General features: G+C 40.4%; 1 protein-coding gene across 2 annotated transcripts; it reads right to left on the minus strand.

Moving 5' to 3' along the window:
• Window positions 1-23,165: 23,165 nt before the first annotated feature.
• On the minus strand, window positions 23,166-121,346 carry olfm2a (olfactomedin 2a). 2 transcript variants are annotated; one of them, XM_077213426.1, is made up of 6 exons: window positions 120,722-121,346; window positions 37,853-38,002; window positions 32,609-32,764; window positions 28,677-28,896; window positions 27,995-28,101; window positions 23,166-24,150 (listed from the first exon to the last, which is right to left on the minus strand). In XM_077213426.1, the coding sequence occupies exons 1-6, from the start codon at window positions 120,776-120,778 to the stop codon at window positions 23,476-23,478; spliced, it is 1,365 nt and encodes a 454-aa protein (XP_077069541.1). In that variant the 5' UTR covers window positions 120,779-121,346; the 3' UTR covers window positions 23,166-23,475. The 2 variants fall into 2 exon arrangements, with proteins under 2 accessions (XP_077069541.1, XP_077069540.1); XM_077213425.1 differs by lacking the exon at window positions 120,722-121,346 and adding an exon at window positions 55,212-55,654.
• Window positions 121,347-131,202: the final 9,856 nt, after the last annotated feature.

Consider the following 131,202-nt stretch of genomic DNA (forward strand, 5'->3'; position numbering starts at 1 on the left):
CTCTCTGATTTTCTATAACACCCTGCCACACATTCACAAAGTCATTGACTTCGGTGAGCGCGCACACAGACCTGGCTGATGAGAGATATAATAAATGATGACCTTTGACGGCTCTGTCTGAGCCCGCCATGGTAGCTGAATGATCAAGTTTTAAATCTCCATAGAAACTGCCGGCCGTCTGTTTCCTCCCACTCCTCTGCTGGGTGTTTTTTCGGTGGCGTCTCTTTCTTTTTGCCAGGCTAATGTGGCTCAGAAAGGCTAGGACTGAGGTTTTGAAGTGTGAGCGTGTGCATTTTGCTTTTTCTGCAATAATAAACACTCCACAATAGGTAATCAGGTCCGGATTCTTGCTTCGAGAGTGTTTTTGTACCGTTTACGTGCGCGTGCGCGAGTGTGTTTGGTGATGGAGACAGTATAGGTGGTGAATAGCAGGAAATGAGGAGAATGATGATTACAGAGCATGCTTCTGCCACAGACTCATGTTTTTAGCATCCATTTCCTTCTCGTATTTTCTCTATCCTGCAATCATTTCATCAGGCGCTCTTCTCCTCTGGGCCGCTCATCACTTCCTCTTCATCCTCCATGCCATCTCTCGCCCCGCATTTGGTGCCAAAATGGAGGAATGTCTTCCTCTTTTACTACTTTGATTGTCACATTTGCCTCCATTTTGCTCTGTTTTCATTGGCACAAATGGCTTTTTCTCCTCTCTGCCAAAAAGCTGGTCAAGTAAGTCTACTGCAACAGCTTAGTTTTCAATCTTCGTCAACAATAAAATGAGAAATCAACATTAACACAACACATTTCTTTAGTGCAACTATAAAAATGACGGAGCAGATTACACAGTAGAGTGGTTTGCGATTCATTAGAGTCCTAAAATAAATTGTAGTTGAAAATTCAGTTTTACTCTGAAATACTTCACATTATGGAGGTAAAATGGGTTCATGGTGATTCTACCCACTCTGTCAAATCCATCAAAATGTTTCCTTCAGAAATGTATGGTATGTATCCATGCGAGTGCCAGAGCTTTCACCACATCAAAACATTTCATCTTTTGCGAGAGTTCCTATTCTCATCCTTCATAAATTTACCAATTATCCATTTGACATAACACCGTTATCCAGGGGGACTTACAGAGCATTCAAGGTAAACATTTGATCTGTTTGTGTATTCCTTGGGAATCAAACCTTTGACCTTGGCTTTACTAGTGCCACCCTCAACTGGTTGAGTTAAAGGAACCAAAAATAACACAATCCATAATTCTGCTGCTGTTGCATTGATATTTTGACTTTCACGCCTAGCGGTGAGCTTTAGCAATCATGTCACACTGCATCACACATGCCTTCTTTTGTCCCCAAATCCTTTTTTTATCTGAGTTCAGTTCCATTGAAGTTTGGAATTTTGTTATCTTTGTGGGGGCGAAGAGAAACTTAAGGGGGAGGGAAAACAGCAGGGTGCGGTTTTAGCATAAGCATATGCCCGCATTAAAAATTGAACCGGGAGCTGTTAAAATAACAAGGGAATGCCAGGATGTTTGATGGTAAGTAGGACAGAACGCTAAATCTTTTATTTTGTACCAAGCTGATGTATGGCCACTAAGGGTGTCTGCCCTCCAGTACAAGTCTTCGTTCCAATAAGTCCCCTTCCATCCCTCAGTCATCTCAATCTCTCTTTCCCCATCCCTCCATCTACTCACCCAATCAGAAGTCAGACAGGAGCTTCCTCACTGCAGGTGTCCACAGTAACTCTAGATGAGTTGCAAATGAAAGCTAATGAATAATGAAAACGGCATCCGCGATGTTGATCGTAATGCTTTTTTTGGGTTGTTTCTCTCAGTTTATGTGCTCAGCTGGAGCGCTGCTGTATCCATGAAAAGGGCATTCTGCCGCTTTTCTCCTTTCTTGAGGAGATACAGTGGTATAATCAATTGTTTCAATCGCTGAAACTGGAAATGAAGATTCTCCAGTCTATTGCTAATCCCCACCGTCGCCCCCGCCCATATTCATTGTTCCCCTTCAGTGCGGTACAGGAAAGGTCAGGATGGAGAGATGGATTTAAAACCTGTGATTGCAGCAGACAATCTTGTGCCCTTTCAGAGATGAGATTGAGGGGTTGTACATCTCCCTCTGTCACCAGTGAGTGTGCTGACCTCCTCCACCTCTACCTTTTCAAGCCTTAGTGAGAACAACCCTTGCCAGCATCCATGCTGACACACAGGAGAGAGCATGAAAACAAGGAGCTTATCTGACTGAAATCCATCCGGAATGATGTGTTAGGGGGTAACAGTTTAGGACCCACTGACCAGATGTTTGAAAGAAGACCCGGAGTCAGAATTATAATAAATTGAAGAAAAGTTTTACTGAAGATAGTTTGCCGTTTCATCAGCAGAAGTCGTCTTCAATACTCACACAGGAGTTTGTAGGCCGCCCTACTTACAGTTACAAAGATCACAGCAATTATACCATTTCCAAGGTCTAAGCTACGTCCTCGTTGTTTGAATGATTCAGGTTGAATGATTCTCATTGGCTAAGAAATAGATAAACATAGTAATTTTCCACACATATACAGATAGATTGAGGCATATCTCCATCGATTGTGCAGCTGACACAGTTAGGCACTTCCAGGTCGCAGATTTGTGTTGCTGAGGGGGAACCCGTTCCCGAGGGGGAACCCGTTCAGCATGATCAGGGTTATGCGCAGATGCCTTCATTCCCTATCTATGTGGAAAAAAGCTTGGTTTCTGTCCCAAGGTCCAGTATGGGGAGCGTCATGTCGCCGGAAAACCGCTTCGACAGACGCCTTCCTCACTGCCACGTTCATGGACGGCTGCTTTATGTCATGCCTACGGCAGGACCATCATTCCTCCTGGCACATAAACTGCCTGGAGATGTTGGCGGTGTTCCGAGCTCTGAGGAGCTTCCTGCCGGACCTCAAAGGTCATCATGTCCTTGTGAGGTCAGACAATATGTCGGTAGTGGCCTATATAAACCATCGGGGGTCTGAGGTCTCGCCCTCTATGCAGACTGGCGCATCAGATCCTCCTGTGGTCCCAGGGGAAACTGTTATCTCTAAGAGCAACATACATCCCAGGGAGTCAAAATCAGGGAGCAGACATCCTGTCGAGACAGGATGTCTGGGGTTGGATGCCATGGTGCAGATGTGGCCGAGGCTGCGTCTGTATGTATTTCCCCCGATCGCTCTGCTCACGGGAGTTCCAGAGAGGGTCCGTCACGACGGGATCAGTCTACTGCTGGTAGCCCCCTTTGTGGCCAACCCGAGTATGGTTCTCAGACATTATATCGTTCCTAGATGGCCCTCCGTGGGAGATTCCCCTCAGGAGGGACCTGCTGACACAGGCAGAGGGCTCAATATTTCACCCTCGGCCCGGGTTATGGAAACTGTGGGTCTGGCCCCTGAGGGGGCACAGTATCTAGAGGCCGGCAAATCAGCTGGAGTAGTGGAGACCATACTCAGCTCTAGAGCTCCCTCCACGAGGGAATTGTACGGCTTAAAGTGGAATGTCTTTACCAATTGGTGTAGAGAGCGTGAGGTGGATCCAGTTAACTGCCCAGTGGCTTCAGTTCTGGAGTTCCTCCAAGATTCCTCCAAGGGTAAAGTCTTACCCCGTCCACACTCAAGGTGTACGTGGCTGCCATTACGGCTTTCCTCGCTCCTCTGAGTGATGGTCCTCTGGGGAGACAGAAGTTGGTCGTACGTTTTCTCCGTGGGGCTTGGAGGATGAGGCCTGCGGCTCGTACCAGGTACCACATGGGACCTGGCGGTGGTTCTCGAAGGGTTGGCCGAGGCCCCCTTCAAACCACTGGAGTCGGCTGAGGGCGGTGATGTAATTTGCCATCCCTATTTGCCTAAGGTGCCATCAATGTGGCACGGCCTACGGTTCTTCAGGCTTTTCATCCTCCACCTCACGTGACGGCGGATGAGGAGAGACTTCATCTGCTCTGCCCTGTCAGAGCACCAAAAATTTATATTCAGAGTTCCTCTTCATGGCGGAAGTCAGACCAGTTGCTGATGTGTTTTGGGTCGCCCAAGAAGGGTCTTCCCGCCTCCAAACAGACCATCAGCAACTGGATTGTCCATGCTATTTCCTTGGCCTACCAGGTTCACAATTTGCCTTCACCTTTGGCCGTGAGGGCTCATTCAATCAGAGGCATGGCGTCCTCTAGAGCCCTCCTCTCGGGGGCCCCGATCCAGGAGGTCTGCGATGCACCAGGATGGGCACCCCTCATACCTTTATTAGGTTTTACAGTCTGGACATTCCGTCTGCGCCTGGCACTCTTGTGCTCTCGTTCCTCAGTGTGCCTGTGAGCAGCTTCACACTAGGACAGGCAGGGCGCGTTGTGGCATAGTGGGTACTCGTTCCCCCAAAGTGTCATTCGACGCAGTTCGAGTTCCCACGAAAGGGAACGTCTCGGGTTACGACTGTAACCCTAAGAAAGGGAACGAGAACTGCGTCCCTTCGCCACGCCTTCCCCTGCCTGGGAGCGCTTGCTTCATCACAGAAGCTAACTCTGTTGTGTGCCGGCGTCCTTTTGTAGCTTCCTCTTATGCCGTCGCACATTACCAAAAAAAAAGTGTCATTCGATGCAGTTCTCGTTCCCTTTCTCAGGGAACAAGGGTTACAGTCATAACCCGAGACGTTTTCTATAGTGGTATAGGTGCACCTACTGTTGAACCCTTTTTTGGGGTCTGTAAATTTTTTTTATGTTTTTGAAAGAAGCCTCTTATGCTTACCAAGGCTGCATTTATTTAATCAAAAATACAGTAAAACAGTAATATTGTGAAATATTCTTACTGTTTAAAATAACAGTTGTCTATTTGTGTCCGGATTCGTTTCCTTTGTTTTCCTTTGTCCGTTCTCCATCGTTTTTAAGTGGTGGTTGTGTTTCTAATGCCCTGAGTATTTTGTGTTATGTTAGTAAAAACTGCTATGTTAGTATCCCATCTCATCTTTACTTTTTGACATCAAAGCTGAATTTTCAGCATCATTACTCCAGTCTTCAGAGTCACATGATCCTTTAGAAATCATTCTAATATCATTCTAAATTGCTGCTCAAGAATGTTTTTTTTTTAAAAATTATTAACCATATCAAACAGTTATTTTTTACGGAAAATATGATTTTTTTTTAGGATTCTTTGAGTAGTTCAAAATAACAGCATGTATTGGAAATAGAAATCATTTGCAACATTATAAATGTCTTTACTGTAACTTTTGATCAATTTAAAAAAATACAAAAACAATTGTATTGACCCCAAGGATTTGATCAGGAGTGCATCTTTGAACTTAACAAGTAGTGTCGCTTTCAGTGTCGTCTGCCCTCTCTCTTTCTCCCATTGAAATAAACTGAGATCATTGGGATACCACGTACCGTGTAAACCAGCTTTTAATCCGTTTGCTCAGTGTTACTGAATATTGAGTATTGGATTTCCTTGTTTCCCCTCTAGCATCAAATCCAATCCACTGTATTTTTCCCAAAATGTTTCCCTTTATTCAATTCATCCAGCCCTCTCTATTCTCTTCCTGTGCCTTATCACCTCTGTTCTTTCATTGCCCTTTTGCTGGATTTCATCTCCTCTCCTCCATTCTTTCTCTAAGCAGTCCCTCGTTCCCGTTGGCCTCTAGCATAGGAGAGTAAACACTGAGTGTGTAATTGCTCCCTGTTGCCTTCTGTTTTTGTAGTAATTTCACTAACGATTGCAAACTGTGCTTCAAATGCCCCAGACCAGCATCTACTGTCCAAGGTCACCTCAAGGCAAACACAGGAAGAAGAGGAACAGGCATGTCACTCATACCCTACACAAAAAAAGTCTCATAATGCAACTGCGGTGTCAAAATTCAATGGCCACTTGCAATGTCCATACAGTAATCGAAGGCAGGCATGTTAACAAGAACAATGCTGAACTGTCCAGTTTAAATCCAAGCTGAATTATGCTGGTTAGTGCTGGTCTATAGCCAGGGTTGGAAACATTATAAACATTAGTAGCTTAGATTAATAAGTATTGTCATGATGTGGGTTTTGTGTCTTGTCATGTTCAGTGGTTCCTTGTCTATTAGTTATCCCAGGTGTTTCCCATTAACCACGCCCCCTTGTTATCTTGTCTAGCTCGACAAGTGCCTTATTTTTGTGCCTTTGTCCCTTATTTAAGCCATGTGTTTTAGCCTCATCTTTGTGAGTTCTTGTTTAATGTTTGACTGTTAACGCTCGTGTTGGTTTGTTCCTGCTCTTGAATCCTGTTCCTGAGTCCTGTATCCAGTCTGTTTAGTTTGTAGTTTGTTAAATAAAGCGTGTGCTGCACTTGGATCAAGCCTCATCTCTGCTTCAACCGCACGACGTGACAGAAGAACTCACCAGATCGTGATCCAGCAGCCATGCCTTTCTGGAGTCCAGTCGACGTCCAGATTCTCCGTCTTCGCCAGGAGAATCGCGCCATCGAGGATTATGTCACAGAATTCCTCGAGCTGGCGCATCTCGCGCAAATGAGCACACAGTGCTTGAAGATCTTCTTCCGCGGGGGATTATCGGAACCTCTCGGGTCTCAGATGCCCGAACCTGATCCGCACGGGTCTTTAGAGTGGTATATCGACTTGGCCCTGTTGTGGAGCGGCTCTTCGTTTACCGTGGGCGTGGAGGAGAAGCTGCGAGAGCCTGCGCTTCACGTCAGCCCGGTCTCGCCCGCGCCCGCGCTTCACTTCAGCTCTGCCGAGACCACGCTCCACAAGCCCACGCTTCACGTCTGCTTAACCGAACATGCGTTTCACTCCAGCCCTGCCGAGACCGCGCTCCACAACCCGCACTTCACGTCTGCTCAGCCGAACCCGCGTTTCACTCCAGCCCTGCCGAGACCGCGCTCCACAAGCCCGCGCTTCACGAGTCAAGTGAGTCAAGTGCCGAGTCAAGTGAATCAAGTGCCGAATCAAGTGAGTCAAGTGCCGAGTCAAGTGAGTCAAGTGCCGAGTCAAGTGAATCAAGTGCCGAGTCAAGTGAGTCAAGCGCCGAATCAAGTGCCGAGTCAAGTGAGTCGAGTGCCGAGTCAAGTGAGTCGAGTGCCGAGTCAAGTGAGTCGAGTGCCGAATCAAGTGAGTCAAGTGAATCAAGTGCCGAGTCAAGTGAATCAAGTGCCGAGTCAAGTGAGTCAAGTGCCGAATCAAGTGAGACAAGTGCGTCCAGTGCTGAATCAAACCAAGTGAGTGAATCTAGCCAAGTGAGAGTATCTAGCCCAGTGACTCGCCGTCGCAGGAAGAGGAGAAGGAGGACTCCTTCGGCTCGCCAGGCTCCGGTGAGCGTAACCACACTCCTCGTCCTGCCGGTCCCGCCTCTGCGCCTCGACCTGCCGGCCCCGCCTCTGCGCCTCGCCCTGCCGGCCCCGCCTCTGCGCCTCGCCCTGCCGGCCCCGCCTCTGCGCCTCGCCCTGCCGGCCCCGCCTCTGCGCCTCGCCCTGCCGGCCCCGCCTCTGCGCCTCGCCCTGCCGGTCCCGCCTCTGCGCCTCGCCCTGCCGGCCCCGCCTCTGCGCCTCGCCCTGCCGGCCCCGCCTCTGCGCCTCGTCTTATCTGTGTCCTTCAAGCTCTGGGAGGTTACTCTTGAACCCAGTTACAGCCCGGAGGTTCCTCCCGCGGATTTCCCCAAGTATTTTTTTGGGGGGGGCAGTAGGTACCCTGAGAGGGCCATGGAGGCAGCGCTGACATGGACCTTGTCGGTGCTATCTTCACCTGAGCCTCCTATGCCCTGGTCCCCTGCCAAGTGTGCTCCGCCCTGGTCCCCTGCCAAGTGTGCTCCGCCCTGGTCCCCTGCCGAGTGTGCTCCGCCCTGGTCCCCTGCCAAGTGTGCTCCGCCCTGGTCCCCTGCCAAGTGTGCTCCGCCCTGGTCCCCTGCCAAGTGTGCTCCGCCCTGGTCCCCTGCCGAGTGTGCTCCGCCCTGGTCCCCTGCCGAGTGTGCTCCGCCCTGGTCCGGAGTTGCTTAACAGTAATCGAAGGCAGGCATGTTAACAAGAACAATGCTGAACTGTCCAGTTTAAATCCAAGCTGAATTATGCTGGTTAGTGCTGGTCTATAGCCAGGGTTGGAAACATTATAAACATTAGTAGCTTAGATTAATAAGTATTGTCATGATGTGGGTTTTGTGTCTTGTCATGTTCAGTGGTTCCTTGTCTATTAGTTATCCCAGGTGTTTCCCATTAACCACGCCCCCTTGTTATCTTGTCTAGCTCGACAAGTGCCTTATTTTTGTGCCTTTGTCCCTTATTTAAGCCATGTATTTTAGCCTCATCTTTGTGAGTTCTTGTTTAATGTTTGACTGTTAACGCTCGTGTTGGTTTGTTCCTGCTCTTGAATCCTGTTCCTGAGTCCTGTATCCAGTCTGTTTAGTTTGTAGTTTGTTAAATAAAGCGTGTGCTGCACTTGGATCAAGCCTCATCTCTGCTTCAACCGCACGACGTGACAGAAGAACTCACCAGATCGTGATCCAGCAGCCATGCCTTTCTGGAGTCCAGTCGACGTCCAGATTCTCCGTCTTCGCCAGGAGAATCGCGCCATCGAGGATTATGTCACAGAATTCCTCGAGCTGGCGCATCTCGCGCAAATGAGCACACAGTGCTTGAAGATCTTCTTCCGCGGGGGATTATCGGAACCTCTCGGGTCTCAGATGCCCGAACCTGATCCGCACGGGTCTTTAGAGTGGTATATCGACTTGGCCCTGTTGTGGAGCGGCTCTTCGTTTACCGTGGGCGTGGAGGAGAAGCTGCGAGAGCCTGCGCTTCACGTCAGCCCGGTCTCGCCCGCGCCCGCGCTTCACTTCAGCTCTGCCGAGACCACGCTCCACAAGCCCACGCTTCACGTCTGCTTAACCGAACATGCGTTTCACTCCAGCCCTGCCGAGACCGCGCTCCACAACCCGCACTTCACGTCTGCTCAGCCGAACCCGCGTTTCACTCCAGCCCTGCCGAGACCGCGCTCCACAAGCCCGCGCTTCACGAGTCAAGTGAGTCAAGTGCCGAGTCAAGTGAATCAAGTGCCGAATCAAGTGAGTCAAGTGCCGAGTCAAGTGAGTCAAGTGCCGAGTCAAGTGAATCAAGTGCCGAGTCAAGTGAGTCAAGCGCCGAATCAAGTGCCGAGTCAAGTGAGTCGAGTGCCGAGTCAAGTGAGTCGAGTGCCGAGTCAAGTGAGTCGAGTGCCGAATCAAGTGAGTCAAGTGAATCAAGTGCCGAGTCAAGTGAATCAAGTGCCGAGTCAAGTGAGTCAAGTGCCGAATCAAGTGAGACAAGTGCGTCCAGTGCTGAATCAAACCAAGTGAGTGAATCTAGCCAAGTGAGAGTATCTAGCCCAGTGACTCGCCGTCGCAGGAAGAGGAGAAGGAGGACTCCTTCGGCTCGCCAGGCTCCGGTGAGCGTAACCACACTCCTCGTCCTGCCGGTCCCGCCTCTGCGCCTCGACCTGCCGGCCCCGCCTCTGCGCCTCGCCCTGCCGGCCCCGCCTCTGCGCCTCGCCCTGCCGGCCCCGCCTCTGCGCCTCGCCCTGCCGGCCCCGCCTCTGCGCCTCGCCCTGCCGGCCCCGCCTCTGCGCCTCGCCCTGCCGGTCCCGCCTCTGCGCCTCGCCCTGCCGGCCCCGCCTCTGCGCCTCGCCCTGCCGGCCCCGCCTCTGCGCCTCGTCTTATCTGTGTCCTTCAAGCTCTGGGAGGTTACTCTTGAACCCAGTTACAGCCCGGAGGTTCCTCCCGCGGATTTCCCCAAGTATTTTTTTGGGGGGGGCAGTAGGTACCCTGAGAGGGCCATGGAGGCAGCGCTGACATGGACCTTGTCGGTGCTATCTTCACCTGAGCCTCCTATGCCCTGGTCCCCTGCCAAGTGTGCTCCGCCCTGGTCCCCTGCCAAGTGTGCTCCGCCCTGGTCCCCTGCCGAGTGTGCTCCGCCCTGGTCCCCTGCCAAGTGTGCTCCGCCCTGGTCTCCTGCCAAGTGTGCTCCGCCCTGGTCCCCTGCCAAGCAGGCTCCGCCCTGGCCGCCATCTCACCCTGTTCCGCCCTGGTCCCCTGCCAAGCAGGCTCCGCCCTGGCCTGCTCCGCCCTGGCCTCCGCTTCGTCTTGCTCCGCCCTGGCCTCCGCCTCGTCTTGCTCCGCCCTGGCCGCCTGTTCAGTCAGGTCCGCCCACGCTCCACGGCCCAGGCCCGCCTTGTCTATGTCCAGGGTCTGTTCCCCTGCATGGGCCTGGGCCTCCATCCCTCCCCCAAGACCGCCTGTGCTTCACCGCCCTCCTGAACTTTCTTGGGTTTTTTTGTTTTGTTGGGCGTCAGGAGCCGCCCTTAAGGGGGGGGTTATGTCATGATGTGGGTTTTGTGTCTTCTCATGTTCAGTGGTTCCTTGTCTATTAGTTATCCCAGGTGTTTCCCATTAACCACGCCCCCTTGTTATCTTGTCTAGCTCGTTTGTCCCTTATTTAAGCCATGTGTTTTAGCCTCATCTTTGTGAGTTCTTGTTTAATGTTTGACTGTTAACGCTCGTGTTGGTTTGTTCCTGTTCTTGAATCCTGTTCCTGAGTCCTGTATCCAGTCTGTTTAGTTTGTAGTTTGTTAAATAAAGCGTGTGCTGCACTTGGATCCAGCCTCATCTCTGCTTCAACCGCACGACTTGACAAGTATAATATTTACTATTCTATTAACAAATATTATTAGAATAGTAATATATTAATATATATTATGGAATATTTTCTATATATGAATATTAACTATATACCCATGCTAAAGTTGACTAAAAAGAGGAATAAAAAAATCATCTTTTGGAAATTGATCTTAATGCCTTAATTTAAAAAATGAGGAAAATTACAACCTTTAAGGACACCAATTTTCTTTGTGAATGAATAATGTATCGTAAATAAATAAATGTTCTTTCTTAAAATACAGGTTGCATAAGTCATTAAACCCCATGTTAAATTCCCATAGAGGCAGACAGATGTTTATTTTTTAAGGCCAGTTATTTCATGGATCCAGGATACTATATGCATCCTGATAAAGTTGGCCTTTGGAATTAAAAAAGCCCCACATCATCACATTCCCTTCACCATACTCAGAGATTGGCATATTGTTATTTCAGTTAGGCTAATAGCTGGTTTGATTTGCATAGAGAGATGATGATAGGGGTGTTCTGACTTATGCAACCTGCATTTTAAGGAAGAACATTTATTTATTTACTCTACTTTATTCATTCACAAAGAAAATTGGTGTCCTTAAAGTTTGGATTTTTCCTAATTTTTTAAAATTAAGGCATTAAGATCAATTTCCAAAAGATGATTTTTTTATTCCTCTTTTTAGTCAACTTTAGCATGGGTGTGTTCACTTATGCTATCGACTGTAGATGCAACTGGTTCACAGACCCTTCTGCTGGGTCTTTGCTTTAGTGGCCATTTACAGTTGACATCAAAAATAGATAAATACTCAAAACAAGCAATTCACACTTACAATATGGTCTTTCCCAAGAAATGAATCATAATTTTCTTACCCCTAGAACACCAATGAATATATTGTGAAAAAGGTCTCTTTTTCTTTTGTCCATACAATGAAAGTCAGTATACTCTCACAAAAAAAGGTGTTATCCTTTAAAAAGATACACCTTTATAGCTTATTTACCCCTAAAGGGTGCCAGTGACAGCTTTTGTACCTTAGAGGACCCTTAGACCCTATTAATTCTAATTTTTTTTAACAAAAACAGATGAATTTTGATGCCGACTCAGACTCTACACTGTCTCAGTGTGAAAAAAATGATCTCTCCTATTAGTCAACAAAGCTATAATAACACGTTTCCCATTTCACTCAATGCTTTTTAATGAACACTGTTACTTGAAAATAAACAATCCACTCATTTATACCCAACTTAAATCTTTCTTAATTTTTAAACATTAAGCCTGTGCTATGTTAAAGTTCAGAAACATAAAACACAAAAATGTCCCAGCATAATAAGCAAAATTTTTTTTACAAGCAGCTCGCCTAATGAGGGGATGTCGCTGTAATGCTGATGACAAGACTTTGCTATCCAGCTCAATACTTTAAACCAGAGAAGTGGCTTAATACATCATAAACACTGAACTCTACAGCTACGGGTCACTTTGACAGCCTGTTCCCTTGACAATCATTATTTTGAGAAAATTTGTTGAAAGTTTGCTTTCTTTCCAGAATACTCTAACCAAAGTGTTGTTTACACTTTATTTTACAGTGTCTTTGGCTACGTTCACACTGCGAGCCTTAGTGCTCAATTTCTAATTATTGCTCAGATATGATTTTTTATTTATTTCTGATATATCTGAAATATCCGATAGCTGTTCACATTATCGTTTTAAATGTGACCAATATCAGATTCCAGTGCGATAAGATCATGGTCCTGGAATGACACCTATCCGCAAAATAAAGATAAAAAGACATCATGCAGCACGCTGTCATACAGAAATAAACACAGAGGACATTAAGGTTAGCAATTACAGGTTTATTTATAAAAAATCCATATTTAGAAATTTTGGCAAATTTATGCACAGGCAATATAAAACAAAGAGAGCAGTTTTTAAACATTTATGATACGACCCCTCGTGTTTTGCTTGTATATAGAGCTGTTACTGTAATACTTATAAGTTCTGACACATCAATGTCCTTCCACTGACAACCTTTTGCAACTGTCTTGTATTTAAAATCTTTGAAGTGACTTCCATGAGTGCTGAATTGTGACGAATGTTGCTCTAGAATGACGTAAAAGTTGCATCAATCCCAATGACTGTTCAGACTGAGGCCGCATTGCAAAACATCTGACCTGTGTCGGATTTTGGACCACATATGGAAATGGAACAAATCGGAATTGAAAAGATCAGATTCTATCAGAAAAAAGATCAGAAAAACAGATCTGAGTCACATACTGTGTGACCAAACAAATCGGATTTGGGCCATATTTACCTGCAGTCTAATTGTAGCCTTTGTTAGACATGCAACATGTACTTACTAAAGTAATTACAGGAAATAATGCATGATTAATTACATGCAACTAACCCTAAACCTAACCCCAATCCTAACCCTTACAATGTACACACTGTCAATTAATATTCATAATAACAATTCATAAATATACATTTTTACTCTCCTGAAGGATTCTGCAAGCTATACTATGCTTTAATCTTTATGTCCATTCAAATGCATATTTATTTTACAGACATAACTAAAAATAGTTATGTTAAACATAACATTAATAGTTAAACTAAAACAGCTCTACTTTTTTAAGGAGTGTTTTTATCTAGGTTTATCAAAAGATTTGATGCCAATAACCTTGGCATGATTAGTTCTTTCTCAACAGCCTTCCTCACTGTAGCAATTTGTTACATTAGTTTCCAGGTGGAAAGCCTGTGTGCTCCATTGAAGCCTGCCATATCAAGAAAGTGCTCGCAATTTTTGTGTGCAATATGCATCAGGCTGCCAGTGTCAGACTGGGTGATCTGTGGGTGTGCCATCTGAGACTTCAGGCTTCCATAACCCAACATATGCTGCTAACCAGCCCTGCAGGAATTTTCAGCAGGGAAATGAATTACAAAGTACGCCAGAGTCCAGCGTCCAGTTCCACTACCAGACCTGTTGCTCTAAATGCTATTTGATCTTCCTCATCACGGCGTGGAGTCCGTTCTGACACCCTTTTATCACCCTATTGGTGGTAAAGAGCTCTGGAAATGGGCTCTCAAAGACAGAACTGCAGCATTCCTCCTCAGTGGAGTCAGGAAAATAACTAACTGCCTGAGAGTGTGTGAGGCTGATACGTGAGGGGAATCTTTAGAGATGGGGAACAGGGCCCGCGGGGGGTCTTGCGTGGCCCGTCGGTGGCACGTCGCGATGACGAAGGACATCTGAGCGCTGGAGTCATGACTGCAGTGTGTGTGTGTGTGTGTGTTGGGATGTGGTGACAGGCTGGAGACCGCAGTGCCGTTCTCCCGGTTCTCCAGTTGACACTGGCTAGCTGTGATGAATGCAAAATTGATAGGGCTCATTGAAATTTGCAGAAAAGAGGAATCTTCATTGAGTAGTTCAGCAGCGGCGGCATCCTGTTTGGAGGAAATTAATTTAATAACAAGATCAGTAAGGCGTCGTGATCGTGGCCTTGCCCCAATTTCCATATTAATGAATTTGTACCCTTAAGGCATTTCTGGGCGAGGAGTCATCACCTATTACCTTTCCTCCCCCTTCAGCTGTGTTTTTTTTTCCGTTCAGCTTGGAAAAATGACAAATTGGAGGAATAATGGTGGGAAGCACACTCTTCAATCTGGGATTCAAGTGTCAGATATTTGCCATGTAAGCATAATCGTGTAGCGTCTTGGTAATATAGATGTTATATACTTACAAATTCCAGCAGAGCTTATAAACTTGCAGGCACTATGTCTTTTAATGTATATTTTGATGTATTATGTATGGGGTGTGTGGTGAATTGACGCTTTGAGTCCACAGACATAATAAAGATTTATGTGACGGCTTGGGGGACAGTTGTATTCGCAACGCCTGCATTATACAGCAGAAGGAATGCAAAGGGAATACGGTATGAATTCAGTGTTTGTGCTCGTCTGATGAGATGCCCCAGAGATTGGGCTCTATGAATTTGTATTTCTCTGCAAAGGCAAATTAGTTGTTGTGTTGTTTTTAGACATTATCTTATTCTCTGTCTCTTTGAATTCTTTTCTCCTTATCTCTGCCTGTGGCTGCACTATAGTCCAGACTGTCTTTTTTCTCTTTTTCTAATTTGCTCTCCAACAGGTCTCTCATTTATCTAAGGGCCTGTGTGAGAGGAAAGACTCTCTCTCTCTGCTGAACTGTGACTGCTTCAAATCCTCAGGCAGAGAGAACAACTCAATCACACTGAAACACTGAGGGCTCTCACAAAGGCCGGTCATTTGTTTCAGAGCTCCAGACTTTTCCTGCAGATACTAAAACTGATGGGATTAAACTTTAGTAATTTTTTAAGTAATGTTACATGTCTCAAAGTCTGGGAAACTCAATTTCAACACATCAAGCAGTATATTAACCAGAATTTTACATGAACACGGTATTGACACTCTTAGAAAACTCTTTAAAAAAGTAACACCCCCCCCCCCTCCTTCCCTCCCTCCCTCCTTAATGTAATGTAAGGCAACTACCTGTACATGGGTTAAGGTTAGGTTTAGGGCTAGGTTCAGGATTAGTACTGTACCTAGTTATTACCCAGTTAGTGTCTGTTTTACAATAAGGACATATATTTATGCGGAACAGGAATGTGACACCCATATTAGTTAATCTAGCATACATATGTAATAGTTCTCAAAGAAAAAACAACAGGATTTTTGCCTCTTAGGCTTTAAAAAGTCATGCTTTTAAAAGTCAAGTCATGGCACGCAGGTGTAGTGTATTCGTAGAAATTGGCAGCAATATGCAGGTCCACATGGAATCTGCTACTGCAGAAACAGAAATCTAAATTTTTAGAGAGTTTGAAACCCTCTCAGTCAAAAAAAAAAATCCCTACCTACAGTCTATTGTGTTTGTTTTACATATTTTAAAATAAATTGAACCTGCGCGCAACTTATTAATAAGAATGAAGTACCTTCAACTCCCTTAAACCAATTGTACGAACATGAAATGAGTGAGACATCTGTGTGATGTCATTTTACTCATGTATTGTACACATTTCTGCGTGAAACATGGTGCTTGGTGATGTCAGATCAAGCAGGCAGAGCAAATTTATGTGTGAGTAAAAGCCTAAATTAAATCTGTTCATCATATAAAGCGATTGTGTCTCTTCAGAAAATTTGGACTAAACCGCTCAATTTATATGGATTAGTTATAAAATCTCTTTATGAATTTTTTGAAGCATCAAAATGGTAGTTGCTTCGACTGTCAACGGAGGGACAAAAATCTCTCAGAATTTATTTAAAATCACTTAATTTGTGTTTCGAAGATGACCAAAAATACGATGACAAATATAAATTTCTTTCAGATAACTTGAGTGGATATAAATTGGGGTAATTTTGATTTCATGCAGACAAAATCAGCTTAAAAACAAGTTTTCAGATTCTGTCCGGTCCTGTCTCAGATAGACTGTTTTCTCTTATGAAAATGTTGGTTAATGATTTGAAAACATGTGCTTTGCCCTGTTTTTGGTGTAGGTTAGTTTGTGCCAGTCTATCCAGCCCCCGCACACCTACGCACACTCCTACAACAACACGAACACAGATGGCACACTCAAGGGGTTCTGGGAGAAACCAGGCAGTCCATCAGAATACAGATTTCCCACAGAGAGAGGTGTATTAAAGAGGGAGGGTATGGGAAATTCGATAGTTGACAGTATGGAGTCTGCTCGCAAATTTAATGCAGCTGTTGGTCCGACCGGAATTTGAGTTTGTAAGGGAACGAAGTAGAGGTAATACTGTCTGAGACGGATTATCAATGTTCTATTTGTGAAGCTCCGGTCCTGGTACTGGTTTAATCATACTTACTGCACGGAGCAGCTGGATTCCTATTACGGCTGCTTGGCCTGCTACCCTATTCCTGCCCGGTAACTATCAGCAGCCGTACCGGCAAGGATTTTTTTTTCTTGCTGCAGGGCTCAGGGCATTTTTATTCCACCTGATCTCTCTATGAACTTGTCTTCATCTTGTCCTCTTTGTATTGAAACCATTCCGAGATCACACAGTCACATAACCACCTCTCTGACCTAGACACCTGCAGCATCTCCTCGATGACGTCAAACCGGATTTCACGGCAACCTTTATATTATTAAACCAGCCGTAATGGTTTTATTGCCTTAGTGGAGTGTGGCATGTTCGAGCAGAAGGGTTATAAAGACAAATGACCTGTGGTTGCGCTGCAGAATATTTCTGCTTTATTGTCTTTCACAAATCAGCATGTAATGAAATTAGAGCTAGGAGTACCAATCAATGTGTGTAAAAAAAATGCAATTACGAGGGCAATTACGAAGTGGTGTCTCGTGGGAGATAAGAAGGAGAATGAAAACCTATTACAACCTGCTTTCCTCTTGTCTGTCCTCTTTACACCTCTTTCTCAAGGGGAACAGCTGCCCAAACTTTTGAGAGCACCAGAATTAATTTCAACCTGAGGTGCCTCATGTGCTGTTGACAGGAGACAGAAAGACTGAAGGGCAAATTCATTATAAACAGTGGTGCCACTTGCCAACTTGTATACCCAGACACTATCCAGTGGTGTAGTGATGCTGTGTATCAGTGGTTCTCAACTGATTTGGATATGGGACCCACATTTTCCTATGGTAATTTAGCCGCCACCCAAATTTGTAGGAATTTGAACCAAGCTAATTTATTTCTCAAAAATGATTGCCACACGCAAGTGGGCCAACCGTCCCAATTTCCTTAAGAATATTACTAACACACATTAAACAATTTATATCCAGTTTGTATCCCATTCATATATAGCTTTTCATAATGCAATAAAATTAGTAAGTTGGTATGAGCCACCACAGTCATCAAAAATAGCCTAGAAAATACCATAAAGTAAAATAAAGTATTATTTTGGGTCATGGAAATGGTAAATTCACAATATTAGCATGAACTGTTAATAAAACATATAGAGACTGATCCTGATGAATAGGATGAACATCATACCTGCATGCAAATCCTTCCCAACTGACACACAACGTACCAGTTGTATAATTCATTGTTACTTTTTAGCAGATTCGTGACTTACTTATTGACAAATATAACTACGATGTTGCATTCTCTGAATTTCATTTGCTCTATATATATGATGAAGTGATACACAGTGCACACCGCCGCATTTGTTTCATGTTTTTATTTTTACATTTCACTTTCTTGTACAGCTCTTTGGTTGATTTTAAAATGTTTTTTTTTTAATAAAATTTGATTTGATTTGATCGCGCGATTGAAGAATATGTGCCGCAAGTATGAGGTCTGACTGACAGGACAGGAAAGTTCGATTTTCGTAAGCTAGAATAATGTTAGAATAACGACACTGACACGCTTTGCTTAAACTGCATCTGACAGATTGAAGAGCGAACAGCTTTCACCCACGTCTTTCAAAATAAAAGTATCGCAAACATTTTTTTATTGCTGTTTCTTTGTCAATCTCAGTAAAGTATACCATAATGTGGAGATCTGCTTTCTTCACAACTAAACACTTTGATGATTTGTTGGTAACCATTTAATAGACCAGGGATGGTTGCTTTAACATATGTAGCTCATCTGTAAAAAAAAAACAAAAAAAGCACTATTATTGCAGACCTATCCACCTCATTTTTAATGTAAGAGTGTGTGCGGCAATCTGCAAATTGAATGTGTCTGGCTTCTGCTTCTCTTTCACTTCCAGTTATTTTTTTACTGTACAAAACAGCTCCTTTTGCTGCTTCATTTTGCAAACTAGTAGCCTATTTCTTACCATAATATTTTAATGTATTTGTTGCGCAAGTAATCTAACCGTTGACTGCAATTTGCTATTTTGTAGTTAGACTCTTGTAGTTATTTACCTACAGTAGCCTAGTGGCCAAAAGTGATGTCCGGCTGAGGAAAATATACATCTTCAGCCTTCATTCAAACACTATTAAAAATGTGTAAGCATTTTGCGTAGTTGTGCTTGGAGTTGTTTTATTTTCTGATAATGCAATGAAACTTCAATGGCCTTGAAGTCAAAAAAGTTGAGATCCACTGTTTCAGAAGCATCTGGGATCTAGCAAATATACATGCAGTATATGTTTAATTGTCCCCAGAGTTGAACTGCTTAACTAATCTCAGAATGCATATTGCAACACGCACAGCAAAAAAGTAAAAAAAAGTGAAAATGAAATTCAGTTAAATTAAAATCTGACTCTTACTCAGTACACGCGCGCGCACACATGTGGGCGCACACACACACACACACACACACACACACACACACACACACACACACACACACACACACACACACACACACACACACACACACACACACACACACACACACACACACACACAGACACACACACACACACACACACACACACACACACACACTATATATATATATATATTACTTTTCTTTCTTTGAATCCAAATAACTGATTTCTTGTTGCATCAATGTGAAGAGAATTACAATTGTATAAATGAAGTTCCAAGTGCCCAACCAAAGAGAACACTAATCACCATAATGGTGGCGTTTAAAACTAAAACATTTTAGGAAAATCAACATTAATTTATGAAGTCAGCTTATGTGATGTTTTCTCAAATCTTTGAGTTGTATTGGCAATTCAACATTCAAGATGACTTTGGGAAATGAGTGAATGCAAACAGAGAAAAAGAACTGCAGAAGTGAAGGGAATGAGTGAAAAGTCCATTAAGACCACTTCAAAAACCAAACTCAAACCAATCAATTAATCTTTACTTGCAAAGCATAGTATGTGAATAGTACAGATTACTAGAGTTTTACAATTAAGACATTAAGTATTAAGTACAGTTAACTAAAAGGTGTTCATTAGAATCACTGTTGGATTTTACAGTGTATGTATGTTTTCTGTGTATTATGTTAGCTTAGCAACATGCTAATGCAAACCTCTAGTGAAATCAGTTGTGAGACCAATTTTCTGTGTGCTTCACACGAGGAGTGCTATTTGTCTCTTTGGAGCTTTCCTAATTGGCCACTTCCTAGACAGCAAAATGGTGTCGGAATCCGTGTGGAATCCACATGTGGGCCAGAGCTGGGCCGACACTATGTTGCTGTCTGGGTTACCTTAGAAGACAGTTGTCTATATAGTCAGCTCTCAAGGTTTTGGACAAAGCCCTTGCATTATTTATATTTTTTACGTACATAAGTGAGTGTTAATGTTGGACGCTGCATGTTCAGTTGTCCTAGGATGAGCTTCATGTGAAGAAGAAAGGGTGTGCCATTTTACAAGAACAGATAGTGTACACTGCAGTGGAAGGGAAGGGCCTGCGGGTCTTTTAATTGGCTGCGTATGAAACAGCTGTCATGCCCGCCATTTGGGCTGTAAGTCTTAATTAAACAGCAGTGCATGCTGGGCCGGCTGCAGCCTCACTGAGAAACGGAAGGTGTTCTGTGAAACACACCGATGTCTCACTCGCACAAACACACGCAAAGACGTGTGCGATCACAAGGGTGAGTCCATCACATCACCTCCATCACTTAAACAGACATGCAACAGGATGCTAACAGACAGCTTTGCTTGCGTCATTGAAAGTTTACTGTAGTCCCAATGCACTAGTCTTAAGAGAAAGGACGCAGTGTGGATGCAGTGGAGGCTGTTAAATGCTCATCTTTTATTCAGGAGGGATGCTTGCTGATTTGAGGCACTCAAATAAGAGATGTGGCTGTGCTAATGTTGTTCCACCCACAATCAAGATTCATGAGGCCTAGGTGCATGTTTGTGCCTGAAAGAGAAAGGAGAAGAAAGGGAGCGTGTACAAGCTTTCTTTGGATTTCTTTCACTCGGCTTCAAAGCATTGCAGCATTATCAGCATGATTTCTATTTTTAGCGGCCTCACTGCATCAAAGCTTTAATTCCCTGTACGTATACAAATGAAACAATTATTCAGAGGTCTTCACCAGTCTTAGATGCCGCAGTGTGACACGCATCAGATGATTTTCCTGTTATTTACCTTGTTGTAAATTGTAGAAAGTCTGTTTTACACAGCGCAAAAAACTATTTCATCTGACATATTAACAGGTTGCAGCATTCGCAATGCAAGATTAAGCAGAACTCCAAGTGGAGTTCATTTGTGCCATGTGTAGCACGGTGATCTCAGAAGAAAATATGTTGAAAATGAACCATATTTTTTTCAGCACGATTCCAAGCAATATAGGATTTTATGAAGTAATAACACAGTGGATGTTGAGGTTACTCTTTTCTTATTGGTAGTGAGTAAGCTTGTAAGAAGGTTCAATTTAATCAAAATAACACAGTGAACTACTCATGGTTTGAAAAAGATCAATTTATGTTAAGAAGAAAGGCCCTCTTAACATGCATTTTTGGTGATGAGATCATGATCGAATGGCACTTAAGCCCAGTATTCAGTAAATGCACCAGAAATTACATTTGGAAAGGGTTTGAGGCAGATTTTAATCACACTTAATGAAGATATAAATGGAAATGAGTTTTCGTTATGCATATTCAACATCATATTATGTGAGGTAGCGCTGCAAATAAAGCATCACACGAGTCACTTTCAAGCACTAAAACGTTAAAACGCTGTGTTGTTGGTATTTGGCTTTTTCTTTTTATTCTGGCCTTGTATTGAAATAAAAAGATAACAGACAGTTCTTTTGTGAGCTGCTCACCTGATTTAATGATCAATACCACATGAATTATTACACTTGTCTATCCACACTCCACATTTTTTTTCCTCACACTTTCTTCAATTTTACTCCCTATTGTCCTTTACTATGGGGATATTCATGAAAATGGAAACACAATGGACCATCTATCAAGTTTTGGTTTAATTCCACGTTGATTAATCACTATTTGGATGCAAATTTGCTTTCACTATAGTCAAGTATATAATTCTCTGGCTCTTGATACTCTCGATAGTCAATTCATCATTTATTAAAGGGAAAAAAAATTATGAGGTAACTCAAAAATCCCCTTTCCACAGGTGTTATGTAGCTGAAACGCTCTTAGTGTAAAAGCATCACGCGTGCCTGTTGTTGCAATTGGGCTACTGCATCATTTACGTGCTGGTTAGGCATGCAGTGTGAAAAGGATTCATGTGGGATTCATGCACAGCTGCTCTTTGCATAGTGTGCTGAACTCACAGGAGAACTCAAGAGGAGACAGTGGCATCTGAAAATATTTTCAGTTTTCTGAATTTGCATAATTTTCTACCTCACTTCTTCTGACTCCCACTCTTATACAAGTACTACCTCTACCTTTATTACTGCTAAAGGGGTAAAGTAAAACTGTTAGGTTTATCATTTAGTTTAGTTTATCCATTTAGTTGGACAATTTTGTTGTTCTGCCTCTGAATTAATTGCTTCTGTGCCTTTAAGACTTCTATTTAAACAGCTCTCAGCTATGACCGATTCACAGAACAATCTGCTCTGAAATATGCCACACAATCCGTTAAGATCAGTAATGTAAAAAAGTAAAAGTAAAAGCAAATTTCAGCTGCTTGTTTTCAATCTTGGGAACCTTCAGAAGAATACGCAGAGCTGTAGGTGCTACACAGCAAGGAACGGCACATTTTACTTGTCAATTCTGTTTTTTAAGAATAGCAGTATTTTTCCTACAAATGTGACTGGGTGGGCTAAGTTTCCAGACATCAAAGTTGACCTGGAATTGTGGACGGTTGTATGTTAATCTCTTTTAACAGGTTTCTGACATCAGAAATAAATGAATAAATAGAGTTGATTGTTTTTGGAGTGAATTGGCCATTACGATAAAGTATTGAGTTAATAAAATCACAGTATGGATGCTCTCTTAAGTCTTTACCATAAGTGAGGATTGATAGATTCGACACATGCACAGTGAGTCTTACGTTTCAAGTGCTTAAATACTTGCACTTGCACTGATGTCCATGTGGAAATGAAAATTGAGCGGATATTTTGCACTGACATCGGCGGACTATGCAGATGATAAAAATGACTTCGTGCAGACTGTCCGTGAGCCGAAGCGGAAAGTATACTTCGGGCATAACTCAAATTAAATAAAGAAAACATCTGAATGGTAGTTGGACAAATCCCACTATTTCTAATTTAATATTTTTACACAGCCTGCTGAGGAGGCGTGCCTTGTAAGAAAAATGGAAACAGATTGCAACTTGGCAGGCGCAAACAACAACAACAACCACAGCAGCAGCTGTAGCCCGGGGCCTCATCTGTCCAACTCAATGCTGTTGCTTTTTATTCATCCTTCCGCTGTCTCCCATTTCTTGTCTTCTGCCACCTCACCTTTCAGCCCTTCATGTCACGGAATTCTTCCTGACTGACGTCTCTCCTCAGGACGGCTGACACCAAACAGGAGCTAGATTCTCTTCCCGAGGCAGTCAAGAGGAGCTCGGCTCATCCTGCTGCGGCATATCTCCAATTACATTACAGTTGGAGTTTAGAGAAAGAATACTGAGCGAACAGGCATTTACACAAACTGTTCACTACAGAATGCAGCCATTAACAACCAATGGTAGCAAAGGGAAGAAAAAGACGAAACTTGAAAATGGTAAAGTTTGATGTTTATTTACTCTTTTTTTTCCCACAAATAAAAAGAAAGTACTCATGCTGAATCATCACAGGAAAGAAAATAAAGGCTCAGTCCAAGTCCATATACCAGTACCAACCTCGCCCTCCTTCAGAACATTAGATGAATAATAGCACTCTATGAAGTTTGGAATGCAGTAAAAAAGTCCAAGCTTTAGTCATGTCCTCCTCCACATTAATGTTTTGTATAAGTGTGAGATTTGTGTGGGCATATCAGTGTGTGTACATTTGTGTATGAGCAAATGTGTTTGTAAGGTCTACATGACCTAGTCCTCAGCTGTTTTAATGACCTGGAACAATGTGACGTTGTAGAGGACTTGATGTCCGTTGTTCCAAGTGTAGAGCACTCTTTCTCGGGGGTTGTAGTCCATCATGGAGATGTGGGAGTATTGGTTATGGAAGGGGATGTCTGTGTACTCATAGGTTGAGGTGTTGGTGTAATATGCAAAGTAGATCTTAGCACCAGCCAGATGGGAGTTGGTGACGTAGAGTGTGCCACAGATCATGAACGACTCGCCGGCACTCCGTTTGGGGAAGCCTGTGTCCCACGTCTGAAGCACTTCCAGGCTTTGAGGCTCCAGACGGCTAATGACGATGTTTCCAGCGTTGGGAATGGTGGTGTAGACGGCCCACAGCCCGTTCTCGTCGGCCATGAGGTCGATGTCTGATGATCCGCCCCAGGAGTAGGGGAAGGTGTTGTTATAGCCTGCGCCGCTAAGGCTGCGCTGCACCAGGACGCTTCGAGATCGGAAGTGGTACTTGATGAGGATGTTACTCTGGTATTTATTGTAGTAGAGGGAGCCGTTGTAGACCACGTGGCCTGTACCGGCCCAAGGGTGGGGCAGGAGATGCTGCACGAAATTCTGGCCCTTCATGAAGTCATTCATTGTGCGGTACTCCAGCACACGACGTCCCTTAAAGTATCCGTCCATTGACCACACCTGAGACAGAGTAAAATATAGAAATGTAAAATGCATGATGGTTAAAATTTATGTACTTCAGTGTTATTATACGCAGTGTTCATTTAAAAAAAAAATGTTTGTAACTAAAATACATTTTCATGACTCCAAAACATGTTTTAAAACATGGTATACTGTAAGACTTGAAACCTTTACAACCTGCTTGAATTAAACATGAAGGTGCCAGTAAATGACAATAACACGAAACTGTGCTAATTTTTTTTAAATGCTGTTAAACATTTTTTTAAACACTACCTTAGCACTGCTTTGCACATTAACTTTGGCAGCCCTAAAATACTAAAACAGAAATTAAAAACACAAATAAAATGAAGAAGTTTTATTTTGTTAACAAACATGTATTCATTACTTCCATGAGCTCATTGTTTCTGCCTTAAATTAATACATTGTTTAAATTAATACATTATTAGCTAACTATGTGATTTGTATATATACATTTCTGAAATACATAACTGGGACAGTCACCTCTGATTTTGATCACTGCAATATTTATTGTGAAAAGCGCTAAACAAATATGAATTGAATTGAAAAGTTGAAAACTAATTTAAAAATGTTATATAATTTAATAATGCAACTACATACAACTATGAAAAACTTTTAACACAAACTCTTAATTTTAAGGAATTTCCAGGTCAATCCATGTTCCATGAAGAAGTGAACTCCTTTGTACAAAAGCACTGATGTTCTTGTTTCCATTAAAGCACAAGATGCTCTGGAGGATAATCAGGTTTTACAAAAACTTGTGGCGTTCATGCAGCTTGTGACATTAAAGCTAAATGGGGATGTATGAGATATTTAGACATATGAATTACAAACAATCAAATTGTAAAAGAATGCAAAATAGAAGCATTTTCACGAGTGGTCCCAGACGTGTGCTATGTATAAGAATGAAGCAGGTGAGAAATGAAAGCTGAGGTTTGTGTGCAGAGAATGGAGAAGAGAAAGCATATACCTGTATGAAAGTACAGTACATCAAAAGAGATGCCATCTCCTGAACTTACTTTTGAGAGAGTGAAAGCAGAGCCTTTCTTCCTGTGTAACCAGCAGTGACTGTCACTGTGCACAGTCAGTGTGCGTGTGTGTGTGTGTGTGTGTTGTCAGATCTATTGATCTGCTCTCTGTGTGGGAGTGGAGATGCTGTATGTGCTCTGAACTCGGCTGCAGCAGTTGTTCCTTGCCCTTTTCCACTCCGCATTCACTGGAAATCAATCCTGTTAGCAGTTCTCCATCTCTCTGCCTCTCTTCTCCGTACTCGCCATCACTGTATGAGGCTGAAGTATCTATCAAGCACACAATAGCCATGCTGTGCCCCCATCTTCACCAAGCCATGCTCCGTGCACTCTTTATTAACACATCGTAATGAAACTTCAGACAGTCAGCTTATTTAGAGGGGTTATTATGTTCTTTCTCCTGCATAATGAAGCCCCTCTGAGGATTTAACGCTCCCCTGCTATCTTTTGCCTCCTTTCCTCCTCCCTCCTGCATTCTCCCTCCCTGCTTCTTCCCCCATTTCTCATTCCACAGAGAGATGCTGTGCATTTTTATTTTTAGGCTACTGTGGGGCTGTGTGGTGACTGGAGAGGAGGAGAGCAGGTGACTTATGGACAGGCAGGATAATTGGAACATTAAGTATAGCATTTCCTTTGTGGGCTCAACGAGTCCCTGTAGATCAGCGAGTGGAGCTGTGGTCACACTGTGGTCGGCCCGTCTCCGCCTCTTGTGTTCTCTTCTAAATAAAATGCCATATGTTGTGCTTTGGATGCTGGTGTCAGCATCTTTAAGCTGAACCAGCAACGCCATGTGTGACTTAGTGTGGTGAATGCTCAGAGGATGCCTGCTTGATTGATATGAACATTCGTTCCATTGCTGTGATGTGATCATTAAAGTCAAACACAAAGGACTGTATCATTGGAGATGAACTTTCAGCTTGCAGTATCAATTTAGATGCCCCCATGGAAGAGAATAATTGATGACCATTGCCTGTTGTCCGCTCTCCAAGTCAGTCGTTTTATAGTGGAAATTTAAAAAGACAGAATGCTTCACGGACAGAGAAAACAATAGCTAGAATGATCAATAGATAAAATGATAGAACAATAGATAAAATGATAGATAGAAATAAATTAGGTAAGAACACTTAATTTCCCAGAATTTACTATTAAATGTTTTGAATTCCTGCCATTCAAATTAAAAAGAGCCAATCTGTTTAATTTGTCAACCCTATTCTCCATTAACAGCGTCAGGGTCGTCACCAAAACTAACATAGCCAGTGGACAATATCGGTTTATATGGGTTGGCCCCCTCGCATCTAGACCCAATGAGTAGATCACACCTTAGTGCTCTTCAGCCCAGCTCTTGGGGACCCACTGTCCTGGACCCAGTTGTTCAAAAAGTTTTGGAAATACCATGTTTTGCTATCCAGGATCAAGTAATCCTCCTTACTTTTGTGCCAGTTTTTAATATTTCAATGCTTTTGCGTTCTCTCTAAAAAGTTTTGCGTAGCGTTCACCGAGGGTTCACCACATTTGTTACAGTATTTATTGATCTTTTTTAATGTTAGTTCATAAAAATACAGCTCTTCATTGTTTGTTCACATTAGTTCACAGTGCATTAACTAATGTTAACAAATACAACCTTAGATTTTAATAACGTATTAGTAAATGTTGAAATTAATATAAACTAAGATTAATAAATGTTGAAGAAGTATTGTTCATTCTTAGTTCATGTTAACTAAGGTAGTTAACTAATGTTAACTAATTAACCTTATTGTAAAGTGTTACCCTTTAATAGTTAAACTAAACAAGAGCAACAAAAAAAATCGTGGGATCAGTATAATCCTGTTTTTTTTTTTTTTGGATCAAAGGTATCCCAATCTTACTAAAAGGTTTTGAACAACACAAAATGATGATTTGATCCAGATTAAAACCAAGATTGGATTTTGTGATCTAATCTGATTTCAGAATACTTTTTTCTTTTGAACAACCCATTTTCAAGATTTGATCTAATCTGATTTTAGAAAAATTACTTTTTAAATTGCTTTTACTTTGGAGAGTTTAGCTCCAACCCTAATCAAACACACCTGAACAAGCACCAATCAAGCTCTTTATGCTCACTTGAAAATCACATTAGTGTGAAATTTAGGTTGGATATTAACTTTGCTGGACAGTGGGTCTCCAGGGGGAGGGTTGAAGACCTCTGCCTTAAAGGCTTGTTCTCCAACTCTTGTCCTGCAGGCACACCAACAGTTTCCATTTTTTTTTTCCTTTATCTGACCCATTTTTGGTATTGAAGCATCAACTAACGAGCTGATCAGTGGAATCATGTGAGGTTGATTATGGAGAATTTGAAAATCTGTAGTGTTGGTGTGCCTCCAGTAACAGGGTTGGGAAACACTGCCTTGGCTTAGTTGGGCACGCTCATGGCTTAGTTGGGCACACTCATAACTGGGCCCAGGACGACTCTGGCTGCTAGTAATTCCTGGCAGTGATTGGCATTTGCCTAAACAAGTTGTTAATATCCAACCCCCTGATAGATTAATTAATATGGGGACTGTGGCTCTGACAAGAGATGTGAGGATTGAGGGAAGAATGGAGTGAGAGTATGAGCATAATAGAGAAGGAAAGAGGGAGGGAGAAAACGGTGGAATAACCATTCATCAGTGACTCAGCTCTCATTGCTAAGGAGCAGCTTCACTGTACCCAAAACACTGACTCAGTCACAGTGTGTGTGTGATTGTGTGTCTATGGGGAGAGGCGGCTCATAGCAGTGGCAGTGATGGAGTGATAGAGTGTTGCGGTACGGTCGTTCTTACCCTATTATCGGAGCTGGGGATCATTGTGTCAGTCATCCAGGAGCCGAACCTTGACCCTGAGGCGCGAACTGTGATGGGGTTACTAACGCCAGTTAGCTTCCCGCAACCTGGCGATAGAACACAGGGGACACCATAAACGACAGCTTCAACGAAATTCGGATGCACCAGCCAGCATTAAATTGCCAAAAGCAACTTTTATGGAGCAGAACGAATATCCGTTAGATCATCGTTTTAGATTTTCTTGTGAAGTCATCAGTTTCACCCTGAATAGAACATGAGCTTGTCTAATCATGCATCTGAAAGCCAATTACTCTTTCAGCCAAATGAACTTTGGACGTTTCGGTGCAAGGCTTGCTAGCTGGCTGTTTTTAACGTTCTAACGTTAAATTGCTTATCTAATTGGACAGCAAGCACATTTTTACTTAATTGGGTCTAATGTGGTTTTCTCGACCATCAGACATGTCTAGTTTACTTTTGCGTTTTCAATTTAAAAGCAAATTACTGCAGCTGCTCTAAAATAACCCAGCAAATAATCATGCCAAACGAGCCCTGCACTGAGAATCCAATAAGTCAACATTTTTCTATTTCTTGTCGCAGGTCACATACTGCCAGTCCACAGCCAACAGCTGCCTATTTCTGGTTATTAAAATCAGCTCAAACCCACTTCTACTAGATGTCTTACCAAGTTTCTGCATGCAGGAGTGCAGGCGAGTCTCCAGCAGTAGCACTCGCTGCCTGAGCTCCTCGTAGTCGTAGGCTCCCATCTCCTCTTGAATGGCCATGAGTACCAGGGACAGATTCCTCACCTCCTCCCTCAGCCGCAGGATCATTCTTGCATCCGCCTTGTATTGCTCCAGCACTGGCAGTAGGGGAAGCAGCTGAGTAACCTTGTCCTTTAACTCCTGAGGGAGAAGGAAGGAGTGCAATGGTGGTTTGGAGTGAAAACGAAAGATGCGAAACGGTTAATCTCTCTCTCTCATAGAGGTCTGGGAATTTGCAGTCGGCTCTCATTAACTATTCAGCATGTTCATCTCCAACCTTTCATCTCGCATGACCGGTCTCCGGCCCCTGGATCCGAATGCATTCTCACATGAGAACCGAGTATTGATTGTGTGCATCTGCAATCTCTGACAATCTACCACTTGTCTGACGCAGCGACACAGGCCCACTCATCAGAGAACTTTCAGCTCTCTACCTTGGTGGGACCAAGTGGCTATGAAAGTATGATAATATGTGGGCTGATCTCAGCTCAGTGAGGGCCATCAGTTACGGCACCCAGGCGAATTGGCCGGCCTGGCATAGGCTTATAGGCTGAGGTGTATCAATGAAAGGGGTCTGAACATCAGGTGTATTAATAAAGCTTGCTAACCACAGGAGGGGCTGTTTCCTCCTTGTTAAAGTTTATCGTAAATCTGGTGATGGAGCTGCTCTCAGCCCTGCAGCGCCACATCATAAATCTCATTTTCCTGTTCCGAGACACAAAAATTTAGTCTCGTTAATCTCCCACCCTGCCATAGGCGACTTTGAGCTCTCAACATTCATCAGCAGCCTCGCCGAAATAAAGCCGGGCTTTGAGACACCCACTCTTTGAAATAGTGCTTTTAACACCTGCACATCTCGCAAATTTTTCACAGCTCCAGCAGAGAAGGAGGGAGAAAAAAAGGATTATGGCGCTTTGAACATGTATTGATAGATGAGGAATGATTTCTGGAAAATTTGGGAATAATTTTCTATGCAGCGTTTGGTGAGATGACTCAGACCGCAGGAGAGCAGGGTGGATGGGTAAGTGGTAGTAGTACATTCGGAATGATAGTGATACCCCTGGGAAAAGTGTATGTGGCTTCCATCGCACTCCTTTTAGTGGACGGCTACAAGCACACTATCATATTTAAAAGATGCAAGAATAAAGCGGTATAAGAGCATAAGAATAAGAGCAGCTGCTAGCTAAAAAGAACAGGAAAACATAACCTTTTGTATGCACATATACTTATTACTGAAGCTCCATGTTCATTTGAGGTGAAGTTGAATTCTCTCAGAGGACCTTTGGTGTGTCTCAATTAAACACAACAATCGAGTTGTATTGAAGGTTAGTGCCAGTGTCTATGACACGTAGGGGCAGAGGCGCCAGAATGAGTTTTAGAGAAGGGTGGCTGAAGGTAGGCGGGTTGTGATGTCAATATAAAAATACTGAGGCTGTGAATACTAATTAGTGTGCACTAATGTTGCTCAATCTCCAGTCATGTTAATATAATGAATATTAATGCTCAACTTAGCCTTGGTTGATCCCAGCGCACAAAGGACATCCCCCTAATAATCCTATGGTTTCCATTTGTTTTTGTTTTTTTGGGAACCAAATAAGAACATTCTGGGAACGTTATTTTTAGGTTCTTTATTTGTAACCAAAATTAAACCTTCCCAGAATGGTGCAGGGTTTTTTTTTCTTTTTTTTCCTGTGTAATAACCTAAAGATAATTTATACAGAACATTCTCTAATGGTATTTATTTGTAGGTTTCATTTTTATAACCATAAAATAACCTTAGAATGTTGCATGGTTATTTTCTTTTATTTTTTGCAATAACCTAAAGGGAACTTATACAGAACATAATTTAATGGTTTTATCTTTATTAAACATTCTGCTAGAGCCCGACGACCTAATATCAGCGGGCCGATATAAGGCATTTTCCAAACTATCAGTATCGGAATTTACAATGGCCGATAAATTAATATTTTAAAAAATGCGGGGTGCGGTGATGCGGTGGTAACGCGTTCATGTAACATGTAAGGGTGGCACAGCCAATAAATCACCTAAAAGCTGTCACAAAGAACTGGCAAAAGTAAAGATTATGAATACGTGAAATATAGCAGGGAGACATTTTAATTGTTTATTAATAAACAAGTGTTTTCTGTCAGTGTCAGCTGCAAAGATGAAGTTGACTCGCGATCTTTGCACTAGTGTACGCACCAGAGAGAAATGCACATTTCATAGGGATTACATAAGTAGAGAGCAGTCTGTTTTCTCTCGTTTTGAATTGTTCTGTTTAAAAGCAGACATTTCACTAAAGATATATTTTTCAGGTGTGTGAGGCAAGTAGGCTAACTTATAAGCTGAGTTTCGGTTCATTTATGAGACGCGTTCCAGTTCACGGGCCGGCGCCTCCGTGTCTTGATTATCTATTGTCTGCTATATTTACTTCTTATTTATTAAATCCAGGCAATTGGTTGTTGAAACATTGATTAAAATTAATATACAATTAATACGAAACAAAATTCACTTTAAAGAAAGGCTTTGTGCTTTCTTTTGTTTTTGTTCAAAGGGCTTTAAGTTTCAAATCTTAAGTTTCTATTTTTATACATTTTATTTATCAGAACTTTAATATATTTTGATGTTCCTCTGTTCTGTTGTGACAATAAAACAAACAAGTTTATTTTTAAACTGCATCATATTATTTTAGTGAGGCTGAGGACTCATAAATAACTAAAAATAACTAATGTTAGGGAAATCTGTTTTATGTTTTGTTACGCGTTTCTGGATTTAAAAAATAATAATATATATATATATATATATATATATATATATATATATCGGGCGATATATCGGAATATCAGGTTTTTAAATCACCAAATATTTGTATCGTATCGGCCTTAAAAATCCTTTATCAGTTGGAATCTACTGCAAACCTAAAAAGAATGCTATTTTTCCAAAAATAAATTTTTCCTGGCTAACCCAAAACAAACCTTAAAAAAAATGTTGGGGAATGTTCTGAGAACATTATTGGAACAAATGTATTGTTGTACATTTGGGAAACCAAAAATTGCATGGTGTTTTAGATATTTTACATAGTTTTGACATTGATATCCAGTAGAAAGCCAGTTTTACATGTCAGCTTATTTTTTTAATATTTATTAATTAATATACTCAGTATGTGTATCAAGTATCAAATTTGAATAGAATTATTTCAAATGTCATCTACACAATTAATGTTCTGACCTTTTCTGATGGACTGATTGACCTTTTCTAGTGAAAAATAAATATACCATATATTATTTTATGCTAAGAATACTACAAATACATTTACATATTTATGTAATTACCATAAAATAAATATCCTGCAATTGTACTTTTAGTATAATAAATATATATAATTTGTCTGCTATATTGGAACTACTACTTTTGTACTTAATGCACTTTAGTTAATCAGAAAAAAGTGCTAAAATGGAACTATTGCAAGAATACTTTATGTACACTTTAAATATCTTGCATTTAAAGACTGATATTATACTGTGATCATACTAAAGGTGATAGTAAAACACATTTTAGGCTTAATATTACGAAATGTGCATTTTGCAATAAAGTACTCCAGATAAAGTTTAATTATAGAGACTTAAGAGAATTATCAGTAAGTCTCAAGCGATATGTCAGCAAATATGTTAGTAGTTTGTACTATACTTAGTATGAAATAAACATACTCTACATAAATCTAAGCTTACTCTCCAGAAATCACTGTAGGTTTTTCTTTTTTGACTCAATCAGCATCATATTGTAATATCACTGACGTGGACCTGAACTAAACATGGAGGGGGTGTGAGTGTAGGCGTTGTGAGAAGAAACCCACCTGAAAACTCTTGGGGTTGAGGCTGCGTGGATTTTCAGAGGCAGTCTTCAGTTTGCCGTCCACTGTTTTCATGAGGTTCTCTGTGTCTCTGACATACTGCAGGTCTCTGTACGTCCTCAGATCTAGCACCTCCATGGATTGAGTGATATTCTGAACCTGTTAAATACAACAAAACACAAAGTCAAAACAGTGGGATGCATCAGGGAATGTTTTTTGAGGACACAACAGTGTGACGCCTTCAATTTGTTGTAGTTCAAATCAGCCTTCCTACATATTCAGATCTCCCGCCGAGCATCTTGCCCCCATCAACAGACTGGGCGACGGGAGCGTGACTGTTGATCAGCAGTCTGTATAAACTCCTACATACTCCCAGAGGCCACACACACACACAGAAAGATTCACACAACCTCCTGGCTGCACTTAAGAGAATCAAACAGTATATGGATTGCATGCTGGTATTCTCCTCATGTCTTCACTGATGTGCATGAGGGGCCTTGTCTAATGAGCTGATCTGCATAGCTGTCAGAACCAATGGTCACACTTAGAGTTGAGGATTGTGGATGTTTGGATTTGGGCAAGGGTTAGGTGGGATCACATATTCACTGTGTGCATTCACTTATTGTTTGTCATGCATGCCGCTGAATGCTTAGGAGGGCTGAGTATAATCACGCTTTCTCTCTCTCTCTCACACACACACACACACACACACACACACACACACACACACACACACACACACACACACACACACACACACACACACACACACACACACACACACACACACAAGAGGCTGGGAGGTGGTAGTTTAATTCTGAACACATCTCTTTCAGAGAGGGACTGACCCAGGTGTCCTCATTAGTCTGCGTTTTATTAAGCAGGAGCATTAGTGCCTCGCAGCTGCTGGCATAGCCACACACACATTTTATTGTCTGAGTGGTTGAGTTATGTTGGAGTACGGCTGTAGATAAGGTGTTTAGACCCTGACAGTGGGGCATGGCAGGATTTAAGGTAGAGTTTGGGGCAAGATTTAAAGGGATAGTTCACCCAAAAATGAAAAATCGGTCATCATTTACTGCCTCTCATGTCGTTCCAACGCCAATCTGCAGAACGCAAAAGAAGATATTTCTGTCCATACAGTATTATGAAGGTCAATGAAGAGATCATGATTACTTTGATGAACAGATCAATCCTTAATTGACTCTCGATCAAATCAAAACATTCATCAACTTGCATGTACATACACAGACTACATCAAATATCATGACGATTAAGAACCAATGAGGCTTGATGTTAGATGATTTTGAGGTTTATATTTGATGTAATTTTTGTACGTTTGTGTTAATCAGTGTAGATGATCTGTTCATCATGCAAAGAGATTGTATCACATTAAAAAGACAATAAAGGGTACAACGAGGCTACAGGCACACCAGGGTAAAAGGCGCCTTTGACTTTTTTTTTCTTTTAAACCACTGGATGGCTCAAAAAATTCAGCTTAGCACTATTCTTAACAACCAATTTTGAGGATACATGTGGAAATTTGGCTGATCCTACACGGAATCGCGGACAGCAACGCAAAGTTGATATGAGCTAATTTGATCATATTTAATGTTTTTTTTTATTATTATGTAGATTTATGTAGCAAATGAGAATCAATAAAATGTTTGACTATATTTTGAGACAAAGTTCTTGTTAATGATTTTCAGGTTTGTTCAAGGTAATTAAAGCAACAGTTTTTCAATAACAGAAGAATATGTTAAAGTATGTTATTTGGGGTAAAAGGCGCATTTTGCGCAACTGGCTGACTTATCCATTTGTTGACATGACATAGATTCAGATGGTAAATATGATATATTAAGTTGAATGTCCAGCTTAGAGATAATCACCATTTTTATAGCGAAACCATCATATTTAAAAAAAATAAATTATATTAACCATATATTTATTGTTACTACTGTAAAGCTATATTAAGTTATTATGAGATTTCATTCAATGCTTTCAGAATCTTTACTTTTTAAAATAATTTAGTTTCTGTAGAATATTTAAAATGATACATAAAAATAAACAAAAAAAATATTTATAAAAATAAACCGAAAATAGTACATACTTTGCTAAAGTGATTGTTTTGAACAAGTATTAACTTAGACATTATTAAAAAAATATTATTTTAGCTAAAGTATTAATAATTTGTGCCTTTCCCCATGTGTGGGGTAAAAGGCTCACCTTGCCACCTCATACAGTACATGTGCTGTGGTACATTGTTGTGGTAAGGTTTTAATCAAACAAACATTTATCATTTGTTTTCACACAAAATCTGTTGCTCCATCAAATTTCAATACAAACATAAATATTTTATATCTCCAATCATACACTCAGGGAGTAATAAAAAGCAAATTTTTCTTAAGGTGTGCCTTTAGTCCTGTTGTACACTACACTAGTCGTATGAATTAGTTTCAAGCTACTGTGGTGGAAATTTTAAACTGTATATTCATGTTTCTAACATACTAACGCTTTGAAACACCATGTACTAAAAGGTTTTGTTCTGTGTTTTTGAATGTTGTTGGGCTATGTATGTTGCCCTATGTTGCCATACCCCTGTTGAGTGTATAAATAACATATATGGGAAATGAAACTAGACAGATGACTATTATAACCTTGAGATTAACAATGAAGTAATCATTAAAACAAAGTTTGGTTTACCTAGTAACAGAAAGGTTTGCATATGAAGAACCAATCAAATTCATGTCATTTTGCAATACCTCCCTATTCTATAAAAACTGTTGTATCCGTGTTAACTGGTGGGATTCTCAAAGGAATTTGTCTGAGATCCTCCGGCCTAGCTTAACGCTTCTTCTTGGGAGAGATGCTCTGAGAACTGCTCGAGTACTTTCCTGGCCGTGATTAAAGCATTTGAAGGACATTTGCTGAAGTCTGTTAGTCGATTAGGCCTATTCCTGCGCAGGAAGTAAGCTAGTTAGTGGAACAAGTTATTTCAGTGGTTCTTTGGGGTGGTTGAGGTGCTATATAGCACCACTAACATATAAAGAACCAGTTCAGCCCAGTATGGTTCTTTAGTGGTTCTTCAGTGGTTCTTTGTATAGATGAGGTGCTATAGCACTTGTAAAGATGGGTGCTATATAGCACCAAAACTGGTTCCCCTATGAAGAAGCCAGTAAACCACTTTTAGTGCTGTTTAGCACCATTTTTGTTTAGAGTGAGAGACCTTACTATCAAGTGATAGTGTGGAGCGAGTTAGGAACACTAGAAACCTTATTCCCAAGTGATAGTGTTTGATAGGGGACGGGACGTCGTTCGACTCTTTGTGAGACTTAGGCAGGGTTAGATTGTGTCAACTCGCGCGTTCAGAGGTAACTCAACTGAGTATAATATTTTCAGGTGTCAAGGACACCAGGTTCAACCTAAGTCAGGTGCGAAGGGGAAAAATCTACCACACTACCTTTATTTCCTTTTTGAAACTTAAAAATGTTGGCTCTCATAATATAGAAACATTCCCTGAAACATTTGTCAAAATTTCTTTTTTTCAAGCACAGTCTTAAGAAAGTGTCATGATCCGGCCACCTTGTCCTTGATTTCCCCTAGTCTTGAGGCTGGATCATGACAGACCCATGTTTTGTGTACAAGCACATGGCCTTTTGTTTGGGCCATGTGCTTGTGTTGCTTGTTACGTAACCCCGCCCCCTTGTTATCCTCGTCTTGTCATTATTGTCTAGTCTGTTTCACCTGTCCTCGTCATTAGTGTTCCCTATATAATCCCCTTGTGTTTGCTGTCTTGTGCCGGTTCATTGTTTGATGTTGTCATACATTGTATGAGACCTTGTGAGTATCCTGTCAAGTATATTGTCAGAAGGTTCTGATCCTGTTTATCGTCAAGTCTTAGTCAACGTTTAGTGTCTCCTAGTCCTCTCTATTTTTTTCCCCCTCGTGGGTTTTGTTTCCCTTGTTTTGTCCTACAATAAAGTGTGTGTGTGTTAACCATCCTGTCTGCGCTTGGGTTCATCTCTGTAATTCATAACAGAAAGAGTTTGGAAATGACATCACGGTGAATAAATAATGACAGAATTTTAATTTTTAGGTGAACCATTCCTTTAAGGTAGAGTTATATTGAGGTAGATTGGCATGGGTGTGAGTCATGTGTCTTATTGACTCACTTTGTCTTGAGTTGCAAATTTGCCTTATCAGGAATCCCTCTCCAAACAGTTTCATTTTCATCCTCTATCACTCTCTATCTGCTTCTCTCTTCATCTCTGCCTCCATCAGCTGTGCTCATTAACTAGTCAAACAGCTGCTTCCTATTGTAGTGTGATTCCAAAGCTCTCTCTTATTCAGTGAGTGTAATGTTGATGGGGACGTGTGGTTCTTAATGGGCTGCTGTACACAGATGAGGCTGGAAACCACTGAGAGGTTGGTGAGGAAAGAGGAAATGAGGGCCGGTCAACTGGCTGAGAGTCCAACACTCTATTTATGCTGACACTTTGTATTTAACTGCCAATCAATTGAACCGCACATATCAACTGACTCAATATCCAACCGTTTCTCTGTAGCAAAACCTCTCTCTCTCTCTCTCTCTCTCTCTCTCTCTTTCTTATATATTATAATCTATATCCTACATCAGTAACATTGGACAATTTTTTATTATATCTTACCCTTATGTTCTTTTTCTCTATCTTTTTAACTAATACATTTTGTATATTGTATACAAAGTTGTACGTCATAAACATGTCAACTCTGTATGTTTTGCAAAAAAAAAAAGTAGACATTGAGCAATAAGCATGTCGGTTAATGGGGTCCACTGGAATCATTTCCGTTATGGTCTGTGCGATTTGCAGCGCGTTTCTGTATTTGGTTGTGTTGTGAGTATTTGGAGCACACATGTGTTATTAAACTGAAATGTGTGGGTGTTTTTCTATTTGCATGCGTTTTCTTCATTTGCAGCGCGTTGAGCTCTTTGCCTGGTCCCCGTCTAATGAGTATGATTAGGAAAAAATAAAAACCTCCTAACGGCTCAACAGAAAGAATCCAATTTCACAGCAGTATTTAGGACGTGTCCTCTTTAGGCGGTTGTAGAACTTTCACAAACTGTCTCTAATGGGCAACAGTATTATATAATGTTTGGGATCCATGTTTAATGACTGCGTCATATGCACAAAACATTACTTCGCTAGGATTAGCTCTTGACAAGTGCGTGTCATTTAGGTTATTGTGCATGTAACAGGCAAATGTCACCTTCTCCATTAGTTGACGGAGCTGTCTGCTACGTGGGTCTCGATTACACATGTTCTGTGCTGGAGCCACAACGGTGCAGATACATTTCCCATCTGCGTCCTGTGCCGAGCTGTAGATCTGCCAGCCCTCCTCTGGGCTCGGATACAGGGCCTGCATAGAGAAAGAGATGGAGAGATGAAAAAAAGAGGTTGAGAAGGATGCATGGAGAGACAGTAAAATGCATGAGCAAAATAGAATGTGGCATCTGTGAGAGGAGGACGTTTTGATCAGCTTAGACACTTGGAGGAAATAGAGCTGCTTTTGATCGATAAAGCTGCTTTTTCATTGGGGGTGGAGTCAGGAGATGGAAGATGGATTTTTTTTTTTCTTTAAGAAAATTAATTTGTTGTTTATTTGCTCTATTACAAGCCAACATGGCCTTTTAAAAAAAAATCTGTAGCCATTTCAAATTAGAGGCAACCAATTCCAATAGAAAATTGCAATCCAAACAAGGATGCTACACACATGTAGCATGAGCAATTGTTTTTGATTTAAACAGGATTGAAAACAAGCAAAAACAGAATGAAAATTCACTCTCTGCCAGTAGGTGGCACTTATGCAACAGCAGTAATTTCGTTTTCTTGGTTAGCGCTGTACACAAAGCAGCGCTGCGCTTATAAACTACTTTATACGGAGGTAAGAAAGTAAATGCCATCAAACCTTTTCTGAAGACAGTTAGTTCAATTCAGAGATACATTCATATAACCACAACTCCAAATCAATGTTTATATTTTATTCCTATATTACACGCATCGCAAACAGTGAGCTTGTTGTGCCTGGCGCGTCTCTGGTCGTGTTAACGTCCTGTTTACTTCATAATATTTCCACACAAGTGGCATTTTAGGAAATGATTGCAATGCAGTTAGTGTGCAAGTCAAGAATAGAGATCAGCCAAAATAAAATTCCCCCATAATGTCAGAAATACACACACACACACAGACACACACACACACACACACACACACACACACACACACACACACACACACACACACACACACACACACACACACACACACACACACACACTTTATGTTGAGGCGTAAAATGCTGTAAAATTTTAAATGCGTATGATTTATACGCTTTTTTCCTCACAGGGCCCGACCAAACGGCCCCACAATGACAAACATTTTACTATCTTTAACTTTATAAGGACATTTGGTCCTCTTAATATAGGTTAAACAAGAACACACACAAATGACACATGCATTTGTTTTGGGGTTTTTTCATAGTGAGGACCTTCCTTTTACTCCTATTGTTTTTATACAGAGTTATTTTGATTATTTATATTTTCTAAATCAAAACTTACAAACCTTTCTGTTTTTTCATTTATTAAATAGTAATTGTTCAATTCACAACATTTGTGGCATAATTTTGATGACCAAAATGACCTCGTCCATAGTTTCCTTTATTTATATATATATAAGAAAACAGACATCAAGGTTATATTGAGGTATTTACAATGGAACTAAATGGGGCCAATTTTGGGTAGATTTAAAAGCAGAATTGTGAAGCTTATAATTTTAAAAAGGCACTTACATTAATTCTTCTGTTAAAGCTTGTGTATTATTTGAGCTGTAAAGGGGCTTAAATACTTTTTATGGTTTACGGTGTAGTGTTAACTTGTCAACACATCTGTAAAATTGAATATACATAATTAGCAAGCTTTTATTTTTTACACTAAAATCATGTTAAGACATTGTTTATCTCCTGTGGCTATAGTATTGAAATGGAGAGAATTTTATTCTTTACTGATTGGTCCTATTTACTTCGATTTTAAGTGCCTCACTGTAGCTCAGATTTTCAAGAGGAGGACAAGTAGTTGTGGTAATCAACATTTTGGCACAAATGCTTTTAATAGAGCTTAATTTGACTAAACCAGGAATATTCTTATAAGACACTATTTGGTATGTTAATGAAGGTGGTTTTCAGGTTTTACTATCCCTAAAGACTAAAAGAAGAATAAAACTTGATTGGAAAAAAACAATTGATTGTCAATAAAAAGGGATAGCATTCACACAAAAAAAGGAGTGGCAATAAAATGTCTCCTCCTGCTCTAACCTTCCCGTTTTCATTCTTTCTTACCCTCTACGGTGTTTTTCAATCTCTCTCTCTCTCTCTCTCTCTCTCTCTCTCTCTCTCTCTCTCTCTTCCCACACTTCCCCGATCAGATTAAATGACAGAGAGGACAGAGAGACTATGTGATTGGAGAGTAAAGCAGCAGCCGCCCCATGAGCTCACTGTCACTTCCCGTCACATCCTGCCAATCCCTGCCACTCTTCTCGCTTTCTGTCTCCTTCACATTTTCACTCCCTCCACATCCTTTTCTTCCACACTCTGTCCTCTCCTCACCTTCCCATCTGTCCCTTCTTCCTGTGCCTTCAATCTCTCACGCTCGCTTATTCAATTTAATTCAAATTACAGCAATTCAACTCAATAATGCTTTATTAGACTGCCAGGCAAATGTAATTTCACAAAAGGAATTGATTTGTACATTTAGGTGTGGAGGCAATAGAAATACAGGTTCCACAAATGCAAATAATCACAAAGAGTGTTGTTCATTTCAAGTCGAATGTATGTGTATATCTCCTTTCCTAATACATATTGTTTCAAAGCAGCTTTACAGATGGTCATACTGTTATGTCATACTTAGTGCTTTAACATAGAGCAAGTTTTAGGGCTAGGCGATATGATGAATTATATTGCGATAATATGAGTGATCCTTCAGGTTTAGATCTTGTTATATTTTATTTATAGTGTTGTCTAATATATCAGTGACTAAGTTACTTGGGCAAACGCTCAAAGGCCATTAAGAGATTTAAATGCTAGTTGGCTTTGTTCTAAGTGAGAGTAAGCAATTCTCAAAAAGCTTTAATGAAAATATGATTTCTCACAGGTGAAAAGTCTGTAATGTTCTAAAGTAAAAGCATATGCTCTCCTTGTGCTCAGGTCCTTTGATAAACTCTGATTATATCAAGCCATCTCAATTTCTGTGTTTTGACAGTCAGTTTTGTTTCATTCGACAAATTCTATGACTTCTCTACTAGTCAAGTAACACGTACATTTTAGAACCCTTTGAAGATCTGTGTTGATTCGTTGTGGAATTGCAATTCATTTGAACCGTCTAATGATGCTTGTCTTTTCAATTTGATCAGTTTGTTGAGTCTGGAGATGCGAGCGAAAAATTGATTGTTGTTTTGATTAATTCTGGCTGGAGAATATTTCTCTCTGTGCATCTGTTTTCCCAATTTATCCTCCATCTCTGTCTCTCCCCTTGAGCACATTTTCGTTTAGGTAGCATGGGTTCCCTATTTTCAGTAACAACCTCTCGTTCTTTCCTCTCTCTCAAAAGAAAAAAAAAATACTAAATAAACAAACACACCAACACGATGAAATCGACATTTAAAGATTATAGGTCTAAAAATACACCAAACTGCTTTTTTTTTCACCCAATAGATTGACACATTTAAAATCTCCCATCTCATTCCAGTGAAGGTGCCAGCAAAGCCTGAAGGCATGAGACACACACACACACACACACACACACACACACACACACACACACACACACACACACACACACACACACACACACACACACAGTTCCTGGTGGTGCAGATTCACACTCAGATTCGATACGGTTGGTCTTGGCTCAGTCATTTGCCTCACTCCTTCTGTCCATCTAACCTCTTGCTTGTTGATTTGCATAAGAATGCCACATTTATTCTAAATTGTTATAAACTGTAATAAATGTCTCTCTGGGCATAGTGCTATTTCCCTGTCCAGTCTGGCTTTCAGCAGCTGTCAAATCTAGCAGGGTCCTCGCTTCCAGTAACAGTGATTTTCTGTGCTTCGTGTCACTGTCATCAAACACTTGCTGAAACTGCTCTGACATCCAGGCTGGAATTTTCCCAGGAAAGCTGATGTAGAAATCCAACCGTCTCTGCGAGATCAGCACGGACAGGTCTTGCTCCGAGATGGCGTGCGCTGACACTACGCTCTGCTGACCACTCATAGCCGACATGAGACCAGCCCAAGCGTATCTCGCCCTGGCCTGAAAGAATGCGCTATTGCTTGGGTCTTCGATTCCCAGCCCAGTGTATTACCACCCTAACATTTCATCATCATTCTCATTCCCATCCTGACGAACCTGCGGCTTCTTAGTGTCTGAGCACGTCAGATACGGTTAGCGTCGAGCTCCGACTCAATCCATACACCAATCTGCCACCCGCAGTCCCTCAAGAGGATAAAACTGTCGCATCAAACATCAGTGCTGAACATGCACCTCACATGTTAAACATCAGCGTGGCACGTGTGCCCAGCCGACGGCTGGAATACATAAGCCGCATAAATATGCTTTCTGTTCATTAATGTTGCATAAATGTTGAGTTTTAATTTAAGAACTGATTAGAATCACCCCTGGACTCATTACCACCCACCAATTTATTCTGCTGTAATTTCTTCTCATCTACTGCTAATGGCAGAGTAGAATACGGGGGGCACTCTCTCTCTCTCTCTCTCTGTCTCTCTCTCTCTCTCTCACACACACACACACACACATCACTTACAGATGTGTGAAGCATCTCGCCCTTATTCTGACGACCCCATCCCATCCAGCATCTGTATGTGGGTGCATGTTAAGGAATAGGCCAGTTATTTATGAACATACAGGTCAGATGTAATGAGCAACGGTTTAATTAGTAACGGTTGAGCTGCCCTCCGTAAACTCAGGGTGAGTGTATCTGCATGCATCTGTTTTTTTTTTTTACCTCTCGTTTGCATTTAACACCCGGCAAACGATCAAATTACTCTGTTAGTAGTGCGCAGTCTATTTGCCGGCATTTAAGTCGACAAGCGAGTGAATTAATTATCAGTGAAGTTGCTGATCATTCGTTTCTAATACTGTATCTTAACCAGGTGTGACACGATGAAGCAGAGAGCAGTGAATGGTACGTCTTCTATGTTTATTTTAGTTGTTGTTCTAACCTGCTGTAATCATGGTAGGTGATGAGCAGGACATTTTGTCAGCTGCTTGGTTTCAATTTCTGTCGCATTGAGCAGGGTAACCCTGTCTGCAGTGAAATCACAGTGGTCCAAAATCCATCTACACATAACTGTAGATTAACTCTTTCCCCACCAAACACAGAATTTTCCGGGAAACCGTGTTTTAGGGGGTGTACGGTAGGGGGCGCTATGGCACATCTTCTGAAAGAGTACTGAATCTCCTGATCAAAACACATATGAAGAAGATGTGGAAACAAGCGATTACCAAGGGGGTAATCCATCAGCTGGAAACTGAAGCCTCGCGGCAGCCGCCATTGTAGCAGAACTTCAACTGCTGTTAGCATTCCATTGACTCCCATTCATTTTGGCGTCACTTTGACAGCGAATAACTTTACATCTGAGGCGTCCAAAGACTTCATTTGTCCATTATTTATTTCTAAAGAAACACGACAATGTATAAAAGGCTCCATTACTTTGTATCTTACGTTATGGCCCCGTAGAAGCCGTTTTTGTAAATATAGGCTAACGATTGCGTCATAACCACTTGACTTTCTGTCGCACAATAGAGACATTACCGTATAGACAGGAGGAGAAGCTCGCAGGCAATCTTTTACTGTCAATGAGGCAATCGGGGGACATAGAGGCATAAAGTCAAGGGAGAAGCCCATAGATAAAGAGTCCATAAAAGCAACGGGACTAAATATTTCAACAACATTTTTGAGGAATTAGGTGATTCAGTCTTGGCACAGCTACTAGAAGATTTACAACTGTCAGACTGTCATCAAGCTCAGTTTGAGCCTGCGCAGTCGCTCAGCCATCAGACAGGAAGTGCAATATTCGGGCTTTAGTTTTCTCCGTTGAAATCAATGGGGTCGCTGTGTCCATTTCTTTTACTCTCTATGGCGATCACCAACATTGAACAGCATATAAATCAAAACAGCCTAATGTTAACAAATGAAATGTCGGCCCAGGATGAGCTATAGGACTGTGAAGCTTTGGGGGTGTTAATGGACTCGATCGACTCCATCTATATTTTGGTCATCATTCTGAATCCGATCTAGATGTAGTCTATGACAAAAACATGATTTTCTCAGCGTTTTGCTCAAAATGTTGCTTTTTTAATATAATTATTTTTTATTAAAATTATTATTTTTTGTTTAAAAGCAGAGGGTCTATTCTTTCTTTTAATATACTGCATGTTCAGATATTCATACAACAAAATATTCTGGGGGGGGGACATACATTTTTTGTGAAAATTGTCAAAAACGCTGGGGGTTGTCAACTCGGTCATTTATTTATATTTAGTTTTACACATAGAAAAAGATATTAATAATAGTTTTGACAAGAATGTTTAAAATCATGTACTCTTATAACAGATGAAAAGATGCCAGTCATATCTAAAGCCTAATAAAAGCCATTTTATTCTTCGTTGAGCCAGAGCCAGATTATCCATAGACCGGATTGGGCGAGCGCCTTGGGGCACCAGCCAATAGGGGGGCACCCAGGGCCGGATTATCCAATGGGCATTATGGGGCCCAAGCGAGTGGAAGAAATTTTTTTTTTTACATTTTCAATAACGGAGTGTATATTTGCACTAAGTGCCTGTCTTTTTGGCAAAAAGACGCCGCCACTACTACAGTGGCATAGGTTATAGGGCGTGAGGTGCTTGAAAGTAGCTTTTGACGCGTTCGACCTCAAATCCGTCTTTTGCCGAACTCGCTCTTCTCCTTTTTCCCAATACATAAGAGATGTAAAATGTATAGCCTAACATAAAGGTCTTTAGAGTTATATTTTGCCAACAAACTAAAATCGAAACTGTGATATGGCTTTGTGCCTTTATAAAACAGCACAAGACTTTAATTAAGTAGCGTATATAGGCATTCTGTTTGTGCTGCGTGATTTTAAGAAAAGTGCGCACTTTGCTCACCAATCAGCATGGTGATCTGGTGTTTTCTCCAAAATAAAAGCTCAAGGGTTTATTTCTTGCAAGTGAAGAAATTAGGACAAAAGTATTGTAATTTTCCTATACTATAGTGTAATTTAAAAAAATAATTTTCATTTATGCAATACATTTATAGGCTATAAGGATTTTACGTCATAGGAATACTTATATAAATCATAATTATATTATTATAATAATTGTTTGGCATCCTAAAACACCAGTGATAGACTGAGACTCTATATCATAACTAAAAAGATATTTGAGCCCTCTTTAATGTCCAGGTACAAGTCAGGTACAAGGCTTTTTCTTTGTTCAATGTGCACAGTTCATGGGTTGAAGCCGGTTGTAGCTCTTAATTTTGAGCTCTCAAAGTGTACCAGATTGATGCATTTAACCTTAAAATGTACAAAATTTTCTTGCAGGGGAGCATGCCCTAACCCCCCTAGAGGGAAAGAGGTCCAGCCAACATAGTTTTACAAAATCCTATGGGAAAGAACGATCATTTATGAACTTTACTCCAGCATAGTACAACAAAGTTCCTTTTAAGTCAGTAAAACTGTTAATGCCAAATACAAATGTCTTTGGACAAACTACATTTGGCCTGCCTAAGGGGGGGCTTACAAGACATTGTGCCCAGGGGCCTCTGAATTCTAAAATCCTGCCATGCGTTGAACGGGTCGCCTCAAGGGGGCGGCCATTTTGAATCGCATGACTCACTGGGTGCATCTCAATCAGTTTCCTAGCTTCCGAGGTAGTGAATAAGTATATTGTGTACATGAATTCAGGCACTGGTAAGGACCCTGGCTCACTACACATTCGGACACGAGCTATGTTTCAATCCAAAGTTACGAATTTAACTTGTGTGCTAAATGGGAATATTGCATAAGACATTTGCCAATAAAGCACGGTTTCCGTCCAGTGAGCCGAAGAGAACAAAATCGTCACTTCCTGATAAATTGGCGCTAAATATCAATAAGAAAAATGGAGGTTGTTGCAGTAGGAGAAGCAAATCCACTGTATTTTATAATTTTTGTATATAATAAATTTCTTGATGCAATAAGCACGATCATGTTATCTTATATATCTGTTTGGGAACACAGTCATGTAAGACCGTTCTGCGAGGTAATTATCCCAAACCACTTTGACGACAGACTTTGTTTAGACCAAAAACAGCGTTTCATATTTCAGGCTTGCAACAAGATTGGTCCGCTGGTTGGTCCAGTTATGCCGTCCCATTGCATCACATAACTTTTTTTATGCACATCGAGGAATTTATTCGGTAAATGTGTTTCCTTAATAGTTTATGCTCATTTAATTTTTTAGAATTTATGCACATCTTGGCATTGCAAGTGTCAAGTTTGTTTTATTTATATAGCACATTTAAAAACAGCAAACACAGCTGACCAAAGTGCTTAACAACACAAAAAAACGAAGAAACACAGTGCAAACAACACATTTAATGACAGAAACTCACAGTGAATTGAAAGCCAAGGAAAAAAAAAAGTTTTTAAGAGACGATTTAAAACTGTGCTGATCTGATATACGCCGGAAGACTGTTTCACAGCCTAGGGCCGGCAATGGCAAAGGTTCTATCTCCTCTATGCTTTAATCGCGATCTGGGGACAGAGAGAAGTCTCTTAACACCAGACCTCAGATTTCGTTTGGTATTGTATAGATAGAGCAGCTCAGCATTTTCATCCAGCGTTTTTTTTTAATGCAATATCCCAAAATAGGCGCATAAAAATAGGTGGATGAAAACATAGCTGCTGATGACTATTTCTGGTGACATGACAACGTCCTCTTTGTACAACACCACTACTGATATTTATGAACAACAGCAAAAGTGATCGTAACCGACAGTATTTCTTGCAATGCTATTTTAAGTTCATTATACTTTATTGTAACATAAACCTTCAACATATCAGCTGTAAATGAATTCTAAATGTATGTTCACTAGTTATAATAAATTATAAATTATATTTAGTTCACACAGTGAGCCTTTTGTGCTCAATTTCGATTCATTGTTCAGATACGATTTTTTTTGTATAGCTGTTCAGTTTGTTGTTTTAAATGTTGCTAATATCAGATTCAATGTTGCTCTAGGGTGATGTCAAAGTCGCAGGAATTCCGATATCGCAGTTCAGACTGAGGTCGCAATGCAAATATGGAAGTGGCACAAATCGGAACTGAAAAGATCCGATTCCATGTGGTTCACACTGTCATGAGGAAAAACAGATTTAAGCAACAACAAAAAAATCGAATTTGGGCCACATTTACCTGCTGTCTGCACATACTCATAGTGAGCATTGATGCTCCCTGGTTTTCACAAAGCATTGTAGGACATTTTAGGGAATGAACGTTTCAGTGCACTGGAAGGATTTCACGATTGAGACAGCCCTTAAAATGTCCAACTCCCTGATCAGTGCCCTGAATACTGAACTAAGGAGCTGATAATGATGCACCTGCTTACACTCGTATTATTGGATGCTTTCCAAAATGGCTGACAGCAACTTTTTGCTTTTGAACTGGAGTCTGAAATTTCATAATTACATTTTTTGTGCACATGAATGATCGAGCAAAGTCGTATTTACAAGTGGAGAAACTCAGAATTCTAAATGATGCACAAGTCGCTGAGTTTTGAGGTTCAAATGGACATATCATTTTTATTGAAAAACGTAATGGTTTGAAACATTGCAGACACTGATCTATAATATTTATAATTCATATATTTATTTATATATAAATATCATATTTTGATAACTTGTATAAATAAGTGAAAGAGTGAATTAGTAATTTTCATAGTTTTTAATTCAGGTAGTTGGGTTTATTGTTCACAATATATTTCTGAAGTTTTGTTTAGGCTACTTCCATGTTTTTCCCTTGAATGTGTGATGTCGTAATAATGAATCCCTGACTCAGCAGGCAGCATTAGAGCATTGCTACAACGGCATTAGTAATGAATACATTTTCTTTCACATAATAAATCAATATGAATCAACATAAACATAAGCACAACATAAAAATGATCATCACGTATCTCATGAGTTTTGGTTACTTTCTCGCCTGATGGGAGATATAAAATCAATTTGGCACATTTCACTCAATAGAGATGACGTCATTGCTGAATAGTGTATTTGGCACTATAGAGGAAAAATTGGCAAGTTGAGAGCCTTAATTAATTGATGTCCCACAGGTCCAGGTTTGCTTAACCACACACACACACACACACACACACACACACACACACACACACACACACACACACACACACACACACACACACACACACACACACACACACACACACACAAACACTAGCCCTACCCCTTAACGTACCTATCACAGAAAGCTTTCTACATTTTTACATTTTTAAAAAAACCTTTAATTACTTTATTTTTATACCGGATTTACAAATGAGGTCGGTTGAGGACGTTTTTGGAGATTTTGTAAGGTTTTGGTCACTTCTGGGTACAAATTTCTCCCCAAAATATAGTTAAGTAGGTACACGCACGCACGCACGCACGCACGCACGCACACACACACTCTCTTTGGGTTTTAATTTTTTACTGGGACATTCAATAGATGTAATGGTTTTTATACTGTAGAAAGTGTATATTCTATCCCCTTACACTAACCCTACCCCTAAACCTACCCATCACAGAAAACTTTCTGGTATTTTAGATTTTCAAAAGAGAAAAAAAAAAGACCCCATAAGGTCACAATTTATTGGTATTACTATACTTGTGGGGACCATTTGTCCCCATAACGTAGGGAATACCAGGAACACACACACACACACACACACACACACACACACACACACACACACACACACACACACACACACACACACACACACACACACACACACACACACCCCTCCTTTGTCCTCCAACACTCAAAAATGTCAAGGCATAGAAAAGAGCACAGTGATCGTTTCACCAAGAGATTCTGAGCAACAGACCAAAGGAGGATAGAACCTGATGTGAGGGCAATAGATAACGAGACACCGCAGCTACTGTTTGTGTGCGTGGAAGGGGAAAGAAACACAGAAAAAAAGCAGAGAATGAGAGAAAAGAGTGACAACAGCAAGAGAAAGCAGAGAGCTGCTGAGGGGGAAGATGCCAAGGTCTAATTTCAGACTCCACGAGTGGCAGTTTCTTACTCAGCCGAACCGCTGCCAAAGCCTGACACCAGCTCCATTACATGCCCAGCCCTCACCGTGAGCCCCACAAGCTTTCCCGCACCGCTCGACCTTTACAAGCCTCGATCCCGCAGTCTGATCTTAAGCCCTGGCTTGGTTGGAAACCATCACACACATCCCACACACTCCCAGCTACCCAGGTATCGACATCCTATTGAGAAAACGGAAGGTGATAAATAGGCACTGAGAGCAGGAAGTTAGGGTCAACTCCCCTCTCTGGTTTCCTCTCACTCGCTGTCGCCACTTCTGCTTGTGCTCACCAGTTAGCCTTTACTTTGAGGCCGCCATTAACACACTACGGAAAGGATTAACGTGGCATGCTTGTCTGTGGGATTTAATTTAGGGAGGTTTTCATTAGACTGATCTCCGAGTTCGGCACTGTAAAGTCTGGACTTAAATGAGATTGTAAATTGTAAAAGCGACTGGAAGTCCATTACAGCTTTCATAAGAAGCATGTGGTATGACCAGTTGTTTTCAACAGAAAGACCTTTATTGGTGCTATGTGAACCTGAGTTTCCACAGTAACAAGGAGAGAGAACATTGCCTGATTTTTCTCCTTAGATGTCCTTTCGTGTGTTTTCGTTCTCCCGACCCTTATTTTTTCCCATTCTCGCTCTCTTTTTCATCAACATAAGGCTGTGCACTTAGCTTTGTGATTATATCACCCTGAAGGCCAAAATTGACCAAATTTGACCCAAAGTCTCTACTCTAAACATGGATGTGAGCTGTGCAATGGCTCTGTGCTGCTTCTATCAAAACATACGTTCATGACACTCATGAACAACTTTAAAGATCAAGCATCCTTGTAAAGCACAGATTCTGATGCAAATGAACATGAATGTCCTGCATGCACACAGTTACCAATGTTCCCTCACTAAACTCTAAGACACAAAACTAGAGCAGTATAAAACTGGTGAATGAGATATTATTCTGTTTGTCCTCCGAGAGCATTTAGATGCTCAATTTCCTACAGGCATTCTTAAAGAGTTCCCTGCTTTAGACTCGGAAAATAAAGGATTCAGCCAGCAATTTTGAGCATGGTATTGATAATCTGACAGAGAAGTTTGTGCTTCCTCTCCAACTACTGCAGATCTGCAAAGGTGCCAGTCAAGGGACTGACGAGATCTTGCTTCAACCGTTTCTTAATATTAATATTCATGTAAAGGTTTCTCACAGTCTTTCAGCTTGTCATCAAAGACATCAATAGTGTTGAACAGCACGTTTCTGAGGTGGAACTATGAGGTTTACATTACATGGAGAGAGCTAGCATTCCCATTCATCTGAATGGTAGTTGCTGAGCTGCCATCTTAGCTTATGGGATCACAGATCTTTTAAAGCCAATCAACTGATCTGTAAAAAACATGTAAATAATCCCCCTGGGGCTTCAGCAAAATTATGTCATGATTGCACTGATTGGCTAATGCACCACAACAACACACACAGCCCCAAAATATTCACTAGCAGCTATCCTGACCTGTGACTCAAAGGCAGTAGCCTGGAAACATAAAAAACTAGAAAAAATACCAAAACAGTTTAAGCTCCATTTTATGCTTTAATGAGCGTTCAAAATCCAAACTGTCGACTGGAAAAACATTGCCTATATGCATATATGCTTGTAAAAAAATCATTTTAAAATAATGTAGTAAAAATGCATGGTTAATTTTGAAAGACCGTGGATGGAGAAACATGCTTTTCACAGTCAGATGGCGTAGTAACAGACTCTACCAGCAGGGGCTAAAGAGGGTAATCAGCAACATGTGGACCCTTTGTAACAGCTCAGACAGAGTAAACACTGCTGAAGACTAAGGTGAGTCTGATTGGATGTCTTTTCTAAGGCTGTAAATCTCAACATTGTCATCTGTGTGTGTGTGTGTAGCCAATGTGGCTCAACCTCACTTTCTCATTTAGAGATCCCTAGTGAGCAGCAGCAGCTGAGCAGAGCTGTTTTTTGGTGCTTTCATAACAGAAAAATAATTTCTGCTCCAAAAGAATAATTCCAATGCTCCATGTTTCCACAGAGTCAGTAGCGTTTAGTAGAACATTGTATATGTTGCTTATTTATGCATGTCGGTCTCCATGACGTTCTTTTATTATTTTGGTCCCATGAAAGCAAGAAAAGGCGTCTGGTATCAGTCACATGGGCATGTGGCTTTAAGTGTTTGTGTTCATTACACGTTTGTTGCAAATTGTCCTACGGCTTCTCACTCGCATCTCATTTATTTTTCATAATCGAGGAGACAGTGTTAGACCCTTAACCCAGTGGTATTCGCCACACACATTCGCCCACACACGCACATGCAACAACATTTTTACCCATCATTCATTACGGTACTGAGACATTCCTGCATAATTGCTCTTATGAAGCTTTGCACTTTACTGTGTATGTAAAGGTTGTTTCCTTACCTAGAGTACATAACAATAAACTTCCTGGCATCTATTGCCACTATCAGAAATACTTTTTCTCCTTAACTTTCAAATTTTAAATTTGTATTCATATACAGTAGCACATTTAAAAAGGTGGAGTGTAATTTCTTTTAATATTACTATCTCAGATTTTCTTTCATCAACCTGAAGTAAATTATGGGACAGCCAGACTTTGACATCATTCAGACAGACCAACATGTACTTCAAAAGACAGATCATTTCCAGCTTTAAAAGGTAAATATAACTGTGTGCCATCTGCATATTATGATAAGACATGTCAATAGTGACGACAGATGGATCTCAGCGGGGCACATATACAATACAAACAGTATGGGTCCCAGAATAGATCCTTGATGAATACCATATTTTAAGGGAGTGTTTGCAAAATGAACAGAGAATGTTCTATCCTAGATATGAACAAAACCATTTTAGAGCTGTCCCACAAATGCCTACCTCATACTCCAGACGTTCTCAGAGAATCGAATGATCAACAGTGTCGAATGCAACTTAATTAAGACAACTGCCAGCCCAGAATCAACCGATATCAGTAAATCAATCACAACTGGGTTTCTGTACTGTGACCAGCTCTAAATCCAGATTGGAATTCATCCAGAATATCATTGCCTTCAATTTTTTGAATGTTAAAATACTTTCTCTTAGTTAAACTGTAAGTTAGAAATTGTGACTCTGTTGTGCTTAAATGTTTTATTGTCTCATCATATCAGCTGCATATGGAGTGAGTTTGGGGTGACTCTATCTGTTTGAATAATGGGATAAAATCAGGGTAGGATAGAAGAGGCGGTTCGGATGTTTGGAAAAAGCGTTTAAAAATGTTTTTGGTATTACTAGTAGTGCAGAAATTACACACTCCACCTTAAAGTGTAGTGTTGATCTTTACATGTGACGAGTTCACATGAATAAGCAGTTGACCTGAGAAGGGCAAAAGAGCAAGTGAAGCGGAGTGTGATTGTTGCTCAGAGCTGATGGAGTACAGCATACTTAACATGTAACTGTGACATAATGGTGGACTGGAAAGCCATGCAGGTCCAGATGATCATGGCAGAAGCGAAGGATATCCCTGCGGCCTGCGAGTATATCAGTCACTCTGCTTCACAGACCACACCTCCATTCTGCAGCTCATTTCGCATGATTATCACCTCATCTCAAGAACAGAGGGATGCATCTCTCTTCCTGACTGAGAGCAAGCTGCTTTTGAGATTAGATTTTGAGTCTTTGCAAAGCCAGATCGCTTTGGATGGGTTCACACTTATCACAGAGAATAAATTAGTCCCCGGCATGAGAGTAACATCTGTCTAATGCCTCAAATCTAAAAAAGAAGGCCTTTGCTTTGGGGAATATTGTTTTTACGTATGCTAATTTCCCCTTGGTTTTTCCTTGAGGTGAAGTGAGGCAATGTTTTAAAGTGATTGCTTGAAATGAGATATGTGGGAGTTAACAAATGCTAATGTGTTTTGGGTAATGATGACTACCGATAGCGGAGCTTCAATGGGTGCCACTTTAGCTAAATATATAAATGTTTTGAATCATTTTGGCTCATTTTCCAATACTTTCCAGTGTTACTTGATTTATCAAATTATTAAATTTCTGGAGCTTGCACCCAGCTTCAGATATTCAGGATTGAATAGAGAACGCCTTTTAAATCCCAATTCAGTTCTTTGATTCAAATTCAATTCGAATTTAAGTAGCAAGCAAGATGCAGACTTGCAATTCAAATTTTAATATAAGAAAGGAAAAAGGAAAGGAAATTCCAAGAAATTCATACCCAGCAAACATTGACTTTCAAATTGAGCCGAGTTGGAAAGTTTTGAAAAAAGTCAAACAAATAAATTAGTTTGAAGTAAAAACAATAATTAATTTACCAGAGAACACTTAATTTACCAGAATTGCAGTTCAGTAAATTCCTCTTCCTGTCATTCTAATTCAATTAAATGGCCTTTTACATAACAATGTTTTTAACTAAATATGGAAAATTTTCTATGCGTTTTGGCCTTTTAATTTCACAAGACAACAGTGTTTTGGAGTTTTTAAAAGGGGTTTCAAAGTGCACATTTTTGAAAAACTATACAGTTATCATCTTTGTGTTAACTACAAAAATGCAAATTTGTGAAAATGGAGAAGTCATGTGCATGCATATTACATATTCAGTCTATAGGCTTGTAGTGGACATTGCCAACTCTGGCTTGGCATTCGTTTTCGTGGATCCGTGTGAATGGGGATCTTTTTGACAATGTTTGTCGTCTGTATGCGAAAAACTCAAAAGCAATTTTGTTTTTATTTTTAGCACATCATTGTCATGTAAATGTATCCTTAAATTTATACTCATGAATTGAAAGGGAGTCAGTTCTTCAATACTGAACTTCACCTAATCCTGGTAGTATCTCATTTAACCACATACCAAGCTTAACCCCTGGTGACTATATCTATGGCCTGTCTCATAGCAAGACCATTGGGCAGACATGAGCACATGACTGGATGAGTAATCAGACTTGATATAAAGCAGAGTTGGTGTTGACTGTAGAGCTCTGTACATGGTAAACATCTCTGTACGAAATCAGCTTTTAGCTTGTGATGAGTAGTAACAGTCTTCCAAAGCGAGTGTGAATGTGTTAGACAAAGCTGTTATAGACAGTTTCTACAGACTCCATGGAAATCAGCGTAGGCATTCTGACCGACCCAAACGACCCCTACAGCGTCTCCTCTCTCATGCAGATGGAGTGTCATCCCTGGCCATAAGCTGTGCAGACTAGAGCTTTTATTGAGGGGCAGATGCTCAGATACTACACAGATACCCCAGGCAGTCTCTCAACCTTAATGATCCAGAAAACATTACAGGGATAACATCTCACTCTCAATCTACCTTCTCACACCTGGTCCAATTTTTCAATACCCAACTTTTTGAAAACACATAAGCATAACCAACTTACAGATGCAAGATAATTACTCACACACTGACAGAATTGTGAAGGTTTAAATTTCAGCCAGCGCTTACTTAACAACCTTAGGATATAACAAGGTGCTTAACTCTAGAGTCTTACTTAGATTTTAATCTTCTCTTACTGTGTTTTTACTCTAAATGTGGCAGCCTTGATGCTGCCAAAGGCCCTTCCTCTCTCACACAAGGCACTTAATTCAGTTATGGACAGAGACAAAGTGCACAGTTCTCACAAAGAAGTACAGTGGATTTGATTAAAAAACAGGGAGCGAGGAGGTGGGAAAAAGAAAATTGTGCCTCTTCAGAAGAAAAGAGTTGGCTCAGAAGCTACAAAAGTCTAGCCTCACGTCTCAGAACCATCAGCTCCAGCAGAAGAGCCGCTGCCTCACAGAAACAATCCTGCCTCCTTTTCCTAATTTGACCTGAACATCAGTCATGTGGCACTTAACTCTTCTCCCCCTGCCAAGTGATGATATCCTCGCAGGAGTCATGAATATCGCCGGGTATAACTTCCTCGTCTATCATCTCCCACTGAGAATCACTCATCCACAGCAGCCATCAATTCCTCTGTAACCAACCCCCAAAGCCAGACACGCATTCAATTTACCTGCCTCTCACCCTGAAAATCCCTCTAAAAGCCTGTCTGGCAAATCTCTTGAGGGTCGTAACCACAGAGGATTGTAACTGCTCTTTAACACGAAGGTCCTGACTCTTTGGCTTATTCGGATGAGCAAACAGACACATAGAGAGATAAACAGACAGGACAAGAGTAGAAAAGCGAAGGGTTACGCACACTGACGATCCTTTCCGAGGTGCCTGCGCGGGAGATGGTGGTTCCGTTAAGCCCCACCAGCGAGGGCAGTGTCTGGGACATCCAATTGGTGACCATGGCCATGGTGCTAAGCACCGCGCCAATCTTCAGGAGCGGAACGCTCATGTCGTCCCCCCGGCCGGCCGCCTGGCCCTAGTGCCCCCCACGCTCCCTGGAGCTGGGGTCCAGATGCAGCGCGAGAACAGACACTAACCTGATGCGTCCTCCTCCCTCTTCCTCCAGCCAAGGGACGTGTACACAAGTCTCAAAACCAGCTCACACGCACCAGCTGCTCAGATCCGACAGCATCACAGCGATGCACGACACGTATTATTTTTCAGCTGGAGAGCGACTGCCAGTGCCTGATTCGCACTCCTCCACTCCCTCTCCCTCCCTGCCTTCTTCTCTCTCTCTCTCTCTCTCTCTCTCTCTCTCTCTCTCCTCGCGCTCATTCAAGATGCCGCGCTGCGCATTGGCTGTATCTATCTCTCTCTTTCTCTTCCCTCCCCTCCCCTGCCTCTCTCCAGCCTTGTTCCACATCCATCCCTCTTCTCCTCTCTGGCTCCTCTGCACCTCTTGATCCCTCTCTTTTGTGAGCGCAAAAAATCTGAGAGGCAGGGGAGTTGCGCACCCCCAGATCTTTGCGCAATAATCAGCTGTTTGAAACCGTCGCCGTTTGAAGGGTTTGTCTTCCCTCACAACTGCACAGAGGCGGCTCACAACGCTCGAGCTAAATTAGGATCTCTCGCCATGAGTGCATTGTTTATAAGTGTGTGAAGAAGAGGAGCTTTACTCCCGGAGTGTTTAATGAGGAAGAGGATTGAGGCGTTCCAGTTGGTGGCTTTTCCCTGACAGCTCATCAATCACGTGTGCAGCTGACACTCCCTTAATCAAAGAGTAATGGGAAATCTGAATGCGGATGGGTATGGCACTGGTGCTCTGCACTTACTGACTGCAGTCCATCAGCAGCCCAGCCATGCAGGCAACTCTCACTCTCTCTCGCTTCCATCATCCCCAGTCTAGAGCCTAAAGCCACATAAGTCACATAATTAAACAGATGAGCCGAGTGGCGGCTGTTTAACCTTGAGCGATGGCCTGTTTGGAGAAAACAGGCCATCGCTGTGTTATTCAAGCTTTAAGTAGTATGCCTACTAAGTATGCACAGTGCCTGCTTGTTACTTTCAAAAAAACAAACAAATGGCTTGTTTTCTCTTCACTCGTGTACCTCAGGTGTTTTCTCTCAGACATGTTGAGAGTGACTTCTGAATTGCAGAAGTACAACAACAATCAATGAAAAGTGACAGCTGCCTGAGACTGTGTGGTCTCAACTCACCTGATGGATCTATACATTTTCCTAAGTTGAACTAGCTCAACACTGCCATCGTGTGTTTGTATCTTAGTACTGCATCTACAGTGAAATACCGCTTTAAAGATAGGCTACTGTGTGTGTTTTCGGTATTAAAATACTTTTTTGAGCACCTCTGTGCCATGAATCTGGAGTGGGACTAGCTTGCAGGTGTAAGTATTTGGCGAACCTGACTGAAAACAGTGACAAGTTTTGCAATTCTGTTTAGCACAGTAATTACACACCGCCACTTTAAGGTTTGCCTGAGCAGGTGTAATGCAGCATAACTTAGATACAAATGTACATATCTTACGCCCTCTGTGGAATATACAAATATAACTAGTCACAGCCTGTTGGATGCTAGGCTTCCAGAACAATCTGTTTTGTTTGCTTTTGTGTCACATCAATAGAAATCCAAACGTTACACTGAACAGCATGACCTGATTTCTCACTGAAATAAACCACACTAAAATGGATTTTCAATGGCAAACCACCATTTAGAGAGACTGAGATGATTCAGTTTAAATTAAGTTAAAGTTATGAGTAACCTTAGCAACAAGCCACTTTATAAATAATAATAAAAAAATAAATAAAATGATGTCATGATTTACTTGCAGTCTTTTTCCATACCTATATGATATACCTATCTTCTGAGGTGGGACATGGGTAAGGTTAGGGACAGGTTTGGTTACTGTAGGTTTAAGGCTGGGTTAATGGGGAAGCCAAAGGTACAAAAATTAAAGACACTTAACATAAAGTAGGACCAAGTATATAAAGTGGGAGCTGGAAGAGCATGTTAGCAATGCCAAGGTCAATGGGTATGATTTTCACAGGAAACCCATACTGATAAAATATACAGCCGGAAAGAACAGTACGTTTCTTTGGATAAAAGCATCTGCCAAATGCATCAACGTAAAAATCGGTAAAATTGATCTGCAACTGTTATGACATAAATCTAACACCTCACCCACAGCTTTCACAAGCTTTGCAATCACGCAAAGAGAGAGCAAGCAACACTGTTTCATATAATGACCCCAAAAACAATGCTTCTCTGTGTAGGTTTTTTAAGTAGGACGGATCATTTTCACACACTTGAATACGCTAACCTCACAAACTGAAGATTTTCACCACAGCTACATTAGCCTTCTGTACGAGTGAAAACACTGAGAAGCTGACAGTTCATCTGAGGCTATTTAGATATGGAAATAAATTGAGTAGCTATCCGAATACTGTCAGATGTACTTAGCACTTGCTGTATTCTCCATTGCCACAGTATATTACTCTGGGCCTCGGCTTGATAGCCTCATAAAAATGTATCAGAGTGAGAATTGATTTTTGGAAAGAGGACGAACGACCTTCTGATTCTTCTAATCATTAAAGTAAACACAAAATGGTCCTTCTCAGTAACAAATACATTTTATGAGACCATTCGTTATAATGAGGATTTTCATTATAAAGTAATTTGTTTCTCTGCTGATGTCCACTAGAGGATGCTGTTGTTCAACAGATTGCCACTTCAACAGGTAAGGCCCCATCTCTGGTAGAGATGCCCCGTGGCAAGGAGACAAAATGCTTTTGTTCAGAGCAAACAGGATCATGCATTTGCCTAAATGAGATCAAAGGGAGACTCAACAAGGGCTTCGGTCACAAAATGGTTTACAGTTCTTTTTGGAGCGCTAAACATGTTTCTAAATGGAAAGTGAGACAACTACATTCTTTAACTGTTGCAATTACAACCCAAATGTGAAAGAGAGTTAGGTATGTGCTGATGACAACTAGCCATAACTGGTAAATGTTTATGTTGTGGAAGAGGGAATAAAACAAACAACAATAATAGTAAAAAAGCCCTGAACTGTCCAAAAATTACATCAGAATGTTTTTGAGAGATTTGTGAGGACAAAAGCATTGAGTGTCCCGAAATGGGCAGTAATTTAAAATAAGTTATAAAACCTTAAAGACAATACAAAGTCTTAATAAGTCTTCTAAAACAGAATCAGTAACATATACTATATTATAATGAAATTCTAGCTATATACATTAAAGTAGCTTTTTATAAACGTGCCTTAGAAAAAAACATTACTGGAGTTCATCTTAAGACAAAACAAAAAAAACAACACGAACAAATTTACACGAACAAGGCTACGTCTACATAAATCCGGATACACTGAAAAACGGCGTTTTGGTTTAAAAAAGTTCTCCGTCCACACTAGTGTTTTCATGCGTTTTCCAAAAGTTTCTCATCCACACTAAAACGTCGGAAAATGCTAAATTCACCTTGCTGCGCATGCGTAAAACCTCACAAAAGCTCACTGAGATGATACAGACGGGAAAATATATAATAAAGTTATCGTGCAATTCCTCTGGCTGGATCATTTTATTTTGCAAAATATCTCACCATTTACAGGTCGCACTCACTCACCGTTATATGTATGGCCTAAAACACAGCGGCTCTCGTGTTTTGCTGCAAATGCGAGTTAATTTTTTATCATCTTTGCAGGACTGTGATATGAAGAGTGTGCAAAAGTAACATTTTATCAGTTGTGTGAAAGTGAATAGTACATAACACAATACCGGAATAAAAATGAATATCTATTGGTACAATATGCATCACATGACTAAACATGCGTCATCGTTTTCAAATACCTATATCTGTTTTCACAGTCCACACTACAATGCAAAAACAGGGTTTTCAAATTTATCCACTTTGGAGAGCGTTTTCGAAAAACTTCGTTTTCATTCATAAAAAACAGCGCATCAATGTGGATGGAAGGCCAAAACGGAGAGAAAAAGATGCATTTTCAAACGAAACCGTACAAGTGTGAACAAGTGCGTAGCTTAAGCCTTGTCTGTGAAACTGATGTTAGGTGTTTTAGTTAGGAAATGTACTTGCAGGGCTATGCTAACCAGGCAAACACAGACCAATTGATTTATATACAAAATCCTTCAATCTGCTCCTGTTTGCTGTTGTATGAACAGAACAATTTGAGGGTTAATTTAGCAATAAAGTTGTCAATCCCGAGATCTGACTGTGATCCGCAAGGTTGTGTATTTTGTGCTGCAATGCTGCTGAGTTTCTTCCCGTCTTGCCCCGCAGGCCTCTCAGTCTGCTATTTCTGTCCACGGCGCTCACATCCTCATTAATGATCTTACTCATATTCACACACACACACACACACACACACACACACACACACACACACACACACACACACACACACGTCTTCAGAATGCATTTGCACAACAACACAAGCAGTCACACAGAGCACACATTATACAAACGAATCCGTTCAAATGCAGGATGGCTTGTTTATCGAGCACTCAATGCTAAACATTCATTTAAAATCTGACCGTGGTGCTTGCCTTCAGGGCTTCTGGTTTAAAGGGCATTTTTAATCAGTTCACACAATTGAAATGAACTTCAGCTGCAGAGTACAGCGCTTCTGGTGGCCTGCAGGTGGCAGTAAAGATCTAGAGTTTCCCAAACGGCCTCAGAACCTCTCCAAGGACATGGATTTACTATTCAAGAACCTGTGGCATAATGAATGTGTCTGCTCGGCATGTCCAAGACCATAGTCACTGTTTTGTAAGCGTTTTCCTACACCTGCACATGCACACAGAATTTAACCCACAACACATCAAATATTCACCACTCTCAGTTTGCAGGCAAAAAACTACACAAGGCATTGTTTTCTACATCAACAAGCCAGCCCTGAACTCGTTTTAAAGGGATAGTTCACCCAAAAATGTATATTCTGTCATCATTTACTCACCCTCATATCATTAAAACCTGTATAAAATTCTTTCTTCTAGGTTATTTGATGTTTCAGAAGAAGTGGTTTTATGGTGCTTGCTTGACATAGCTCCACATTTACTTCCATTATATAGAAAATGACTCTTTAAAAATTGATCCTATCTGTTTCATGGAAGAAAGGACGTCATACTCGTTTGGAACTACATTAGGGTGACAGAATTTAATTTTTTTGGTGAATTGAACCCTAATCACAGTAGATTTCACTTCACACAATTGTAATGCATCTATATGCAGCTCAGGTTTGTACCGCAGCTGTCTAATACAGATCAGTACGGATAGTAAATGCTTCGTTCATGTGGGATTTTACAACAGATCCCCCTATACTGTGGACGCTCGACATCCAACGTCCATCTCACTTTCCCTTCTGCCAGCACTTAACTCCTGCCCAAATCCTGCTAAATAATGCAGCCCGCCACCGCCAGCACTGGATCCTGCAGCGTCACAGCACCCTGAACACATCAACTCCCATTATGTGTTCTGAGAAATATTAGTGCTGTGATGTAGGCCTGTTACACATTTATCCATGTGCTACAAACAGACAGTGACAGTGCTGAATGAGGGATGACTGAGGCCACTGGCTGGTTAAACATGTCTCCCTGTGTTATGCCAATGTTACCTTTCCCATGATAAATGTCTAAAATGGCAGTATTATTGAGCTGGTGCTCAGCAGGGAACAGGATGTTCTGTGAGATTAAGCACTTTGGTTAAAGAAGAGGTTTTGAGAGCTCATGCTGTAGGGATGCAAGTGTGTAATTTTCTTTCATGAGTGAAGGTGAGTATTAAGCTCAAAGTTGAAGTGTGTCATTTTTCGAAGTTAATATAGTTTCTTTTATTACAGGTCAATGTACAGTGTCAACTATAAGTATTTCAGTTTGAGCTTTTTTTCTTTTTTAAATACTTTAACTGTATGTGTTATACATCGCCTGGCCAAAAAATAGTTGCTGTTTGGATTTAAATTTAAATAGGCAAATGCTTGAGAGTCTATGACTGGATCATTATGGCAGTGATTATTATGTTTCTAGCATGTTTTATGTTTGGCATCAGTTCTTCTAACCCTAATTGATGGAGTGTGTAGCTTTTCATTTCTTAAACAACCATGTAGGAACACACATCATGGCAATATGCCAGGATGACAATGATTTATCAGGCTCAAATTGTGAGAGAAAGTTGGGAGGGAACATGAATAATCATTTTCACCCATGAATCCAGAACCTAAATTCACTGAAAGTCTTTGGGATGTGCTGAAGGATACTTTACAGAGTGCTGGATTCTTGCATTGACAGTACAAGATCTTAGCCCAAAATGTATGTGTTGTGAAGAGGCGGAGTCAGGAGAATCCATTTGCAGCATTTATTAGAATAGTCAAAACAGGCAGGGTCCAACAGTGGCAACAGAACAGAGAAGGCAAGGCTGAGACAAACCAGGTAAACAGGCAAAAGGATCGAATCAGAGTCCAGTAAACAGTCTAGGGTAAGGGCAGGCAGAGAAGATCAGAATCCAGTAAACAGTCCGGGGTCAGGGCAGACAGAGAAGGGTCAGCAACGATAAACAATCCAAGATCAAACACAGAAATCAAACTCGGGGAAATAACGCTCAGAAATGATGGCCGGGGCAGATCAAGACTTCACACTGAATGAGTGTGTGAATGAGGCTTATATGAGTGTGTGTGAATGAGGTGCAGGTGTGAGTGCAATCAGTCCCAGGTATGAGGCATGATGGGAATTGGAGTTTGATGGGTAAAGTTAATATTCCGGAGACGGATCCCTCCGGTGACGGTTCCCTCCTGTTGACGTTGAGATCTTTAAAGAAAGATGTCCATACCCTGGAGGTGAACTGAGGTCTTCGGTCAGAGACGATGTCTTCAGGGAGGCCATAGAAGCGGAAGACTTGGTTGCAAAGAGGTTCAGCAGTTTCTAGAGCCGTAGGAAGTTTGGGAAGAGGAATTAATCTGCAAGCCTTGGAGAAACAATCCACAATGGTTAGTATGACAGTGTGACCTTGTGGATTGGGTAAATCTGTGATGAAGTCGATGGCTATATGAGACCAGGGGCGTTGCGGTATGGGGAGTGGATTTAAGAGTCCGGCTGGTAGTTGTCGGGAGGATTTGGACGTGTTAAAAGTTATGCAGTTCTGGATGTGTCGGGTTGTATCAGACTGTAAAGTTGGCCACCAGAAGCGGTTCCGGAGCAGATGGGTGGTCGCTGTTATGCCGGGATGTCCAGAACTGGGTGTGAAGTGTATCTGTTATGCGAGTCATGAGCGCAAAGGTTCTCGAACGAATAAGCGGACACTCGGTTGGAGGTCCTGCTTGACTGTTGAACTGCTCGATTTCTGTGATAATATCCCACTGTACCGGAGCCACTAGGAGTTTTTCTGGGATAATGTTATCTGTGAGAGGGAGTTGAGCAGATTCATCTGTCTGGCGGGAGAGAGCATCAGCTTTAATATCCTTGGACCCTGGACGATAGGAGACAGTAAACTGAAATCTGGTGAAGAACAAGGCCCACCTGGCCTGACGGGGGTTCAAACGTTTGGCTGACCGAAGGTATTTGAGCTTCTTGTGATCGGTAAGGATAATGAAGGGTTGGGTTGCTCCCTCCAGCCAGTGTCGCCATTCCTCGAGAGCGAGTTTCATTGCCAACAATTCGCGGTTACCAACATCGTAGTTCCGTTCAGCTGGAGACAGTTTACTGGAGAAGAAGGCACATGGGAATTTTTTTTCTGGGTCACCTTGGCGTTGTGAGAGAATGCCTCCCACTCCTGTGTTTGAGGCATCCACCTCCACGATGAATTGAAGCGTTGGGTCTGGGTGTCGGAGAATGGAAGCAGAAGTGAACAGGGCTTTGAGTCTGTCGAATGCTTGATTTGCTTCCGAAGTCCAATGCAGTCGGTGGGTGTGGCGTTTGGTCATGGCGGTGAGAGGTGCGGCTACAGTACTGAAGTTTCGGACGAAACGTCGGTAGAAGTTGGCAAAGCCCAGGAAGCTTTGCAATTCTTTGACGGTTTGGGGTAAGGGCCAGTCCAACACTGCTTTGACCTTTTTGTCGTCCATAGCCACTCCCTCCTGACTGATTATATACCCGAGAAATGATGTGCTGGTTTGATGAAATTCACATTTCTCTGCTTTGGCGTAGAGTTGGTACTGCAGTAGACGTTTAAGGACCATTCTGACGTGTTGAATGTGTCTTCTAGGGAATTTGAGAAAATTAGAATGTCGTCGATGTATACGATCACCCATCTATCCAACATGTCCCGAAAAACATCGTTCATGAATGACTGAAAGACAGAAGGATTGTTAGACAGGCCGAACGGCATAACCGAATATTCTTAGTGGCCACTGCTGGTTGAAAATTATGTTTTCCATTCATCTCCCTCCCGAATGCGAATGAGGTTATAGGCATTGCGAAGGTCCAGTTTGGTGTAATATTTGGCCTGGCGGAGTTGTTCGAGAGCGGCTGGAACAAGAGGTAAGGGATAGCGGAACTTAACAGTCACCTCATTGAGTCCACGATAGTCAATACAGGGTCTCAACCCTCCATCCTTTTTCTTAACAAAGAAGAAACCTGCTGATGCTGGAGATGTTGAGGGTCTAATGAAACCTTTGGCTAATTCATCCTCAATGTACTGCTTCATGGCTTCAGATTCTGGCTGAGATAAGGGAAAAATTCGACCTTTAGGTGGAATGGCTCCAGGCATGAGTTTGATGGCACAGTCAATGGAGCGATGTTCAGGAGGTTGTGATGCTTTCCTCTTGCTGAAGGCTTCAGTCAGATCTGCGTATGCTGGAGGGAGTTTTATTTCTTGTTGATCAGAAGTGGGGTTATTTGAGACGGTTTGAGGAACTTGAGTGACCGTAGTCAGGCAGTGCTTGTGACATGTGACATTCCATTGAGTGATTTGACCTTCCCTCCCAGAGATGTGTGGATTGTGAGTGCGTAACCAAGGCAGGCCGAGTATTATGCTATGATGTGGAGCTTGAATGAAGTAGAATTGGATTTTCTCAGAGTGCAGGGCCCCGATGTGCATTGTGATCTCTTCGGTCACTCGGTGAATTCTTCCTCCTCCGATGGGGCGTCCGTCTAGCGCCTCCACTGTCAAAGAAGAACAGGGTTTCAATTTTAGCTGATGTAAAGAAGCGAATTTGCGGGAAATGAAGTTCCCCGCAGCTCCTGAATCGATCATAGCAGTGGTTGAAATGATTTGGTCCCGGACGGACAAACAAATGGGTAGTAAGAGGTTGGATGTGCATTGATTCTCTTTGTGACTCACCGCTTGGGTTTTATTGGCAGGGCCAACGGGACAACCGATTCTCATGTGGCCTGGCTGACCACAATAAAGGCAGAGGCGGTTTTGCTGGCGGCGTTGTCGTTCCTCTGGAGAGAGATGGGTGAACCCTAGTTGCATGTTTCGGGTGCTGTGGTGTGTATCGTGGTGGGGCTCTAGGGTGGCGGCGAGAACGCATCAGATTATGGATGGCGAGATCAATGAATTCATTCAGGTTCCTGCCCTCACCTCGGGCAGAGAAACCCTTGCTGTTGGTTGGGTTACCGTCAAATTTCTCTGGGAAAGCAAGACACCCTCCTAGTGTCAGAAGTGTTGACAGCGTGGGAAGATGCACCTTGTGAATGTTCAGCGGACACGCTGAAGGTTGATATTCGTAAGCTCTGCAGTGATTTAACTAGATCCTCGGTGAGAGAAGTGAGTCGGCTCAGCTGATGGTGATGCAAGGATAACTGTGAAGCTTGAGCAGATACCTCGTGGCGAGCTGCATGACTGCTGCTGGATCGAGTGTTGGCGAAGTCTTCTGAATAGTCAAAACAGGCAGGGTCCAACAGTGGGAAACAGAACAGAGAAGGCAAGGCTGAGACAAACCAGGTAAACAGGCAAAGGGTCGAGGCAGGCAAAGAGAATCAGAGTCCAGTAAACAGTCCAGGGTCAGGGCAGGCAGAGAAGATCAGAATCCAGTAAACAGTCCGGGTTCAGGGCAGGCAGAGAAGGGTCAGCAATTGTAAACAATCCAAGATCAAACACATGAATCAAACTCGGCGAAATAACGCTCATAAATTATGGTCGGAGCAGATCAAGACTTCACACTGAATGAGTGTGTGAATGAGGCTTTTATGAGTGTGTGTGTGAAATAGGTGCAGGTGTGAGTGCAATCAGTCCCAGGTATGAGGCATGATGGGAATTGGAGTTCGACGGGTAAAGTTAATATTCCGGAGACGGTTCCCTCCGGTGGTGAAGAGGAGGTGGTGTGGGAGCTTGCTCCGTTACAGTATGCACCTCTTGAGGGAAATACATGTTGTGATGATATTTCCATCAATTCCAAAGAGGTCCATCAATTTTTGTATCTTGTAATGATGTTTCACTAAACAAAGTTCGGGAGGAGCACGTTCAAATAATTGATCCAATTATCTCATCATTCCAACCAGCTGTCGACAATCAGTAATAAACATGTCTATCCAATCAGCTTGAGTTGGAGACCTATATATATACACTCATTTGACTCACCAATGTTCTTCGACAGTTTTTCAGCATCCCTCCACCACCCCGTCTCCTCACACTCGCCTGGTTACTTCTTAAACCAGCAATACGGGGGGAGTACTCTGGGTTCGGGCTAAATATCCGAGCTCGGAGCTCTCTCCCCGGACAGCACGTCAAATATGCATACCATTTATTCTATCTAACTTATTTGTAAGTGTAAACTCGTGAATTACAAATAAATTACACTTGTATTACACTTTAGACGTAGACTGCATATGGCCGTTTGGCCGGAAATTCAAGTAAAATTCAAGTAGAATTTTACTTGAATTTACTTAGAATCTAACGTGTTAAATATTAATATTTTCTTACACAAACTCATCGCTTTGCTTCAGAAGGCCTTTACTAATCAAAATAACAATATGTATTGTAGTGATAACAAAAGAACTGAAATCGAATGCGTTTCTGATTTGTTTATGTTTCTGTCGGCTGCATGAACATATCAATGTTGAAAAAGCAATCACGTCACTAGCTTTAAATATGCAACTTTGTCGGCTAATGAATGCAAAAAAGTGACCGGCTGGATATAAACTAATGGAAATAGATGGTAACAATTGCAACATAAAACATTTGGGTCAGGTTTGCGTGTGTTTTTGTCACATTGATTTAACTGCTTGAGGTAGCCACTACTAATGTTATTCCTCTGCAACCTCGACGGCAAACAACATTCTGTTCTTTCTCTGCTAATGCAGCATCTAGTCAACAAAATAATTTATAATGATATGGCAATAATGTTCTGTATTCATAACGCTTCGCTATCAGTGTTTTAAATGCGCATCTGAAGTGTCAGCGCTCTCCACGCTGCGTGCAGCCTCACGTGTGTCAACAACACAGCCAGTTAGGTATAGATCAGGAAAACTGACGAATCGGTTGAGCTCGAATTAATATAACTCCGATTGTATTTGTCTGAAAGAAGAAAGTCATATACACCTAGGATGGCTTGAGGATGATTAAATCATGGGCTAATTTTCATTTTAAAGTAAACTACTCCTTTAATTCAGGTTCATTTGTCTACTGGAAACGCATGGTCAAGTTGAGTGCACTGCATCGGGAAACAACATTCCCCGCAGTGTGCTCTGTGGGAGACTGCAAATGCAGTAGGTCATCTAAGTATACTATGCATAAAAAACATTTGCATAGTTTGCGCATTATACATACTGTACATACGGCAAAATAATATGGTAGCATTCTGTTCCGAATATAGCCAGTCATTATTTTTGCAATTTCCCTTGGTGCCACGAGAGGCAGAGAAATGATTTAACCTTTAAGGAGTATAAAAACAGCGCTATTATTCATCTAAGATGTTTTTTCCAACATCACATACACGCAAGCACCAGCTCACACAAGCACACAGCGGTTTGGGCAGAACACGACTGTAAATAGAGTCCAGCAGTCTCCTCTCCTCATCCTTGGCCAATAAGGCTCAACACTGCAGTTGTGAGGGGACACAAAGCCACAGCAATAGTATCCTGGCCTGTTGGTCCCTCTTCATGCCACGATGAGTCAATGGACACAAATGAAAGAGTTCTGTACATCGGAGCAGAGGCATTGTAGCCGAATGCTTCACTTTCTCTCTAGGTGAGAATAAGACTGTTTTGCCTCCCCATTGAGTTAATGATGCCATACACATTCATCTCACAACCGATTACAATGATCACCGTTCGCATTTTCCGCGCCTCGATGACCCAATTACACCCACAGCCACGGAGATTAATTCTGTGAATAACATTCCCCGTGAATACTGACTCGACACGCTGACCCTTCCCGCTGCTCTGAACTAATCAAACATTCGTTCTGTGGTGGGAAATGAAAAAAATCCCCTCCGCTCTTGTAATTTGACTAATTACTGACAGAAAATTGGGTGTCTTAAGCCTGAGTGAGAGGAAGCCGAGGCCACGAGAAGGCCTGTTAATTGAGGTTACCCCACACGGTTATGTGTGTCGTCTAAATGCCTGTCTACCGTGCTTCTGGGCTTTGGCCTTGACGCTGTCTTTGAGAATAATTGGCTTTTCAATTTGAAGCTGAATGAAAGCTACTCCCCGTTTGAGCTGGTCTTATTCTCTTAAAATAAATTGAGCTATGTTTTAAAATGGAGGTAAACCCATAACCTGTAAATGGTTGAGAGTTGATTTCACTGTATGTTGAGGCTTGCTAGGTATAGCTCACTGAAACATGGTGGGATTGTATTGTACTGTCAGCATATTGGTACTTTTGGTGGTCCAACTTAAAACCAGGGGGGAAACCACTGAGGGTGAGTGTCTTTAAAAATAACAATTGGTGTAATATTCCCACCTGGCTGCAAGCTTTTCAAACTGTTCTTTGGGGTTAATTTGTGCCTGAATAAGCCAGATCTGCCACATATTAAGTGGATCCCCTTATATAGATCTCATGCAACAGAGAAACAAGTGGCGGCTATGGCATCGCGGTCGAAAAGTAATTAGCTGGTGAAATGAATTTACTCTATCACAAGCATTGTAATTTTGGAAGCGGATGTCATAACAAATGTCTGTAGACCTGGAAGATTTTATATTTATAGGATTCATGCATTTATAGGGTTTATATATTTAGGGATGACAGAATATTCCAATCCAAGCTAACAAACTAGTACACATTCATGTCACATTGTACGCCTTTGTGATAAGGGAACTGAGATCTTACCAAATGCTTGTCACAAACTAAACACCATATGTTGTAATTCCTCTGTATTCAAACTGTGTTATGAACCATTAATGGTAAATGGACTGCATTTATATAGTGCTTTCACAGACCCAATGGCCACCAAAGCACTTTACATGTTGCCTCACATTCACCCATTCACTCATTCATACACCGACGGCGGTGTCAGCCATGCAAGGTGCCATCCAGCTCGTCGGGAGCAGCTGGGGTTAGGTGTCTTGCTCATAGACACCTCGACACTTGGTCAGGTGAAACGGGGATCGTACCACCAACCTTTCGGTTTGTTGACAACCTACATGAACCACTGAGCCACTGCCGCCCTTAGACCAAGGCAACCATTAGACCAAGGACAAAGCACTGGCAAGCTATTACCAATATGCAACTGTGACACCTGTACTAATAAGATTCTGGATATATAAAATGACCCAGTGGGGTTTTTAGTCAATGCCTATGCTCATTTTTTTTTCAGTTAATCGTTCAAACTAAGCACTTGTGTAGCATTAGCTAGGGATTTATTAATGGGGCTTAAAAGGTTATTTTCAGGAGCTGCGTTTACATGGACCCTTATAATCAGATTATTAGCCCGGTCCGAATAAAAAATGAAAAAAGAAAAACTCTCATGGAACCACAAAATAAATTGGACAATTTTGTGAATGTCATCTTCCAGAATGATAACTTGCGGGTATTGGTTCAAGCAATACAGAGGAAAATGTTTCTATTGAGTTGTCATGCGAGTTATTATCCTTAAAGCCAACATCCACCTCATGGCCTGCAAAGTTTGCCAGTGGTTGTCCTCCCATTGTTTCATCCATAATGTTGAATCACAGTTAAGACGACGACTTGCACATCCATGTCGAGAGAACATAGCACAACATAGCACACATAAATCGGATTACTTCAATCGATGTGATACATTTGTTAACATGAAGCGTTTATTATACCGTGGTGCAAGACTGCTTACCGCAAACTCAGAGCCTAACTATTTAATAGTGAAGCAGCAAGCTCATTGGTTGCAAAATCAGAAGGGTCCAATCAGCTCGAGCCATGATAGATGATGTCATTGTTTGCAGATTTCATTAAGAACCCATCAGCCAGAGCCATCCAGAGTTTCATGACTGAACTATTTATTTAATTCTCTGTGAACTAACATGAACAAAAATGAACTGTATTTGTATTAACTAATATTAACAAAGGTTAATAAATGCTGTAAAAATATATATCGCTCATAGTACGTTCATGTAAACTAATTTACTAATTGTATTTGTATATAATACTTTAAAGAATTACTAGGTGCCAATGTAAAAGCAGCTAGATACTACAGAACTGTCACCAATATGTGATTATGTTCTGTAAAAATGTGCCCATTAAAATATAGCTTCATCATGCAGTGAATCTACTGAAATAAGCACACTTTTTGACAAGACATAACTGAAAACAGGGGGTAAAACTTATGTAACAAAAGCATGTTGTGAATTCAGCAGATCATAATTTACACCAAGGAGAGAAAAGTTTTTAATTTTTTAATTTACTTGAAACATATCTTTGTGATATTTCTTTGAGTGATATTTGATTATGTTGCCCCAAAAATAAAGCCTGGGTTATTGTTCACACAAGACCAAAAATGAGATAAAAACAGAAACTCAAATATTAAATGGCTTTTGTGATTTTTGCAGTGAAGAAAAAGATGGCATGTAACACTCAAGAGACTGAAGAGGATATCTTTCTGACAGGTGAACTCAATTCTCTACCTGCTATGGTGGCCATGACCCATGTTCTGAAACGGAAACATTCAGACTCTTACACCCAACCGCGCTACTTGATTTACCCACTCAACATACTTTTTTGGTCATGGAACAACATTACTAGAAACCAAATATAGTCCAAACCCTTTCCCTAATCCTAACCTCCACCAAAAGGACAATGATTGGTTGATGAATACTCAAGCTCCTAACTGCAGTTCTAAGCCTAACCATAAAACTACTGGTTTTAATAGATCCTAAAAAGCAAACATGTTGACACGTCCTACCTGGTTAAATCACATTAAACTTGCAACCACCCCCCAATTTACGTTTGCATTTATGTTTTAGCAGATGCTTTCTTACTGAATCAGCATTCAGTAAAACGAGCCAGTACCGTTAATAGCAATTAGCATGACAGGTAACTGAAATTACACAAAGCTTGTAAGCTCTGTTCAAACCTTCAGATGTGTTATCCACAAAGCAGCTGGAATCCACAAAGCCCCGGGATCAGATGGTGTACGCAGCAGAAATCCTTGTGCTGAACTGCTCAACTCGCTGTGCCAGTCCTCACTGGACCAAAGGGCCCGACTGCTGTAGAAAACCTCCTGTATCACTCTCAAACAAGAACAGGCCTCAACATCCTACTGACTACCTAGCTCTATACCTTTCTAAACAGGTTATAGAATAGGTAAAAGCTTATAATCTGTCAATCACTCATTGAATTAAAAAAGATTGTCCTCACAACTTGCCATAGTTTGTTTCCCTTTGAATTTCGTTCCTATCCATTTCTGCCAAGAACTGCATCCAAACAATACCATAGCCAGGAAATACACCAGAATCCCTGATGTGCCCTTCCAAAGCCAGGGTTGCCAACTCTCACGCATCTGGCGTAACACTCACGCATTCAGCCTCAATCTCACGGTCTCACGCTCAACAAAAAAATCTCACGCTAAATTAGACATTCTTCAGTGCTGTATTTTTTTTCACTCATGTGCACTAATTTCCGAATTACTATAAACAAGTTCAGGCTCTTAAAGGACAAGTTCGGTATTTTACACTTAAAGCCCTGTTTTAAGATGGTTTCTGATGAAATAGAACGGTTAAGATTGTAATTTGGACAAATGCTGCTGTCCCGAGAATTTTTGGTTAAGTGTCAAACAGTGACGTGACAGTTAGCTAGCGCCTTGCGGCACGCGAACCGGTAGCCTCATTACTGAAAACCTCACTCCAAGTGAGTTTTACAGTGAAAACCTCATTCCAAGCAAAACTCAAAAGTTGGCAGCTCTGCCAAAGCCACCTTACATAAAAGCGAGAGGCAGGCAGAAATACCTACAGCATTATTGGTTACTGTGTTGTGAAAAGTAAGTCCCCTGTACAGTGCAGTCTGCATCAAAAAATAATAATAACAATAATATCCTGTAAGTCCCTGTCAAGGAAAGTCAGTCCACTCGCCAGCTATACATGTATTTGCAAAGCCTGCAGGCAACTATTTCCGACATACAGGACCAACTCCTAGCACTGAAATCTCAAAAACTATACTGGCCACTCTCACATATTTCAAATCAGAAATAAATCTGACATGAAATGTCCGAATGTATATATTTCAGGTTGGTCAGCATGCCAATGCTCATGTTCAGTCGTAAGAGCGAATCTCTGGATTCTATGGGAACTGGAGCTTCTAACTGGCGCGATGACTTTACCAATTAACGATTGTCCCTTTTTTTTTTAGAAGGTGGGACTTGCATTACTATAGAGCTGCCCTGGAGCCACCATATTGCACGTTTCAGTTTATCCCATTCATAGCAAAACGAGTGCATCATCTTGCATTTGTTGCATATCCTTTGTTAATAAACTCTCAGAAAAATGGTACAAAAGCTGTCACTGGGACAATACCCAAAAAGACTCTAAATATGTAAAGATTCTAATATGTACAATTTAGGTACTTGTACACTTTTGGTACCAATACCTTTATGTGACTAATAGGCACTCTTAGGCACAAAGATGTACATTTTAATAGGGTGCCACCCAAGTGACAGCTTTTGTAGCTTTTTTTTGAGAGTGTATGTATAAAATGCACTTGAACATCATGACCTGAAAAAACAAAACAAATACAGAGTATAGTTAAAAGCTAGTAGTCTAATTGGCTAACAGTATGCTAAGCTAACTAAAAACACAAAGAACGAAAAGTGTTTAATTTCACACATCTTTCATCTACAACTTTGGTTAATTTTCTTTTACAGTGACATACATTAATGGTAATAACTGTAATCAAGTAATTGTCAGGCCATGAATAGAGTAACAGCCAATGGAATTATTTTGGTGTCCTAGGTGGACTCACTCAACTCAATAGCCGTACTGTTTTTTTGGCAGTTGGGGCAGCACCTGCACTGCATTTGTTGCTCTACCAATGACTACAATTCCACGTTTATCAATAGGCATCGTTATAAATACGTACTCACAGCATGCTATAAGTTACATCAGTTGCCTGGCAGTAGGGGTGGGCGGTATGACCAAATTTCGTTTTCACGGTATGACTTTCATATGACTTTCACGGTATATATTTCACAATATAGTTTTTTATACATGTAGTTATTCTCGAAAAATCGACAAAAAGGGCTTTGTATAATAAATATACCAATGTGATTTTCGTGTTTTAAAAGTAACTATAGGCTACATAAGAGATGGAAAGATGCAGACAACTATACATTATTTAAGATTATTTCTATTCGTCACGATATTGATATATGAACTGATGTTGTCAAGTAAGCTTCACGCTGTCCCCGTTGCGAACGAGCACTCCTCTAAGCCCATTTCCCCGAAAATATCACATTAAGAACAACCTTTGTGGATGCGTAATTCCTTTGCGGATCCTCCTGATCTGCTTTCTCCATGTTTCTTTGACAAATCTCAGTGTCTCAGTCTCACTCATGCTGCACGTGAGCTAACCACGCCCACTTAAAAATCTGTTACAGTTGACATTTTCTAGCGCGGAAACGATACCGTCAAACCGCCCAGCCCTACCTGGCAGTTTAAAAATTTTGTACATCATGAAGTATCTCATAATACCACTGTTTTGAAGAACGGTAAATTGTACCTAGAAAATGTAATTAAACGCAAAACAGATAGACGCATTTTAATAATAAACACCCATAGCTTAATGATACTATATCTGCTAGGACTGACATATTTTGGTCACAGGTGAACAGTTTTTAAGCCTTTATAGCAGTGGGGGGAAAACATGCATCTATTTATTCAGGTTTTGTAAACCATGTCTGGATAAGAGTGTGTGATTTAGAAAAATGGGTCAGCGGCCTCTAGGATTCTATAGATGGAAAAAATGTTCACTCCAGGACATCAAACATGAGGACATCAATGGGGCATAAAGATTGTTTGCCAATCCCTGTCTCCTGGGGACCGTTTTTCCCTCAGACCGTGCAGGGGCTACAGTACATGTTTCACTATCAATTGCCCCAAGTGTGAAAGACTAGTGACATTTCAGGAATTAGCCATAAACTGCCACCGTTTTCTGTGGTAAAAGATAATAAAAGTGCTCGTATTACACTAATTACTAATTAGATTAGCACTTTTTTAGAGCTAAAAGGAGGCGAGCGGCTGGCACAGAAAGACCGTACTGGACCTCGGCAAACAAAAGCAAATTCTTTGAGTGCTCATTAATGCAAGGCAAAATAAATAGATAAATCCCACTAATTAAACCGCCGTTGTTTATATTATGCTACTGTGAGAGTGCAAATGGGCATTAAGAGACTGAAAGGTGTTTGGAAGTGAGGGTCAATGCAGATTTAGAGATGTCTCTGGTGTGCAACACATGAACGAACTTTCTTCCAGAGATTGCTTCTCTGCAGGTTATGAATGTGAATGTAGACTGTATAATTTAATGAGGAAGCTGTTGTAATTACTCGAACAGCTAAGGACGTATAAATCACAACACATCCCAAGACCAGCGCCTTAATGGGAAATGTTCTTGAAGGGGGAAAAAAAGAATAGCACATTTAATGCAGTGTAGAGTAAACTTCTATAATTTCAAAATTAATAATGTGTCCAGAGGCTTCAGTTTCTACATGTTTGTGTGTTTAGTTTGGCATTTACAGACGTGTTTACTGCTACACAAGGCTTTCTTTCTGAGAAATAATTCTGGTTACCTTTAGACTAGCATGTTCTGCCAGACAGAAAATTATGGTGACTAATGAGAACATGAGTGAAATACATTCAGCATGCCAGTTTTTCAGTTGGGGGCGTAAAAAAAAAGGTAATAAAGTGATGATTTTGATAAGATGAATTCCTACAGGCAGACAGGGAGGTTAGTAAACTGTCTCCATTCACTTCATTTGTCCTACTTAAGGACACTTTTGGTCCGTGTCCCACCGGTGACATTTAGTAATTGTGTGTACAGGCCATTGATCTGTTTCATGATTGCGCAAACAAAAGGAAGTTGGGCAAAGTACAGGAAAAAATAAGTAGGCAAACAAGAGGGCTGATTTTTAATGTAATTGCTCTGTGACTTTCTGCATGATCATATTCAGTATTTGCTTGTGGGCCAATGATATGGGCCAAAGAATAAAGGAAAATGAAAATTCTTTTAAAATACATGTAGTTACACATGTACTCTGTTACACATGTGTTATGTTGGATGACTGAAAAACATTTATACCATTTTTAAGAAAAAATCAAAAACATTAAAAATGCTATGTTGTGTCCACATATTCAGCCTTTTTGGGTAAGGGTGGGACAATTAATGTCCAGGATATTAGGCTTTGAAATAGATGTGTCATTTCCCACCATGTTCCTCTGGGTTACTTCAGAGGGTTTGGGTAAAAGTGATTTTTACCTGATATTTTTTCTGGTCCCCTGCAAAAAAGCTGTCACTAAATGTTGGCTCAAGAGAAACCCTCCTGTTATGGATCTTTTTTCATGCATTGTCAGTCAAATATTTTCTATGGAACAAATGACTCTCAGAAGGACAAAGGGCAAATAATACTGCAGGAAATGGGATTGTTACGTACAAAAAAAAAAAAAAAAAAATTGTTGAAGCTTGCCAGCCCCTAAAAGTTATTAAAGATATCGTTAAAATAGTCCAAGTGACTACAGTGGCTCAATCTTAAGTTTATAAAACGACGAGAATACTTTTTTTGCGCAAAAAATAAATAAATAACGACTTTATTTCAACTATTCATTTCCTTCTCTGTGGGCCTCGAGTCAGTTCACTAGTGATATAGCGCAGTTTTTCTGTTGTTGTACGTCACACGCATCACACACATGACCAGCATCGGCCAATAGTGAGCCTACGTGTGACGTAGCTCTATGCTATCACACTATGTTAACTGACTAGAGGCCCACAGAGAAGGAAATGAATAGTTGAAATAAAGTCGTTATATTTGTTTGTTTTTGCACACAAAATGTATTCTCGTCGTTTGATAAACTTAAGATTGAGCCACTGTAGTCACTTGGACTATTTTAACGATATCTTTAATAACTTTTCGGGGCTGGCAAGTTTCAATCCCTGAAGAAGCCTATGGAGGAGTGATCCATCTCTCAGATTTAATCAAAAAATATCTTAATTCGTGTTCCGAAGATGAACGAAGGTCTTACGAGGTTGGAACAACAAGAGGGTGAGTAAATACTGAAAGAATTTTTGGGTGAACTAACCCTTATATTTAAGGTAATAAATAATTTTAAAATAAAAAGATGAATTATTAATTTGTCTGTTAAGTGATTGAGGAACCTGAATTAATCTTGTTATAAAAAGTAAAATGATCTGATATTTGTTGGGGAAAAAAATCTAAATTAATTTTTATACAGAATTTGTGTTTATTCTAAAGCTATGGCTGACAATACTACTAGCATAGTTCGTCACCAGCTTATATTGTCTATTGAATGTTAGATCATGTGATGTTGGGATCCCCACCAAGTTTCTTAACCAACTTAGCCTGCAAAAAGTCCCCCAGAAAAAAAACATTCTACAGTAAAGTTTTATAACTGTGTGCATAAACCAGACCGATCCGGCATGGGAACTCATGCTAGTTTAAATGGACTTTTCCGCAGGGTTGTAAGCAGCAATTTCAGATTTCTCAAATGCCAGGCAAATACTCCTGTAGCTTTTCATTCCATTCAGTGTATTAGCAGTGCACTTAGGTGAAAAGCCATGGCCCATAACAATGAGATCCTGGCTTTGCTTCCATAGCATCCTATCACATTTCTAATCCATTCAGAATAACGCTGGGAATGTGAAATGAGTCCTCTCCAAAGACAAATTTCTCATTATTAATGTGTTACACTTCATTCCATTTTCCTCATTAAAAAATGCCTGTTTGCAAACCCTCCCAGAGTCATATGGTAATTTGTAGCGTCAAGTAAAGTGGAAGCACTGGCATGGTCCATTCGTTAACTATGTTAGTCTAATGACCAACCTCAGTCAAACCTGCATGGGGTTTGCTTCTGTGAATCGGTGAGAGGATTATGAAGTGCTGTATCTGTTCTGTTTATTCTGCTTTATGTGAAATAAAGCTGAAAATGATGTGGATTTACTTAATATATTTCTCAAAAAGTATTTAGGAATTACCGGAAAACAAACTATTTCTGTCATGCACAATTAAAGAGAGTTTGCCAGAAAATAAACGACTATTTATGTTTTTACAAGTTATTATTTACTCCCCTCGTGTTTAAATTTGTTATTCTTTTCATTAATTTGAAATGATTATCTGTTGATTACAGTCCTGGCCATTCTTTTCCATACAATAAAAGCAAAGTGGCCTTTGACCAGAGTTACTAGACTAAAAAAGTGGTATCACTTTATTTTGATGGTCCACTTTAGACATTCTACTAACTATAAGTAACTACATGTCAACTCTACAGTGTAAACTCTCATTAACACTTTATTTTGATGGTCCCCCAACAGACATTTTACTGTCTATAAGTAACTTAAAGGGGTCATGAATTTAGAAATCAAAATTTACTTGAAATTAATAAGAGGTCATTTTACTATAAAAAATATAATGCAAGTTTCAGAACTCGTTGGACTTGTTAGTCCAAAAACAGGATTTTGTCACATTATGATGTCATAGTGTGACAAAAGACTGCCTTTGCAGAAGATCAACTCCTACTTTTACATCATTGCCTCTTTAGCCCCGCCCACATCATGTCATGTGATACTGTTCATTTGTTCGCTTCATTTTACTGCGGATTTATTTTTAAACAAGTCACAGTTCGACGCAGGCTTCTCAGAGAGACTGAAAATAAAAGATGCGGTGCAGATTATATTGGATCCGACAGTAATGTCGCTTGACGCCTACACTGTGTCACCAACGTTTTCTGTCGCTCGTGTCGCGGGAAGTCGCCAACCCTGCATTGAAAATGAATTGGATCATGTTTCTTTGTCACTGCGTGTCACTGGCGGTGTGAACGGGGCTTGAGGAGGGGAAGATTTTCAGTTAATACCAACATATTCTCCTTCACAAAGTTATTGTATGGGTTGAATGGGACCACGTCTATGATATTTTAAAGGAAATTTTGGTAACACAACAGAGCTTCGTCATGGACGTCCTCAGCATACAGCCGGTGAGTCCCATGAATCTAGTGCTTCTCGACAGGCCATACTGAGTGTAGAGAAACAAGCCGATCGTTTTACTAATCGATGGCACAAACAGGGTGCGAGACCCAAAGGCACTCGAGACATCAGATTGTCACGAGCATCACATATTACTGCAGTAGCATCCTCTACCCCAGATACGGCTCTGACAAGGACTGCAAACACTGGTCTCCTACCACCGCCTATACATCTTGAGAACAGATTTGAAGTATTAATGAATGAGGAATCCCCAAATTTGATGAATGTGATCACACACAGACAGAATCAGCCAGTAGCTAACACTGATGCTAACTGGGGCTCAAGGTCGAGCAGACAGCGGCACTCAGCTCACAGTGCAGCCGAGCCCAGGACTCTGATAGTGGGCGACTCCGTAATCAGAAACATTAATAGCAGGGATACAACAACGTGCTGCCTTCCACAAGCAACAACATCTGATGTAAACAGGGAACTTCAGAACATTCTGATGAAACATAAGACTGCAAATCGACTGATCATTCATGTGGGGAAGAATGATATTCATAAAGAGCAGTCGGAACTTCTTAAAAAGGATTTCAATGAACTTTTTGAAACACTTAAAAGACTGAAAGTTCAAACATTCATCAGTGGACCACTCCCAGCAAGAGGAACAAACAGGTTTTCACGGTTGCTTGGGCTTAATACATGGCTGCAAAAAACCTGCAATATAAAAGGAGTGAACTTTATTGACAACTTCAATCTTTTCTGGAGTCAGAGGCAACTGTTTCAACAGGATGGCCACCACCCAAACAAACTTGGTTCAAGAGTGCTAAAGGACAATATCTACTTCTCCCTCCGTCATCCTTCTGCAATGTGTGCCAATCCACTCAACCTGAATGGCACACACACACCTGGATACAGTATGAATGACCACAGGATTTCACTTCAGCCCCTGAATGGACATGCGGTTGACACATCACACAAGGACAGTGATAACACCACTCAGCCACAACAACCTCTGCTCACGGACACAATCTCAGCTGAGCCCTGCCCACAGAGCTCACCACAGACAGACTGTGACATACCAGCACTGCTCCAATATACAGCACCCAAGGACGACTTTCTGGAAAACAGCCAGGGAAACCAGGACAGCATATTACAGCCTCCAATAACACCAGAGCAAAAATCACTCTCACTGGAAACATTATCACTCTCTCCAGCATCTCCACTTCTGTGCTTCTCAGAGAAAATGGAACAACTGGTGCACGCTGGAACTAGACTATCCCACTCTTTTGCTGCGAGCCCCCAGATACCAACCAAAAAACGCCAGGCCCCACAACCACCAAAGCCTACGGGCCCAGCTCGCCCTCCCCCTCCCCCTGTGAGAGCTCTTCGGCCTCTGCCACAGCGCCAGGGCCCACACCCCCCTCCAGCGGCTCGAGGTGAACCAAAAACAACTGATACCAGCTCTCAGTGATATGTGTCGGGTCCCCGCTATGATAACAATAACTTTCTCAAATGTTTACAGAACAAGCGGGAACCCAGTGTGCCTGTATGTTTTTCTATTGCTGTTCAATTACATGATAGAAAGTCTAAGGCCTTCAAAAGCCGTACAGCAAACCCATCTAATCTGGTGCCTATTACACGACATACCAAGATTGCTGTGGGGACAAAAAGTAAGACTGTTAAGTTAGCACTTTTAAACATCCGCTCACTTAAAAATAAATCACTTTTAGTCAATGACTTAATAACCACATACAACCTGGATTTTATGTTGCTAAATGAAACTTGGCTAGAAGAAAGTTGCAGTGCAACAGTCCTCAATGAAACAGCCCCTCCTAACTTTACTTTTATGAGTGTCTGCAGAGGTGTCAGAAGAGGCGGAGGTTTAGCTGCTCTTTATAAAGATGTCTATCAATGTAAGCAAATATCATTTGGGAATTACCCGTCTTTCGAATATCTGGGTATTGTGTTAAAAGGTGCTCCACGCATTTTACTTATCATTGTTTACAGGCCTCCAAAATACTCTCCAGCTTTTGCTGAGAACTTAACAGAACTGTTAAGTTCTATTTCCTCAGAGTTTGACTGCTTTGCCATTGCTGGAGATTTTAACATTCACATAGATAATGCAGAAAACAATATGGCAAAAGAAATCAAAACTGTTTTAAAAACTTTTGATCTGACTCAGCATGTACATGGAGCCACACATAATCGTGGACACACTCTAGATTTACTTATCAGTAAGGGTCTAAACATTTCATCAATTGTTATTAAGGATGTAGCACTGTCTGATCATTTTTGTATTTTCTTTGATATATTGATCTCTCCTGCCATTGAAGCTAGATCTGTGTCTGTCAAGAAGAGATGCTTAAATGAGAATACTAGTGTACTATTTATGAAGGCTATATCTTTAACACCAAGCATATCTGCTGACTCTGTTGATTTTCTCCTTGATTCTTTTAACTCAAAAGTTAAGAGTGTAATTGATGATATTGCTCCTGTGAAAGTCAGGAAGAAGAGTGGCAGACAAAAAGCACCTTGGAGAAACTCAACAGCAGTGCAAAATATGAAAAGACAATGCAGAAAAGCAGAGCGCATGTGGCGGAAGACAAAACTTGTAGTCCATTATAACATCTACAAAGACAGCATCCATGCTTTCAATAAGGAACTAAGCAAAGCTAGACAGACTTTTTTCTCGAATATTATAAACAGCAATATAAACAACACGCGCACTCTTTTTGCTACTGTAGAGAGACTGACAAACCCCCCAAGCCAGATTCCCAGTGAAATGCTCTCAGTGAGAAAGTGCAGTGAGTTTGCTTCTTTCTTCTCTGAGAAAATCAATAATATCAGAAAGGTGATCAGCTCATCCTTGAGTTGCGCTGGGGTCAGGCAGATCAAACAACAGCACGAGAAAGTAGCAACTATGTCTGATTTCGAAGAAATTGATGGCAAAATTTTGGAAGAAACCGTACAGCAACTAAAAACATCAACCTGCGCCCTTGATGCACTTCCCACATCTTTTTTCAAAAATGTGTTACACAGCTTAGAAGCAGATCTCCTAGAAGTGGTAAATGCCTCACTTCTCTCTGGGAGTTTTCCGACCTCCCTGAAAACTGCTGTTGTCAAGCCCCTCCTGAAAAAGAGCAATCTGGATAAGACCATATTAAACAACTATAGACCGATCTCAAATCTTCCTTTCATAGGCAAGATCATTGAAAAAGTTGTCTTCAATCAGCTGAACAAATTCTTAAGCTCGAATGGATACTTTGACCATTTTCAATCTGGTTTCCGACCGCACCACAGCACAGAGACAGCGCTCATAAAGATAATAAATGATATTCGCTTAAATACTGATACAGGCAAATTATCAGTGCTGGTACTACTCGACCTCAGTGCTGCATTTGACACTGTCGATCACAAAATACTTCTTGACAGGCTGGAAAACTGGGTCGGGCTTTCTGGGATAGTCCTAAAATGGTTCAGGTCATACTTAGGAGGCAGAGGTTATTATGTGAGTATAGGAGACCATAAGTCTGAGTGGACATCCATGACATGCGGAGTCCCTCAAGGCTCAATTCTTGCGCCACTCCTATTCAACCTGTACATGCTCCCAATGAGCCAAATAATGAGAAAGAACCAAATCGCTTACCATAGCTATGCAGACGACACACAGCTCTACTTAGCCCTATCGCCTAACGATTACAGCCCCATTGACTCCCTTTGCCAATGCATTGATGAAGTAAACAATTGGATGTGCCAAAACTTTCTTCAGTTAAACAAAGACAAAACTGAAGTCATTGCGTTTGGAAACAAAGATGAAGTTCTCAAGGTGAACGCATACCTTCAGTCTAGGGGTCAAACAACTAAAAATCAAGTCAGGAATCTGGGTGTGTCTCTAGAGTCAGACCTTAGTTTCAGTAGTCATGTCAAAGCAATAAGTAAATCAGCATATTATCACCTGAAAAATATTGCAAGAATTAGATGCTTTGTTTCCAGTCAAGACTTAGAAAAACTTGTGCATGCTTTCATCACCAGTAGGGTGGATTATTGTAATGGACTTCTCACTGGCCTTCCCAAAAAGACCATAAGACAGTTGCAGCTCATACAGAACGCTGCTGCTAGGATTCTGAGCAGAACCAGAAAATATGAACACATCACACCAGTCCTCAGGTCTTTACACTGGCTGCCAGTTACATTTAGGATTGATTTTAAAGTATTATTACTGGTATATAAATCATTCAATGGCCTAGGACCTCAATACATTGCAGATATGCTCACTGAATATAAACCCAACAGATCACTCAGATCATTAGGATCACATCGGCTAGAAATACCAAGGGTTCACTCTAAGCATGGCGAGTCTGCTTTTAGCTACTATGCCAGCCGCAGCTGGAACCAGCTTCCAGAAGAGATCAGATGTGCTCCTACAGTAGTCACATTCAAATCCAGACTCAAAACACATCTGTTTAGCTGTGCATTTACTGAATGAGCACTGTGCCACTGTTCGTCCGACTGTTTGCACTGTATTTTATTTTATGTTTTAATTATTCTGATTTCTGTATTTTATCTTTTATTCTAAACTGTTTTAATTATTCTGATTTCTTTTGATTATTTTAATTTCTTCTATGTAAAGCACTTTGAATTACCATTGTGTATGAAATGTGCTATATAAATAAACTTGCCTTGCCTTGCCTTGCCTAATTTTGGCAGCCCCAGTGTCCATTTATTTGTGTTGTATGGAAAAGAGCACCATGGATATTATGCAAGTCTTGTGTGTTTCTTTTTTTGCGACCAAAAAAGTTTGAGAACCACTGGTTTAGCTTTAACTAAAAACCAGACACTTATAGTCCCTGCACGTTAACTTAGCATTTCAAGAGGACAACGACAATTTAAACTTGTACGTCCTCCTTACGCCGTGGACGTAAGACAACCTAAAGAAATGAAGACAGGCACCGGATCCATTCTGCCACTCATTTTTATTAACGCTTTCAAGAGAGCTTGAGCACCAGCAAAGGTATCAGCCCAACTGCAACCATTGTTTCCTCGGCGATCCTAACAAGAAAGATATGTACGTCAGGCTGCGAGGACCTGTCTGTCTCTCTTCCTGTCAAACTCAGCTTCTCCTTTCTCCTCTCCCACGGCTGCACGAGGCAGATTGCAGGAGCGAGGTGTGTGGAGAGCGAGAGGAGAATTCTGAGGGCGTCTGAGTGGCCGGGGGGGCTCCTCCTGCGGCAGACATATTCACCCCCCCCCCCCCCCCCAGTCTGGCAGAGTGCTGACATATCTGTCCTTGCTTGCTACAAGCTCAGAATTAAGATGGCAGGATGTGAGGCAGAGAGCAGTATCCCAGATCAAGCGTGTTGCTAGCGGTTTCCACTATCTTGTGCAGTTTTTGCAAGAATTCATCTGTGTTTTTCTCATCCATCATACAGTGTAATGGTTCGGATGCTGTCATTCTTTAAATCTAATCTCTCTCTTTGTCAGTATTGTCTCTCCACCACTGCTCTTCTTGCACCTCTGGATCGTCGTGAAGCCATATCGCTCAAAGAGCGTGGCAATCAGCTGGAGACAAAGCTCCGAAGCTCGATCTCAGAGAAATGTCACAAGCATCGTAGTCGCCTCATTCATCAAATCAGAGGATCCTTATCATACTCAATTTCACGTTCTATCCCTCCCCCATGGGAGTTTTCTTTGGGAGGTGAGGGATGTCTCCTCCAAAAAATGGGGAAAACAACAGACCGAATTCATCTAAAAATATTGCTAATCTAAATTATTGAAAAGCAATACAGTCCAACATTGACACCAATATCGGTGAGAAGGGCACCTCCACATCACAATAGTGTGTCCACCCGTCCCGCGTAGCGCGTGCGCGCACAGCGTTTGAAGCCCAATTCATGCGTCCCGCAAATTGAGACCGTGTCACGCATAATGCTTGCTTAAAAAAAAAGTTGGTCGCTCTATATCCTCGAGCCCCAGGCAGCCAAACGAACATTACTTGACAGTTCAGCATGCTACTGTTGCCACACCCACGTGACCCACCCCTCAGTTGAACTGCTGACTAGGTTGTTGTCAACTTTCTCGTTGTTGTCATGACAGCGAACGCACGTGCATACACACTGGGAAGGGACTTTTAGATGCACGCTTTTCAATTCGAAAAATGGAGAAAGAGACTGAGTCTGAGGCACCGCCATCGTCAATTAAAAAGAGAAGGTGTGGGTACAAGAAAGACTGGGAAAATGAATATTTGTGTCAGAAAGGTGTTGAGGGGGTTACCGAGGCTTTTTGTGACCTTTGCAAAACGTCCTTCTCAATCGGACATGGAGGGGAATACGATGTCAAACGACACAGACTCACGGAGACTCACAAGAAACCTGAAGGGAAGAAACCTAGTTATGTAAGACCCCATTTGTCTAAGATGAAGTTTGATTGATTTTGAACATTGGTGGACTGTCTACAGTGTAAATGTGTAACTTTTAGGAAACAGTAGCCTTTTAGGTCAAAATGTGTCATTGTTTTGCATAGGATTGTATCTTGGCACCTTTTTGTATTGTTGTCACCTTGTGATGGTGATGGGTTTGCACTCCTCTGTCTATACTGGAAAACCATTTGGACGCTTATCATAAAAATGAATGCTGCTTTAATTCTGTCTCTTATCTTTCTTCCTTTTTTGATTCAGATGCTGGTGAAAGGGTTTGAGTCCTAAAGGTGTCCCCAAAATCCTAAAGGTGTCCCCAGAACACTGAACAGGTTTTTTTTCCTGCGCCTGCCTTTACTAACATGCAAGTTCACCATCCTTCCTCGCCCTTCTCGTTCCGTGAACCTCTGGAGTTGTCAGTTAAGATTTTTTTTAACTGTTCCTGTGGTTTTGAGCAATTACAATTCCTGTTAATCCTACAATTTTATATTTATTTAAAGTGAATAAATTGTAATGAAAATAAATAAAATTAAATAGCTAAAGTAAATCGTAAGTGGAAGTATATCTGTCAATTCATTGAATGTTCAAAATATTATTAATCTTTATTTAGAAAAAAATACACATTGGTTGGCCTATTCATGAGCATACATCAGCAATTACACATTTTTAGGGGAATAGGGCATTATTAATATACCATGTGAGGTGGTATGTGCTAGAAATGGGTAAACCATCAGTGAGTCACCAGTGGGGGCACCGCTGCGCCAGGCAGTGTACCACATTGTCCCTCAGAAACATACCCCTTCTCCCCCCTTGGGCTTATTAGCAGGTGGTCACCCTACATCACAATGATTGGCTGTTCACCTCTTAATATAGGATAACCCCACTTATAATTTTAACAGCTGGCCCAGAAATGAACTTGAAAAGATACAACTGGTGGAAATGTATGGACTAGTTACCAAGTAAACAACTCACCCTATTTCACTTTTCTTTAAACAGGAATGAACTTGAAGGGCTCTATTTTAACGATCGAAAACGGAAGTGTCAAGCGCAAAGCGCAAGTAACTTTGTGGGCGGGTCTTGGGTGCTGTTGCTATTTTAAGCCCAATTTATACTTCTGCGTCGATTTTACGCCGTAGCTACGTCGTAGGCTGTGCGTACCCTTCGGCGTACCCTGACGTGCACCTCTCCAAAAATGTAACAACGCGTCAATTCTACGCGGACGCAAGCGCTGTGATTGGTCTGCTCAAACCGCTCCCTCGGGTTTCACATGCTCCCTCTGCGTGCGTCAACGCGGACAACGACGCAGAAGTATAAATTAAAACCAAAGCGTAGTCTACAGCGTAGAGGCTCCGGCGTAGTTCCGACGCAGAAGTATAAATCAGCCTTTACCAGCGGGATAAATGACTTTTGCGCTCGACGCAAGTTTAAAAGGGGTTGGTCTGAAATAGCTTCATTATTCATAGGTGTGGTTTGGGCGTAACGTGAAATAAACCAATCAGAGCGTCATCCAACATACCCTTTAAGAGCAGGTGCGCATGTTGCATGGCGGATTGTTATTATTATGGCGCATTTACCAGGCGCGCTTCATAATCGGTTCACAGCCGAGGAGATCGATGTTCTCGTCAGGGCCGTAAAAGAAAGAGAAGTGACATTGGGGATGGGACAAACCCACCCAAATCAATAGAAAAAATATGAGAAAGCTCAACTTAACTGGTAAGTTAAAGAGTAAGGTTTTTAATGTACTTACATTATGGTAAAGGTGATTTCGCAGTCTTCAGACTTTTTTTTGACGGACAAACTAATTTGTCAGATGTCCTTATATACATAGGTGTCTAGCCACTATTGGGCAAACAGGTCTGATCCGTCATTACTACAATTTGCCTGAAAAATTTGGGTAAATGTGTAAGTTAGATTTATGCCTATTTTTTCACATCTTCATGGACACCACAATGATTTCCCTCGTGTGGTAATATTTTTCCTTGTTATAATGTATGATTTGCAAAAATAAAAACTGTTGCATCTGTGTTGATGAGAGAATCAAAGTGTATGCGCGTTGTGCACCCGCTACATTATGGCCAAGCATGCGCGCTTAAAATAGCATTATGAACAACGCGCAACGCGCCACTGACTTTAGACTAGGTTTTTTTCGGTCAGTGGCGGAATTGTTTTCTGGAACTGCAAAATAGCACTAGGGAATGTTTGCGCCGAAACACGCCTCCTTTTTGCGCCCAGGGAGCGCAAGTTCATTTCCTAGTTTACCGACGTGCGTCTGTGGAGGGAAAAGCCCGCTTTGCGCGGGTGCAAAATAGGAATGATAGCTACCTGCGTCAGTGTACAAAGTCATTTGCGCCAGGTGCAAGATAGAGCCCGAAACGTCTTAAAATGATAAACTGTGAGGTGGGCGTTTGTGGCACTTAGCTTGCTTAAATTAAAGCTGCGTGCGATCTTTATGACACCTGCATATTTATAGAGGATTTGTTGACTAATTAACTGAAATTAAGGTTAATAAAAAGTAGCTAATCAACGGTAAGTTAAAAAAGATACCTGAAATTGTTGTTACTGTACCATAATTTAGAATTTGAAGTGACTTGTTTTAAATAGGTTGTTTATTAATATATCAATACAAAATATTATATATATATATATATATATATATATATATATATATATATTTTTTTTTTTTTTTAAGTACCCTATATCGTAGAATTGGTTAATTGTTGCTAGTTTAAGATAGAGATGTGCCTGAATATCTTATTCGGAAAGGCATGAATAGTGACTTAAAATCAAATAATGGAAAAAATATCCATTAAACAAAAATGTTTGTTAAACTGATTTGTTTAGATAAGCACAAAGATAAAACAATATTTTTGTTTAGATAAGCACAAAGAAAAAACAATATTTTAATCTAAATTACATAGTAATGGTCTGTGTAACCAATATGACTAAACTTCAAGAATGAAAATTTGCACATGTGATCTGAAAATCAAATCTGAGTCTCATTTAATTGTGTGCAAGGGTTGCCAGATCTTCGCAGCAAAACTAAGTTCAATTTTCAAGTTTCATTTATTTATAAAGCACATTAAAAAAAAACATTGGTTGACCAAAGTGCTGTAAAAGAAATGTCTAGGTCCGTCCCCAAAATTAAAATAAACATTCACAAGACATTATAAGCACAAGAGTAGAAATACGTTTTCAAAAGACTTCTAAACTCAGACACTGTGGACGCTGTTTTGATAGATGACGGCAATTTGTTCCATAACCTGGGGCCAGCTACTGCAAAGGCTGTCACCCCTGCATTTTTCATTTTTCAGACTGAAAAATATCTGAAATACCATTACTATTCAAATTATTTTGTAGTTGCTTAAATAAAATTTTTCAGTCTGGATCTGGGTACTCGTAATAGATGATTGCTCTGTGATCTGAACAATCTGATTGGTTTGTGTTCGGTAACACAACATTGCTCAAATCAGTTCTCTTACGAGAGTATCTCTCGTACTGCGTAATATCTTACGCTATGGGGAAAACCTCTTTTCCACGAGATATTGAAGCCAAAAATTATCCTTTAATTTTGATTAATGTAAAACGCTGTGCGGCAGCGTGCAGACATAGGCAAGACGGCTCGCGCGCCTATTGGCTGCCCTGCGGCAACAGCAGCAAGCCTATCGAGAGAGGCCCTGCGTGACGTGACATCCAATGGGGGTGCTTCGCGCCCATTTTGTCGCGTCCCGCCAGAATAGGAATTTTATAGAATAGAATTTAAAATAGAAAAGGACCTGTATAGCAATTGTAAGTCGCTTTGGATAAAAGCGTCAGCTAAATTAATAAAATGTAAATGTAATAATATCCCCCAAAAAGGGCTGTGATAATGGGGTCACATAATGAAAAGTTTGTATATCCCAAAAATTCAATTAAATAAAAGTTGCTATAAAGGTGGTAGCGATTCATTACATAGATTATTACGTTGACACTTAAATGGCTTGCATATAATAGCATTTTTTTTTTTCCTGGGGAGTAGCAGAAACGGCATTAATACGTTTTTGTGTTTATTTTTGGAGGTAAATGGGGTGCTCCCATAACTAAGAATACATTTACAGCACAGCAACGACCATTTGCAGCAAATTTCAGTAAATATGACGGAGAGACGGCATTAATGTTAACCGTGTGGGTCAGTTGAAATGAAACTGGAGATATGGTTACTGACTGGTTAGTAAAAAACATCACATTTAACTATGACCTCAGTATTTACACATTTCTGACTGGTAGCTAAGATTAGTGAAGTGTTGATCACGTAAGCTAGCTGCAATTAACTATTATCTTCCAATAAACATTAACTAAAGTTGGCTACATAAATTACAACTACTGACTAGATTCATGAGAGGACGGCTAATGCGTTCAAATGTAAAAAATACAGTAATTTCATCAACTTATGGGGTTCATAAATGAATGGGGTTCAGTGCTGGAACAATCAGTGTTTGGAACTATCGGCTGCTCCACGACACGCGTTACTTCCGCATTCCAAAGTTCCCATGGGAGCAATCTATGGGAGTGTCGTAACTCTGTTTTTCAACGGCTCTGCTCAAAGCTAGTAGGACTAGTTGTAGTTAAACAGTCTGCATTGGTTAATGATTGCTAAGATTGGTAAATGTCGACCAATTGTTGACATTATAGACAATAAGAGAGTGGCAGTAAAATGACAAGAGAGACAATAAAAATGATAAAAACATAACGCAACACAGAGGGTAGACGGCCTGCCACACACACCAGAACCATCTTGAATCGCCGTCAACTTGAAAACCAGTCTAAAGGCCAATCAAAAATTGCCCAAAACAAGTCCAATGACCCAATTAAAAAATCAAAACTTAACACATACCTAAAATACATATTTTTCAGACACTGTTATGTAGGGATGGGACGATTACCGGTTTCGCTATAAACCACGATAAAATGTACTGACGGTTAGTAATATCGTTTAAAATTCAATTATCATTAAAACCGTGTTTGATTATCGCAATTTTTATAACTCACTATAAATCCTGTCCAGCCAGCAACAGTCTGACGCAGGCGCGCAATGTTGGGATTTTTTTTTTATTCGAGAAGGAATGGCGGAAGGCGGTGACCGTGTTCAGGAGATTTTTCAGTCTTTTAAGAGGACCAAATCTGAGGTGTGGTCGTATTTTGGCATTTACAAAAATCCTGAGGGAAACTTAATCGAGGATGGTATATAAATAATTGGGCACAAAATTTTGTTTTGAGTTGAAATATTTTATCCCACTCACTTGAAATAAACGTGAAGCTTCCGTGAAGAAAAGTTCGCAGCAATACGTGGCTTTGAGCCAAAGACGAACGAACAAGTTCAAACAAGACTAGTAAGAGTGACATTTAAGAGATAATAATGTATATTCATTGTACTCTTATTACACCGATTTTTTTACCACATAATTACGGGGACATATTGAATAGAGATTAATGTCTCTATTCTTACCTGTTAAATCCATTTTGTACAGCGTACAAAACTCGTCCAGACAAGATGATCACAACAATATTATCAAATTCTGTAAACAATAAATCAACTCATTTTCAATACAATCAAAAACGCAGACGCAAGATGACAAGTTGTATTTGAATGAAATGAGAGCGCGCGTCCGTTGTGATATACGTGTATGTGCACTGAGTTATAATGCGTTGCTATTGACGACGGTCATTATAAGGAATTGCCACAGAATAGAATCTTGCTTTAAAAAGTGCATAGAGCTGCTTGTTTTATTTGTTGTTTGTTGATTCTCTAATATAAAACTTGTTGAAATGTTTTCAGTGTGAGCATCAGTTCTTTTTAACACTTTCATCTTGTTTTAACAAAACCGTGATAATATTGATAATCACGATAATTTCCATCACTATAATCGTGATATGAAATTTTCATACCGTCCCATCCCTACTGTTATGCCTTATACACAATTTCAACTTGAAAATCACTAGTAATAATCATTAACATTCTGTGTTCATAAAGGAGTTTAAAGGCAAAACTCTCTTACAAAACTCATCATTAAGCACAGTTTTATCACTGGTAATGTACAATATTTCAATACAGGCATTTCCGTCAAAGACAGTTTATGCAATATGCCGAAAGTTTTGTTACCTGCGGCAATCGTTTAAAAAATAGCCCAATTCCGAGGGAAAACAGGAAACTTGGCAACCATGCTGTGCATGTCTCAGAAATCTGTCAAGAATCACATTAAACTTAGATACTATATCATACTTTTCTTCACTTTTTGATATGTCTATGTTAATATTTTAAATATTAAATATTTTATCCGAGTGAGATATACAATAGAGTTTCTGTGTCTCAAGCAGAGCCAGGCTGCATGCAGTAGTGATGTTTCACTTGAGAACGAACAATTGTTTTAGAACAATCCTTAAAGTGTATAAATTATGACTTAAAATCTGCTTTGTTGTCATTTGCAGGATGTTTAAACACTCTTTCTGGAGTCTCTTTATATATTTGTGCACATGCAAGCTTTAATAAATTATATAAAGAAGTTTTGGTCTAAAACGACTGTTACTAATCAGCTGATTGAATGATTCAAATGACCCTCTCATGCCATAAATAACTAGTTGCCACCTACTAATCTGAATTAATCTTTTTGATGAACATTCTTAACTAAAATAAAAGTTTTTATGTAAGATAAAGGTTGCATATGAAAAATGTTTAAATATGAATTATACAAGGCCAATTCTCTATGTGGAATCTATTTATGGATTTACATCTAGTTCAAACCCTACCAAATACAGATACTTTTGTTACTGAAACAGATACTGATTGAAACAAACTACACATTGTATAACGTAAACATATGCCTTTTACCTGGAAATAATTCCATCACACACACCACTGTCTTTGGTTTCCTCTTAGCAAAGTAAGTAGACACATGCTCTTGCTATTTTCCAGCCATTGTAGTGCATGTATTGATTTAATGATATAATTCTAATTAAACTCAATCTGTAAGGAGTGCCAGTCGTGTTCAGCAGGAGAAAATCAAAGTGACAGAGTGATAGGGGTCTAATTATTGCTCTGTTCTTTATAAGGATGTTTAAGATAATAACTCCAGCGGCACTTTCTTTACAACTTCCTCCATTATTTTTTCCTCTTTCTCACTTTTTTTTCACTCACATTTATTTTTTCTATTCCTTCAGCAGGATTATGGATTCAGCACGTCTACACACTCTTCCACTTCTCAGCACTGAAATTAACTGATTTGTCTTGCAATCCAACATTGTGTGTAAAACAGAACAAAATAATATTGTATGTGCCGGAGAGAAGCAGCAGCAGAAATGAGAGCTTGTGTTGTAATTTAAGGAGGTATTGCTATAAATTTAGAACAGACTTCTAAAATATGTCAAGTTCAGGCACTTGAACTTTATTCTTTTTAACTGGATTATTTACACTATGGCAAGAAAGTCTACGGGATATCAAGAGCTAAAGTTAGACATTGCTCAATGTGTTATTGAGACTTGGTTAGTAAATGTGTCATTAAAATTTGTTAATTAAATTTTGATATTATTATGCTGATTTCTATAATTTCATCATGGAACTGGGACAAACTCAATAACACAGAATTCATCAAATCCATTGTTAATACTTACTGAGAGAACACTTTACAATAAGGTTTCATTAGTTAACATTAGTTATACATAAGTTATAAACTAATAATGAACTGCACTTCTACAGCATTTATACATCTTTGTTAATTTGTACATTTACTAATACATTATTAAAATTAAATGTTGTAATTGTTAACATCGTTAATGCACTGTGTAATAACATGACCAATGAAAAGCTGCATTTCTATGAACTAATGTTAAGATTAACAAATAAAGTAACAAATGTATTGCTTATAGTAAGTTTATGTTAGTTAATACATTAACAAATGTTTATAAATTAAACTTTATTGAAAAGTTTTACCCTTTTACTTAGATTCATGCTGTTGTTTTCCCACCAAAGTGATGTCACTTATAGAGGATGATGTATTAAAGGACCTGTCTTGATATTTAAAGGGATATTCAATAGACGAACAGCATAACAAATGATATTGGAAAAAACTATTACTAAATTGTTTGTTATACAAATTTAGAAGTTTAGATGTTAATTGCAGCAACATCAAACATCAACATCAAAATAGCATCAGTTCAAACCAAAGTGGTGAATTATGCTATTTTAAAGGTATTTTGTTTTGGAGGTTTCCTACAATAGGTTTACATGCATCCAAGGTCAAAAACTACTTTAATTTTCTCATAATATACATTGCACATCACCTAATTTCTCAAAGAGTCTGTAAACAGTTACAGAGTTAGATTCAGTCTCACTAAATCCCTCCTTTCTGAGAGCTTCCTCTGCTCTGATTGGTCAGACGGCCCAGTCTGCTGTGATGTTGTGATGGTCGACCGCTTACAGCGCGCGTAGGGAACAAAAGGCACATTACCATATCTGAATTTCAGCTCCGGAAGCGCCCTCAGGACTTGATACACATTGATATGAACAGTAACAATGGCATTGTTTTTTTCGTATCAATTCTAGCGCAAATTTATGCAAAGTGGATTAGCGGCACTGAAAACAGCATCTTCTCAACATGTCGTCAACATGAACCAAACTCTTCCTCTCTCCTCAGCTACAACTACAGTGTTGAGGGTGGGTCAAAGTAGATGCTGTTCGAAGGCAGCCAATGAGGACCATAGACAGCATTATGCAAATTTGTTGAATAGGTTTGTAACTGGTGGTGAGACTGTAATTGCTGACGACTCATTTCTCAGTTCATAACTTTATTTATCATGCACTTTGATCTTTAAAACTTTGCAGACCTTTAAATTCTCAAACAGCTATATTACACACTGCATGAAAGGTAATATCCGAAAAGCATTACAGTGCCACATTAAAATTCACACAAATATTCACTCACTGTGATACTATTATAAAAGTAACTAATATGATTTTTTTACTAATATGAAAAGTAAGTAATATGGTTACAGATTTCTATATCGATAAATTATATTGCCATTAGACACGGCTGGTTAGAAGTCTGACTGCTTGTAAGAAGACACTGTTCTTAAATCTGGATGTTCTGGTCTAAATACTTTGGGCCATTTAGCACTGACTTGATCTGGAAAGTATGTATTTGAAATTATTATTGAGAGTTTAATGTGCTATTTTTGTGTGTTTTCCTTGAGTTGTTTACTCTCATCTACAGTACATGTTTCTACAGCATGTGCAGATTTTGTGAAAGTGCTTTGTAAAGTGCTTTTGCATTAAAGTGTCTGCTAAGGACACGAACGAAGTAACACATATTTCCCAGAGTGACTTCACCCCTTTAATACAGTGATGACCCTGTGGCAACAGTTCACTTAAAGCTCAACAAGTAATCACAGGTACTACAGATACAACTGTTACAGGCTTTCAGTCCAAGAACTGGTTTAAAGAGCGCAGTTTTCTTTCCTGTGTTGATGTATTTCCTCTCTATATGCAGGGGCGCTGCTAAGGATTTTGGGCCCCATGAAAAGAATCTTGACAGGGCCCCCAACACAGCGGAGACTTTTTTCATATTAATTTACATAAAATCGTGCGCTTTTATGGTATTTTGACTATCATTCTCATTAGAAAATTGAATTCCTTTATCATGCAATTTTAACACTAGAGGTGCCACCAGCAGTCATTTTAACCGCAACATTTAAACTTATGGTAATTATCTTTAACACTAGAACGTACAAGGCGTCATTTTGACCGTTTTGAAATTTGCATAGTCAATAACTTTGTTATTGAGCCTTGCTGCTCCCTGACTTTTCCTAAAACTACATGAATTTTCATTAAAACTAGTTTAAATATTTGTGTGAATAAAAACAGAAATATAATCATTTCTACCTATAACGTCCACAGGCAGTCATTTTGCGCTGTTTAAATTGAGTTTTGCCGACGGTCTGGATCAGATAATGTGAAAGTATTATGTTAAGATGGTTGGCAGAGATGAATCATGCTGTATTTGACAATATAGGGGACATTGTAGTAGTAATACAACTCCACATCATCTTCAAGAGATGCACTGAAACCTCACAAACAGCTGATAGTAGTTTGTACAGAAGCTGGCAGAGGATTTTTTATCAGAGTTCATAAAGTTAGACTGCTTGCAAGACAGGTGCAACAGCGTGGACCGCAGCAGGGTGCTGAAAGTGGGCGGAGCCTCGTACAAAGATGCCGACACCGGCTGCACGTGAGGCAAAGCCGTGCACAGTGTACTCGCTGCACCCTGCTCTATCGAAACGTGCTAACTTGTCGAAAAATGCTACCTTAGAGACCTGGGGCCTCATGTACAAAGCGTGCGTACGCACAGAAAAGTGCCGTAGGCTACGATCATTGTCACTGGCGGTCCACTAACAATTTAGGCCTACTTACAAACCCACCTTTTCTTGTGAAATATTGGGTAACATACTGTCGACCCTTTGCCTCTTTCACTTCTCTTATTTTTTTCTCTTTCCGTTTTTGACTTCCAGATTTTGGAGGCATTTTCACTTCCTCTTCCGTCAAGTTGATATTCTGCCGGCGCTATAAGTGAAGTCAAGCTGTTTGTGTTGCCTGGATACAATTTGGGCGGACTGAACCATTTTATGATAATCGAGAGGGGGAGAGGGGCCCACGGACGTTTGTGTTTCCTAAACAAATAAAAAAAATTTACACTAGGAAACAGCAAATAGAATAATTTAAAGTTAATAATTTTTACTATCAAATATATTTTTTTAGCACCACAATTTTATTGGTGGCTTCTCTGGGTCCCCTCTCATCGTCATCGTTTACCCCCACTTTACAGCGCCCCTGTCTATATGTCATTGTGTTTATTATGTTAACAACATAAGTTTTGAATGGCTGACTAAAATGGTGAACCACCAAATACCTCCATCTCAATCTTTATTTGAGAAGATCCAAATGTCGTGTATTTTGAATAATGACTCTGGATTCGAACTGTATAAATCTGTTTACTTTACTTCCTTCAGGCAACGTTTAACATACATAACATTTCACTGGCGCTTCCTCGTCGCACTTCCCATGACCTCATCTCCATTGCGCCAAACTGAACACCATAGCAACAACACCACACCAAACAGATAAAAAAAATATGTATTTGCCAGTAGATTAAGATCTAGGGATCATGCTTATTCATTACTTTGTTATTGTCCAAACTTATATTACCACCCTAAATTCAAGGTGTCCACTATAAAGGGGAAATGTAATAAAATTCAAATAAATAAACACAAATAAAAATTGTTTAAAAGTTTTGATTAAAAAAGAAATATATTTTGCCATTGTGCTTTAATAATTCATATATCGGATGGTTCAATAAGCAGCACATTAGCATTTAGATGGGCTCTCCAATTTTGATTTCATATGATTTCATTTGGATTTAAAGTTACTTATGATAGTGTCATCCTATTAAAAATCTATATCTGACAGCAATGCAGGAAGATGTTTAGGGTTGGAGGTGCTGAAATATTCGGAGGTGAATGGGTGCGTGTTTTTCCTTTATTTATTCTCGTAAAGAGATAGCATAAAGAAAAATATTTGCAACTGAAAAGAAATTATGCAACCTCAACTTTCTATAAATGTTTAGTGAACGTTCAGTTAATTTAAGGAAAGAATAATCTCTTAGATAAATATTCCTTCAAGACTCAAGGACAAATATTTCTTGAGAGTATTAAAAAGACAGAACAGAACATGGGGCAATCAAGAATATTTTTATTTTTTACAGTACATGCACTTACCTACAGTGTGCTTACCTAAGAAAATGAGTTAGTACATAGTTATTACCCAGTTATTGTAAGTAATAACTATAAGAAGTAGATATGGGGGAAAGGACTGTAAAATAACAGTAATTTGCTACCCAAATCACAATATATTAAAAACAATAAACAAATCAATAAAAAAATCATACAAATCAAAAGACAGAGCAGAAAAAAGACTAAAGGCTCAGTTCCTCTCAGGCCACCATCAGATATTTTAACTTTAGTAAATCAAAAGACAAATTAATCAAAATGAATCTATTTTGACTCATCTATTTTGACTTTTGAATCATTTTAAAAATGCCACTTTTTAAATCCACTAGGCATGTGATCTCAACTTGTCCACCTTTTGAGGCAACCATGTAACTTAAATAGCTTTTATTAGGCTATACTTATATGACTTAAGTCTTCATCTCATATGGATTATCATGACTTTTTGCCGACTTTTTTCTGCCTTGTTGCTGGTCTGCATCTGTAAGCTCTGTATAGTTTTCTGTTTGAATCTCTATGTACTATCATTCCTTGCTGTTATTATTTGCTAAATTTGCTAAAAACACATCACATTAATCTGACATCGCTAGCTTTTATCTAAATCATTATCGATCTCACAACACGCTAGTATCTCACTAGCCTGTTAATCTGCCATCCGTGCTTGCCGTCTTTTTTTCGCGCGCGCCTTTTACGAGCCTATCGAGGATAGTAAGAGTGCAAGGGCTTTAGATACTGCTTTGGATGCGACTAGCTTAGTGAACTCTGTACATTGTTCGGTCCTGGCTGTAGAGCCCGTGCAGCAGGGCAACTGGGTGACCATGAGACGCTGTAGTCGCGGGACAAAACACAGCTCTTCCGTTCCAATAACAACATTAAACAGGTTCTCCCCTCTCAGTGAAATGCCTACTGAGAATCCTGTTGAAAGTGCCCTAGTTACTGGCGATTCTATTACACAGAACGTGAAAATAGAGACACCAGCCACCATAGTCACATGTTTGCCGGGAGCCAGAGCGCCTGACATCAAAGCAAATTGAAAAGTTCTGGCTAATGCTAATCGTAAATTCTCTAAGATTAGTATTCACGTCGGCACTAATGATGTTCGACTTCGCCAGTCGAAGATCACCAAAATTAACGTTATAGAGGTGTGTAAACTCACAAGTACGATGTCAGGCACTGTAATTTGCTCTCGCTCCTTCCCTGTTCGCAGGAGTGATGAGATACTTAGTAGACTGTGCTCACTCAATGGCTGGCTGTCTAAGTGTCCGCTGGTGTGGGCTGGTGTCCGCAAAATAATATAGAAATCCTAGACAATTGGAAAAGTTTTTGGGGCAGGCCTGCCCTGTTTTGAAAAGAGATGGTATTTATCCTTCCTGGGATGGTGCTGCTCTTCTCTCTAGTAATATGGCACATAATCTTAGAGCTCAAACATAAATTGGGGCTCAGGTCAGGAAGCAGACAGACTGGCTAAACCGACCGTCTGCTAGCTGTCTCACGTCACTGAGGTCAGATAAATTCCATCACATAGAGACTCTTTCACCTAGATATCATCATATAGAGACTGTGTCTTATCGATCAAAAATACAGTATGGAGTACCACAAGGCTCAGTACAAGGACCGTTGCTGTTCACTCTGTACACGCCCTGATGAAACCTACCAATTCACAAAATTAACGGAATGCATAGCTGATATAAAAAACTGGATGACTAGTAATTTCCTACAACTTAATTCTGAAAAAACAGAGATTCTAATTATTGGACAAAAAACATCCTCACATACTAACCTAGAATATCGTCTAACACTTGATGGCTGCTCTGTCAAGTCTTCATCGTGGGTTAGGAAACTGGGTGTGCTCTTTGATACCAATCTTTCATTTTAAAGTCACGTGTCTAGTATCTGTAAAACCGCATTTTTCCATCTTAAAAATATATCTAAATTACGTCATATGCTCTCAATCACAAATGCGGAACAGTTAGTTCATGCGTTCATGACATCAAGGCTAGATTATTGTAATGCTATTATGGGTGGTTGCCCTGCACGCTTAATAAACAAACTACAGCTGGTCCAAAACGCAGCCGCTAGAGTTCTTCACCAGAACCTGAAGCATGACCATATTAGCCCGGTTCTGTCAACACTGCATTGGCTCCCTATTAAATATCATATACATTTTTAAATATTGCTGATTTCTTACAAAGCACTTAATGGTTTAGCTCCCCAGTACTTGAGTGGGGTCAGAAACTATTTATATTGAGACATGCCACTTCCTCAATCTTCAATACAATTATATAGGGAAAACCCGTAACGCCAAAGATGGCGGTTGTATGCACATGTCCCGCCCCTCCCGCTGGAAAGCCAATCAACTGGTTTTAACAGTCAAGCCGGGAAACATTTAAGCCTATCGTCTGGTTCCACTGACGCATGCGCACAGTTGAGGTTTGCGACAGCGGAAAATACGTTACTGTTTGAAAAGGTGGCAGATTTGATATGCAGTGTATGTGTGCGTTGTGTAAATATCAGACATCCCAAGTTCTGGGAGTCTCCCCCATATTGATTGTGGCTCCCTGATGCCCTCAAATTAGTTCAAATTTCGCACTTACTGTGCTTCAAACCGTGTAACGCGCACGACAGAGAGGGAGAGAACCCTTGCGCATTCGTAGTAAAAGTATAACCTGTGGGGAAAAAGGCGTTTTAAACCCTATTTTGGGGCAAAGTCATCAAACTTTTTCGGCAATTTTTATCATATTTTACTGCTATTTCTATACAAGCAGTTTTTATGTCCCGGTGACCAGTGAATGTGCAGTTCTGACTCTCTGCCCATTCATTTAGATAGGAGCCTGGTCTTGTTAGTCCGAAATAGCTGCCCGGAGGCGTTGCCAAGATGGTGGCCGAGTGGCATGACTTGCCTGAAAGGACTTTGGCGGGGTCTAAACGCATTATAGTCCGTCACGTCTATTGCGATCTCAAAATTCCGGACAGTTGATAATACCTATAATATCAAAATCGACTGCGGTAGATCCTTTTTCTATTTAGCACCAAAACTTTGGAACAGTCTTTCTAATATTGTCAGGGAAGCAAACACACTCTGTCAGTTCAAATCTACACTAAAAACACATCTCTTTGACCTAGCATACACATAACACATTAGACTTCTATAATTCAATGTTAGGCTGCATATATTAGGTCAGCCCGAACCGGGAACACTTCCCATAAATCCTGACACGACGACAACGCAGTCCTGAAGTGTCAACTAGTCTCTCCACTGTGAAGGCCTCCTTCCCTTCCCTTTACCTCTGTACAGATAAAACGTTGTCGGGATAATTCCAGTTCACGTGGCTACGCGGAAGCGATAACAAATTCTGTATTATAAAACATTTTCAAGGCTTGTACCTTGGAACCTATTTCATGGTTTGCATTCTCGAGGCCACCAGGCACTGTTTTGTGCAAATGAGTGGCCGGATCGCATTAAGGGTTTACTGTTAGAAATGGTGTCGTGTTAGCGGCCCCTAAGTTAATAACTAATGATCGTTGCGACGGAAGTGAATCAATCAAAACTAACTTTAGCTAGACAATAACTTTATTCTAGAGCTGCTGTAAAGCCAAAACAATCTATGTTACTTTAATTTCCTATTATCACTGTAAAGCTGCTTTGAAACAATCTATATTGTTAAAAGTGCAATATAAATGAAGGTGACTTGACTTTAAACTATGGAATAATTATCATGTGCGGAAATGATACACTGAAATATATATATATATATATATATATATTTTATATTTGTAATACAGTTTATATATATATATATATATATATATATAACAAAGTTGTAAATAAAGCAAAGATTATTTGAGTAAAGAAAATACTATTTCAGTCTTTTTATTTCAAAATTTAATTCAATGTGTTACTTGCTGCCTCTGCAGGTTAATTAAGAGATTCAAAACGATGATCAAAACATACAGGGAGTCGATCGAGTCCATCAAAACACCCAAAGCTTCTGAGTCTTATAGCTCATCCTAGGTCGACATTACATACTGTAACGTTAGGCAGTTTTGATTTATATTCTGTTTGTTAGATGATCGCGTTATTTTACATGTGCATGAGCAATACTTTTAACGTTTGTTTCTGCTTCGTTTTCCCCTGTGTTTTGATCAGGAGATTCAGTACTCTTTCAGAAGATGCGTAATAGCGCCCCCCTACCGTATATCAGTGAAAACATGGATTGCCAGAAATTTCCGTCAATGGCGGGGAAGCGTTGTGTCGTAAACAACAGAAAAATAGTTCATTTTTATTTAAAATAAACGCTTTCTCTGAGCTGATATGTGATGGGAAAATGGATGAGTTCGGAAAAAGGCGTACTTGAGCTTTGGTCGGTCCCGTAAAAGGCACTCCACAACACCGATCCTGTTATCAGCTGAATTTCCTCTATACATTTGTCTGGCTCAATCAGATTATCATGGGTGGAGCTAGTGTAAATATCCTCTGCCAACAAGGCAGGCTTTTGCACTTTGTGTATATAGAAATTGTTTAAAAAATTTGTTGAAATGACTTGTACAGCCGGTTCGATCATACTTAAAAAATTACGGCAGCAACTTCATTTACAGTGTAGACATGTCAAGCTTTTTCCCTGCTTCTGCTCACTTGTGCTGGCATCAGCAGACTTGATTCTCAAACATACAGTATAACGTCTGTGCATGTCATGTGCTCTACGTGAGTCCCGAGGGTAAGGATCAGAGTGGTTGTGCTGCTGTGTGGAAACAGGAGAGGCTTGTTATCTTTGAGAATATCAAATGAGGACTGACAGTGCTCTTTCTTGGTTCTAGAAAAAACATTCCCCCATTACATGGCCTGGCTCAGGTAGTCACTGTTGTGTAGCTTATTCCACTTCTGTGTCCGCTTTCAAGCACCGCCACAGAGAGACGTGTAAAGGGAGGAACATTTCCTCATCAATGCCCCTTCGAAGAGTTTGCCAGAGCTCCGGCACCCAGAGTGGCCAGCGTATCTCTTTGGCTGTCTGTCTTACAGAAGAACAAGCATGTAGATAAAAAAGGAGTTTCCTCTCTCTACCTCTGCCTCTATGGCATTTGCATCTATTGCTTTCAAATCTCTCTCTTTCTTTCTTTGACAGGTTATCTTTCTGCAGATATTCTGCATTGTCACACCTGAGGGTGACGAGAGGGAAAATAACAAAAAAATAACAAACAGGGAAATTGGGAGGCTAAAAAGAGAGGAATCAAAAAAGAAAAGACATTGAATGGTTTGCTAGTATAAAGAAAATAAAATCTGTTTTATCTCAATTGTTTCTCTCACAGACCAAAGGCCCTTTTTCATGAAGCACAAGCGGAATGAATTTCTGTGTAAATTGTTTATAAATCCATTCTCACGTAAATGTTCCCACTGAACTGACACTTTTACGTATGAATGGTTTTGCGTATGATTTACATAAAAAATATTATGCTTGTGTTACATGAATAATCCCATTGAGATTAAACGGAGAGCTTTTTTTTCTCCCTACTATAAAGGCACTGTGTCCTCTAAAGTTTCAGAAGATCTCAACAATGTCTCCGACCTGCGCTCAGGTTTGGAGCTGACATTTCTTATGAAATTCTTCCCACATCAAATTATCTAAACTATGACATTCACTATTAAGCAATTCATCCAAAAATTTAAATTCTGATATAATTTACTCACACTCTTTCTTCCTTGCAACACAAAAGACGTTTTGAGTAATGTACTGTTTTTTTCTCCTTGCAATTACGATGAATGGTGACGGGTCACAAAATTACCATAAAAGTGATTCATACAACTTGTAGACTGTCTTCAGAATCCTTATTATCTGCATTCATTTTATAGCTTTATACTATTAATGTAAGTCAATAACTGCCTCTGTTTTTCATTTCTATGGAATTTTAGAAGAAACATGAAATACATGGCTGATATTGCATGAAATATAACTGAGAATAGTATCTAGTATCTAGTATTAGGGACTGTTTGTTATTTATTTAAGGGGCCACCGGAGGAGTTTTGAGATCTGTAGTCAAAAAAGACTTGACCCTCCCTTCGCCAGTAATAATTTTTTTTTCTATGACCCTCCAAAAAGATTGTGAAAAAAGGCATGACCCTCCCCTGTAAAAGGGCATGACATCTTTGCGCTTGGCAAAGATGTTCAGATAGCCATTGTTTTTTTTACAACCATGACAAACGATTAAACTCCTGCTTTCTCATCTTACTAAGGCTGTAACGATAGATCAAACCCACAATTCGGTTCGTATCATAATTTTTTTATTTTAGATTTAAAAAAAAAACAACATGTTTTCGGTGCTGATGCAGTGGTGACGCGTTCATGTAACAAGGGTGGCGCTCCCAATAAAGTATCTTAAAGCTGCCACAAAGAACCAGCAAAAGTATGATTATGAATATGTCAAGTATAGCAAGGAGAGATTTTAATTGTTTATTAATAAACAAGTTTTTTCTGTGTCAGTGTGTCGGCTTCAAGATGAAGTTGACGATGCTGACTCGCATCTTCAAAGTAACGCGCCAGAGAGAAATGCAGATTTCATACGGATTACATAAGCAGAGAGCAGTAAAAGTAAAAGTAGACATCAAGCTTTCTGTATATTTCTCAAGTCTGTGAGGCAAGTAGGCTACACTATACGCTGAGTTTCGGTTCATTTATGAGACGACAGTCCAGTTCACGCGCAAAGCGACTCCGTCTCATGATGATCTATTTTCTACTATATTTAGTTCTTATTTATTAAATCCAGGCAATTGGTTGATGAAACATTAATTAAAATTAAGATACAATTAATAAAAAACGAAATTTACTTTAAAGAAAGGCTTTGTGCTTTCTGAAGTCGCTTTCAGAGCAGTCATGTCCGTAACGGTGAACTGTCATGTCCGTAACATTGTTTTTTTCCTCATAAATGCGAACACGAAAAATAAAATAAAAAATAATATTTTATGTTCTGTGGAGGCCGACCCTTCTTCATCCGGTTATTAGTTTACTTTTGTGTTGCGCAGTGTAGCCTAATTTGTAGAATTATAAAAAAATATTTTGCCACGTAAAAGTTAAAGATTTGTTGTGTCACTTTGTGTATTTCGCTCATATTAAATATAAAACGCATGTGTAGACTGATATTTTTCTAATGTCTTGACTCCTTCATTAAGGGATATGGATATATAAACAGATTCAGTATTAAATGCATTTTCTGATAATTTATATTTCAAGTTTTGACTGCAAATGTCACGTCCATATTGCTGGCATTGCCCAATTTTAAAGAATTTATCCTCAACTATTTTTTTTTGGTTTAGGTCTGCGAATTTTATTATGTTAACTTAAAATAATTCTAATAGTAACCTAATTTAAAAATGTGGTAGCCCTACGTCTAACACATCACACTCCACTGTTATGGTGGCAATTTCAGTAGATTTACTCACTAACATTGTTGTGGAAACACAATAAGAATGGAAACTAAAATATGGTAGTATCGTACAGCGCATATTCTATCAGCTGCAGTTGCTGGCGCCTCAGTCCCAATACACGAAACGTACATTCATATCACATGTTAATGCCGCGGTAGAGTTACACTCACAGGACACTGCACTTATTCGCAATCACAAAAGTTCATCATAGAAAAAATCTGCACCAAACAAGCCACTTTGAAATGTTGCTGTTTTCATGAATACAAAAGTTGGGTGACCCTCCCCTAGACTAAATAAAGTTGAATGACCCTCCCCTCAACAAAGAATAAAAAGACATGACCCTCCCCTATTTTCCTCCGGTGGCCCTTTCCATAACTACCGAATGGTCCCTTACCAACTGTGTTTACATTAATAAACTGCCTAAAATGAATTGATGGGTCACAGAAGTCCACTGTAAAAAAAATGTTTGGGGTTAGTATAATTTTCTGTTTACGTTTTGAAAGAAAATAATATTATACGGGCAGTTGTGGCCTGTTGGTTAGAGAGTCAGACTGGTAACCCGAAGCTTGCAGGTTCAATTCTCAATACCAGCAGGAAATGACTGAAGTGCCCTCGAGCAAGGCTCCTAACCCCCAATTGCTCCTCGGGCGCTGCAGCGAATGGCTGCCCACTGCTCCGGGTGTGTGTGTGTGTGTGTGTGTGTGTGTGTGTGTGTGTGTGTGTGTGTGTGTGTGTGTGTGTGTGTGTGTGTGTGTGTGTGTGTGTGTGTGTGTGTGTGTGTGTGTGTGTGTGTGTGTGTGTGTGTGTGTGTGTGTGTGTGTGTGTGTGTGTGTGTGTGTGTGTGTGTGTGTGTGTGTGTGTGTGTGTGTGTGTGTGTGGCTCCTAACCCCCAATTGCTCCTCGGGCGCTGCAGCGAATGGCTGCCCACTGCTCCGGGTGTGTGTGTGTGTGTGTGTGTGTGTGTGTGTGTGTGTGTGTGTGTGTGTGTGTGTGTGTGTGTGTGTGTGTGTGTTCATGATGCACTGCTCCTAATGTGTGTGCACCAACTTGGATGGGTTAAATGCAGAGGACAAATTCCGAGTATGGGTTACCATATACTTGGCCTTCACATGCCACTTTCCCTTCCCTATATTAATAATAATCACATGGACACATTAATTTGATCAAAAGTTACAGGATTTATAATGTTACAAAAGGTTTCTTTTCCTGCAAAAAATGCTTTTCCACAAAAACATTAAGTGGCACGACTGTTTTCAACATAGATAATAAGAAGAAATGTTTCTTGAGCTGCAAATCAGCACATTAGAAGGATTTCTGAAGGATTGTGTGACATTGAGTGTAATGGTGGCTGAAAATTCAGCTCTGCATCACAAGAATAAATTACATTTTAAAGTCAGTAACACTTTACTTAAAGCCTTTTTGTATAATGCATTATAAGGATATTCATAATGTATGTTATAATGCGTTATATCTTTTCATAAATAATTGTAACCAAAGTTAAAATGCATTATAATATTTGGAGATTCCTTGTTATATCTGGAATTGGTGATTTAATGCATTATACTTTCTAAAGGTGAGTCACGATCTGTGTGTTTAGTTTCATTTTCATGGACTTTTAGTTTGCATTCATCAGTCACCTGTTTCCTATGTTTCCATTGTTCCTTGTTTCCCGCCAATGGTTAGTTGTCATGGACACTCATTAATCATCACAGCTGTTTATCATTGTCTCATGTATTTAAGTTTGTATTCCTTTTTATTCAGTTGATGTCTGGAATTGTTTGTGTGTAGACACAATGTTACATTGCTTTCTCGCCTTTGGATTACCTAAGTTTGTTTTATTAAAGAACCTTTTGTTTGTAGAAACCTGTTTAAACCTTTTTCTTCAACTTCATCTTCATCTGAACTAACCGTGACAAGGTGTGTAACAGTGAATAGATAAGTATTATAATGTAGGGCACAATTATTCATAAGACTATGCAATCCATTGTAAGGTGCAGTCCAGGCATAATTAATGTTACAAATACTTTTAAAATGCATTATATATAAAAGCTTTAAGTATTACCATTCATTCAAAAGAGTAAATTTTTAAATTTTAATAAAATTTCACAATATTACTGTTTTCATTGTATTATTGATCAAATAAATGTGGTCTTGTTGAGTATAAGAGACTTAATTGAAAAACAATTCAAAATACCGACCCAAAACATTGTGTTTTCACACAGGAATTACAGTACCATCCTTTCTCTAACCTTAACTGAAAAGTCATTTTTAGACGAGATCACATCAATCACATACAAATTGTGAAAACTTCTAAATCAGACAACCAGATATCATATGAGTATCCGATTTTAAAAGTAGCACAAATCCGATGTGAAAATAATCAGATCTTGTATGTTTCTGCTCTTTACACAAATAAAACAAAACTTGTTGACCGTGTAAATTTTTAACTTCTGCATTCAGAGCTCACTCTTGAATAGTGTCACTTTTTCAGTCGATGTGCTCTAAATATAACATTTTAATTTATTGTGAACAGATGGCCACATTTATTTGTAGAAAGGAACATAATGTAGACTGACACAAATGAGACACCAAAGAGACTGCAGATTTAAAACACAGTGTCAATCTATTTAGTGCTGTCATGCCTTGTTGCTAAGAGAGTTTTGAGAGCAAATTATAACGTGCATTGTTCTGTTAACAAATTGATAAAAAGACTGCTTTATTTTAAGACGAAACGGTTGCATAGATACCACTTCGATTGATCGTGACATTGTGAATTCTTTCCACCACAAAACAAATGTGTTTTCACAAAAAAAAAAAAAATTGTATAATGCCTATGTATCACACCACACATATATGTGAAGCAGGTGACACACACCGAGCCCATTCCCAGCATAAAGAGTTTAATATCACACGCAGAGGCTTGAGGGTCTGTGTGCAACAGCCATATTTATATTCCAATCTTCTACACTGAAAACCCACATCGCAGAGCTCATAAAAGATTCATTCGGTGGTGGAAAGCAAGGTCGCAGTGGAAAGCGGTCAGAAGGTAGTTACTACAACACACCAACAACAGACAAAGGCAAAGCGACCGTTCGATCACACCGGCAAGCAGTCCTACCGTCCCATTATTACGATAACCTCCTGCCCGGAGACATTTTGACTGGCTGCAGCTGACCTGGGCCCTAGCCGATATGTGTCGTCTCGTTAGGGTGTGTACGTGTTTTATTAGGTCACGAGGTAGTGTGTGCGGCTGCGTACAGTATTAGTAGGGCAGAGCAGGACGGGCCCTCTTACGGGCTGCTCTCGCGGCTGTCAGAAAAATGTCATATTCGCTTAGAGTCAAGGCGGCAGAGTCGAGGGAGCCCAGCAGACCTGATACCGCATGCCTGATATTCACGCCACCAAGCAGTAGCCCGACACAAAGAGAAGCAGAAAACCATGACACGCTGCTTGAACAGGATGCTCTGTTAATCTGCCGCTTGGGTGACGGAACAGATTCAGCAGAACTAAAAGAAGAATTTCATGTACCAGCTGTACTAAACGTAATTTAATAATGTCAACCTGAGCACGCCGGGTTGAAATTTCGCACGGCCCCGTGGCTTCTTTATTTTGCCCGTTAAAGGGAAGTGACATATCTGGGAGCGGATTGAGTTGTGACGCTTCAATGTTACAGCCTTCTGTTGCAAAGATGAGCCTCGGGGTCTCGCCTGCGGAACGACATCCAAAAAGGCCCTTCTCTAAACTGTCATCTAAGGACATGGGGTCTGGTGATCCATTAGGCCGCAAGACAGTCCAATACACACATCTACACTTTTTGAAAATCACAATGGCACCTAGAGGCCTATAAAAGCTCAGCCAAGACACCTGGTGTGGTCAGCTTAGGCCACTGTTCCCCCGAGCCACGCTGAAGTGTGGTGTCACACCAGGACAAACATGCTTTCAGGTAGAAACATTAGGAACATTTTTATGGTTTGATCCAGCGCCCAAAGGGTGACTTTTCGCAAATTTAGCCAAACACACTGCTGCAATGCCGCTACACCTGTAAAGGATACATCAAGCAGATGTTCGAATGTCCATAAACATCACTAACAGCTTCTGAGTGCCTTTTATAGGTTTGCCGCTTCCTACTCCACAAATGGAAACATAAACATCACGAGGAAAACCTCTGTAATTAACAATAATTAGTAAAGGAAAAATACTGAATCCATTAGTTAAATGGTCGCATCCGTAAATATTGTACACAGAATGAGAAGTTTCAATCTGATTAGCTGGCTTTGTTTTTTTGTTGTTGTTTTATGCCTTGAATGTTTTTATTTGTCCACCAGCGAGCAAAATTGTGTAGTCAGGTCCAATGAAAAACAAAACACTAAATTTGTCAGATCTTGTAAGGTTCAATGCATAAAATCTACGCGTTACAGCAACATTTCTTTGGGGGGGAGGCACTTTGTAGCAAGTAGAGATGCAACAATAATAGATCAAATATTACAACTGAAAACACAATTGATTAATTGTTAATATAGAGCACTCTATAGGTTGAATTCAGGTTTTTTTCCCCAGTCATCTCAACGGCAAAAAATCACAGTATAATATTTAAAAAAAAAAGGTTAATTATCGTGTTACGCAGCACGTTTGAGCTTCTGTAAGAACCAATGAGGTTTGCTCTCATGCACCAAGCAGGTTCGGTTGAGCTTCTGTTTATTTTTTGCTGGTCAATTTTAAAATGAGAATAATAGCCTAAATTCAATTTGTTCATCATATAAAGTGATCGAGTCTCTTTTGACTAAATTGCTTGATTCATATGGATTAGTTTTACAATCTCTTTATGAATTTTTTGAAGCATCAAATTGGTAGTTGCGTAACTGTCAATGGAGGGACAGAAAGCTCTCAGATTTCATTAAAAAGATCTTCATTTTTGATCTGAAGATGAACGAAAGTCTTACAGGTTTGGAACGACATGATGGTGAGTAATTAGTGACAGAATTTTCATTTTTGGGTGAACTTAACCTTTAATAGTATTTTCGTCCCATGACTGTGGGGGCATGAACATGTGTGACATACATAGCCATGCACATTTACTAGCCCGTCTTATTCTAGCGTTTAATGCTGAGGAGGACTCTAGCCTACAAGCCTCCAAAGGACTGGACTAGGAAGGACAAAGCCTCACGAGGATATAGCCTTCAGTTTGAGAAGCATCCATATACATACTTGGAATAAGCTGCAAAGTGAATTTTTAGGCCAACCTAATGGCCTAATTTCCAATGGTATGCCATTTTTTTAATGGGCTTTTAAAGGTGCCTTGTGTCATGTCTGCCAAAAAATCAATTCATACTCCACATTCCATACCAGATGGGGACAGTATACCTCCAGAAAGTGAGTTGGTCTACTCAACGACCCTAGAGCCATAGCCGAAGCCGAGCCAACTCCTAATAGAGGACGTTTTGACTCCAGAGGAACGTTGGTTGATGTCAAGTGATTTTTAAATATAACATCTTCAAGCTACTCTTTCACCTTTACCAGTGAATATGTTCATATTCGTTTTGTTCATATTACATTTTTATTGTTAGTTTGAATTACATTAATATGACAGACACAATTCGCTGAAGTTGACCAAGCTAGCGCCATTCAGAGCTGCCAACTCTCACGATTTTCACCGTGAGACACACACTTGACACTTTTCACACGCTCTCAGTCACGCCACACATCAATTTTGTCACGCACAGAAAAATCGCAAAGCAAAGAGGACACGGAGACCGACAGACTAGACAGAGCAGGTTAGTTATGATATAAAAAAATCTCAGCTCTCAGATTCTGTCAATTTTATTACGCAATTCAAACAATAAATACCGTTTTGGCGCTTGTAAATGTTACACGACAGATCCCTAGCGCACGTGAACCGATCATCTCTACTAGCTAATAGTAAAAAAACATGAACACTGTTGAAAGATACAGTAGATTACAACTTACCAAAATGTATTCCTCATACATAATATCGACCAATCATTTTTTTTAATCAGCGTGCAGAGGTCAATAACATAGCTGGAGAACAAATATGTCAGATTTACCTCAGGAAAGCAATTTAATAAACATAATATAATAAGCTAATGTTACATTTTATCATCAGCTTGGTAGATACGGGCTCTGGTAGATAACAGGTGAAAACCGGATCGGATCTGTGGGTAGAGCTAACTATCAAACAGATCAGGTTCAAGTACGCCCACAAGACGTGCGAGTTATTCGTGGATTGCAGTTTGGCTGGTGGTTATGTTGCCCGCATACCGCCTCCCATGGCCGAAACTGGTATTATGACACCTGTCGGGCCGTGGCTAGTAATTTAGCATGCTAATTCAGGTTGATATCTCTGCAGCACTATAACTTGTCATTTTTTTAATGACATCATCGCCCTTATTTCTTCTCATTCTTTTGATGAGTGTAGCTAATTTTTTGGATATTTTTACCTCAATTCTTACACATGGCACCTTTAAAATAGTGTTTTTTATTTATGAATAAATTAATAAAAATGCTTGTGGTCTGTAATTAAGTAGCAACTTACATATAACTTACATTTTTAAAGCGCACAATGGTTTTAAAATTCACATTTGAAGTATGAATGGTGTCATTTATGTCGTAGAACAATACTTTAAAGTAGATACTATGAACAACAGACCTTTTTTATTCATAAATCCAAAAACACTATGCTAAAAAACGCTAACATAATGTAGTTTTATAGCTACAAACTAAACAGCTCTGTGTCTATAGTAGGGATGGGCATGATTAATCGACGATCGATTATTGATCATTAAGAATTTCGTCGATCAGGTTAATTTGTTATCGATTATCATTAAACTAATGCTGCTGCGTTGCGTAGTGTGAGTGGAAAGTGAACGTGTTCCCCGGGCTGGTCAAGTTAGTGCGGAGGTACCTGTGCATCCGGCAACGTCAGTCCCCTCAGACCGGGTGTTTTCAGCGGCTGGACTGAAGCCTTGTTTACACTCGACGCGTCCGCACGAGCGCGAAGGTGAGCGCGGCAAAAATGACGTCATTTCGGTATTCGGTGTTTCACAGACGAGCGCGTCGAGTATAAACGCCTCGTCTGTTTGGGGAGGTGCGCGAGCAGTCTGCGGAGACTCGCGCTGCAGAGCCAGGCGAAAGTGTAAACGAGGCTTGACGGTCAGGTTGCTGTCGCGTCTGACCCCAGATCATGTCATCAATGATGCAATGCAATGATCTTTCTCAACAAAAATCAGTAGACTGGTGTAGAAGTTGTATGTGAGTTACTAGTTATTTTTTATGAGGCTTTGTTAAGTAGCCTAGCCTAATTGATTGTTACAGTAAGTAGGCTAATCTCTCTCACCCTCTTTCTCGACTCCGTTCTCGGATAGTTTTGAGTTACATTTTGACAAAACCTGTCAGATCTAAGAATTATTATGTTTTTGGTTAAGTTATTGTTTAACATGATTTTTTTTTAATTATTTATAATTTTGGAACAAACGAGGGTCTCTGTTTAAGAACGCCAACTCGCAGCTGCAGGTTCCGTTGCTTTCGAGCACCGCAGCGCATATATCTTCAAGTTTAGCCTAACCGAACGTCCAGTTTTACTGCCACAAGTTGATCATCTTGTAATAAAGATCTAATCGAGGAAAAACACACTGTATGTTTGTATTTTCATTGCATTTTTTAATTTATAAAAAGTTAAATAAATAATGAATTTGAATATAAAAATATTAATGATTAATCGATAGTCGATCGTTAATTCTCCCGACGATCGACTAAGAAAATTTAATCGAATGCCCATCCCTAGTCTATAGTCAGTCCCAGTGTGTTTGTGAGGATCCACAGTAGTGTCAACACATATTGTGAGCCTCCTCTTATGTGGATAAATAAATAAATATTGATAGCAGCAGGTATTCGCACAACTGTCATGCGAGGGGCAAAAGCAGGAATCTAATATCACACTTCTCTTCTCTTCCTCTTTCCAGCAGACAAAACACAAACACCACAGCGATCACACTGCAGTAGCATCTCTGCTCACACCGGACATGCAAATCCATGGAGTAGTGCGCATGCATTCTGGCCACATTCGACCCCTCCGCTGTGCCACACACAATACAGGCTCATCAGTGGGTCCTAATCAGCCATCTCTCACAGTGTAGGCTGGGCAATTCAATCGCCTCATCTAGCCCAGCATCCGCACACGCTCCCTGATTGTAATGCACTACAATTGAATGTTAATGAGAACACTTGAAGGTGGGCGAAGGGAGGAGGCTTATTCATTTCTCATTGCTTGTTAGTGCCGCTCATACGCTGCCTGTGACATTATTATGATGTCAACTATTGTATCATTATAAGCAGACGCCCCTGCATGTTTCCCATATGAAAATATTAACATTAATTTATCTGTCCACCTGCCATTGTGATTGTTGCGTGGCACATGTGTGAACCACACACATATGCAAAAACGCACACACTCATCATGGGACAAAGGAAAGGTCATGTTGCATTAGTTAGCAGTTTTTTATATTTATATAGGAAAGTTGCATATGGTGACCATTTTCAGAAATGAAAACCCTTGACATTACTAACATCTGATTATGAACTACAAGGGGGTAATTTTAGTTGTGTGTATTTTGACCAGGGTAAATGAATTAGCTATGGTATATCATACTCTGCTGTACTTTTCTAAATGAAATTCATCAACACACGTAGATGTATATAAGAGTTAGAGTATCTTGTAGCACTAATACTTGAGTCACAATGGCCAACTATCCTAGGCCTACGTTCTAAATAATTAGAATAACAAATTAATTAATTAATCTTCAAATAATTTATTGCACAGTTCTAAATCAGTTAACTACAGAGAAGCTAACACTGGTAAGTAATAATTATGAGGTCTTTTTAATAATTTATATATTATCTTATGTCCTTGCTGTGCCCCAGTTAGAATAGTATCTACAGTAGGCAGGTTTTGTTAATAGTTTTTAAATGTCTTCTGTTTTTCATTATTTTTTTCTAAAATTGAAAAATGTCATACTGTATGTGTTTAAAAAACAAGCTTGTGCAATATCTAGCATATTCGGTGGTGTTTCAGTTTGTGGGCCGTTTTGCACTCACAGTAAAAAAACAGGGACATTTCCAAGGACTACTTACCAAAAACAAAAGGGAACCGTACCCAGAAAAAGGGAACATCTGCTCAACCTATGATAGGGGATAATGGGCAAATTTAGTCAGAATTACACCCCTAACCTTTCTGAGAAACAATGACCACAGAAAGTCATGACAGGTTAGCTTCTCATAAAGAACAGTGCCTTTTATAATATAATGTCCCCATCATAATTTTTTAGGGCATTAAGGCTCAGGTACAGTATACTTCATTTTCCGCGTTCCGCTTCATCTCGCACACAATTGAGCGTGCAAGCCTTTCAAAGTATTCTCCTTTGACCGTGAGCCATGATCGGCGTGTTCGCCGTGTGCTTGCTATCTCGTTGGCCCTTTCTTTTCAAGTGCTCAAATCACTCGCAAAAGCGATGTTGTCTGCGCTTGTCTGGCTGCATGTGAATAGTGTACGCGAACATTAGGAATTACATCACGCTGACAATCCGCAAGCTGGAGTGGAACACAGACAAGGGAAGTATACTTTAGGACTAAAACAGACCCCCAAGTGAACACCCTCTGCTGGCCTCAATAGAGGGTATGCATTGACGTCACTTTCCCGTCAGAACACACCCCTCAGCCAGACTGAGTGACAAAAGAGCTGCTGTGTGACTGGATTTAATACGGGAATCTCTATATAGTGTTCCTTACAACTTACCAAAGATCCAGTGATCCATGGATATTGATATGCAGCCAGGAATCGTGTTTCCTGACATTTATATGTGCCTGATTTCGAATTTGCCTGGGAATGCTTTATATAAATGCAATATAGGAAGGTCTAAATCCGAGTGATCACTTATATCAATGTTATATATATATATATATATATATATATATATATATATATATATATATATATATCATCCAGCCCAAAAACTTGTATAGTTTTTTGTCAGTGTTCATTTAAAAATCCAATTATGCAGAATATACAATGGTAAATACATAATTGATGAGTTAATACAATATACAACAATACAATATATATGTATGATTTTACCATAAAATTTAGCATATTGTCACAAAATAATAATCCACCTTTCGCTGCTTGGAGTCCAGTTGTTTCTAAGTGAATTGAAGCGATCCATTTGCTTCTCTGTTTTGTAGCTTTCGGCAATCTGTTAAAATATACTTCAGATTTCTTGTCAAATCTAGTTGTGCAGTCAATCGCAAAGCTCTTTACCGTTTTAAATGTGTTTTGTGAGTTTTTCGCAGCATTCAAGCTGAAAACCAATTCTGCCGCTCAGTCTTTTTGCCACTCCGTGGGCGGGCCACGTGCCCCAGTCACTCCGGCCGAAGGTGACGTCACGCGCATACCCTCAATAGCACCACTTCCACCAGCAATCTTAGCTTTCCCCAAGAGATCTCCCATACATGTAGACCTCAGACTCAAGCGTGCTTAGCTTCAGTGGGAAACCATGCAGGAGCTTGAGGGTGACAGCCTGTGGTGTTAGTGAAATGGAGAGCAGCTGTTGGTCTGCTGGCAGCTCTTGTTCGTGCTATGTGTTCTGGTGGAGAGATTTATGCCGCTGGTCCTGGGCCTTTTCATTTATCTAATTCCCCGTTTGGAAGTCGGACCGATGGCTGGCAGAACACATCCTGTCCGACCTTCCAGCATGTCCTTGATCTCAAAGGCGACTGAAGCTTTGTAACACGTCACTGCCCCCTTTTGACCGCCGTCCAAGAGCACCGTCACCACTCCTGATATTTATTAGGCTCTCAACAGCCAAAATCCACTATGAGGCCATTTTCATTGCCAAGCTAACTTTAGAAAGGAGGCCTAATAGGTTCACGCACATTATCTCACATCTGATCAAATGGGTGTATAATAGGCCTTTTAGCTGGTGGGCAAGACGAACTGACTTGGACTGCACCATTCATAATTCAGAGAATGGGCTTTCACTGCAAACCTTTCTTTAGCCTGGATGTGCACCGAAAGTAGTGATAGTCTCCAGGCAGCTGCCCGTATCCTGGTCGCATTGGTCCAGTGCCACACAAGCACTCCATCCTGACAAAATCTGGCTGGATCATGATGCCACCAGTTGCTTATTAGAATAGATCCTGCTTGGACACTATTCCACAAGCCCACAATATCGGCAAGGATAAAAAATCATGTTTTGACCAGCTGTGAAATAAAAGACACCTATTCATACGGTTCATGGGAAGCTTCGCTTGACCCCCGAGTTACTAATAACTCTTACAAGAAGTGCAGAAATTCCATCTGGCTGATGCTTTACTGACATTATTCATTTTATCTCGTATTTCCCTCTCAGGACTGCAGCAGTCAGTTTCTACTGAGCTTATTATTAAATGAATGCATTCGAACGAGTTTCTAGCGAACAGCATGTCTAAAGCACATAATTTCACTTCACTCCAGCTGGGCGGCTTTCCACAGTGGGCGCTTCTCTATTTCTCAAAGGCCTGCGCTTTTAAACATTCTTATTAAACAATTGCAGCCATTTGCTTCTGATGCACAACTCTGGTGTATTTACGAAACAAAGGGTGAACAAAAATGGGCTGCAAAAAGATTTTAATCAACTTATGAGGGTTTTGTCTCACAGTCGCAACCAATTAGCACCTCGCCCCAGCAGAGGGTTTGATATAATAGGGCTAAATAGTGAGTAAAGAGACTAAAGTGAAGGCTACGCATCATAGCGTCTCTGGGGGCTAGAAAAGTCTGGGCACAAAGCGTCCCATTAGGGGTGATGAAAATAATCGTTGCATCGTGATGCGGACGGTTCTGTATCGATGCAGTAATAGACCATAATCGATTATAGCCTACTGACATTTCTCTGACGTCATTCATCACATACTTTGGGGGCTTAAGCCCTTGATGTATGTCAAAAGCCCCATATATTTTGGAATATAGTATGTTTCACTTCACAAATGAAAAACGTTTCTACGGAATCAATCAAATGTGCATCATAATTATGTAAATACACGCAAGTTATAGATATGGCCGTGGACAGTTATGAAGTCACAGAGACTCCGGAACTTTTCCGAGGTGTATATATAAAGTTGTCAAATAATTGCATAATATAGTATTAACTAGTAACTTTACTTTAGTGCTGCAAGAATATTGCACAGCACCAAGCTCTTTTCATCTGAGCCTCAGTGGTTTGTCACAGCTCCCCAATGTCAAAATATTGAGATGACCAATCAAATCAAAGTAGGCGGGCTTTGTGTTCACAGAAGCTGCTGAGCATGAATTCCAATAGAGTGGTGCAGGTATGACATCACTTTGTAGGCCAATTTGCGGAAGTGAGTTAGCATTTTAGCACATCCGGTTCCATTGTCCCAAAGTTTTTTTGAATGGGGTTTTTGGTTAAATGGCTGAAATAGGGTCTGTGGTGAACACACGCTCAAGACACTTTTACGTTTTATTCTACAACATAAAATACACCAGTAATACCCCACTGGAGTTTTATTTTTGGAAGGTGTGTGTGTGTGTGTGTGTGTGTGTGTGTGTGTGTGTGTGTGTGTGTGTGTGTGTGTGTGTGTGTGTGTGTGTGTGTGTGAGTGAGACTGCATGCGAGTGTGCGCGAGTCGAGTGCGAGTGTCCGCGAGTCGAGTGCGAGTGTGTGTGCATGCGAGTGTGTGTGACCGTTTGTGGCGAAGGACGGCCGAGGGACGTGAGAGAACGGTGCGAGGCCGGTGGTGCGGTTGCTAATGAGCATCTCTCACGGAGAAGCGAAAGCATAAAGGAGGAGCGACGGCGTTGATGATCGAGAGAGGAACAGGCCTGGTTTTACGTTGTGTTTTGGTTTTTGTATTTGTATTTTATTTTAGCCAGCAGTCGTCCGCGAGGGGCTGCTGGCAGTTATATTTATTTTCGGTAGCCAGCAGTCGTCCGTGAGGGGCTCCTGGCGGTATTTTGGTTTGTTTGTTTTATTTTAAATAAAGTTTCGTTGATTGTTTGCCGGTTCCCGCCTCCTTCTTCCCTTAACATTGCTACACTGGTGCCGAAACCCGGGAAGAGGGAGGAACGCGCTGTCAGAGAGTCCTCGCCACTGTGGGGAATCCGCTTGCCATCGAGCATGGTACGCAAGTCGCCGCCGCTCGCCGTGGGCCGGAGCCTGCTGCCATCCGCCGGGTAGGGGAGGAGCAGGGAGCGGGGGAGGAGCGGCCATGGACGCTCGAGGCGGTGCGCTGGAGTGAGTTGCCGGGGGGACGGTCGAGCTCGCTGCCGGCCGCCTGGGAGTTGGAGGGGCGGCTGCCGTCCGGGAGGGAGCGGGGGAGTCGCCGCCGCTCGCCGTGGGCCGGAGCCTGCTGCCGTCCACCAGGAAAAGGGGAGGAGCAGGGAGCGGGGGACTCCTACCGTCTGCCATAGAGCCCAAGGAGCCGTCGCCGTCCACCGGGCGGCGGAGGAGCGCCGAACCGTCCACCGAGGGCTACCCAGCGTCACCGCCAGGCACTGCGGAGGAGGGGGGGGGGGGGTATGTTTAAGTTACAGTTATTGAACCTGACAATTCCACATTACTTAATTTTTTCGATTAAGCATGGAGTTAATAATTTCAAGGCAACTGGTTACCTCAATTTTTTTATATTTTTGTATTTCTTTTTGCATTCATTGACGAATAGGGGTGCCGTGCAGTAATATTAAAAAGTGAGGATGCAATGCATCGTGATATTGAATCGAATCCAATCGTTGAAATGATCATCATAATCGAAATGAATTGTGAGACCAGTGACGATTCACACCCCTACCTCCCCCATATAGTTTTTTGAAAAACCAAAAATGATCATTTCATTCATGGACGGCTTCAAATGGAAGCAGTCTGCCTTCCAGCTGAAAGGAGATATTCGATGCTCTCCTGACAGCTCTGTGATGCCATTAAAGCAAGGAATGATCAGACACATCCATTGGGCCCCTTGAGCTGCATATCTGAGCTAGCGTGTATTGCCTCTAAAGCACTGGCTAATTACATTTGATGAAGATGTTGATTGCGAGCAGATTTGTGGCTAATGTCTGTCATTGCGTGGCTGCGGTATCGGCGCTCGTCGCTGTCATCTTATACAGTATGTGATTTACACTTAAATGCATAGATTTAATAATGTTTTAAAATAAACTAATTAAAGTTTCTTTAAAATGCACGCTTTCTTCTGTGTATTAGCGCCTAGCTTTGAACAGCGCTAATGATAGCAGTCAATAGATCCAATCCCAACTGTGAGCAATCACTCCAATCTAATTAAGAAGATGAGACCCCAATAAACGTACATCTGTTGATACAGACTGAAATGGTTTAACACACAGTGACCATAAACTATACAATGTGCTACTGGCTTGGGGAAAATGTCATTTACATGTGCATCCAGTGTAACAAAGGTGTGTGCACGGATTCGAGGAAATTATTATTGAGTGAATCATCGCAGAGAGCTGAGCACAAAACGAGCTTTTAATTCGTTAAACTGTTATTGTTGCTAATTTGCATCCTGTTTTAAACTCTACATTTTCCCTGAGCCTAATTAAACCCGGTTTCATCCAGTTTTATGGCCTTAATAGAATTTCATCCTCTGTTTGTGCTTATTTAAGGACTCAATGCACAGACACATAGACATTCACACAGATGCATAGATGTGCACACAGTGGGAAAGCGTGTGAAGTTTGCTAAGTGAATGCAAGCGATGCAACCCCATCATAAAAAGGGAATTGCCAAGGTCAAGTAGGCGTCCATCTGTATCGCTGGTTGTCATGCCCCCAGGGCATTATGGGTACTCAACAAACACACGTCGTGAGCGAACAAGTGCATCTGTCTCATTAAAACATGTTGCATATTTCATGAGAGTGTTCATATGTGTGTTTGATGGTTTTAATGTGTGTATGGTTACATTTTTTGTGAGTCTATGTGGATGTTTCTTTGCATCCCATGTGAAGTATTCCTAGCAGGATAGAGACACACCAGAAGAATTCATCAATTTTTTATGTCTACATTGCTACATTAGGGAGATGGGTGTTGCCATTTTTTTCTTCTCCATTTAATATTTAATGCAAACACTTACAACAAATTGTCCCCTAGGGCCAATTATGAGGAGTTTGAGGTGAAGAAACGGAAATATACATTCCTACGCATGCCTACAGGACTCTCATATCTTTTGCTGATGCGTTCTCATTTACATATCCTGATGTATGTCTGGAACAGAACTACTGGAAAATTTGCAAACTGTGTACACATCTTGTACCATATCATTTCCTTTGCTCTAATGTTGAAATCATTTGCAGACTGCTTAACACACTGTTTTATAGAGCGCACAGGTTACATCAAATGCATCATCTCCAGTCTCTAATTATGCCACAGAGCAGGATGTCACATGCTCTATTGCTCCATGCTCCATGTTTTATTCAAATTATTTTTTACTTACAAAAGCATTAACATGTTATTAAAATAGCATGCAATATTAAAAATACTTTTTAAATAAAATAAAATATTAAATTATAATAAAAACATGACAGAGCTGGGCTTTTTTATTTTTTTTGGCCTCATTTTGGAATTATTTTCATACTCCTTCTTCTACAGCTTATCTTCTAAAATCTAATCCATAATAATATTTGTAAATTGCTGTCAAGTATAAAGAGTGCCGATATTACATCCTAGCTCAGTAACTGAGTGGGTTGTATCAACAGAAAACATGGACATTTATATTTGGTGCATGAACGTATTGTGGTAATCGAGATTTACTTGTTCTGACTAATTATTACCTAACCCATCCATCTCACCACCTGCATTTAATTTAAAACAACTTAATTCACAATGGTAAACATACAGGAAACATGTAAGGCCATATACAAAGTAGCAAATAAAATCAAATAAAAAGATAGGCAAGCAACATAACAAACTGTGTGAGTGTGAGTGTGTGTGTGTGTGTGTGTGTGTGTGTGTGTGTGTGTGTGTGTGTGTGTGTGTGTGTGTGTGTGTGTGTTAGTCACTCTTACAATTGTATCAAATGCAGCAGAAGTAAACTGGAATTTTTACAGTACAACTGCCCTTTCTGTTCAGTCAGACTACACCAGTTCTGTCATTTGCATGATTTCAAAGTAAATTATAACACAAAATCTTACTTTCTCACATTAAAAATAAAACTGTAGCCTACAGCATCTCCGGTCACCACTAAAGAGTGGTGGTCATGTATTTTATTGATGTCACCACTGTCACTATCTCATTTCCAGTTAAATTAATGTTGTTAGCTAATCATGTTTCCAGCACTCCCCAGTCTCCTCAACTATTGCGATTTATTGCAGAATAAACCCTCAAATTAAAAATGGACTAATTCCACAGCTAGTTAAAAGTTGCCTCATACTGTGGCACGGCACGAGTAAAAATTCAACCAAAAACAAAGTACAGCAGCGGAAAAGCTACCTTAGCCAATCACAAACGCAATCGGCCGATTGGCTGATCGCTGTCCATGGTCCTGACCAATCGGACCATAGTTTCCAATCGCGTGAAATCGCGTCTTTTACACAATAATAAGTATTCAAACAAAATGGGCGAATATAGATGATAGCTGACATGTAATTTACAAAAACTAAAAAAAGAGCAGTTTTGCCGAGTCTATGAAAAATTCACACTTTTTCACGAACATTCACGAACGCGTCTGATTTGGCATGAATATTTCCGGGTCAGATAATGTGCTGTCCTTCACTTCAATTCACATCTGTCACATCAGTTCTCGTCATCCAGCCCGAGGAAACAAACGAAACACTGCTCTTACAAGTGCTCCTGTAACAATACGAACTGCGCTTCAACAAACACAAGTCTGCTTGTGATTCATTGCGCAACTTTTCAGTCCTCGAGCTATCCTCCTCTTAATCGAGTTCCCAGATTCTTAGAAAATGTTCCCTGCGTGCCGAGACGCTCACTTGAGATTAATCCAAACAATTCAACAGTGAATCAACCATTAACCTCCAATGAGCTAATTAGATCTAGTCTAAAAACTGATAATCAAAAGAAGCCACTGTGCATCTCGCAACGATGCGTATTTACACACAACACAGGCAGTGATGACGAATACAAGCAGTGTTTCGCATGCTACGAAGGCATCTTACCTCGCAGGGTATAGTGGATAACATTAGCAGCAGGAACATGGCACTGAAGAGATGCATTCCTCTCGAAATGACAGCGTTCCGACCACCACCAGCACTTGGACACTTTCGTTTTTCAGAGCTCGCCTGCTTTCCTCGCGGTCCGCGCAGGATTCTGTCAGCGTTCTGTGGAGCGCGCGCGACGATCCATCCACATCACAGGAGGCAGTGGCACGCGCTGGGGTTTATTCCGCTCACGGAGGCAGATTACCCCCACTGTGCACGGCACAACGAGCCGCCTTGTGTTTTATGATTAGTACCCTGTTTTTCGCTTGTGACCGCCACCAAGAGGTCAGAGTTGTAAACGGGCTCGGGAAATTAAGTATAATAGCAGTTCCCTTCTCAGCAGGCTTTTTTGAAGTGGGATGGACTGACCGAGCTCCAGTTGCAGAGGTTGGAAGGTGACTAATGTGCTTACACTTTGATGCTCTGGGAACGGATTCAAAAGAAATGCCCTGCTCAAGATGAAGCTCAGTGTGTGTGTGTGTGTGTGTGTGTGTGAGAGAGAGAGAGAGAGAGAGAGAGAGAGAGAGAGAGAGAGAGAGAGAGAGAGAGAGAGAGAGAGAGAGAGACTTTGCCTTGACAGCTCAGTCTGTTGCACAAACAATGGATTTTTGAGATGTGGATAAATGACATGCATGTCCCCAGGAGAGCTGTGACATTATGATACGGGCGTTTTGATGATTGGATTAGACTTTGAGCAGCGTATTAGTGGCTCTTTGCATGTGAAAAAGAGTTGCGTCTAAGTAAGGGATAATGCACGTAGTCAGACGGTCATTATTGCAAAATAAACCCCGATAGAGTCTCGCATCACCCTGAATGGAGTTTGTTTTGTGATAATGACCAGCTTACTGCACATTATCCCACTTATTACACGGCTACTTAACAAATAAATAAATAAATGGACATCAAATTTTAATTTGAGGTGAAATTGTTTTGTTTTGTTTTGTTGTCGAGGCCATGGAGACACTGATAAAATAGTTAGGAAGTGTAGCCTAGGTTTTCTGGATGAGCGTTCAGTTATAAAGTACATGTGTTGCCACGGGCAGTCGCATAATTATTTCAGAAATAGTTGGCTTTTATTTTTAATCAATTTTATATAGTGTCTTAACATTCTAATTGTACTCACTGATTAAATATAAGACATTTCTCAGGCAGTAAATGTGAATCTTTTAGATGAATTTAAGAAGTGTTGGTCTTCTTGGTCTCAACACACACTGAACTTGGTCTTGACAACAACCCTAGTTTCCACAAAAATATGAAGCAGCACAGCTGTTGTCAACATTGATAATACAAAGAAATGTTTCTTGAGCATTAGCATTTTAATGATTTTTGAAGGATCATGTGACACTGAAGACTATAGAATACAAGTATTGGTGAGCACAAGAAACTTCTTTCAAAAACATTTACAAATCATACCAAATATAGCGATTTTTGTTAAAATGATACTAAAATGATACTAAGGACAAAGCACATTTATGAAAGGCCACTTCTGCCACTTGAGAAGACAAAAATCATGCTTTTGTAAATCATAATTAGTAAATATAGTCATAATATGGGTGCACTAATATGCATTAATTCATGCCTAATGTACAGGTAATAATGAGTTAATGTATGACACAGGAAGAAACAAACCATTTATTAATTATTACCACATCAGCAACTGATAAAGAGTCTATCTGATTAATAGATTAAGTAATATATCAACTCATAATTAATCTGTGCTTTAGTTAAGTATTAATTAATGCATATCAGTGCACCCATACTGTGAACTGTTACCATTTTTTCCTCTTACATATGTGCCCGAAATATGCCAAATATAGTGATTTATTTTGTTAAAATTATGTTCGGTGGTGCAGAATTTGTTGCAGCTGCTTATTGTATACCTTCACTTCAATTGCACCAATGTTACTGCAGTGTTATTACAGTTTCTCCACAGTAAGACTATGCATCCCTTTTGTGGAAAATAAATAAATGAGAATAAAAATGGTTGAGAGACAGACGGTAAGCAGGAGGGGAAGCAGAACCTCTGGTTGTTGGTGGAGTTTGTGGCAGGGCTTTTGCCTGCAAGCAATACGAACATGCATTAATAAACAGAGATGCCTGACCTCACACTCTTGAATCAAACTCAAATGCAAATGCCTGCCACTCCTAGTGCATTATTTGGGAATTATGAAGAAATATGATAAACTTATAATGGTCATAGTAGGCCTACTTCTTGATTGCTCATGTGATGGTCGCAGGCATTTACAGTGGATCTGCATTTATTTACTGTTGTAATAGGAAATGCCAGTATGGCAAAACTGCACTGCAAAGATTGGAGTCTCTTTATTGTTGTTGAGTAGTGATATTAGCTGCAGAAAATGTTGCCCTTTTTTTTTGTTTTTCAGTGCCATTTTTCATTGATGCATATCAGATAACACAAATGAGTTTGCTATATCCATCTGCATTCTTAAATATGCATGACAAAAGCAATTGTATTTCACACGCACACACACACACACACACACACACACACACACACACACACACACACACACACACACACACACACACACACACACACACACACACACACTCACACACACGCACACACACACACACACTCACACACAAATAAGTGGCCACAAAAAGTCAGAAAAAGTTCTGTTTTCTGAGGCATAGAGCCAAATCAAGAGTTCATTCCTTCCCTCTCTCTCTGGTTTTGCACACTTGGCTGCACACTATGAAGAGGACATGAAGTTAAAGTGTCTATATTTTCCCCACTATCTCTCTCTGTCCCCTTCATGGTGGCAGATAGTGGCTGCAGGGCACAGTGTCTAGAGTTGTGTGGTGTGTGTGCGTGTGTGTGTGTGTGTGTGTGTGTGTGTGTGTGTGTGTGTGTGTGTGTGTGTGTGTGTGTGTGTGTGTGTGTGTGTGTGTGTGTGTGTGTGTGTGTGTGTGTGTCTTTGCACATTTTCACTAGGACGCTTCAAGTCTGTATAAGCAGTTTTTGTTCCTAACACCAATAACCATTGAAAGGCAAAAGCCTAATTATTTTCTAAATGGCCTACATGAAGTGGAAAATGGTGAGAACTAGTTATCCAACATCCGGCTGCCTTCAGAGGGATATGTAGTGGTTTTAAGGAGGTCTGAACAGTGGAAACAGGAACAGATCGATACCTGTTCATTTCAAAGACTGTGCATTGATTTTGGGCCCATCCTGACGTGGTGGGAAAGATGCATTGGAGTCTGAAAGATGCCTGAGCTGCTGTGTACCCCTTGTGTGCGAGTCTCAGAACCATCAGCATTCTTCCGGTCACTCCACTTTCTCAAGCAAATGTCAAGCATTGCCAGTGAAGCCCAGCATGTGCTTAAATTTCAGTATACTAAGGACATAGCACATTTATAGAAGGCCACTTCTGCCACATGAGAAAGAAAGAAAGAAAAAATCATGCTTTTGTAAATCATAATTATTAAATAAATAATACATGCTAAGAGATGCTAAGTCGTAATTATGGGATAAAAGTCCATCTGTAACATAACAACTCGACATAACATAATTATGTTATTAAAGTCAAAATTATTACATGAAAAGTCATAATTGTGATGTTTTTCCCCAGTAATACTTTACAATATGGTTGCACTAATATGCATTAATTCATGTCTAACTAACATACAGTTAATAATGAGTTAATTTATGACACATGAAGAAACAATCCATTCATTAATGATTACCACATCAGCAAATATAAGAGTCTATCTGATTAATAGAGTAAGTAAAATATCATAATTGTCTGTGCTGTCACGGCTTGTAGGAAGGATGACGGAGATGAATGTAGAAATAACACTTTCTCTAATATAACAAACTCAGGAACAGGCAAACGGGAGAGACAGCGTGTATAAAACACACAATACCGGACATTGAAGTGAAGACAGGCAGGAACTAAAATACACAGTAAAGATGATTACAAAATTACAGGCAGCTGTGAGGGAGGTGATCAGTGTCCATGGATACAGATTGGTGGCGGGAAACTCAGACGGGGAACACACGTGGCAAATCAAAACAAACAGAAAGTCCAAAGAAGCCTAATGGTGACATGTGCATTAGTAAAGCATGAATTAATGCATATTAGTGCACCTGTACTGTAAACTGTTACCATTTATTTCCTCTTACATATGTGACTGAAATGGGCTTCCATGGAGTATTAGAATAGAACCAGGGTGATTTTCTTTTGTACAATTAAACGACTTTTCAGAACATTTGTGAATAATTTCTGATGAGCCAGGGTTATTTTAGTATTATGTTTTATATTTTATAATTATATCTTTATTTTTAATTTCCTTTTTAGTAGTTTTGTTGTGGTTTTGTCATTTTTGTATTTTTATTGCATTTCAAGTTTTAATTTTGCAAATGCAACATTAAAAAATAATAAGTTCAAGCTTTTCATATTTTTTCCCCAAAATATTTTATTTCATTTAACAAATATATTTTTAACAGTTTTGGAATTTAATTTTAGTCTTATTTTATATATCTATATATATATAATTTTATGTGACGGAGACTTTGATGAGAAATTTTATATAAAAGAAAAGATATTAGCTACTATTATATATGAACAAAAAAATTAAATAATATTAATTTATAACTTTATAAAATATAGTAAAAAGTAATTACTTTATTTGAATGATAAAAAGTGTTAATAAAAATAATTAATGATTACATATTCCTACAAAATATTATAATAAAACTTTTTGGCAAACATTTGCTTAAAAAAGTTTAGTAAAACATGGTGTCTCTGTGTTGAGAGCGGTACACTTAAAAAACAAATCATAGCATTTCTTTTATTATTCATCATCTTCCCAGCATCAGAAAGCTGTGAGGTCAGAAGCCGGAGATATCCAGCAGGATTATCAAACATCCGACTCTGAGTGAACTACCGCATCATCCAGAACAGCTCACAGCCTGTCACTGATATCGAGACGACTGGTCATTGCTCAATCCCATCTGCAAGCCACAGCGATACTTTTTTGGGCCATAAAAAGCAGGTCACATGTTCAGCCACTGCCCTCCTACAGGGCAAGAAGTGTATAAGGAGTGGTTTGTTGCCATAGCAATGTCCATTACAGTCCCAGTAGGGGAAGGTGTGAGAGGCAGATTGCTCGTCGGCCAAGACAGACCGAATCAAACATGGCGTTTCACACCCTCCCATGGGTAGTTGCACATTTAGTACCGGCTCGTAACCCAGGCAACTGGGGCAAGGGCGAACAAAGTTCAGTAGTATTGAGATGCAGTGCACTGATGCATTGTTTGTATATATCCATGAACTATGAGTAAACAACACGTATCTGCACTTAGATAAGGCTTGTTGTGAGTTCACTGCTGCTCGCTGATTGATTGTTTGAAGAAAGGACTCCACAAGATTGTTTTAATCACATCCATCAGTAAAATCACAGAGCTTCCATCTAGACACCACAGGCTTATATTCAGTCTTGTTGGGGTTTGTTCTATTGCCTGTATTTGTGTCTAATTGGATGCAGAAAGAAGAAGAATGGGATACGAGAAAATGCATATAACTCCCTGTTTTCGCTGCCAACCGAAACCTGCAGTTATTTGCTGTCAGCAGTTCTCTCTGTGTCGTTTTTTTTTCTGCTCCATTGAAACAGAAGACATTTCATGTTTTTCTTCTTCCATGAATTTTAATTTCAAAATGAGTTTCCTGTGTTTTCAACGACCCGGAGAATGTCGTTTTAATGCACGCTGATGCCAAAATCAGAATGGAGGTCTTTTGACAGTCGGCCCCCATGTCAAAGTTACAATGGCGGTGATTGCGCTCCTCGTTTCTCAAACGCAGGGTAACAGTAATAGCCATCTCAAGACTCATGGTCATAAAGGGCATTCTGCTGTGAAATTACATGCTTTTCTTTCTTCTTTAAGGGAATTGTTCATGCAAATATGACAACTGATTCCATAAAGGGCTATTACGGTTGGCATGGCAACGGCATTTGTAAACCAAGGGGCGTAGCGCCACACACTCTCCATATTACGGCATCACTCCCAATCTGGCGTCGCAAGAACTACCGGATTCATAGGCAGACGGGGTAAACAACAGAACTGTGAAAGAGAGACTAAATGTCCTTGTTTTTTTCATTCAGCTTTGCCCGGAAGTGAAGCCGAGTCCTCAGAGGTTACTCGGAATCGGGTATGCTTTCCAATGGCTGTTCCCACCGAGTCTGTGTATGAGCAGACAGAGAGAAAGGGGCTGGGGGATAAAAGAATAGTTTTACATAATTAAGCAGATAGTAGCGATTACAGGAGCTTAGCCGCAGAGCACTGAACTCAACGCAATTTGGCTCATTATGAAGTTAAATACTCCAAACTGTCACTGATGGTTTAATTACAGCCCTGCTACGGAACAATCGCTCAAACCCGTCGGCACAATCCGCAAACTTGCCCCCGAAACGCACAGCGTCGGCCCGGAAAGAAGCCGAATTTCCCTCTTTTACACCCCAGAGATGAAGGGAGAGTAATTAAACAGTCATTATGATGCACTTCCCCCCCTCTCTGATGGAGGAATTCCTCCGCTCTCACTTTCAGCTGTTCTGCAGACTTGGGGAGTAATGCCACACTTAAAGCTGCAGTAGGGAGTTTTGAGAAAATGTTGACTTAGCCTGAAAATTTGAAGAAGCACAACTTACAGGTCCAACCCCCTTGCTCTCTGCTGCACTACAGCCCTCCCTCAACAGCTCCTCCTCCACAGCGGAGCCTGCCGTGAACGCGCAGGCTAGTAAGCAGGACCACCGATGACGGCGGATTATAAACAGTTATGGAACATTCACTAATAGGGACGAAACATCAACAATATGCTTTACATTGACTATGGCCTGCCCATACTTTGACTACAAACTTGGTCCTCAAATCATGATGTATTTTGCAATACATGTAACTTTATGAGGTTGCACTCTTTCTATAATTATAAATAGCTAGTAAGCTAACGTTAAAGGATTAGTTCACTTTAAAAAAAAACTTTTGCTGATAATTTACTCACCCCCATGTCATCCAAGATGTCCATGTCTTTTTTTTCTTCAGTCGAAAAGAAATTAAGGTTTTTGATGAAAACATTCCAGGCTTTTTCTCCATATAATTGACTTCAATAGGACACAAACGTTTCAAGGACCAAATAACAGTTTCAGCGCAGCTTCAAAGGGCTTTAAACGATACCAGACGATGAATAAGGGTCTTATCTAGCGAAACGATCGGTCATTTCAAAAATAAATAAAAAACTTTAAGTTTTATAAGCACAAATGTTCGCCTTGCTCTGTTCTGTGATGCACGTTCGTGATCCTGTTCGAACTCGTTCATCCAAATGAACAAATCTTTTTTCGAGTCATTTCGTTCGTTGAATGAACGAAATGACTTGAAAAAAGATTCGTTCATTTGGATGAACGAGTTTGAACGGGAGAGTCACGAACGACGGTACGCGCTCGCGCTGTGCAAGAGAGGGGTGATCAGCGCGTACACGAGGGTGATTGACACTGCTAAGACATTCCTCCTGGCTCTGATTGGTTGTTTCTGACCGGGAGCGGTGTATTTCTGCAAATGGCAGTAGGACCACAGGGAGGAGCCAGAGGAGCTTGATTTTTTTCACAGATTATCTGTCTCATATTCTACTTTCAGGACATAATGACAGTTTTAACAAATATTTGTTTACAAAAGCTACCTACTGGAGCTTTAAGGGCGTTACATAATCTGGATGCAAAAAAAAATAAAAACGCAAGGGAGAGTGGGGTAAACTGTGACACTTTTCGCTCTAGGCAATAAGAAACAAGATGGTAGGTAAAATAATTGGTCACGCTTTGTTTTAATGTGCCGTCGTTACAGTGCAATTAAAAAAATACGTAGCGTTGGGGGTAACGCATTACAAGTTACACGTTTTGTAATCAGATGTTATTTTTTCAAATAAGTAACACAAGATACTTTGTTTTACTATTTCTTGACTGACAGCTCTCCTGTCCCCATATTGAGAGAAATCAGAAATCAGTGTGCACTGTTTGTGAACATGATGCTTATTGCAGTTTTAGACTAAATGTGAGCATTTACTCATATCACTGGCACAAAAACAGATTCAGTATTCCTCATAATAAATAAAAAAAAGGAAATGCAAACTCTTAATATTAAGCAAACCTGCAATAATTACGTTATATAACACAAATATACTTTATGCATTTAATCTCACTTTATGAGCCAATGTCTTTGCTGTTGTCCTTCGTGATCTGATTCAATACGAATAAGCAAAAATTACTTTAGATTTACATCACATTTGGGCTTCATTTTGTGTTTTCATTGTTGAAGTAAAAGTTTTAAGCTTTCTTCTCCTGTGGATGAATCCGCTGTGATTCAACAACAACAACAACATATACGTACTGTATAACAGCATATTTATAGCAAAACCAATGTTACTCACATATCGAGCAGAAACAAAGCAAACTTCATGTTTTCGGGCCTTCCCACTCTTTAACGTCTCTCCAGCACTAGAAAGCTTTTTTAACGCGGGTCCTAGCTCTTGCTTGATCGTAACCCTTCCTTTTTTTTAGTATTCCTTTTCCTCTTTTGAAATACCTCACCCATCTCTCTTTCTACAGTCTTTCAACAAATGTCACACTTGCTCACTCTTTCTCCTCCCCCATCATGAGTCTATATGGCCCTATTGCTGATTCTCTAAAAGAGAGTTGTGGTGTTCAGTTCAATCCACTTTATTTTTACACAGCTAGGACTATGTACAAACACTATTTTTTTCAGCACACACAGAACAGACATCTAGCAAATATTCACAAATTGTTTGTGTGGGTGTTGATTTGAATTTTCAACAGCGTTTCTCAGAAATCACTTACTGCACCTTTAACAACATATTGGGGAGCATCAAAATAAAGAGTTAGCAGATATTAAGCAGACAGTCTACTAATAATGAGAATTAACTGACATATAGTTGCAAAGTTACTTATAGTTAGTAGAATGTCTAAAATGGACCATCGAAATAAAGTGTTATTTAAATATGATTTTAATATCTGGAAAATATGTAATCATAATGTCAAGCTCTAAGCACTTGCAACTTCAAAACCATAAAATGAACAGATGCGCCCTGTAGAACACTGCCATACATTAAAATAATGAACAAAGCCAGTCTTTTATCTACTCATACACAACAACTTCTGTTTCTGTGAGTTTTTCTTTGGAGTTAATCACTTTATTCCTGAAGTTCACTAATTGAATAAGTTTGAATATAAATGTACATTTATAAATGTAATCCCAACATATCCATATCGCGCCTTATGCAATCGTCAGCCCTGCACGCAATCATTCTCACTTCTGATTTTCTTTTTCTTTTTTCATTCTTTTTCTTTTTTCATTCTATCTTCCTCTCTATATTTAAGAGTGAATCCTCAACAGTCACCTCTGGCCAAGCCACAATGGTCTAATTGAACCCTTGGCTCTGGCATTCTCTCTCTCTCTCTCTCTCTCTCTCTCTCTCTCTCTTTCTCGCTCATCCTATCTTTCTCTCAGCAGCCCTGCAGGTATCTGTGAGTTGAATGAAGCGTCAGCAAATCTCAGCTTGTTGTCTGAAGACCAGTGCTGTCTGTTATTCCCTCTGGCATTACTGAACGAGTGCAGCTGGACACAGACCAGGCTGTATGTGGATCTGAGCGATCAACATACGATGTACCGCTAAAATCATTACATCTCTCACTCCCAAATAGACACCAAAAGGTTTTAATACAAACCACCTCCCCTCCCCATAAGAGCTTCATTAGATAAAAGGAAAACAGCTCTTTTTCAGCGCTGCAGTGCAATTATTCAGTGTAGTCAAGCATGTCTGGGTGTGACAAAGCAATTTGCCTTTTCAGTTTGCTGTTCCTGATACAGATACGAGTTTGAGAAATCAGCGAGAGGAAGAGAAAGAGGGAAAGAGCGAGCGCATCGGTTCAGTGCCCTCAGTGCAGCGGGCTATCATCTGTTATTTACCTTGCGAATGGAGTGCTGTGTGGTTCTGTGACTGCTGATCAACCTTCTGCTCACTGTAGGGTTAAAGGAAAGGCTCATCCAGGAGGACATCCAGGCTGCTTCTCCTTGAATCAAGGTTAGTTTTAAAGCTCAGAGCAGCAGGAGGCTGTAAGTGCAGGAAAATTATTCTTTCGCTGCCCGTGTGTTCGTCGTGAGTGAGGGGAGCGTTCATGACCACTGACTTCATATTTATCTTCTCTTACCTGCACTCTTCCAGGAAAATCGATAGTGAGGGATTTAGGCCTATATGGTGGAGAAGGGGAGGGCTGAGATGGAGGACCACAGGACTTATTTCCAACACTGTCCCTCTGTCATCAAATGCCTGGATTGAGATCAGCAGAAGGCATCAACCGACACTCAAAAATAGAGCCTGCAAAAGAAGATTTGAAGTCTTATGCCACAAGAG

The sequence above is a fragment of the Siphateles boraxobius genome, unplaced genomic scaffold (assembly GCF_051911475.1).
Source record: "Siphateles boraxobius isolate OS27281-9 unplaced genomic scaffold, OSU_SipBor_1 66, whole genome shotgun sequence".
In the NCBI taxonomy this organism is placed as follows: Eukaryota; Metazoa; Chordata; class Actinopteri; order Cypriniformes; family Leuciscidae; genus Siphateles; species Siphateles boraxobius.

Bases quoted from the DNA above. Each gene is read 5' to 3' on its own strand.
- olfm2a (XM_077213425.1), bottom strand. From the start codon at position 55,355: ATGAGCGTTCCGCTCCTGAAGATTGGCGCGGTGCTTAGCACCATGGCC. The intron at 32,765-37,852 runs GTGACATTTGCC...TGTATTTAACAG, and splicing joins TCCGTCAACTAATGGAGAAG to GTTCAGAATATCACTCAATC. The intron at 28,897-32,608 runs GTGGGTTTCTTC...CTTCTCCCTCAG, and splicing joins TCAACCCCAAGAGTTTTCAG to GAGTTAAAGGACAAGGTTAC.